General features: G+C 42.1%; 2 protein-coding genes and 1 pseudogene across 2 annotated transcripts; all 3 read right to left on the bottom strand.

The window, feature by feature from the left end:
- Window positions 1-30,224: 30,224 nt before the first annotated feature.
- On the bottom strand, window positions 30,225-72,109 carry LOC145391471 (cytochrome P450 2L1-like). Its single transcript, XM_080266083.1, has 12 exons — window positions 72,022-72,109; window positions 55,536-55,649; window positions 38,688-38,787; window positions 37,620-37,753; window positions 37,123-37,341; window positions 36,294-36,493; window positions 35,036-35,173; window positions 33,724-33,841; window positions 31,941-32,121; window positions 31,124-31,241; window positions 30,887-31,031; window positions 30,225-30,409 (listed from the first exon to the last, which is right to left on the bottom strand). The coding sequence occupies exons 1-12, from the start codon at window positions 72,107-72,109 to the stop codon at window positions 30,225-30,227; spliced, it is 1,740 nt and encodes a 579-aa protein (XP_080122209.1).
- Window positions 72,110-73,464: 1,355 nt separating this feature from the next.
- On the bottom strand, window positions 73,465-74,427 carry LOC145391469 (cytochrome P450 2L1 pseudogene; annotated as a pseudogene).
- Window positions 74,428-86,907: 12,480 nt separating this feature from the next.
- Window positions 86,908-107,434, bottom strand: LOC145391468 (cytochrome P450 2L1-like). The gene is made up of 6 exons (XM_080266081.1): window positions 107,353-107,434; window positions 90,535-90,634; window positions 89,443-89,576; window positions 88,946-89,164; window positions 88,114-88,313; window positions 86,908-86,970 (listed from the first exon to the last, which is right to left on the bottom strand). The coding sequence occupies exons 1-6, from the start codon at window positions 107,432-107,434 to the stop codon at window positions 86,908-86,910; spliced, it is 798 nt and encodes a 265-aa protein (XP_080122207.1).
- Between the last annotated feature and the right edge of the window lie 36,745 nt (window positions 107,435-144,179).

Below are 144,179 nucleotides of genomic sequence, written 5' to 3'. Positions count from 1 at the left end.
GGCCGCCTCTCTACCGATTCAGCCACGGTTGGGGGAGTGTGTAACGGTTGGGGGAGTGGACTTTCTGACCACCACTTGGTGGAGGTCAGAATACAAATCCAAATGAAACGGAGAAATAGAAGAAGGGATTGACAGGAGGAAGTAGTGCATGCAAGGAGAGTGGAAAGGTTACAAGAGGATGGAAAAAAGGCAGAATATAAGAGGGAAGTGGAGGAGTGATTGGGTAAATATGGATTGGAGCAGATGGGGGTCTTGGAAGGTGTGTGCAAGATATTCACAGAAGAAATCTGTGCAGCATGTGAGGTGGTGTGTTGGATGAAGAAAACACGAAAGGGGATGCAGGGAACAGCATGGTAAACAAAGGCGTGGAAGAAGTTGAGAGACGGAAGAAAGAGTTATATGTAGACAGGAGGGAAGAGGTAAAAAGATTAGTAAGAGAGCGTAAGGAGAGAGTGGATGAGGAATTTGGAAGGAACTTGAGTATAAAGTGGAGGGAATGTAAGATAATGTTTTGGAAATAGGTAAAGAAGTTATACAGGGTGCCAAAGAAGTTAGGTGGGGAGTGAAAGATAAAAATGGTAGATTGCTAGTGGAGAAAGGAGAAAAAGTGAGCAGATGGAGAGAACACTTTAAGGAATTGTTGACCATAGAGAATGAAAGTAATGCAAGTATAAGTGGCTGGAGAATGACTGGGAGAAGGAGGGATGTTAGAAGAGAGGAAGAAATCAGTAGGATGGAAGTTGTGGAAGCAATGAATTAAAATGGGGAAAGCCCCAGGAATTGATGGAGTGGGTGGTGAAATGCTGAAGCATGGGGGAGAGATAGTAGTAGAATGGATGTGGAAGATTGCAGATTGGCCTGGGAGGAAGGTAGAGTCCCGGTGGATTGGAAGACAGGTATAATTATTCCCCTGTAGGAAATGGAGGAAAAGATGTGTGTGGTAATCACCGGGGCATTTGCCTTCTTAGTGCAACAGGAAAAGTATATGGTACGGTACTTATTGACAGAGATAGGGAAATAACAGAGGAATTAGTTCGAGAACAATAGGGAGGTTTTAGGCAGGGAAGAGGTAGTGTAGATCAGATAGTCATTGTTAGATCTTCAGTGGAAACGTTTCTAGAGAAGGGAAAGAAGTTGTATGCAGCTCCTTGGATTTGGAGAAAGCTTATGACAGGGTGGATAGACAAGGATTGTGGAACGTATCAAGAATATATGGAGTAGATGGGAAGTTGTTGAAGGTCGTGAAGAGTATGTATGAGGGTGCTAAGGCTGCGGTGCGTGTGGGTAGTGAACTGATTGAATTTTCCTATTTAAAGGTTGGATTGAAACAAAGAAGTGTCATGTCTCCATGGTTGTTCAATTTGAATATGGATGGGGTAAAAAAAGAGATACAAGGTAGGGTAGTGGATGTTGGAGTGGCCCTAGTGAGAGGGGGCAGTGTTTGGCAACTCCCTGTACTGTTGTTTGCAGATGTTACTGTGTTGTTATGTGAAGACGAAGGGGAGCATCAAGGCTTCGTGGATGAGTTTCGGAGAGTGTATAAGAAACGGCATCTAAAGGTGAATGTAGAGAAAAGTTATGGTCTTTGAGATAAGTGAAGTCATTGAATGTTCAGTGAGATTCGATGTGGAGGAAATGGAAAATGTGAGTGCATTTAATACTTGACTACTGTGATGAATAAAATGGAAGTTTAAAGGGTGAAGTGCTTGAAAGGGTTCAACAAGGAAGAAAAGTTGCTGGTTCCTTGAGAGCAGTGGTAAGAAACAGGGAAGTGAGCATGGAAGTGAAAAAGCTACTACATGACAGTATTGTGATACCAACTTTAACGTATGGAAGTGAAGCATGGACCTTGTCGGAGAAACAGAAGGCAAGAGCACGAGCAGTGGAAATGAGTTATTTGAGTGGAGCATGTGGAGTCACATGGAGAAACAGGCTACAAATGAGGAAGCGAAGGAGCATTGTGGTGTGGTTGTGGATGTGATAGGAAGCGTTAAGAGAAACACATTGAGGTAGTTTGGCCATGTGAAGAGGATGGAGAGTGAGAGATTAACGAGGAGAGAGTATGTGAGGTGGAGGGGGGGAGAGGGAGGGGGAGGCCAAGGATGAGATGGGGGGACGGAGTGGAGAGGTATATGAGAGAGGAGGGTGTGAGCTTCGAGAAAGGGAATGAGATAGAAGGAGACAGGGTGACATGGAGGTGATTTGTTTGTGGTCAACCCTTACGGGATTAAGACATCTGGCAATGGACAGATCATTCACGTGAGGCAGGTAATGCTGACATGGCAACAATTATCACTCCTCTGCCGGTCCTCTTCCTCCTCCTCCTCCTACCCCACCATCTCTGAGTTTGCCACCTCTGCTCACCCTCCTTTCAACATCCACCACCCCCACTATCCCTATTCACTCCTTCTACCCTCCCCTGCATTCTCTCCCCTTCCCATGGTTAGTAACCTGTCAGGTAGAAGCAACCCATTGCATGTTTACCAGGGCTGAGGTAACGTTTCCCCTTCATCTTCTTGGAACTGTACACTCTACATATCTAGGTTTATCTTATAAGTACGAGCACATATGATAACTGGCTGTGGAGATATCGTAACAATTTTTCCTTACTGATTCATTCTTCGACTTACAGCTCAGTATACTCTGCGTTATTGATGTCGATTTAGTGAGACATAAATTACATTCAAGAGATTTTGTTGGTGTAATAAGCTAAAAGAGGTGGTATGAAGCCTCCTAGAAAACGAATTATTATATCAACATTCTGTTTTACTCTTTTTACACTAACTTGGCCTAAAACTGCCATCTTTCCATCCTCAATGTTGAGTAGTAACAAGAAATTAACACTAGAATAGCCTATGATGCTAGTTGTGATAGAAGAGCTATGGGGAGGGTGTAGACCCGTAGTACTGTATTTTTCTGCCACTCAGCAAAATTACATAAGCTGCAAATCGACGAAAAATTTGGGTTAAGTTAAGACAAAATTAGAAACCCCCCAAGGGGGGAGTCACACCAGCCGGGAGCCGATACACATCTAGCGCGGCTCGGAATATAGCCTTGACCTTGACCTACTTTCATCAATTTCGAACTCGTCTGAGATTTTCATCCCTAATACACACCTGTAAAATTTTCTGAGAAGTTATCGTGCAAACAGACATTCAGACAGACAGACAAACTGAAAACAATACCAACGTTGCTATCGCGGCTGGAAAAATTAGCAAACACTTCCCTCTATTGGTTAATATTTCCAAACTGAAAATGTTGTGTGTGTCTCCAAGGCCTTTACTCTCGTTGGCAAAGGAGGCTCCCTAATGCCTGTTCCATTACTAATTATTTCCAATACACCCATTAATATCCTCTTTTCTGCTTCTTTTAACTTTTTAATATCGACATTCATTGCATGAATAACACTCAAGAATGTAGCAAGGGAGCAGATTCTGGAATAAACCAATAAGGAAGAGATGTTACTAAGCTTCCTAATCACACGAGAATACAGTTCCACATCCCTCCATCCATAAATGATACTCTCCTGTTAGGATGTATCAGATAGGACATGAGGAACATTCCCACAGGGTTCAGTCACGCTTTCTCAAGACATGTGATCGTCAAGAGGAGAAGAGGATCAGGCATCCGACCAATGCCCAGACTCAGATGTTAGAGCTGCTCTAACTCTAACCCTGTAAAGAAGGCCCTCTATATTCGATTAATCTTACTTCGATATTTCGTACCTCGACTGGACTCGCCTGCTCGTCCAAAATTCGTGATTGGATTTCAAGAGTCGTGCTTCGATCACTCAGGCCAGGGTGGGAGCGCAAGTCAATGCTCATCTGTTCATCTGTCATGCCACCTACTGGCCACTTGGAGAAGCTTGTCCTCATTCAAATGTTTGTAATCTTTTTTGTGATGACAGAGTCAGTGAAAGCATCAACAGCAGTGGCCATTGTGACTGGGACAAGAACAAGAAAGCAGAAGGTGTTCACTCAAGCCGGGTTGGAGCAAGCGTGATTGATGGTAGCGAGGGTGGCGGTGGTGGCTGGGTGATGGTAGCGAGGGTGGCAGTGGTGACTACCAAGTGACTCAACCACTGCCTCGAAACAAGTTGGGACAATTCGCCGGCAAATAAAAATTTGCCATCACAACAATAGCAAGACAATTTTCGTCATTAAAGAAGACAGCTATGGGTGAAGCTAGAATATAACTCAAAGACGACTACAGCGAGGAAGAAACAATTATTGACTAAAGGTACAACTAATAAATAAGATCCAAAGCCTACGCTATTGAACATAGACTTTGATGGATCCCCCTGAAATATAATGATTAAAGTATTGATTAATTAATAATTAGTATATTTATATATATTCTTGAAAACCCCCATACCCCCCCTTGGGATAGGGTTTTTTTTCAAGAATACTCCCCCAGTATTCCTGCTTGTCGTACAAGGCGACTAAAAGGGTTGGCGGAGGGTTAGTGCCCCTCCCCGGAAAACAACTAATTAAAAAGACAAACAAGAAGCCTCAGACAAGGACTGACCAAAAGATGACAACCAAGGGCCGGACAAAGGACATGGTAAATGGAACATGGAATGTAAGGGGAGCGAATGATGAAGTGAAAGAGAGAGAGATTGTCCAGGTGCTTGAGGGTGCGAAAGTTGATGTATGCGGAATAACTGAAACTAAATGGAGTGGTGAGAGTGTGAGAGAATGGGAGTATGGATGGGGTAAATGTGCAGGAGTAGGTGAGAATGAGAGGGCAAAAGAAGGAGTATGTATATTTGTGAGTAAAAGATGGAAGAAGAGCATAAGACAGTATGGATCAGTCGGCTCAAGGACTGTGTGGGTAAGACTTAAAGTTGGAATACAAATGTGGGCGATTGTGTGTGTGTATGCACCAACCCAAGATCATGCAAGCAGAGTCAGAGAAGAGTTCTGGATAAATGTGGAAGTGTGCATGGAAAAGTTTGGAAGGAATGAGAGAGTGTTTTTGATTGGTGATATGAATGGTAAAGTAGGGAATGTGAAGGTGGATGGAATAGTTGGTGAGTGGGGTGTGCCTGCTGAGATAGATGAGAATGGCAGTGCAATAGTGGACATTTGTGCTGGGAGGGAGTTGGAGATAGCCAATACCCTCTTCAGGCACAAAATGATCTACAGGTATACATGGCGAGTGATGAGAAGGGTATGTGGTGAACTGAATGAAAGGAAGGCAATGATTGAATATGTGTGTGTGGATGAAAGGATGCGAAAATGTGTAATGGATGCAAGAGCTTATAGAGGTTGGGGGAGTGGACTTTCTGACCACTACTTGGTGGTGGCCAGAATCAAGATCCAAATAAGATGGAAAAATAGAAGAAGGGAAGGACGGGAAGAAGGAGTATTTGTAAGGAGAATGGAAAGGTTACAAGAGGATGAAAAAAAGGCAGAGTATAAGAGAGAAGTGGAGGAAGGATTGGGCAAATATGAATTGGAGCAGATAGGGGACGTGGAAGGTGTGTGCAGGATATTCACAAAAGAAATATGTGCAGCATGTGATGTGGTGTGTGGGATGAGGAGAGGACGGAGGGGGTGCAAGGAACAGCGTGATGGAATAAAGAGGTGAGACAGGCTGTGGCACAAAAGTAGAAAGGATTCAATGATTCGATGAGGAAGAGGGGCGTGGAAGAAGTTAAGAGGTGGAAGAGAGAGTTATATGTAGAAAGAAAGAGAGAGGTGAAAAGATTAGTAAGAGAGATTAAGAAGACAGTGGATAAGGAATTTGGAAGGAATTTGAGTGTACAGTGGAGGGACTGTAAGAAAATGTTCTGGAAAGAGGTGAAAAGAGTAAGACAGGGTGGAAGTGAAATTAGCAGGGAGTGAAAAATAAAAATCGTAGATTACTAGTGGAGAAGGGGGAAAAAGTGAGAAGATGGAGAGAACACTTTAAGGAAATTTTGAACATAGAGGATGGAAGTAATGCGAGTATAAGTGGCAGAGGAATGGCTGGGAGAAGGAGGAAGGTGAGAAGACAGGAAGAAATCAGTGGGATATAAGTTGTGGAAACAATGAAGAAAGTTAAACCGGGGAAAGCCCCAGGAATTGATGGAGTGTGTGGTGAAATGCCGAAGCATGGGGAAGAGGGAGTAATTGAATGGATGTGGAAAATGTGCAGATTTGCCTGGGAGGAAGGTAGAGTCCCGGAGGATTGGAAGTCAGGTATAATTATTCCCTTGTACAAAGGAAAAGGAGAAAAAGAAGTGTGTGGTAATCATAGGGGCATTTGTCTTCTTAGTATAATAGGAAAAGTGTATGGTAGGATACTTATTGACAGAGTTAGAGAAAGAACAGAGGAATTAGTTGGAGAAGAACAGGGAGGCTTTAGGAAGGGAAGAGGTTGTGTAGATCAGATATTCATTCTTAGATCTTTAGTGGAAAAGTTTCTAGAGAAGGGAAAGAAGTTGTATGCGGCTTTCATGGATTTGGAGAACTCATATGGCAGGGTGCATAGACAAGGATTGTGGAAAGTATTAAGAATATATGGAGTAGATGGGGAGTTGTTGAATGCTGTGAAGAGTATGTACGGTGGTGCTAAGGCTGCAGTGCGTGTGGATGGTGAACTGAGTGAATTTTTCTCTTTGAAGGTTGGGTTGAAACAGGGATGTCATGTCTCCATGGTTGTTCAATCTGTAGATGGATGAGGTAATAAAAGAGGTACAAGGTAGGGTAGTGGATGTTGAAGTGGCCCTTGTGAGAGAGGGTAGTGTTTGGAAACTCCCTGTACTGTTGTTTGCAGATGATACTGTGTTGTTGAGTGAAGACGAAGGGGAGCTGCAAGACTTGGTGGATGAGTTTGGGAGAGTGTGTAAGAAACGGAATCTAAAGGTGAATGTAGGGAAGAGTAAAGTGATGGTCTTTGAGAGAGGTGAAGTCAGTGAATGTATAGCAGGGTTGGATGATGAGGAATTGGAAAATGTGAGTATGTTTATGTACTGGGTAGTGTGATGAGTAAGGATGGAAGTTTGGAGGGTGAAGTGCTTGACAGGGTACAGCAGGGAAGAAAGGTTGCTGGTTCCTTGAAAGCAGTGATAAGAAGCATGGAAGTGAAAAAGTTACTACATGACAGTATTGTGATACTAACTCCAACGTATGGATGTGAAGCTTGGACGTTGTTGAAAGGACACAAGTCAAGAGTGAGAGCAGTGGAAATGAGTTATTTAAGAGGAGCCTTTGGAGTCACATGAAGAGAAAGGCTGACAAATGAGGATATAAAGGAGAGTTGTGGTGTGGATGTGGATGTGATAGGAAGCGTTAGGAGGAATACACTGAGGTGGTTTGGCCATGTGGAGAGGATGGAGGGTGAAAGATTGACGAAGAGAGTGTATGTGAGTGAGGTGGAGGGGAGAAGAGGGAGGGGGAGGCCGAGGATGAGATGGAGGGATGGGGTGGAGAGGTATATGAGAGAGGGGGATGTGAGTTGGGAGAAGGGGAGTGAAATGGCTGGGGAAAGGGCGACGTGGAGGCGATTTGTTTGTCGCCACCCCGAACGGGATATAGGCATCTGGCAATAGATAGATAGATAGATATTTATAGAATGACGAGGAATCCTCCATGGTGTGAATTGTCCTGACGGGGAACCGTACATGTTTTGACGGTGAATCGTACATGTTTTGACGGCTAATTGTCTGACGGCGAATTGACTTGGCGGTGGATTGTCTTGGAACCCAACACTCTACCACATAAGCTTCATTCTTTCTATTTGAAAGTTAGTGCAGCCTGTATTTCTTGCTTTTCCTGCTAACTTTAAGTAAATATGTACTAAATATAAGCAAATATATGGTTGTGTTATGATTTTGGGTGGGTATAAATGTATATGTAAAAGTTGATGTAGATTTGTCGGCGACGCGCTGGTCCCATTTACATGTATTTATTTTCCATAAGTTTATCAATTTGCACTTCGATAAATTGCATTTCGATTGGGTTTTTCGGTCCCAAAACCGATCGAAGATCGAGAGCACTCTGTTTCTCGTTTTTCTTAAAGATCACCTGTTTTGAGCAAGTGTGAGGTAGATGCAGAATGCAACCCTCAAGGATGTGGTCTGTACATTTCCTCTACTTAAGATCACTGACAGACTAGCAGTCACTTCCTTTTCTTATATATGATTTGCCTTTGCAGGCAGGTGGTGGAGAGGGACGCCTTCTAGTGGTGGCGCCAATGTAACTGGTCGGCTCTGCTGCCCTGTTATACAAACGGCCCTCAACTCCCCATCCCCAGAAAAGGAGGAGGATGGACTGTAGGAGGGAATCTTCAGTCTACGGTTCACCGGGTTCACAATCAGATGAGACTGGGGTTGCTGCTGCTACTACTGCTACGACTACTACTACTACTACTACTACTACAAGTAATAATAGTAATAATAATAATAATAATAATAATAATAATAATAATAATAGTAATAATAACTGCTGCCAGATGCACTGTGAGATTTTCCAGTTTCCTCTCCTCATCCCTTCTGCAAGTATTAAATCATTATTTCCATGTAAGTTCCTGAGTCTTAGCCCTAAATCATTGTGCATGCCCATCCTTTCCTGAATTCGGCAACCTTAGCAAAAATTCAGCATGGTTATTGGTTATTAGTGCTGAAGTGGTGACATGCAGTGGTGTAACAGGTATGGGGGGAGCTGCTGACCTTAGAGAGTGGGCTATTAAGTTTATGCCCCAAATCGGATACATAGAAGAACTTACCCGTGCCTAGAAGGAAGAGTGTCAAGTCTCTTACCTATTATTGCCTTCGAGTGTACAGTACTCGGGGAAACAACAAAAGGCTAAGAAATATGTGTGATGGAATTCCCAAAGATACTAAACAAACTTTTCTTTTTAACTGTACACTTACCAGGGGGCAGTCCCGGGGGCCGCCTGACACTGAGGAATATAAGGAAAATGAGGAAACCGAAGAGAAGGGCTTCCGTCACCATCTCGTCACTTGATGGAGCGAGGGATCGACTGACTGCTTGTGGTAAGGAGGACTAGCAGACTTCCGTTATCATAAAAACCCCGCCCCCTTGCTCGCCTCCCCATCCCTTGCCTTCCTCCCCTGTTCTCCTCTGTTTTCCTCTCCCCAAATCTTCCTTCTGTTCCCCCCCTCCCGTCTCCTTCCCCTCCCCTCCATTCCCTTCCCTTTCCTCCTTTCCTCTACTTCCCCCTCCCTTTATCTCCTCTGTCCTCTTTCCTCTACTTGCCTCTCCCCTCCCCTTCCCTTCCCTTCTTTTCTTTTCTTCCCCCTATCCGTCTCTCTGCCTTCTCTCGTCTACTTGCCCCTCCCGTCCCCTCTCTCCTCTACCTCCCACTCCTCTCCTCTTTCCTCAATTTCCCTCTCCCCACCGCTCTCCTTTTCCCCTACTTCCCCCTCCTCTACTCTCTTCTTTACTTCACTTTTACTTAACTTTCCCCTCTCCTCCTCTCTCCTCTACTTCCCCGTCCCCTCCCCTCCCCTACACCTCCCCTCCCTTCCCCTACCTCACCATCCTTATCTTTAGTACATATAGTTAGGTATGACACTAATACTCCTCTCTGTATCAAATAGTTCCGAAAGAACTCGTTAGGTCTATTAGTGTTTGCTGTCATTTGTACTCCTTTGTACTCCTCTATTCCCCCTCCTCCTCCTTCTTCCTCTACTCCCCCTCTTCTTCATCTACTTCCCTCTCCCTTCTCCCCTTCCCTCCCCTCCCCTCTCTCCTTTACTTTCCCCTCCCTTCTCTCCTAGCAGGGTAGTAGTAGCAGCAGTTGAGTAACCCCGGTCTACCTGGCCGAGTAGACCTGTCAACCGAAGACAAGCAATCGCCCCTGCAAAGCCATCTCATGCAGTGCAGCAGTATTCCCCTGCGGAGGACAGCTCCTTGTCACAGCGGAGCACAAGAAATTATTGGGGTTTGGTTCCTGGGTGGACGATGCATTTGCGTCTCTCCACCCAATTAACAGAGACAACACAAAAAGCTCTATATCATTCCGTTATCTGGTTATATGGTTTCCATCCAGCGTTGTAAATGACTTCCTGGATCACGGAAAACCAATAGGTTTGTTACTCAGTGTAGATTCACTCAAGGAAGTGGTGGACAGCACAACATCAAGTGAGCTGATGATGGTCGCCACCTCCTACCACTATCGAAGCAGAGTAACGTGCACTCATTACAGATTTTGAAGGATGAAAAACATATTTTTAGTATAGGCTTGCTAGTGGGATCGCTGCTGTGATTGGATTGCATTCCTGCATTGCAGTCCTCACGGAGCTATATCGCAATCATCTAGAAAAGAATTATCAAGGCCACACTAGCTTTGTACACGTACAGTGAGAGGTTTGGCAGAAGCGCATAACAACTGGCACGCGGTATGGTAATCTTTCCAAGATAAGGCAGTCAGCTGTCTGCTGCACACTGTAAGCCTGTCATTCAATTGCCAAAAATTTAGCCGTTTCTTGCAGCGGGGAGGGAGCAAAAAATGGTCGGTGTAATAACTTTAGTTTCTTCCATCTCTTTCCCTCTTCTTCTCAGTTAACCAAATGAAAAAAAAAAAGAATGAGTGCGTGAATAACGGACGGAGGGATGGCGTGAGGGAATGAGGGAAGAAGCGTGGGAATGAGTGAGGGAGGAAGGAGAGGAAGAGAGAGAGGGAGTGAAGGAGTGAGGGAATGAGTGAAAGAGTGAGTGAGTGAATAAACGAGAGAGGGAGGGAGAGGGGGTCTGTTAGGCGGGCTAGCAACAAAGCCAAGGAGTTAGTATCCATAAAATATCTTAGGCATTTCTTACGATAAACAAGCCTCCAAAACACTTAACCATTTTCCCACATGGCTATTTTCTTTGTCCTTTCTTCCACATGAATATTCGCTCAAAATTTGACCGTAAAGTGACTGGTGGCTGTAAGGTGAAGAGAAGCGTGAATTCAAGCAGCCCTATACACAGCTTAAGCTTAAAAAAGTTTATAAATATGGCTCAAGGTCTGGGAGAAGAGAGTCACCCATAAAATTAAGAAAAAAAAAAAAAAACGGACTGTTGAAACGTTTTTGGTGGAATGAAAATTTTGCAGAATCGGTTAACTCCCCTAGCTCCTGTGACTCACTATCATCTGAACCAACTCGTCTCTATTCAGCTCACTTTAACAAGGTGTAAAACTGGCATCTCTTCACCTTGAATGATATGCAATAAGAAGAGATAAACACTGATGTGATACGAGTCATAAAGGAAGGCTATGGCAAGGATTTTGAGTTGTAGGTATTTATTTTTTCCTCTGTCATTGACATAAGAGAAATAATCTCTAAAATGAAGAAATTTCCAAATTAAAGTGAAAGAACTATGGCTAATTTACTGAAGCCTCTGTGACCCCCTCTCTGCTGAATACAATCGTTTGGTTTTGACGAGTAAAGTGTTTGTCTCGATTATATGAGAGGGGCAATGATGTCAGTTTTACAATATATCTCGTTTGAATCTCTCTCTCTCTCTCTCTCTCTCTCTCTCTCTCTCTCTCTCTCTCTCTCTCTCTCTCTCAACCTGTCGATCTATCTGGGTAGCTTTTTGTTGTGTTGTACTGTGTATGTGTACTGTTGTGTTTTTTGATGTAATGTTCTATAAGCGTGTTTTTGTTGTTTTAGATGTTGTACTCTTGTGTTGAGTTACTCTTTTGTGATTCCCAACACGTTCTTCACTCTCATCGGTTTGTTTGTGTATTTCTCTAAACACACACACACACACACACACACACACACACACACACACACACACACACACACACACACACACACACTCACACAAATAACAACTCAGGTAAATCCAGGTATGGTAAAGGATAAGGTGTCATAAAGCAGCAAAAGTTTCTCACCAAACTTTCTACGCAAACGTAATCTTGAGAGAGAGAGAGAGAGAGAGAGAGAGAGAGAGAGAGAGAGAGAGAGAGAGAGAGAGAGAACACCATGTTTTATAATAACCACCGTAAGAGTTGATACGAATCTAGTAATATAATCTGAATACTTATTACTGAATTACACCTAAGTGTCACCATTCATGGGAAGTAACAACGGTGGTGGTGGTGGTGGTAGTCGTTGTAGGGGTGTTTGTGGTTCATGGTATCGTTATGTGGCAGAGATGGACAATAACAGTTTTTCTGTCTATTTATATGTCTATTTACCAGTCTTGTGGTGAAAGTGGTGGTGGTAGTGTGGTAGTGTTGGCAGTGGTGGCAATGTTTTGTCAGGGGCAGGGGCTGGGACTTGCATCCTCTGCCTGTAAATATGTGGATGTCTGTAGATTCCCGCCTGCTGTGTTCAGTATAATAATTATACTAACACCGTAAACTACAAGCCAGCCCAAGGCCGTGCATAAGGGGGTGGGGTTTGGGGGTTTAACCCCGCATTTGGAAAGAATGAAAAATTGGAATGAAAATAACTCAAAAAACGCAACTCCTTACATAAATTAAATCCAGTTAAGAATGTCACCAGATAGAAAAATAATAGAAAAAGAGTTAAAATCTATTCTCTTTATTGCCAGACGCCATAATCCCGTTAGGGGTGGCCATTTGTCTTTGAATTATTTGTTTTACGGGAAGGAGCACTAACCCTCCACCAACCCACATGCTGACACGTAGGGAGCACGTATGGTTTGGTAATATGTAAATGGTTTCTTGGCTTACAGGAAACCATTTGGCCTGTCACTCAATGTAAAGCCACCTGTAAAGAAAAGAAAAGCAATAAGAAGCGACAGGAAAGATGGGAGAAATAGGAAGAGAGGAGGGCAGGCACAGAAAAAGAATGATAAAGGCTAAGGAATAAGTAGGCAGCAATACATCAAGTGAGTGGATGATGGTCGCCACCACCTACCACAAAGGATGTTCTGCAAAATATAAGTAAGAACTAATTTACACGAAGGACCAAGAATGTTTTGTTACCGAAGAGAATAAATGGAAGGTCACTGAAGACTCTTGAAAAAATGGAAGTCTGTAGAACGTAGTGGATTTTTTTTTTTTTAGAACGTTTCATAAGGGTATATAAAGGGTACTTGTGTGCAGAGTGAGTTAGTTTACAGTCAGAAATCAGCTAGTGAAGAAGTGTTTTCTCTAGTATTTCCTGTGTGTTTTATTGAAAGATGTCAATAAATGACCAAATTCTTTGTTTCACTTCCAAGGTTCTGTACAGTTCAGTATGTAAATTACCCTGAGTTTATAAGTTTTAGCATAGGATACTAATCCTAGGGCATCTCATCCTAGGAGAATACTAATTAAGTTGGGGCTAATAATTAGGAAGATTATGGATAGTACGAAGGCTAGAACTAAGTACTTTAGTCAGTTACAGTACCTAAATTTACCGTATTGTCTTCCTTAGTCTAGTGGGTAATTAAGGCGCTGCAATGGGATTGAGCCTGTGCAGGTTTACATCTAAGGGATGGGTGGGGATTAATTGCTTACGTAATGCCACTCAGGAATGAGTTAGCCTGGTCACTCTCTTCAATGCCAGGACCAATTTGCCTAGTGCGGGGCTCCTACGCTCCTTGTAAGGCAACTCAGGAGTAGATGAGGATTGAATGAATGAATGAAATTACCTGATTGAACTATGTTATGAAAAAAGTTTTTTTTTTTTCTAACCTCCCCATTTCAAAAATCCTATGCATGGCCCTGCAAACCGACCAAAGCGTTAAGGTTGGCTTTAGTAGTATTAACATAAGCAAGTTAATTGAATCCTTTTGTAGTTAACTTTGCTTATGTGATTTCATATTAACAAGCTGAATAATGTGGAGACTATTCTCTCTCTCTCTCTCTCTCTCTCTCTCTCTCTCTCTCTCTCAGTTCAAATTTAAATAATGAGCGTCATTGTTAACATTTAATGGAAAATGTAACGATGTTTTCATTTTTTCCAATCATATAATTCATATCGCTTGATTTTTGATGATGCATAGAATATGATGTAAGGCAATGGAGCTGATATAATTAAATAATTCGGTGAAACTAGCTTTAACAGGCCAACTTATGCACATTTAACACATATCGGTGACTCAGTACTGTTCCTCCGTTTCATCTGATGAAGCTGGGCAATTTTCATAGTTTACAAGCTAATTCTTGTTTGCATGAAATCCGACAAGCCTTGGTTATGAGGTAAGTAAGTCTCCTTGGATACTACTGTAGTTAGATTCACCTTCCAATCTGACTGCTCTTACCAACAGGTATTACCCGAGCTGAAGGATATTTCGGATCTTTGGCAGATGAAAACAAACCGACTTTGTCATCATCATCATCATCACAAAAAGATATGCATTATCACATCCCACCTCCACATCACACACGCTCGGGCGCGGAGAGAGAGAGAGAGAGAGAGAGAGAGAGAGAGAGAGAGAGAGAGAGAGAGAGACAGAGAGAGAGAGAGAGAGAGAGAGAGAGGGGGAGAGAGAGAGAGAGAGAGAGAACAAATTACAGCAATGCCTGCATGATCCTATAAACTCTATCTCCCATGCAACAACTCCCACCTCTGTGCACCCTCATCACTGAGCTGTATGTCTGCTTTTGCGGAAAGGGAGGGAAATGAGTGTCATCACCAGAGTTACTCGGTGCGTCCTTCACCAGCACCAACGCATAATATATATATATATATATATATATCTCATCAGCCGTTTGAGTATCCACTGCAGGACCGGCCTATCCTGACCGAAGTCGGGACAATACAGCCAATGTATCTCTACCAAGTGGCTTAGGCTGCCTGGTAGAGATTGTATGTAGGGTGAGAAGTGTTTGTAACTGTAATTGTAGTGTTGTTGTGGCTTTGGATGTGTGTGTAGTCCGTGAACCAAGTGTGACCGGCCCGCGCAAGCCGACTTGGTACAAGCATACTTCATAGTAAGCGACACTGGTTCAATCACAGCACCCCTTGTGTCCGCCAATGCTTTATGTGACCGGGTGAACACCCCCAACGTTTATTATATATATATATATATATATATATATATATATATATATATATATATATATATATATATATATATATATATATATATATATATATATATATATATGCGTTGGTGTGGTGAAGGACGCATGTGAGTGCACCGAGTAACTCTGGTGATGACACTCAGTTCCCTCTCTTTCCCCCAAAGCAGAATGGTTCACTGCAGTAGAGGGACAGCTTTAGCCTGCAGTCCTCTGCGTTTATGTTCAGATGATCCTTGCGCTACGGCTACTACTAGTACTACTGCTGCTGCTTCTGCTATTCCATTATGCATCTGCCTAACGACATATGAAACAACATCCTTTTAATACGTTCTCCATTGCTCCTTCTCTTGCGAGTTTCTTGTGCGGGTGTTACATTTTATTCTGGGATTTTATTTCTTTGTTCATATAATTCCTGCTCAGCCATTTTCATCCATGTCTTTCTTCTTTATTGTTCTGCCAGCTCAAGACAGAGCCATGAAGGCCAGCCGTAAGTTATGTTTCATTTTGTTTTAAAGTTTTTTACTTTCAAATCACGATATGGAGTTTTGCTTCCTAACTTTTCACCTTCTTTCTCTCTCTCTCTCCGTCCTCATTTCCATACCTCCCTTCAGTATCCCATCTCCATCCTTGTATTCTAGCAATCTTATTGATTTTCCTCATCCTTCTAGCATTTCCTATGTTCCATCTCTTAAAATAGTGCTGGAGAGGGACACCTTCACGTGGTGACAATGACATGACCAGTTTTACAAACACTCCTCACCTATTTCACTGACCTCCGAAAGGAGAGTGGTGGACTGAAGGTGAAGGGCAGCTTCAGCCTGCAGTCGACGGGATTCGCATTTTAGATGGGTCTGGGGCCACAGCAACAGCAACAACATTCTCCCCTCTTTCCCTTCCATTCTTGTCTCCATATTGACCTTGTTAAGTTATAGCATGTGAAGACGATGTGCAGAGGGTAGAGAATGAAAGACTAACCAGGAGAGTTAACAAGGAGAGTGTATATGAATTAGGTGGAAGGGGAAGGGTTGGTGGAGACCGAGGACGAGGTACAGTATAAGTGTGAGAGGGAGAGAGTTGGAAAGGAGACAGCCAGAAACAAGAGAACAGGAATTATCTCTGGCCACGTCTTACGCAGTTCAGGCATCTGACAAGATATAAATAGATAAATACATAAACAGATGGACACATAGTCTAGCATTTCTAATTCCACCATTCCCCAGTTACGTTTCTTAAAATGACCCGTCAGCCTCTGCATGTTTCAGTTTTATCCTTTTCATCATAGAAGTATAGTGCAGAAAGAGAGAGAGAGAGAGAGAGAGAGAGAGAGAGAGAGAGAGAGAGAGAGAGAGAGAGCAGGGGTGGCAGGAATCATTATTTTAGTCCACCATGAGTGTTGATGGTGCGGCAGGGACAGGGGCTGCTGCTGGTCAGTATGACTTCACGAGTTTAATCCAGTTTTAATTATAATTAAGAAATGATATATCAGCATGGGTCAGATTCTCAGCCGGTATGGAGCTACAGTTACTAATGACCTTACAGAAGAAATTGGTCTCCCTCAAAATTCACCCATAGGATCCTCAGTAATTATAACTCCATAACTGGTGTGAATTAGACCCATGTTGATGTAGCATGTATTACTCTGAATCAACTTAAGGCTGTCGATGTATGATATTAAATAATAAAAATTAGCCCAAGAATAACCTCCAAAAGTTTTTCATAAATCTCTCTGCCACTTTGTATAGGCACAAGGGACAATCTTTTTTTTTTTTTTTTAACAGCAGAATAGAAGAAGTAAAAACAAATGAAAAAAAAAAATCCATACACCAGATTTTTGGCGTCCTCGATTCATAAAATATCTGTTAACAATTGGACTTGAACGTCTGTAGGTTGAAGTTTGGGGGGAAACAACTCCGGGGAAGCGAGTTCCAGAGAGATGCAATTCGGGAAAAAAAAAAAAAAATTCTAATAGGCAAAAGTTGTGCAATATGGCTGTGGTATATTCCAGTCATGAGCGCTACCAGATGCCCGTGTAGCACGAGGGAAGCATGGAGAGGTGCCACAATGGAAGCAACTTCGTCTGGGTATTTGCCATAAAAGTTTCTGTAAAATAGTGCAAGGGAGGCAACATTCCTTCTTACTTGTAGGGGAGGTAGTTTATTTATAATAGCAGGGTTATTAATAATTCCAACAGCTTTGTTCTGAATTTTGTCTAGTTGTTTTAGCGCAACCTCTCCACGTCATTCCACATGGGTGAGCAATATTCAAGCTGAGAGAGCACATGACTCTTATAAATTATAGCTCACTGCTCGTCAGTGAAGAAGTTACGGACTCTGTACAATAATCCAAGTTTGAGGCAGTTTTAACAAGTGATCTGACATAGAGGTCCAGCTGAGGGCATTGTTAAGTGAGACACAGAGAATTTCAATACTTTTAGAGATGGGAATATTAGTAGCATTGAAGGTAATATATGAATCTGGCAATATCTATCTAACAGTAAATTGTATATACTGTATTTAGTTTTACTAGCATTAAATGAGACAAAATTGTTTTGTGCCCAATCATTGATCATAGATAAGTCTTGATTTATGAAGATGCTGTACTGAGTTGAGAGTTAGAAATATTAGACTTTGTAAACGGTGTTTGAGTATGAATGAAGTGTGAAGTGTCCAGTCATCAGCATATGAGTGGATGGGATTGTGGGTGACAGATACACACACACAACAAAGCCAGCCAGGAGACAGGACGTGTGTGCTGGGCAATCCCCAGGTCCTGTCCTCCCCCCTTACTGTTTTTTAACCAGCCCATACCTCACTGATCGGGCTTATGTATGGCCCGGCCTGCACTATAGATGCAGGGAATCTTTGAACGAGCGAACGGTGACAGGTAAGAGATCATTAATGTGAACCAGGAACAAGGTTGGTGCCAGAGCTGATCCCTGTGGCACGCCGGCATTAATTGAGTGGAAATTGGGAATATACATAATCTACTTTTACTCTTATTTTTCTGTCACAGAGATATGAAGAAAGCAGAGGAACAAAAGACATTAGTTCATAGCAAGTGAGTTTGGACAGCAGAGAACGGTGCCACAGTCTGTCGAAAGCTTTAGTATTATCCAGGGTTACTGCATGAGTTTCTCCATGTTGGTCAATTAATTGATGGATGGTATGAGTCAGGAGACTGAGTATGCCAATGGTGGATCTTTCGTGGCAAAAACCATATTATCTATCACTAATTACGCTGTTGGATTCAAGATGTTTAACTATGTGCTTATTAATTAGAATTTCAAATACTGTACTTTACCAGGAGAAGATATGACAGCTTTTGGTCTGTAATCAGAGGAGTCAGAGGAACTTCCTTTCTTTGGAACTGGAATATAAGTCTGGATGGTTGAGTTTTATGTGATGCCTTGAAATACTGAATTACTAGTATAAACATGTGTTTCCTTTGACTGTATATAGTTGGTTTGTTTTCATCTCACGGAACTGAGCCATTCTCACAGTCTGAATACTTAACCCTTTAACTGCGGGTGTCATTCCAGAATGACAGTGACAAAACTGGACCAAACCGCGGGTGTCATTCTGGAATGATCGTGAATATTTTGAACACCGCACGTTTTCCTGGCGCGCAAATAGTCTCACGCAAGAGTAGCTGTTGAGTTCTTTCACACCAGCCATCCCACACCTCCCTCCTCCAACCCCGAGGGGGCCCCCCCCACTCCTGCCCTGACCCGCGTCAGTCAGTATCTGTCCAGCTCTGTGCGTGATAATGGCGCTTCATCCCGACTCATCGTCGTTCGCTTCCTCCTCTACAACGATTAGTGCTAGTGTTCCCTCTACCTCTACACCGGTAAAGGAACTGCTGACGGCGAGGCAGAAGGGGTTGAGCACTCCTGAAATTAGAACTGAGCTGGACAAAACTGTAAGTACTACTCTTGATTGTGGCAGTGAAAGCGACACACTCACAGCAAGCAGTGATGATTTGGCAGTGATTGGTGGTGAACCATTTTCCATTGATAGTGACAGTGATGAAAGTGATCGTGTTGATTCCCCCCCACCACCCCCAACTTACTCTGGGAAAGGAAAGGCTCCTATGGGCAAATCTGGTATTGCACGTGGGAAGGGAGTGAAGCGCAGGCTCACGTCTCCCACACCAGGCCCTAGTACGCATTTCCCATCAATTTCCCGTTCCCCTAGCCCTATTGCCCTCACATCATCATCATCATCATCTGTCGTGCCCTCTCCTCAGTCTACATCATCTGAGGAGTACGAATTACCAAAGCCTGCAAAGCGAGGGAAGGCAGGCCGTGCAGGCCGTGCAGGCAGGCCTAGAACAAAGGGGATGCGTGGCAGTTGGAGGGCAAAGCTGGGCGATAAGCGAAGCGATAAGCGAGGTGATAAGCGGGGTAGAAAGGGTCAAGTTTCACCACGCACCAGGTCAGAAACCCCCCCGCCTGTCCCCCGCTCAGTTCCCTCACCAGCACCACCACCCCACTCACCGCCCCCGCACTCACCCCCCTCCCCGTTGCCTCCTGCCTCACCCACCTCCCGCTTGCCTCCTGCCTCATCTCCTGCCTCACCCATTGCCTCCACATCAGCTCCTTCTCACGGGGAAACGAGTGGAATACAACCAGCCCCTGCCACTGAACCACGCACAGGGCAAGTGGATGCATTTGTTTGGTCTGACGGTGGAGATTTCCAGCCACACAATCCACCGTTTGATATGACAAATGCTGGAACACAGCCTGCCTTCCCATGCAACGCAGGTGATGACTTTGTTGATTACTTCCTGGCCTTCATGGATGATGAAATTGTGCAGCATGTCAGCGATGAGACCAATAGGTATGCAGCTCAGTGTGCAGCAGAAGGGCTGGGACCTATTGGCTCACCAAAGCAAGTGTCGTGGTTGCCTGTCGGGATCAGAGAGCTGTATGTGTTTTTTGCACTAATGTTTTTGATGCCCCATATAAAGAGACATGAGTTGGAGGAGTACTGGCTCGTGGATGACATAACTACTATCCCAATATTCGGGAAGTATATGTCACGGGATCGGTTCCAACAGCTGCTTGGATACCTGCACTTCGCTGACAATGACAACCCGTCCCAAACTGACCCTTTGTGGAAAGTGAGGGATTTTCTCAACAGGATTAGGGATCGATTTATGCGATTTTTCAGGCCTATGCAGAAAGTCGTCATAGACGAATCCCTGGTATTGTTCAGAGGACGTCTCAAATTCATGCAGTACATCCCCAGCAAACGCCACCGCTTTGGGATAAAGTTCTTTGTGCTGTGTGACTGTGAGACGGGGTAGATCCTGGATTTTGTCATTTACTCGGCTAGCACAATGGATGTGAACAGGAAAGACCCCCTTGGCTTCTCTGGCTCCGTTGTAAAAGTGCTGATGGAGAGGTATTTTGGTGGTATTCATGTGCTGTACACAGACAATTATTACACAGCACCGAAACTCTCCAAATACCTTGCTGAACACGGCATTGGCACTGTTGGCACTGTACGGAGCTATAGGAAAGAGTGGCCTAGTTTCCCCGAAGCATCATCATCATCCAGGGGAGATGTTCACCTGAAGAAGTCAGACAAGCTTCTTGCGATCAGGTGGCATGACAAGAAGGTCGCGAATATGATCAGCACCATCCACAAGGGGGAATTGAAGAGAACTGGGAAGGTCAGCTACAGGACGGGAGAGCCAATCATGAAGCCTGATGCCGTCACTGATTATAATGTAAATATGAGACTTGTTGATAAGTCTGATATGATGATTGGCGAAATCGACTGTCTCAGGAGAAACACCCGATGGTACAGGAAGGCTTGCCTGCACATGCTCGATATGTGCATGCTCAACGCCTTCATTCTCTACAAGACACAAGTCGGGGGCATAAGGCAACCATCACTGAGACAGTTTTCCAAGACTGTCGTGCAGCAGCTACTTGCACGATTTGGTCAGGTGACGGCATTGATCCCGAGGCGACACTCTGACACACAACCTGACCATCTTGAGTGCCGCAGTTACATGAGCCGGCACCAGCTTGTGAAATTGCCTCCAACAGCAGGCGGCAGGTTGTCACAGGGCCGCTGCAGAGTATGTTCTACCACCACACGGAGGCCTAGGACGAGAAAAATGAGCACACACCAGTGCCTTGAATGCCAAGTCGCTCTATGTGTAACTCCGTGCTTTGCCGAGTACCACTCTCTGAGTAAATACTGAAAGTGACAGTGATATATAGTGATGCGACAGTGACGTGCTTTGCCAATAATTGTATAATGGATAATGTAGTAATAAGGGATATTTTGCCTAGAAAAAAAAGGAAATATTGGCCAGTATAATAAGTGATATTGTAATAAGAGAATCTGCGGCACTTGTGGAATTCTGCGGCACTTATGTAATTCTGTGATGCGCCAGTGATGCAATGTAGTAATAAGTGCATTGTAAATATAATGTATATTGCCCATATTATATGTAAAATAATATTAGAAGTTAGAAAGAATGAAAAGATCGCATGAAACGTCAGTGAGCGGGTGCCGCCGCAGTGAAGTGAGGCGCAGCCGCAGTGAAGAGCGGGTGCAGCCGCAGGGAAGTGCCTTTTACCTACCTCAGTGAACACAGAGTGGATGTTTATCGTATGTACGGTGTTCATATATGTTTATATTACTATTATGAGAGAGTGGTTGGCATTTGGTACTGGTGTGTGGGGCGTAAAATACTTATTTCACACCCCTCACTTCTAACGGCTCTCCCCGTCCTGTGAAAGTCAACAAAGTCATGAAACCTACATCAATGGAAAGCTGAAGGTTAGTACTTTCTAATGGTACCTTATTTTTTTCTCTAGCTTTATTCTGTGCAGAGTTATTAAGGTTTAAAGGTTTGTTTACATTTGGCTGAAACCCCAGCGGGAGAGGACAGTCAAACCAAAACAATACCCGCGGTTAAAGGGTTAATCGTGGTTGCATGGAATTTGACGAGTCTTCCTTATGGGTAGGATTGGTCAGCTTGGGTTCCTTTTAATTCAGCCCTCTAATCTGACTGCACTTGGTTATCAACTGAACTGAAAGGCGTTTGAGATATTTGCCAGGTTTGAGTAAGTGCCCAGTTAAAGCATTTATTGGCTATTATTTATTTATTCTCTTTTTTTTTTTACATGTGAATCAGCGCATTATAGTGCCCGGAGGCCTAGTGCTTACAACTCCCCAGTCAAATCTGCTGCCTTATCAGAGTTAGTAGGCCTATGCAATATCCAATATCTCATCTAAGGTGTTTTTTTTTTTCTTTTTTACTACGGAACATGATCTACTACTTTCAACAACTCCTAATCGAATCACAGAAAAATTTATCCCACAACAGTCTGGCAGTATTAAGTTGTCGGAGTGCACCAGTTCCGTCAGATGATAACAGAGCAGCCATAATCCCTTCCCAATACGCTGTCTTACTCCAGAATACGTTTTGCTGTTGCCAGCAAGTCTTAATCAACTCGCATAAAACATTCAAGAGGCCAGCAACTGTCTAATCTCGAAGTGAAACGAGTAATGCAAGGGTGAGTGAGGGGGGGAGTGGAGCATAGTTTGGGTGCATACAGTACTTAAAGCATATACGTGGGACAGCTTAGTGTCTCCCCATAAACTGTTGTTGTTGTTGATGCCCTGAGTAACCCCTTAACCGCGGGCTTGTTTTGCTCTGTCTTGTGTGTCCCGCGGGCATATTTGGGCTCTGACAGACTCTAAAAAAATTTGCCAAAAATCAGTTATTAGTCCTAGAAAAATAAAATTATATCTGCCTATGGCACATACCTTCAGCTTTCTCCTGGGATGTTTATTGAGCCTTCGTCGAGTACCGTAGGACTTGTGGAGACCTCTGAATTTGGGTAACGAAGTCTCCACTTTACACTTCCCGACAACCTGTAATATGATTACCACAGCCAGATATTATCACTAGAAACACTATTCTATGATTATCAAGTAGTTTGGAATCCATACTCCAAAAAAAAAACCCACAGTGAAAGCAATGATAATTACAAGCGCGTATGACCTTCCCACTTGCGCTAGTTCGCTGCTGGTATTCTGTCATTTATTATTCAAACAAACACTCACCCTTTAAATTCATATTATTATATAACACTTATATATATCTGCAGTCTTTATCCATAAGTTTTCTTCAATAGTATTAGTATATTGTCACTGAAGTCATTCAATTTTTCATTCAGTAAAATACATAGAGAGCCTTCCCAAATTCCTTCCCTTGCTGCACTAAGGGCTCCTTTCCTTTGGAGCTTGGGATAACGTGGGACACTGAAGCACTCGTACTAGGAGTTTCTGGCACGATTTCCTCACCAGGCTCATCACACAAATCGCCTGAAGGATCATAGTCACTATCCATCATTATCATTGATAATTCGGCTAGTTCACGTTCCACTACAGTCACTTAGTCCTTTCCTGCTTCCCACACGAGTTTTTCTGGGGGTAGAGGTCATGGGGCCCTTTGCAATGGGCGCAGAAGCGGCGGAAATGGCGGGGTGTGAGTGCGACATGCTTTGACCACAGAGGAGGAAGAGGAACTGAATGGCACGGCTTATCTGAGAAGGCAAAGGTTGACAGTGACAATGGGGCTGACAGCTGCTAACTTACATGCTAAGAAATTATTGGTAGGAAATCTCGGCAATACATAAAGAAATAGGTAGTTCCAGGTGAATGTAAATGTCACTTAGGCTTCTCCCTTGCTTTCTGATATATATTTTTATTACGGAAATAGATTACAAGGCATAATTCAGAGGGGAAATTACCGTGGGAATTTAGCAAACGAGTGCATGTGAGGTGTTGTCAGGTGATAATTAGCCAATTCCAGGTGTATACCACTATCACTTACCTTATTTCTTTTTGGTATATATTATTTTGTATAACTATAGGGGATAGGGCTTATTTCAATGGATGAAATCAGTGGAAAAATCTGCGGGAGATTTGCTTTAGCACAGCGCGGCAGGGCAGGCAATAGGAAAGGGTAAAGGAGGTGAAGTAGGGAGGGGTGAGAGGATACTGGAGGGGAGGTAGGGAGGGGAGTCAAGAACGGGGGAAAATGGCTAAATTGTCAACAATGGATGGGAGTACAGATGAGATTAGGAGTGCTGACTATTGGTGGACAGTAGTAGTACATGTTAAAAATTGATTAGTAGGATCTCGAAAATACAGAAAAAAGTAGGTAGTTCCAGGTGAATGTAAATGTCACTTAGGCTTCTCCCTTCCTTTCTTATATATATTTTTATTACGAGAATAGATTATACGGGTATTTCAAGGGGGAAATTTCCCTGGGAAATTAGCGAACGAGTGCACGTGAGGTGTTGTCAGGTGATAATTAGCCAAATCAAGGTGTATAGCACTATCACTTACCTTATTTTTTTTTGGTATATATTATTTTGTATAAGAATAGGGCATAAGGCTTATTTCAATGGATGAAATCAGTGGATAATTCCGGGGGAAATTTGCTTTAGCGCAGCGCAGCCGGGGAGGCGAGAGGACAGGGTAATGGAGGGGAGGTAGGGAGGGGAGTCAGGAATGGGGAAAAATGGCTAAATTGTCAACAATGGATGGGAGTACAGATGAGATTTGGAGTGCTGACTAGTGTTGGACACTGGGAGTACTGATAGATGATACAAGTCACCACTTGTAAGCCAGGGAGAATTCAAAATAACACAGAATCACAAAAGTGACGCCCCACGGTATGATCCATTGCACCTGAGCTTCACAAAAGTGATGCCTCACGGTTAAGGGGGTAAAGAATGGATACTGCCAGGTGGAAGTAGGAGAAGTGTGTATGTGCATACTTACAACGTATTCTGTGATGTTTAATGGTTCTGTATACATAGACAGTACATATACGGCTGGGGCAAAAGTTCGCCTCATATTTCACGTTTTTTTCTCACTTTCTTCGGGTGGCAAATAATTCTAAGTTGAAACTTGGTGTGTTTCTCTGGCCATTGATGATTTCTAATTGCATGATGTGTCAGATAGGAATGTAATGTGCGGGTAATGCCATGAGCAAAATTCCTTGACAGTCTTTTGCTACCATTGTGTTCTGCCTTCCATATTTCTCAATCCTCCCCCAAAGATGGAGTGTATTCTTGTTCTCATACTCAGACATTGCGTATTTCATATTGTAGTCACATCAAAACAGTTCCTGTAACACCTTCTATCACAGAGTATCCTTCTTTTACATACTTTGTTGTGTGCTTAATTTTACAATCACAAAAACTTTTCATGTAACATCTTCCATTGTCACAGTCAGCAGAGTAGTGTCGGCAAACTTATGTCCTGACTGTAAATTTAAGTGTGAAGTAAATGCTGTAGAGTAGTAGATGAGATTTTGTGCGTGAGTGTATGTGTGTATGAATATAATGCTTTTCGTCGTACCCTTCCCAGTCCTTTGAAAATTTTGCTCATACACTCTTCAGCTCGATTAGCTTTCGCCTAACTCCTGGCTGACTTTGTTCTTTATATTATTTCTTAACCCTAGATAGGTAATGTGGGGTCTCAGAAACCCCAGTCCCAGAAATTTAATTTTTAAAAATATGAGCATAAGGTCTACAGATCTGTCCGTCTCATTACCTTCCTACCTAGTGATGCTCTTCATGGGGATGATGGGGTCATAGCTGTACCTGGCTCTGATTTTGCTCTATATTGGGGTATGTTAGGCCCCAGATTACCTATAATGTAACCTCAGTTGACCCCTCTTGTGATATTTTTATTTTAATTTGCTGTCTTTCTCATTTGTATACAGAAGGTCCCAACATCGGTCTACTGCAGGCCACCCAAGGAATCATGATATTACTTTTCAATTTTGCAAGATTTAATTTTAAAATTTGTATACCTAAAACTTAATCATTTTTGCATAAACTTTAAAAAAATATATATTTTTTCAATTAAACTTTATTTTTTTTGGCCCTATTTAAAGATAAAGGGATGAATTATTTGTGTATTGAACCATTTTGAAATATCTCAAACGGAAGTATTGTTTTTTTTTTTTCCGTGGGGTCCGTCAGACCCCACGTTACCTAATATAGTAACAAAATCAAGATTACCTATCTAGAGTTAACCGGTTTTACCATGAACCAAAACTACGCCCAGAACCCAGTGCTTCAGGGCATAATAATTCTGATGGACTCCTACCCAGGGAGAGTTTCACCTGGGGAAGTTGGGGGCGGCCGGGGCAAAAAGTTAGCTAAGAAGGGTCACTGCGGTGGTGGCTGACTATGGGGATGGGCTGGGTCACACACACACACACACACACACACACACACATACACAGAAAGAGTGAGAGATACCATTACCAAAGTGACATGTGTATTCCAGAAGGTGTATACAGTAAGTCCAAATCCACGTGTGTATATATGTCTGAGTATGTAGTCTATGTATGTGTGTAAGCTGGGATCATGATGTATTGATTGAGCTACTGGACAACAGTTGTGGGAGGAAGATGCTGCTCCACGGTACAGTAATTCTTCACTCTACTGTACTAAAATTATATATATATATATATATATATATATATATATACATATATATATATATATATATATATATATATATACATATATATATTTACACATCAAGTCCTGGCATTTTAAAACAGCGGACGAAAATGTCCTCCAGTCACATAATGTTTAAATGTATGCCTGATAATATCAACATATCATAAATTGTGAAGCTTATACAAGATGTGAAATACAGTAAACAGTTATTCAGAACTGTCTGCATTATGAAAACATATTAACATTAGCTAATTTAGGAACCACTGTTCACCTCTATTAGATGCTTTTTCTTTCCATGTAGACTTTTCTTCTCATTGTATCTCCTTATTTCCTTCATTAGAAGCTTCGGTGGTGTGATTGGTAGGGTACTCGTCTCATTGTGCATGTGCTTTCATTCCAGTGCTGGAGCTGGCACTTCGGAAAATGGAAGAGGGGGAGGTCATTTCTGGCGGAAATACAAGTTTGAAATCTGTGTAATTCACTACCGAAATCCTTAGATTGTATTAAATCACTATTTTTATGAAAATGATTGCTATGACACTTATGGAAAATATATCATATATCAAGTGAAACAACATTGTTTCCAATATAAGTAATCATTGGTCTGCCGAAAAAAGGAGAACCCCGCCCTCCCACCCCAGCCCCAAATCCGTCCCTGCATTCTGGCTGTGAAGGACATGTGGGTGTCGGTATAGCGCGTTTACTTTAACCCCTTTCACCTTGGTTGATGGCCAAAGGTAGTCAGATTGGAGGGCTAATAGAAGTAGTGACCAAGAAGAGTCATTCCCATCCCTACAAAGGCTTAATAAATTTCATCATTCCTCAATTTATTCATATTGTTGAAGTGGCCTAGTTCTGCCAGATGAATATAAGTCTACTACAGTGTGCCCTTCCAAAGCTTGTCATGTTCTCTCACTTCGAGTTCTACCAGCGGCATATATAGACTAAAGCACACACAGCCATAGCAACACTTAGACTTTCACATGTACCATTTTTTCAGCAGACTCTAGTTTTCCCCAATCGTACTTCGCCAGCATAGGGCAAGGAAAATTTTGGCTGACACTCTCCCACCAGCGAGAATATCCATGGAATAGAAAGAGTAACATAAAAAACATGTAGTCTGACAACGTATTTCTCAGTATTTTTACCCTCCACCTGACAAAATCAGAGGGGGTATTGTAATCACTGGGATAAACAAAAATAGGTGGCGTTGAGATATTCAATTCCGTGCCAGATCTCAGAAAGTATTCACTATAGAATCATTAAAGTTCACATAGATATGTGTCTTATTATGAACTGGTACCTTTTCATAGGTAGAATGCTAAGTAGTTTCTTTTTGTTTTTCTTTTTTTTAAATAATAGAATGGCAAAATTTCATAGATTTCAATGCGATCTGCATAAGAAATCTTAGAGGTAATCAATAAAAAAAAAAAATGGCTGTTTATTACCATGGATACACTACTGAAATTTTTAAGTGTTAATTCCTCTGTGTTATACAGAGGGTGGGGTGGGGAGGGCTGTGTTATGCACTTTGTTAGGTTCGCAAGGAGGTGGGGGTATGTGCTTGTTCAGATGGAGTGTTGCAATAGCGTAGCGTTGCTTTTTTTTTATAACCAGTCAAAGGAGCCGCCCACTTATATCTGCGTCACCACATGAAGGTGTCCCTCTTCATCAGTGAGGGATTTAGTGAAGCCTATATGTAACCAGCACTCCACTACAGCCACTAATATATCCACCACCGCTCCATGCACAACACACAGAGGCAAGAGAACATGTTCAGGTCTCACTGCTGGAAACATTAATGAGTGAGAGACTCAGTTCTGTGTGTGTGTGTGTGTGTGTGTGTGTGTGTGTGTGTGTGTGTGTGTGTGTGTGTGTGTGTGTGTGTTTTCACTTAATAATGTGGTTCTGGGTGGCATATAAGAGGCTTTGAATCATCTCTTCCTTAGCGATATGTTTGGGTTACTGTATCGTATTATTGTTTCGTATGTTAGTTACGGGACAGTGATTTGATATTGATATTGTGTGTAGCAGTGACATACATGCAAGAGGATATGAAGGTGTAACAGGCAAAGGAGAGAGAGAGAGAGAGAGAGAGAGAGAGAGAGAGAGAGAGAGAGAGAGATATCAGTGAGGAAGATGTGTTACAATTTCAACAGTCAATTACAATAAATCTAGAACACCGCCTTCAGTCCGTCCTCCCTCCAGCCTCAGTACTTACCAAGGGGCATCCCGAGTGGGCGCCTGAGAGCGAAGTACTGTACAGTAGCAACAGCAACAGCAACAGCCCTGACAACAGCATCACCGTCACCATCCCCACCACTGCACTTCCACAAACACTTGAGCAACTTAAGGTCCTTTTCATCTATGCATGTGGTACCTCTTCCTCCCTCATTATCTTTCTCCCTCCCTTACTCTCCACCGTCTCTCTCTCTCTCTCTCTCTCTCTCTCTCTCTCTCTCTCTCTCGCTCTCTCTCAAACAACAAATACCTGGTTATTAATTCTCTAACCCACTCCCCTGCCCGTCAGACTCTTGGATAAAGTTTGTTTATCTCTTCACCCTGGTGTTGGAGAGGGACGCCTTCACGTGGTGGCTCCGATATAACTGGATGGCTCCTCTGCCTGGTTGTAAGAGCTTCCCTCACCTCCCTCCTTATCCTCGAAAAGGTGGATGGTTGACTGCAGGAGAAGGGGGACTTGAGCCTGCAGTCCACCGGGTTCACGTCCAGATGAGCCTGGGGTTGTAACTACTACTGCTACTACCACTACTACTGTTACCACCACCACTACTAATACTATTACTTATACTACACTGCTACTACTACTACAAAATTATCGATGATCCGAGAAATCCCCCCTCCAAAAAAATATACTACTACTATTACTACTACCACTATTACTACTACTACTACTACTACTACTACTACTAGTACTACTACTACTAATAATAATACCAACAATAATAATAATATTAACGGCAGGAAAAGGTGACGAAGGTACAGAGTTCATGAGTTTACAAGTGGAAGGTAAAAAAAAAAAAAAAAAGTAATCGAGACTACAAGGCGGTGAAAAAAATCAATATAATATTGTTCAGTTGACTTCAGTTTTTAAAAGGGATGTTGAAAATAATAATGTTTGAAATAAGATATTTTTATTCCTTTGTAACACTACCAACATTCTGCAGTATATTTAGATGTCCAGGAAACCCTTGATAAACTCCTCATTAATGCATGAAGTAAAAGATTGTGGTGTATGGGAAATAATTTGTTCATGAATAAGTCACTTGTTAGTTAATGCCAAGCATGGAGTAATAATAACTGAAGAATCTTTTGAGTGGTGTGAATTACGTAGCAGTGTATCCCAGGAGCCAGTTTTCTGGTGTGTGTACATACCTATCTATCTCTCCATCTGTCTCTCTCTCTATCTATCCATCTATCTGTCTATCTATCTTCTGTAATTTTGAATTACAGCCTCCTTGCTTCTTTCCGGGTATTATGTTGCATTTCTTATTATTTCCTGCCGGTTGTTATGTCCAAGGAAGTGAAGGATGAGAGAGCCTTCCTCGCACTCCGCCTCTCTGTTTCACTTCACCGTTCCCTCCTTACCCCTCCATCATCTCATAATCCCTTCATCACTCCCTTTTCATCACTCCATCTCTTCAATTCCCTTCACCACTTCTTTACCCCTCCACCATCTCACAATCTCTTCATCATTCCCTCTCCATCACTCCCTCTCTGTTTCACTTCACTACTCCCTGCTCTCACTTTCATTTCACCATCACACTCTCTCAGTGATGATGACCCTGTAGGGCTTGGGTGCATTGAAGATGAGAACTTCAGGGTCCTTGTCCATGGTGAGTTCAAGTCCTGGTGGTGGTGCGAAAGAGAAGTTCTGCAGGATCACCGTCAGGAACACAAACACTTCCACCCTGGCCAGACTCTCACCAGGACACGACCGTCGACCTGATGGTGTGGAGGTGGATTTTTTTTATTTTGTACTACGATATGGAGTCAAAGGCTGACAGATATTAAAAGAAAGTATTCCCTGTAAGTTTTACACATGAAGGGAATTCCAAAATCGATTAATTCCAGGGTGTCAGGAGGTATTGGATTGGATTTTTTTTTTTTTTAATGCAAAAATATGAGAGGAAAGACTGAACGGCAGAAGAAAAAGTATCCCTTCCAAAAGGTTTAAAATAGGTGAAGTGGAGGGGGCATATATAGCTTACATTGACCCCATTACTAGTACAAGGCCATATAACGAGGAACTATTGTACCTACCATCACATAAAGAAGAAATATTGTACCTACCGTCGCAAATCGAGGAAATATTGTACCTACCATCGCATAAGGAAGAAAAGTTTTCCCTACCATCACATAACGAACATATAATGCACGCCTACCAACGTACAGCATAACATGGGGTTCTATTGAACATACCAATAGAAAAAGGGACGAATCCTTCTTTCTTGGCGTTGAAGGATCCGTCTGGGTTGATGAAGTGGTCGGGGTGGAAGTGGTGTGGCTGCTCCCAGTACTTAGGGTCCTTCTGGCAGCACTCTAGGTGGGGAAGTACCACTGTGTCCTGGGGAGATGGGGAGATTAGGTAGATAGGTAGGTAAGTGGATAGGTACATAGGTATAAAAGAAAGAGAGACAGAGGGGAGCGAACACTAACCTTGGGGATGGTGTAGCCCTCGATCTGTGTGCCCTGCGAAGCGGTGTGTGCGATGGCCATTGGAATAAGGGAAACGCAACGGTGGACCTCGTGGATGAGGGCCTCCAGGTAGGGAAGCCTGGGGGAAGGACAGGAGTTAGAGAAAAAGAGTGAGAGAGAGAGAGAGAGAGAGAGAGAGAGAGAGAGAGAGAGAGAGAGAGAATGTTTGTTTGTTTGTTTGTGTGTGTGTGTGTGTGTGTGTGTGTGTGTGTGTGTGTGTGTGTGTGTGTGTGTGTGTTTAAGATTTATTTCATCGCCATCATTGTCATCATCGCCATCGTCATTATGATTTTCATCAACATCATTATCATCATCATCATCGTAATAAACAAAGAGAAGGCTCCCTGAGACCGGATACCTCCTCTAACGCCAATAAAATTTATGGTCTATTGCAGACAGATAGAAAACAGATTCACATACCGAGAAGCAGAAAGAAAAGCAGAGAGTTAAGAAGGTAAAAGAGTGACAGACAAAACATGAAAAGAATGAGAGTTAAGGAAATAAACAGAGACAGACAAAACAGCAAGACATATACACAAAGTTAAGATAAACAGACACAGAGGGACAGAAAAGCAAAAACATAAGCACATAGAGAGAGAGAGAGAGAGAGAGAGAGAGAGAGAGAGAGAGAGAGAGAGAGAGAGAGAGAGAGAGAGAGAGAGAGAGAGAGAGAGAGAGAGAGAGAGAGAGAGAGAGAGAGAGAGAGAGAGAGAGAGACAGACAGACAGACAGACAGACTGACAGACAGACAGAAAGAGAGCAAAACCTTCATCCCCACTTGCTCCTCTCGTGGTAGTAGAGGAAGCCGCCCTTAGGAACCACGGCGTCGATGTCCCGCTGTAACCTGGCCTGCACCTGCGGGTACTTGGCCAGGTACTTGATCGCCCAGCGCAGGAAAGACGTCGTGGTGTCAACGCCGGCGATAAACAATTCGGTCATCACCTCAGTCAAGTCGTCATCTGAACAAAAAAATATACTCTTTTCAACTTTTAAGTGTAACAGATCATCGCTTTCAAATCATTCTCTGAAACATAAACAGATTTCTTTCTTTACTACCTCAAAAACCGACCAAAGAAAGTCCCTGGTCATCACCTTCAAATCCGTCTCTGAAAAAATAATCATAATCTTTTCGATTTTTTGATGATAAATATGTCTCTCATCACCCTCTAATCAATCTCTGGAGTGCAAACATACTTTGGGGGCTTTTTTACTGCCTCAAGGGAACAAGTACGAGTAAATGCAGTTATCCGTCATGAAATCCATCTATAAAAGTAAACATTCCCTCTTCTTTTACAAATTCGAAAAGGATCAGTGCAAGCCATTGATCATCAGCAAATCTTTTTCGGAAATATAACCATAGTTTTTCATGTACTGACTTGAAAAAAAAACAATGGAAATTACAATTCATTAAGTTTAAACCTGTCTGTAAAATATGAACTTCATTTTTTTTCTTTTTTCAAAGACTTTTGATTATCTAGAAAGAATAAATAAGAATAACTTATCATCACCTTCAAATCCACCTCTGAGAAAATATATCCAGGTTCTTTATTATTATTATTACTATTATTTGTATAATAATAATAATAATAATAATAATAATAATAATTATAAAAATCATCATTATTATTATTATTATTTTTATTATTATTACCGTATTATTATCTCCCCCAGTCCTATTACGTCCTTTTAGACTGTGTTCTTTCTAGTTCAGTCGGTTTTCTTCGCATTCAGATTGTTTTTAGCTATTTTTTTTTTGGACTGTAGGAGTCAGATTCATGCAAGCATTCCCGTCAGTTAAGGAAGCTCCTTAACACCTCTTCCTAAGAAGTTTATTTTACTTCTAACACCTTGCTTACCTCCTCTATGGTATATAAACCATTTTAATATCAGACAACTCGGCTTATATAACGTACCTGTACACGTTTATATTAATCAGCCGTATCCAAAAATAAATCGCTAAGGATGAGATGTTAGAGAACCATCTTAACTGACAAGAATCTGACCAGCATCATAATATAGTTTCCATATTTTAACAGTTCAGAATTCAAGCTAGAGAGAAGATGATTTTAGACCAAGATAAAGTGAAATGAGTAGGCTATGCAGCGCCTCCCTTCGTTATAAATACTACCCCTTTATAGTTCATTCACTTTCACTTGGTGGAAATTTTCGTCTTTTACAGCTTCTTTTGCGTAGCTAAGTGCCAGAAAAAAACAGTGCTACAGCTCTAAATCCTTTCTGAAGCACTTCTTGATGACTAGTACATGCACCATAATATTCGTTTATCTCTTGTTACAGCTTTGCATTCAAGATGCAGAGATGCCCATTTTGCTCTAATATGCTGTGAATATAATATATATATATATATATATATATATATATATATATATATATATATATATATATATATATATATATATAAAAAATAGGCATACAATACCCAACTTATAAGTGTCAGTGGTGCCTCTATTGGGTAATAACACCACCTTGTCACACCCCACCAACAAAGTATACCCTGATCGCCGCCTGTCTATAAACAGTTGTCTCTTTTATCGTGGCCTCACCTGACAAAGTATTCTCTTGAGGGGAATCCTTAAACTGCTGCAGCTCAATTAGGTAGAAGTCGACTAGGTCCCTGGGGTGAGACGGGTCCAGAGTTGCTTTGTGTTCCTTGATGAACTCCTGCAACACAGGATCTCGCTTATATTTTCAGGATGACATGAGTAGACTTTGTTCAGTTTATATATATATATATATATATATATATATATATATATAGAAAAATCGAACATTTAGGAACTTGAAGAGCAAAGTGTTTATTCAGTTCCACTACTGGTGGGAACTACACCATACCCTGCAATTTATCTTTGGCCTTCTCAAACCCATACCTCATTTCAATGCAAGTTGCAGTGCAAGTGATAACTGCCGCCTTGATCGCAACAGGGTTTGACGTGGGGGAACTCACGTTGTCTGTCGGATCTCTCCTCTCTGTTCAGAAGGAATCAAGGACAGATTGCGGAAAAGCTAAAAAGAATTCCAGCCACAAACACCCCTGATTCTCCATGTTGATGGAAAGCTCTTGCCCAACATCGATGGTAGCGGCCGCAGTGATCGCCTGGAGATTGTTGTTACAGGGATTGGTACAGAGAAGATCCTTGTGATCCCCAAGATACCTGCTGGAACGGGCGAAGCAACGGGAGCGGCAGTACTAAGGACTCTAGATGAATGGCCGAAAGTGAAGCCCTGGATTGCAGGGTTCTGTTTTGATACTACAGCGTCTGACACCGGGGTTCACAGTGGAGCTTGCTTTGTCGTTGAAAGAGGTCACCAAGTCCCTCTGTTGTTCTTGGCATGCAGGCACCACATGTGTGAACTCATCGTGGCAGGGATCTTTGACCTCTTTTTCTCTTCTTCTGGTCCTGAAATTCCTCTCTTCGGCCGATTCAAAGAGTTCTGGAACAAAATTGACACAGATTCCTTCGATCCCCATGATGATGACCTAGATGAAAATTCTCAGTCGTGGATTGCCAACAGAGCGGAGGACATTGAACACTTTCTCCTCAGCCTCATGGATCGTGCACAATCCCGTGATGACTACCTTGAGCTCCTCTAGTTTTCTTTGGCTTTCCTAGGCAAGAAGCGTGCAGCACGGATGACCTTTCACAATCCAGGTGCCTATCACAGAGCAAGTTGGATGGCCAAAGGCCTTATCTGCCTCAAGATCTTCCTTTTCAGAAATCAACTGAAGGATGCAGCTTCCTTCCCCTTCAAATGGCATAAAAAGGAGGCCATCAAACACATCTGTGTCTTCCTTGTCGTCATCTATGTGATGCACTGGTTTGTGCTCCAAATGCTGTCGACGCTCCAATCGATAACCTCAATCTCCTGAAGAATATTGAAGAAATCAGAGAGGTGGATCCCGTTGTAGCAATGAAGGCACTGGACAAAGTCAAAAGCCACCTCTGGTACCTCAGTGAGGACTGGCTCCACTACCCATGTATTCTGACAAAGTCTCTGCTGAGGAAAAACAGGAAATTCTGAAAAGTATGACCACAGCACTGCCGAGGAAGAAGGGTCTGCATTGTTTGAAAATGAAGACGATTGATAAGGCATCAGATCTGAGAATCTCTAAGTTTGTTACCCGGAAGTCGAAAAACCTCTTCCAGTGTTTGGGGCTGGGTACTCCGAGAAGTGTCAGTGACCTGTGCCCCATTCTTATTGTCATGGCCCACCTCAAAGTGGTCAGTGACGCTGCTGAGCGGGCAGTCAAACTGGCAATGGACTACAACAGTGATCTGATGAAGAATGAAGAAGAACAACAGCTGATCTTCCATATTGCGCAGCACCACAGAGCCCTCTACGACTCGACCAAAAAATTCCACATGAAATAAACTGATTATACTTGTTGAATAGCTCAAAAACATTGTTTCTTTTTGTACCACATTGTTTATTTTTACCTTTCTTCACCATACCCTTCACTTAATCAGATCAGTTAGATTTACCGAATGCAGGGGTACTGAGGCACAACTTTGCGTTGATAAAAAAACATAAATTTTTGCTTGAATGCTTTGTTTGTAAAGTGGAATCGATTGCATACTTTGCCCACCTAAATATCCAACATTTTTTTTAACTCCTTTATAAGTGCTGAACACCTTATCTATCTATCTATCTATCTATCTATATATATATATATATATCTATATATATATATATATATATATATATCTATACATATATATATATAAATATATATATATATATATACATATATATATATATATATATATATATATATATATATATATATATATATATATATATATATATATATATAATTTCTCAGTTAACTCCTTTCATTACGCTTGGTACACTTAGCAAATTTATTTGGACAAAAATCATACACATCGCTCGACTTTCTTTACTTGAGTAAAAGCTGAATCTACCCTAATGTCTAACGTAACTTAACCTAACCAAAGCTATCCAAATGTAACCTAACATAATCTAGTCCACTCCAGCCTAACCTAACCTAACCCAACCCAGGCACATTTAACCTGACCTGACTTAACCTAACCAATCATAAGCCAACCTAACTAAACGAAGCTTAATTAAATTATAATCTATGCTTATTACACACCTTCATCGTTCCTTGGACTCTCTTCAGATCGTTCTTGATAGCATAATACCCAAGCCTTTTCTTGAGAAACTTTGGAGCCAACGTTTGGAGCCACGAGAAGATGTTGAATAGGAACACAGGGCCTTGCAGATGGTCGACGGTCATGCCGATGAGTCTTATGAAGTCGTGGGCTTTCGGGTCGTCCAGTTCATGGTGTGTGTCTGGTAGAGTGGTCAGTAGGTCGTAGAACAGAAAGAAGATAATTATAAGATCGAAGGAAGCTGCCTGCAATCACTGAGAACAATGTACAATCGCGGGCAAATGTTGAAGGACCGTCCCTTGCCAACACTCAGTCTTGCTTTCCATTTTTCTGACCTGTTCCCATCCTTCCTTGTCGTAGTCTTGCGTGTGTGTGTGTGTGTGTGTGTGTGTGTGTGTGTGTGTGTGTGTGTGTGTGTGTGTGTGTGTGTGTGTGTGTGTTAATACTATCACAAAATATTCTCATGTAACGCCTTCCATCGACACAGCCAGCAAGGAAATGTAAGTGACTTTTTTTTTTTTTTTTAAGAAAGGCTAACAAAAGGGAAAAGTTTGTTTAATTTTCAACACATTTAACAATAACAAGAAGAAGGAGGACTCAGAAAGTGCAACACCTGCTTTTACCAGCTAGTTTAAGGGCCGAATATTTGACTTTGCCGTATGACCTCCACAGATTTCTTTTAAAATCAAATTACTTCATTCTTGCCAAACCCTTACCCTTTCCATGAACTTTGGTTCAATCCCATCAACCCACTTGTTACCCTCTCAACCCGTCTGTCACATCAACCCATTTGCCACCACCGCAACCCACCTGCCACCATCGTCCATATAATGTTAAGGACAGCCACACCCAGGGACAGAGGCAGTGGCTGGTCCTTCCCTGTGTGTTTCTTGAAGTCCTGCACAAGCTGCCTCGCCTGCTCCTGCATCGCATCCTCCAGTGCCGTCTTGCCCATGCCGAGGTCCCGCAGCTGACGGAGGGTGAAGCGGCGGTTCCTTTGCCACTGTAGACCGTTGCTGAATATCAAGCCTGAGGTAGAAATATTTAGAAAAGGTGTTAGGAAACTGATTCATTCTCTTCTTCAGTGTAATGGCCTGAACTGAATAGAGTCGAAGAGTATTAACGTTGAGTCCCATTAATTCTTGGTCTTTTCTTCATCTCCTTTCCATTATTAAATTCGAGAATCCCAAGTTTAATTTTCTGGCTGATACTCGTACACGTCTGTTTTTATGAATACCTGTTCATCTGTTCTTACCCACAATGGACCATTCCCATATATACCTATCTGTTCCTCTATCTATCCTTACCTATTGTGGAGCCTGGGCTATACACAGAGTAAGTGAAGAATGTGGGCCTGTCTGAGAGTTCCAATCTTTTCAGGGCATTTTTTATCGTATCGTAATCATAGAGGAAGACGAAGGTTAAGCCTCCAATCCGCCACCTGTAACAAAGTAATCACGAGTCACAGAGTAACCTAGCCATCTATCTATCTATCTATATCTATCTGTCTGTCTTTCTATCTATCTGTTTATCTATCTCATGTCAGACACATTAATCCTGTAAGCACTGGCAACAAACAATTCTCCTCCACGTCGTGCCATCCTCTGCCAATTGCCTGCCCTCCCTCCAGCTCACACCCCATTTGCCATCCATCTCTCCTCTTTGATCCTCCCTCCAGCTCATCCTTGGTCTCCCCCTCTCTTCTCCACTTCACCTTAAACATAGTCTTCTAGTCGTTCACTCCACGTGGCCAAACCATCTCAAAAAGTATTTCTCTTATCACTTTCACTGACATCCACAGTCCAATATAATCATCTACAGAACTGGTAAAAGGTCTCAAATAATACAGGGTGGTCCACAAACAGCGCTCCTCGCCTGACTGTATCTTATGTGTTATGAGTGAGGGCATGGCTGTGGCCGTGGGATAGGAAACGAATACATGACGCGGGATAGACGCTGACAGCGCTGCCTGAGCGGTTCTCGCAAAAGTCAATCAATCACCTGGCTGAGTGAAAGAGGAGGGTTGTGTATGGACCACTCTGTTATAACACCTTAGAAGCAAACTCTCTAATACTGTAAAAAAAAATGGATGGTCTAATTCATTAAAACTATTCTTTGTTCACTTAAGCTAAACATAAATTGCCATCTGTCCATCTTGAATGCTGTTTTACAATGAATTCCTACGGGCACATGGTACCATACTCATTTCATTCCAACTTGGCCTAAAATTACCATCTCACTATCTTGAATTCTGAGCTGTAAAAAGAGATCAACACTAGATTATGATGCTTGTCGTGAAGGAATGCACTGTGTGTGTGTGTGTGTGTGTGTGTGTGTGTGTGTGTGTGTGTGTGTGTGTGTGTGTGTGCACTCACATAATAATGTCGCCATACGCCTTCCTGAGCTTCATCACTTGGTCGCTAAGGCAGACTGACGTGGACGGCAGCCAGCCCACCACCGGCAGCCCCCATATCCCTGCAGGCACACACGGTACAATTATTAGCACCTATCGACAACATGAGCGCCATTGAGACACCTGACCCACCAACAGTATTCCTCACACACCTGCAGACATATACCTCACCCAATAAACATCCTAGTACCGTTGAGGATAAAAACAGTGACGTCTTCTCTGCCAACAACGAAATTCCCCAACAGGCGATGGCGATGCCATTTCTGTAATTTGACGTTCTGTTCATAGAAGGTGCCACGGGAGGTAAAGATGGCCGATAGGGGAGGGGTAAGAGCGGTGGTGGAGAAAAATCACTCAACCTTAACACTAATAACAACAAGTAACCTACAGTGTACACCTGTATTCTGACGTCGTTCCCTGTTACACGTAATGTTTCTTCTGGATCAAACTCCTCTTCCCACTAACCACCTGATGAGAGAGAGAGAGAGAGAGAGAGAGAGAGAGAGAGAGAGACTGACTCACAAGCACTGTCCGTTACCTCTAAATGGTCCTTTGATTGACTATATCTTATGTATTGTGGGGAAGGCTCATTCTGCCGGTGTGGGTGTAGGTGTGGCAGTTGGAGTAGGAAATGAAGAAATGACGCACGGTTACACGCTGATAATGTCAGGACTATTAAATATCTTACTACATAATAACTGGCAACATACATAATATTGTCTTGAGGTTAGGTAAATGTCAAACCTAGGGGCCAGAGGAAGTGACGTTAGCATCTCTCAGGAATGTCTCACACCAGCACAAAAGCCCACAAACAGCGCCTCGTGACCACACACACACACACACACACACAAAGGTTTCAAGAACATTTCGACGACAGTGTAGCCCATGTGTTGGAATTCTTATATACGGAAAGAATGAGGAGAAGTCAGACAGGGGCTAGCCATAGAATCGAAAGATTGTGGAGAGAGTAAATAAGAAGAGGGGTCCAACGAGATTTACCTAGTAAATTACGTTCCTGTGTAATACATACACTGCTCAACTTAAACTTTTCTTTGAAGATAATAAATCAAGATCAACTCCCTGTATCTATCTTTAACTTCTCCTACCTTCGACTACACAATAACTAGAACCGAATCTCAAGATTAACATATTACAAGGTCAAGATTCACATATTTAGTTGGTGGCAGCAGAAGTACGAACCTCGTCTTCAAATCGACAGTGAATGCCTACAAAATACAAGCTAGAAGCTACAAGCTACGAGACATCTCTACGATTAATGTCAAGTAACAAGTCTAGAAGACATCTCCATAATCTTCTACACACACCTACAAGTAGCGGCAGTCTTCATCCCGCAACGAGTAAATCACAAGAAGAAAGGACTGAGAATACATAGAGAAAGAAAAACAAAACAAACGAAGAGCGAGACACGACTCACGACCCACAACCACCTGACCTCACCCTCCTCTCTCTCCTACCGCCCCCCAACCTTCACCGCTGAAGCAGGAGTGCGAGAGGTCAAAACAACAACAGCGAATACCAACCCCATTTTCACAACTCATCTTACTCATCTTCACTCAAGTTACTCATCACTACTCATTTACTCTCCACAGCTACCAATTTGGGAAGTTGACGTCACCATGCGTGTTTGCTGAGACGACTCCATGCCTAACAACGTGTGTCTGACAACCCACAACACGTCAATCAACCCGTGAAGGACAACGCTTATTACCACGTGCAACACCACTCACACCTTTCCCATTATTGTAAAAATTAGTGAGTTACCTATTTACTTCATTTATATGATACACAGAAATAGACACAGTGATAGACAACACCTCCTGCACAAACACATAAAACGTGCTGTATAGTTACAACTTACATACATATACGTACTTCAATTATCTGCATAATTCAATCACTAAATACTTGCACCAAGAATAAATTTTCTACACTGCATATATTCATTCATTTATTATAACATTTTTTTTACTACCAACGAGTGTTACCATTTATACCTATATAAAATACGTGTTTCATACATACAGCTATACATTATTACATCTACAGAATAATAAAGAAAATATACTATCACAGTTGCTCTGTGAGCGATTAAAAGAACTGTATTAAACATTTATTAATTAACGCTACCCAGTGGAAACAGACAAATTAAGTTATAAGGAAAACCAGGAAAACAAAAAAAAAGGCCAACACAAATAGCATTAGTAAGAATGAACAACATTTTCCACAGATATATATATATATATATATATATATATGGGGCTATAAAATATCATTTTCATTAATATATGTGCAATATAAACTAAGCCTTAAAAAAGGGTCCCAAGGAAACTGACCAGCAATTATGCAACCTCGAACAACACCGAAAAAGCGTAGATAAACGAAGAAAAACAAACTGTAGAAAATCAATATACCGAAAAATAAAATACAGTAAGATCACATAACAAACAAACGAAAATAGGTGTAACTGTTAATACAAATGCCAAAATACAGCATAAACTCCTTCTGCAAGTGAAACAAAGAGCAAGTTATTGTTCTCCACCAACCAGTGGCAAGGCACATCATCACTGTCATCGACCACAACATGACCAGATTATCGATGTCAGGACTGCAGTTACTACAATATTATTGCAGTTACTACAATTATGTAATGAAAAACGATTGCATTATGTTACAGTTGTTACAATTATGTAACTACAAACGATATGTAACAATTACAATACAATTTTATACACTACAATTAGTGTGTAACATTTCATATAATGTTAGTACAGTTCTGTCTTACTATGATGTTACTACAATATTATTACAATGTTAATACAATTATTTTACAGTTGCTACAGTTATGTAACTACATACGATATGTAACAATTATAATACAACTATGAACAATAAAAATACAATTATGTAACAATTCATAGTGTTACTACAATTCTGTATTACCAGAATCATCATACAAGTTAGGTGAAATATTAGACATTACTACAAGGGATAACTCCATTTGAAATATAATGACCTAGCAGTATTACCATTGCACAATTATATGCGTATGTCTGTTATGCATACACATTTTACAATATGTTATACAATATTCTATAATCAATATAACTATAGTGCATTTGTTCAGTTATGCAAACAAATTTTGTTTAAACCTTTCGCGCGCAGGTAACTTAATAATTTTTTGTGGGACATGACGTGCCGACTTTTCTCCCCTACCCCCCCGACCGCCGCACTCTCCAAAAATGTGCATTCTCGGCTTATTTTCACCACCCAAACATATTTATTTTGCCACAAAATCAACATATTCCTATTCGTCGATGTTTGTTCTACATGACAAACAAAAAACACACAAAAAAGAACACACTATATGTACGTTAGGGCCGTGTGAATAAACATTCAAGAGCATACATCTTACTTCCCAACATCACAAGTTGAAAGTTTACTAATCAATCTCTACATGTTATACAATCATTGGAAAGAGAATTTTACCAGCTTTCGAATGTCGGAGCTCGCAGTTTGATGCGAGGTATGGTGTTCAAGTAATAAACGAAAAGGTAAAACCCATTTCCGAGGGACAAAAAAAAAAATTTTTCAAGGAGCACTAGCGAAAAACTTTTCTCTTCACTGTTATGCTTTTACTTTATCATCCTATGCACAATTTAATTAGCATTCATTTGAGCCCACAACGGTGATCCTAGGCCTCATAGAGAAAAATGAAAAAAAAAACATGGCGTACCCACGCTGTGTCGTGACTGTAGGGCAGTTTCCTGCCTTCCTCTAAGCTACTGCTTGTATTTCACCAATTCTTTGTACACTAAATATGCACACTACATTGACGTGATTCACAGTCACTTATAACTGAATACTCACATTTGGTGCAGGGTAGAGGCTGTGTAGTTCATTAGAAACAGTAGGACAATCTTTGTTGGGCCAACAGCTGACAACGACCAGGATTGCTTCACAAACACCAAATTTCCTATTGCAAACACCACATCTAATCACAACAGTGCCCAAACACTAAACACAAGCACTACTGGTATAGTGAAAAATGTTGCATGGCCAGGACGGGGGTAAGAGTGGAAATTTAAAGGGATAGAACCATGCAGTACCTTCCCCACTCGCAGCTCATTTGGTACTGAATAACCTGTCCCCTCTCTTGCTGGTATCAGGACCCACAGTTGCCAACTCATTACTTTTGATGAGGAGCAGGGAAGCTATGATGCCTCCAAAAATGACGCCGATCAGCCAAAAACTTTTCCTCTGACCAAAGTTATGCCATAATGACGCCAAAAGCATCAACGAGTACAGTCACAGCCACACCTTTATGATGACACATGCGTCATCGTGTGCAAACGGGTTAAAATGTATTATGTTTCAAGAATACTATTAGATCAGTACAATATTATCATGAATATTATGTCTATACAGTATTATAATCAATATTATGTATTAATAGATTAGAGTGTGTCACTGACGAGTGCTGTCAGACGATTGCCAGCTGGCATGACCGAGAGATGTCAGGACTGTAAAATATCGTACTACATAATAATTAGCAATATACATCATATAGTCTAGAGGTTAGGTCAATGTCAAACCTAGGGGCCAGGGGAAGTGATGTTAGCATCTCTCTGGAATGTCTCACACCAGCAAAAAAGCCTACAAACAGCGCCTCATGACTATACACACACACCGACAACAGTGTAGCCCACGTGATGGAAGTTCCTATATACAGAAAGAAAGAGGAGGAGAGGTCAGACAGGGGCTAGCCATACAATCGAAAGGTTGTGGAGAGAGTAAATAAGAAGAGGGGCCCAACGAGACGTAGATAGCAAATTATGTTCCTGTGTAATACATACACTGCTCAACTTAAACTTTTCTTTGAAGATAATAAATCAAGATCACCTCCCTGTATCCATCTTTAACTTTTCCTACCTTTGACTACACAATAACTAGAACCAATTCTCAAGATTAACATATTACAAGCTCAAGATTCACAATAACGCTGACAGAACTGTCCCCACAATACAAAAGAATTTGCTGGAGGAGTGGGACTAGAGTGTTCCTCATGTGCAGTTCCAAGCAGATGAAGGGGAAACGCTAGCTCAGCCCTGGCACACTGGCTGTGGGTTGCTTCTGACTGACAGGTTACTATCCGTGAGAGGGGGAGAGAAAGCAGGGAAGGGTAGTGTGGGTGATAGTGGGGTTGGTGGCAGTTGTGAATAGGGTTCCTTGCAATGTTTGATTTCCTGTATTGCTCTACCATTTTTCTTCTGTTTTTAGATTCCAGTGACGAATGTGACTGTGTCGAAAAGTGTAGATAATGTTTGTCTTTATACCTTTATACTGTGTAATTAAATGTTAATTATTTCCACAGAAAATTGTATATATACCACTTTTGTACAAGCAAGAGTTTTACTGGCTTGTTCTTTGAACAGTTGACTATGAGTGACGGGTCGTTCCGTTTTATAAACATGAAAATAATGTATTTGGATATCACTTGGGGTGAATTATAATGAATAATACTGTCCACAAGCAATAATATACGAGTATACAAACGTTTTTTAATTAAAATGCCCAAAAATTTGAAAAAAGCAAATTATCACAAATACAAAAATATAACCACTGGAGCACCCAATCATGAAACAGTAACAGTCAACAACAGACATTAGCTGTTTCAACATAACCCAGACACGTTTCTATAGAAATATATTACACAATATATTGTTTGTTCATTTGAGGTGAATTATAATAATTCTGTCCACAATCAGTAACATACAAGTATATTAACGTATTTATTAATTATCATGCTAAAACTTATGAAAAATGCCAATTATCGCATATACAAAAATATAACCATTCGAGTGTTTAGTCATTAAGCAGTAACAGTCAAGAACATACCATTGGCTGTTTCAACATAACCCAGACACGTTCCAACAAAATATGAAGATATTATACCATCAAATGTTTATTCACAGTTGACAAACGAGAGGAACACACAACTGTACCGACACTCAGCCGACTTGTTACACGCGAACATACACACTCAGATGCACAAATAGTCACACAGAGTCATGCTCACATGCACTGTCATGCATATGATGTATGCTGAGAGCTGCATGCTGAAGGTCATTTGACTTTCACATGTCATCTCTGTGGATTGCATCATACTGTAATAAGTTAAGTGAATGGTCACATGAAGGTCTTAATTAATGTAAAACGAAATTGAAAACTCGTGTCTTTCCAAATGGCAACTCCGAGTTCCCACCCTACCCACATCCAGCACCTCCGACGTCTATCCCTACACGCCCTCCTCCCACACTACACTTTCTCCTTCTCGACTGAAGCAAACCATCTAGAAGCAATTCATATCTAATGTGCTCAGGCTAGGATGGTGTTTCTGTTTGATCCCCTCAGAATTCCCATGGGGCTGAAGGAATATAATATCCTACACATTATCACTAATTAACCATTGTTGGCAACTTACAATCACCCCACCTCCTGACCCCACTCTTTTTCCCACCAGTTCACGATCACTATCTTATTCAGCGAGTATGAGTCATTAACATTTGCACATTGTGATTAAAGATATTGCTCGCTGATTTAAAACGTTGATTCCCAGAGCTTACACAAACAACAGCTCGATATTGTGCCAATATCATTCACGTGGTAGGTGCGGACGTCCATCATCCACCCAATTAATGTAGTGGTACTCTGTTTTTAGGGTAGCTATACACTGAGTGGCAAGCCAAATGATTTCCTGTTAACCAGGAAAGCATTTATAACGTTGGATGGTAACCTTACAACCAACCAACACGTGTTCCCTACGAGACAACAAGTGGGTTGGCGGAGGGTTATTGCCCGTTCCCAGAAAATAACTAACTAAAAATACAAACAAGAAGCCTCAGACTAGAACTGACTAAAAGGTGTTACAGATAGCTACATGGAATGTAAGGGGTGCAAATGATGAGGTGAAAGAGAGAGAGAGATTGTTCAGGTGCCTGAGGGTGCAAAAATGGATGAATGTGGATTATCTGAAACTAAATGGTGAGGTGAGAGTGTGAGAGAATTGGAGTGTAGATGAGGTATATGTGCAGGAGTAGGTGAGAATGAGAGGTCAATAGAAGGTGTGTGTATTGTTGTGAGTAACAGATACACAGAGAATATGAGAGAGTATGGATCGGTGCCCAAGGATTGTGTGGGTAAGATTGGAAGTTGGACTACAAATGTGGGCGATTGTGTGCGTGTATGCGCCAATGCAAGATAGTGCAAGCAGAGTGTGAGAGGAGTTCTGGTCAAATGTGGAAGCGTGCATGGAAAAGTTTGAAAGGAATGAGAGAGTGTTTTTGATTGGAGATATGAATGGAAAAGTAGGGAATGTGAAAGTGGATGGAGTAGTCTGTGAGTGGGATGTACCTGCAGAGATGGATGAGAATGGCAGCGCTTTAGTGGACATTTGTGCTGGAAGGGAGTTGGTGATAGCCAATACTTTTTTCAGGCACAAAATGATCCATACGTATACGTTGCGAGTGATGAGAAAGATGGGTGTTGAACTGAATGAACAGAGGCCAATGATTGATTATGTGTGTGTGGATGAAAGTTTTTTTTTTTTTTTTTTTTTTTTTTTATGTGTCCGACTCTGGGCAAAGGCTTCAGAGCCTATTGCTTGGGGGCACTGACCTATCCCAAGGCCCAGTAGTCCTCCTACACCTCCACATGTCACCACTTCGGCGCTAACACCCACCATCCATATTGAATACATGCTAGGGCTGTCTCATACAGGATTGGTGTATTGGTATTAGCGGGGGTATTTTTACGACATGTCGGCGGGTCATCTGGTAGATCAGGAAAGTCTGCTTTTAGGAAATTCAAATCCTCAAACTGTTCCCTGCCCCAGCCGGGATTCGATCCTGGGACCATTAGGACCGCAGGCCGCCTCTCTACCGATTCAGCCACGGTTGGGGGAGTGTGTAACGGTTGGGGGAGTGGACTTTCTGACCACCACTTGGTGGAGGTCAGAATACAAATCCAAATGAAATGGAGAAATAGAAGAAGGGATTGACGGGAGGAAGTAGTGCATGCAAGGAGAGTGGAAAGGTTACAAGAGGATGGAAAAAAGGCAGAATATAAGAGGGAAGTGGAGGAGTGATTGGGAAAATATGGATTGGAGCAGATGGGGGTCTTGGAAGGTGTGTGCAAGGTATTCACAGAAGAAATCTGTGCAGCATGTGAGGTGGTGTGTGGGATGAAGAAAACACGAAAGGGGGTGCAGGGAACAGCATGGTAAACAAAGGCGTGGAAGAAGTTGAGAGACGGAAGAAAGAGTTATATGTAGACAGGAGGGAAGAGGTAAAAGGATTAGTAAGAGAGCGTAAGGAGAGAGTGCATGAGGAATTTGGAAGGAACTTGAGGTAAAGTGGAGGGAATGTAAGAAAATGTTTTGGAAATAGGTAAAGAAGTTATACAGGGTGCCAAAGAAGTTAGGTGGGGAGTGAAAGATAAAAATGGTAGATTGCTAGTGGAGAAGGGAGAAAAAGTGAGCAGATGGAGAGAACACTTTAAGGCATTGTTGACCATAGAGAATGAAAGTAATGCAAGTATAAGTGGCTAGAGAATGACTGGGAGAAGGAGGGACGTTCGAAGTGAGGAAGAAATCAGTAGGATGGAAGTTGTGGAAGCAATGAATTAAAATGGGGAAAGCCCCAGGAATTGATGGAGTGGGTGGTGAAATGCTGAAGCATGGGGGAGAGATAGTAGTAGAATGGATGTGGAAGATTGCAGATTGGCCTGGGAGGAAGGTAGAGTCCCGTTGGATTGGAAGACAGGTATAATTATTCCCCTGTAGGAAATGGGGGAAAAGATGTGTGTGGTAATCACCGGGGCATTTGCCTTCTTAGTGCAACAGGAAAAGTATATGGTACGGTACTTATTGACAGAGATAGGGAAATAATAGAGGAATTAGTTCGAGAACAATAGGGAGGCTTTAGGCAGGGAAGAGGTAGTGTAGATCAGATAGTCATTGTTAGATCTTTAGTGGAAACGTTTCTAGAGAAGGGAAAGAAGTTGTATGCAGCTCCTTGGATTTGGAGAAAGCTTATGACAGGGTGGATAGACAAGGATTGTGGAACGTATCAAGAATATATGGAGTAGATGGGAAGTTGTTGAAGGTCGTGAAGAGTATGTACGAGGGTGCTAAGGCTGCGGTGCGTGTGGGTAGTGAACTGATTGAATTTTCCTATTTAAAGGTTGGATTGAAACAAAGAAGTGTCATGTCTCCATGGTTGTTCAATTTGAATATGGATGGGGTAAAAAAAGAGATACAAGGTAGGGCAGTGGATGTTGGAGTGGCCCTAGTGAGAGGGGGCAGTGTTTGGCAACTCCCTGTACTGTTGTTTGCAGATGATACTGTGTTGTTATGTGAAGACGAAGGGGAGCATCAAGGCTTCGTGGATGAGTTTCGGAGAGTGTATAAGAAACGGCATCTAAAGGTGAATGTAGAGAAAAGTTATGGTCTTTGAGATAAGTGAAGTCAGTGAATGTTCAGTGAGATTGGATGTGGAGGAAATGGAAAATGTGAGTGCATTTAATACTTGACTAGTGTGATGAATAAAATGGAAGTTTAAAGGGTGAAGTGCTTGAAAGGTTTCAACAAGGATGAAAAGTTGCTGGTTCCTTGAGAGCAGTGGTAAGAAACAGGGAAGTGAGCATGGAAGTGAAAAAGCTACTACATGACAGTATTGTGATACCAACTTTAACGTATGGAAGTGAAGCTTGGACCTTGTTGGAGAAACAGAAGGCAAGAGCACGAGCAGTGGAAATGAGTTATTTGAGTGGAGCATGTGAAGTCACATGGAGAAACAGGCTACAAATGAGGAAGCGAAGGAGCATTGTGGTGTGGATGTGGATGTGATAGGAAGCGTTAAGAGAAACACATTGAGGTAGTTTGGCCATGTGAAGAGGATGGAGAGTGAGAAATTAACGAGGAGAGAGTATGTGAGTGAGGCGGAGGGGGGGAGAGGGAGGGGGAGGCCAAGGATGAGATGGGGGGACGGAGTGGAGAGGTATATGAGAGAGGAGGGTGTGAGCTTCGAGAAAGGGAATGAGATAGCAGGGGACAGGGTGACATGGAGGTGATTTGTTTGTGGCCAACCCTTACGGGATTAAGACATCTGGCAATGGACAGATCATTCACGTGAGGCAGGTAATGCTGATATGGCAACAATTATCACTCCTCTGCCGGTCCTCTTCCTCCTCCTTCTCCTACCCCACCATCTCTGAGTTTGCCACCTCTGCTCACCCTCCTTTCAACATCCACCACCCCCACTATCACTATTCACTCCTTCTACCCTCCCCTGCATTCTCTTCCCTTCCCATGGTTAGTAACCTGTCAGCTAGAAGCAACCCATTGCGTGTTTACCAGGGCTGAGGTAACGTTTCCCCTTCATCTTCTTGGAACTGTACACTCTACATATCAAGGTTTATCTTATAAGTACGAGCACATATGATAACTGGCTGTGGAGATATCGTAACAATTTTTCCTTACTGATTCATTCTTCGACTTACAGCTCAGTATACTCTGCGTTATTGATGTCGATTTAGTGAGACATAAATTACATTCAAGAGATTTTGTTGGTGTAATAAGCTAATAGAGGTGCTATGAAGCCTCCTAGAAAACGAATTATTATATCAACATTCTGTTTTACTCTTTTTACACTAACTTGGCCTAAAACTGCCATCTTTCCATCCTTAATGTTGAGTAGTAACAAGAAATTAACACTAGAATAGCCTATGATGCTAGTTGTGATAGAAGAGCTATGGGGAGGGTGTAGACCCGTAGTACTGTATTTTTCTGCCACTCAGCAAAATTACATAAGCTGCAAATCGACGAAAAATTTGGGTTAAGTTAAGACAAAATTAGAAACCCCCCAAGGGGGGAGTCACACCAGCCGGGAGCCGATACACATCTAGCGCGGCTCGGAATATAGCCTTGACCTTGACCTACTTTCATCAATTTCGAACTCGTCTGAGATTTTCATCCCTAATACACACCTGTAAAATTTTCTGAGAAGTTATCGTGCAAACAGACATTCAGACAGACAGACAAACTGAAAACAATACCAACGTTGCTATCGCGGCTGGAAAAATTAGCAAACACTTCCCTCTATTGGTTAATATTTCCAAACTGAAAATGTTGTGTGTGTCTCCAAGGCCTTTACTCTCGTTGGCTAAGGAGGCTCCCTAAGGCCTGTTCCATTACTAATTATTTCCAATACACCCATTAATATCCTCTTTTCTGCTTCTTTTAACTTTTTAATATCGACATTCATTGCATGAATAACACTCAAGAATGTAGCAAGGGAGCAGATTCTGGAATAAACCAGTAAGGAAGAGATGTTACTAAGTTTCCTAATCACACGAGAATACAGTTCCACATCTCTCCATCCATAAATGATACTCTCCTGTTAGGATGTATCAGATAGGACATGAGGAACATTCCCACAGGGTTCAGTCACGCTTTCTCAAGACATGTGATCGTCAAGAGGAAAAGAGGATCAGGCATCCGACCAACGCCCAGACTCAGATGTTACAGCTGCTCTAACTCTAACTCTGTAAAGAAGGCCCTCTATATTCGATTAATCTTACTTCGATATTTCGTACCTCGCCTGGACTCGCCTGCTCGTCCAAAATTCGTGATTGGATTTCAAAAGTCGTGCTTCGATCACTCTGGCCAGGGTGGGAGCGCAAGTCGATGCTCATCTGTTCATCTGTCATGCCACCTACTGGCCACTTGGTGAAGCTTGTCCTCATTCAAATGTTTGTAATCTTTTTTGTGATGACAGAGTCAGTGAAAGCATCAACAGCAGTGGCCATTGTGACTGGGACAAGAACAAGAAAGCAGAAGGTGTTCACTCAAGCAGGGTTGGAGCGAGCGTGATTGATGGTAGCGAGGGTGGCGGTGGTGGCTGGGTGATGGTAGCGAGGGTGGCAGTGGTGACTGGCAAGTGACTCAACCACTGCCTCGAAACAAGTTGGGACAATTCGCCGGCAAAAAAAAATTTGCCATCACAACAATAGCAAGACAATTTTCGTCATTAAAGAAGACAGCTATGGGTGAAGCTAGAATATAACTCAAAGACGACTACAGCGAGGAAGAAACAATTATTGACTAAAGGTACAACTAATAAATAAGGTCCAAAGCCTACGCTATTGAACATAGACTTTGATGGATCCCCCTGAAATATAGTTATTAAAGTATTGATTAATTAATAATTAGTATATTTATATATATTCTTGAAAACCCCCCTATCCCTCCTTAGGGTAGGGTTTTTTTTCAAGAATACTCCCCCAGTATTCCTGCTTGTCGTATAAGGCGACTAAAAGGGTTGGCGGAGGGTTAGTGCCCCTCCCTGGAAAACAACTAATTAAAAAGACAAACAATAAGCCTCAGACAAGGACTGACCAAAAGATGACAACCAAGGACCGGACAAAGGGCATGGTAAATGGAACATGGAATGTAAGGGGAGCGAATGATGAAGTGAAAGAGAGAGAGATTGTCCAGGTGCTTGAGGGTGCGAAAGTTGATGTATGCGGAATAACTGAAACTAAATGGAGTGGTGAGAGTGTGAGAGAATGGGAGTATGGATGGGGTAAATGTGCAGGAGTAGGTAAGAAAGAGAGGGCAAAAGAAGGAGTATGTATATTTGTGAGTAAAAGATGGAAGAAGAGCATAAGACAGTATGGATCAGTCGGCTCAAGGATTGTGTGGGTAAGACTGAAAGTTGGAATACAAATGTGGGCGATTGTGTGTGTGTATGCACCAACCCAAGATCATGCAAGCAGAGTCAGAGAAGAGTTCTGGATAAACGTGGAGGTGTGCATGGAAAAGTTTGGAAGGAATGAGAGAGTGTTTTTGATTGGTGATATGAATGGTAAAGTAGGGAATGTGAAGGTGGATGGAATAGTTGGTGAGTGGGGTGTGCCTGCTGTGATAGATGAGAATGGCAGTGCAATAGTGGACATTTGTGCTGGGAGGGGGTTGGTGATAGCCAATACCCTCTTCAGGCACAAAATGATCTACAGGTATACATGGCGAGTGATGAGAAGGGTATGTGGTGAACTGAATGAAAGGAAGGCAATGATTGAATATGTGTGTGTGGATGAAAGGATGCGAAAATGTGTAATGGATGGAAGAGCTTATAGAGGTTGGGGGAGTGGACTTTCTGACCACTACTTGGTGGTGGCCAGAATCAAGATCCAAATAAGATGGAAAAATAGAAGAAGGGAAGAACGGGAAGAAGGAGTATTTGTAAGGAGAATGGAAAGGTTACAAGAGGATGAAAAAAAGGCAGAGTATAAGAGAAAAGTGGAGGAAGGATTGGGCAAATATGAATTGCAGCAGATAGGGGACGTGGAAGGTGTGTGCAGGATATTCACAAAAGAAATATGTGCAGCATGTGATGTGGTGTGTGGAAGGAAGAGAAGACAGAGGGGGGTGCAAGGAACAGCGTGATGGAATAAAGAGGTGAGACAGGCTGTGGCACAAAAGTAGAAAGGATTCAATGATTCGATGAGGAAGAGGGGCGTGGAAGAAGTTAAGAGGTGGAAGAGAGAGTTATATGTAGAAAGAGAGAGGTGAAAAGATTAGTAAGAGAGAGTAAGAAGACAGTGGATAAGGAATTTGGAAGGAATTTGAGTGTAAAGTGGAGGGACTGTAAGAAAATGTTCTGGAAAGAGGTGAAAAGAGTAAGACAGGGTGGAAGTGAAATTAGCAGGGAGTGAAAAATAAAAATGGTAGATTACTAGTGGAGAAGGGGGAAAAAGTGAGAAGATGGAGAGAACACTTTAAGTAATTGTTGAACATAGAGGATGGAAGTAATGCGAGTATAAGTGGCAGAGGAATGGCTGGGAGAAGGAGGGAGGTGAGAAGACAGGAAGATATCAGTAGGATAGAAGTTGTGGAAACAATGAAGAAAGTTAAACCGGGGAAAGCCCCAAGAATTGATGGAGTGTGTGGTGAAATGCCGAAGCATGGGGAAGAGATAGTAGTAGAATGGATGTGGAAAATGTGCAGATTTCCCTGGGAGGAAGGTAGAGTCCCGGAGGATTGGAAGTCAGGTATAATTATTCCCTTGTACAAAGGAAAAGTAGAAAAAGAAGTGTGTGGTAATCATAGGGGCATTTGTCTTCTTAGTATAATAGGAAAAGTGTATGGTAGGATACTTATTGACAGAGTTAGAGAAAGAACAGAGGAATTAGTTGGAGAAGGACAGGGAGGCTTTAGGAAGGGAAGAGGTTGTGTAGATCAGATATTCATTCTTAGATCTTTAGTGGAAATGTTTCTAGAGAAGGGAGAGAAGTTGTATGCGGCTTTCATGGATTTGGAGAACGCATATGGCAGGGTGCATAGACAAGGATTGTGGAAACTATTAAGAATATATGGAGTAGATGGGGAGTTGTTGAATGCTGTGAAGAGTATGTATGGCGGTGCTAAGGCTGCAGTGCGTGTGGATGGTGAACTGAGTGAATTTTTCTCTTTGAAGGTTGGGTTGAAACAGGGATGTCATGTCTCCATGGTTGTTCAATCTGTAAATGGATGAGGTAATAAAAGAGGTACAAGGTAGGGTAGTGGATGTTGGAGTGGCCCTGGTGAGAGAGGGTAGTGTTTGGAAACTCCCTGTACTGTTGTTTGCAGATGATACTGTGTTGTTGAGTGAAGACGAAGGGGAGCTGCAAGGCTTGGTGGATGAGTTTGGGAGAGTGTGTAAGAAACGGAATTTAAAGGTGAATGTAGGGAAGAGTAAAGTGATGGTCTTTGAGAGAGGTGAAGTCAGTGAATGTATAGCGAGGTTGGATGATGAGGAATTGGAAAATGTGAGTATGTTTATGTACTGGGTAGTGTGATGAGTAAGGATGGAAGTTTGGAGGGTGAAGTGCTTGAAAGGGTACAGCAGGGAAGAAAGGTTGCTGGTTCCTTGAAAGCAGTGATAAGAAGCATGGAAGTGAAAAAGTTACTACATGACAGTATTGTGATACTAACTCCAACGTATGGATGTGAAGCTTGGACGTTGTTGGAAGGACACAAGTCAAGAGTGAGAGCAGTGGAAATGAGTTATTTAAGAGGAGCCTTTGGAGTCACATGAAGAGACAGGCTGACAAATGATGATATAAAGGAGAGTTGTGGTGTGGATGTGGATGTGATAGGAAGCGTTAGAAGGAATACACTGAGGTGGTTTGGCCATGTGGAGAGGATGGAGGGTGAAAGATTGACGAAGAGAGTGTATGTGAGTGAGGCGGAGGGGAGAAGAGGGAGGGGGAGGCCGAGGATGAGATGGAGGGATGGGGTGGAGAGGTATATGAGAGAGGGGGATGTGAGTTGGGAGAAGGGGAGTGAAATGGCTGGGGACAGGGCGACGTGGAGGCGATTTGTTTGTCGCCACCCCGAACGGGATATAGGCATCTGACAATAGATAGATAGATAGATATTTATAGAATGACGAGGAATCGTCCATGGTGTGAATTGTCCTGACGGGGAACCGTACATGTTTTGACGGTGAATCGTACATGTTTTGACGGCGAATTGTCTGACGGCGAATTGACTTGGCGGTGGATTGTCCTGGAACCCAACACTCTACCACATAAGCTTCATTCTTTCTATTTGAAAGTTAGTGCAGCCTGTATTTCTTGCGCTTCGTGCTAACGTTAAGTAAATATGTACTAAATATAAGCAAATATATGGTTGTGTTATGATTTTGGGTGGGTATAAATGTATATGTAAAAGTTGATGTAGGTTTGTCGGCGACGCGCTGGTCCCATTTACCTGTATTTATTTTCCATAAGGTTATCAATTTGCACTTCGATAAATTGCATTTCGATTGGGTTTTTCGGTCCCAAAACCGATCGATGATCGAGAGCACTCTGTACCTCGTTTTTCTTAAAGATCACCTGTTTTGAGCAAGTGTGAGGTAGATGCAGAATGCAACCCTCAAGGATGTGGTTTGTACATTTCCTCTACTTAAGATCACTGACAAACTTGCAGTCACTTCCCTCTCTTATATATGATTTGCCTTTGCAGGCAGGTGGTGGAGAGGGACGCCTTCGAGTGGTGGCACCAATGTAACTGGTCGGCTCTGCTGCCCTGTTATACAAACGGCCCTCAACTCCCTATCCCCAGGAAAGGAGGAGGATGGACTGTAGGAGGGAATCTTCAGTCTACGGTTCACCGGGTTCACAATCAGATGAGCCTGGGGTTGCTGCTGCTACTACTGCTACGACTACTACTACTACTACTACTACTAGAAATAATAGTAATAATAATAATAATAATAATAATAGTAATAATAATAATAATAATAATAATAATAAATGCTGGCAGATGCACTGTGAGATTTTCCAGTTTCCTCTTCTTATCCCTTCTGCAAGTAATAAATCATTATTACCATGTAAGTTCCTGAGTCTTAGCCCTAAATCATTGTGCATGCCCATCCTTTCCTGAATTCGGCAACCTTAGCAAAAATTCAGCATGGTTATTGGTTATTAGTGCTGAAGTGGTGACATGCAGAGGTGTAACAGGTATGGGGGGAGCTGCTGACCTTAGAGAGTGGGCTATTAAGTTTATGCCCCAAATCAGATACATAGAAGAACTTACCCGTGCCTAGAAGGAACACAGTGTCAAGTCTCTTACCGATTATTGCCTTCGAGTGTACAGTACTTGGGGAAACAACAAAAGGCTAAGAAATATGTGTGATGGAATTCCCAAAGATACTAAACAAACTTTTCTTTTTAACTGTACACTTACCTGGGGGCAGTCCTGGGGGCCGCCTGAGACTGAGGAATATAAGGAAAATGAGGAAACCGAAGAGAAGGGCTTCCGTCACCATCTCGTCACTTGATGGAGCGAGGGACCGACTGACTGCTTGTGGTAAGGAGGACTAGCAGACTTCTGTTATCATAAAAACCCCGCCCCCTTGCTCGCCTCCCCATCCCTTGCCTTCCTCCCCTGTTCTCCTCTGTTTTCCTCTCCCCAAATCTTCCTTCTGTTCCCCCCCTCCCGTCTCCTTCCCCTCCCCTCCATTCCCTTCCCTTTCCTCCTTTCCTCTACTTCCCCCTCCCTTTTTCTCCTCTGTCTTCTTTCCTCTACTTGCCTCTCCCCTCCCCTTCCCTTCCCTTCTTTTCTTTACTTCCCCCTCTCCGTCTCTCTGCCTTCTCTCGTCTACTTGCCCCTCCCGTCCCCTCTCTCCTCTACCTCCCACTCCTCTCCTCTTTCCTCAATTTCCCTCTCCCCACCGCTCTCCTTTTCCCCTACTTCCCCCTCCTCTACTCTCTTCTTTACTTCACTTTTACTTCACTTTCCCCTCTCCTCCTCTCTCCTCTACTTCCCCGTCCCCTCCCCTCCCCTACACCTCCCCTCCCTTCCCCTACCTCACCATCCTTATCTTTAGTACATATAGTTAGGTATGACACTAATAGTCCTCTCTGTAACAAACAGTTCCGAAAGAACTCGTTAGGTCTATTAGTGTTTGCTGTCATTTGTACTCCTTTGTACTCCTCTATTCCCCCTCCTCCTCCTTCTTCCTGTACTCCCCCTCTTCTTCATCTACTTCCCTCTCCCTTCTCCCCTTCCCTCACCTCGCCTCTCTCCTTTACTTTCCCCTCCCTTCTCTCCTAGCAGGGTAGTAGTAGCAGCAGTTGAGTAACCCCGGTCTACCTGGCCGAGTAGACCTGTCAACCGAAGACAAGCAATCGCTCCTGCAAAGCCATCTCATGCAGTGCAGCAGTATTCCCCTGCGGAGGACAGCTCCTTGTCACAGCGGAGCACGAGAAATTATTGGGGTTTGGTTCCTGGGTGGACGATGCATTTGCGTCTCTCCACCCAATTAACAGAGACAACACAAAAAGCTCTATATCATTCCGTTATCTGGTTATATGGTTTCCATCCAGCGTTGTAAATGACTTCCTGGATCACGGAAAACCATTAGGTTTGTTACTGTGTAGATTCACTCAAGGAAGTGGTGGGCAGCACAACATCAAGTGAGCTGATGATGGTCGCCACCTCCTACCACTATCGAAGCAGAGTAACGTGCACTCATTACAGATTTTGAAGGATGAAAAACATATTTTTAGTACAGGCTTGCTAGTGGGATCCCTGCTGTGATTGGATTGCATTCCTGCATTGCAGTCCTCACGGAGCTATATCGCAATCATCTAGAAAAGAATTATCAAGGCCACACTAGCTCTGTACACGTACAGTGAGAGGTTTGGCAGAAGCGCATAACAACTGGTACGCGGTATGGTAATCTTTCTGAGATAAGGCAGTCAGCTGTCTGCTGCACACTGTAAGCCTGTCATTCAATTGCCAAAAATTTAGCCGTTTCTTGCAGCGGGGAGGGAGCAAAAAATGGCCGGTGTAATAACTTTAGTTTCCTCCATCTCTTTCCCTCTTCTTCTCAGTTAACGAAATGAAAAAAAAAAAAAAGAATGAGTGCATGAATAACGGACGGAGGGATGGCGTGAGGGAATGAGGGAAGAAGCATGGGAATGAGTGAGGGAGGAAGGAGAGGAAGAGAGAGAGGGAATGAAGGAGTGAGGGAATGAGTGAAAGAGTGAGTGAGTGAATAAATGAGAGAGGGAGGGAGACGGGGTCTGTTAGGCGGGCTAGCAACAAAGCCAAGGAGTTAGTATCCATAAAATATCTTAGGCATTTCTTACGATAAACAAGCCTCCAAAACACTTAACCATTTTCCCATATGGCTATTTTCTTTGTCCTTTCTTCCACATGAATATTCGCTCTAAATTTGACCGTAAAGTGACTGGTGGCTGTAAGGTGAAGAGAAGCGTGAATTCAAGCAGCCCTATACACAGCTTAAGTTTAAAAAAAGTTTATAAATATGGCTCAAGGTCTGGGAGAAGAGAGTCACCCATAAAATTAAGAAAAAAAAAAAATAAAACGGACTGTTCAAACGTTTTTGGTGGATTGAAAATTTTGCAGAATCGGTTAACTCCCCTAGCTCCTGTGACTCACTATCATCTGAACCAACTCGTCTCTATTCAGCTCACTTTAACAAGGTGTAAAACTGGCATCTCTTCATCTTGAATGGTATGCAATAAGAAGAGATAAACACTGATGTGATACGAGTCATAAAGGAAGGCTATGGCAAGGATTTTGAGTTGTAGGTATTCATTTTTTCCTCTGTCATTGACATAAGAAAAATAATCTCTAAAATGAAGAAATTTCCAAATTAAAGTGAAAGAACTATGGCTAATTTACTGAAGCCCCTGTGACCCCCTCTCTGCTGAATACAATCGTTTGGTTTTGACTGGAGTAAAGTGTTTGTCTCGATTATGAGAGGGGCACTGATGTCAGTTTTACAATATATCTCGTTTGAATCTCTCTCTCTCTCTCTCTCTCTCTCTCTCTCTCTCTCTCTCAACCTGTCGATCTAGCTGGGTAGCTTTTTGTTGTGTTGTACTGTGTATGTGTACTGTTGTGTTTTTTGTTGTAATGTTCTATAAGCGTGTTTTTGTTGTTTTAGATGTTGTACTCTTGTGTTGAGTTACTCTTTTGTGATTCCCAACACGTTCTTCACTCTCATCGGTTTATTTGTGTATTCCTCTAAACACACACACACACACACACACACACACACACACTCACACAAATAACAAATCAGGTAAATCCAGGTATGGTAAAGGATAAGGTGTCATAAAGCAGCAAAAGTTTCTCACCAAACTTTCTACGCAAACGTAATCTTGAGAGAGAGAGAGAGAGAGAGAGAGAGAGAGAGAGAGAGAGAGAGAGAGAGAGAGAGAGAGAGAGAGAGAGAGAGAGAGAGAGAGAGAGAACACCATGTTTTATAATAACCACCGTAAGAGTTGATACGAATCTAGTAATATAATCTGAATACATATTACTGAATTACACCTAAGTGTCACCATTCATGGGAAGTAACAACGGTGGTGGTGGTGGTGGTAGTCGTTGTAGGGGTGTTTGTGGTTCATGGTATCGTTATGTGGCAGAGATGGACAATAATAGTTTTTCTGTCTATTTATATGTCTATTTACCAGTCTTGTGGTGAAAGTGGTGGTGGTAGTGTGGTAGTGTTGGCAGTGGTGGCAATGTTTTGTCAGGGGCAGGGGCTGGGACTTGCATCCTCTGCCTGTAAATATGTGGATGTCTGTAGATTCCCGCCTGCTGTGTTCAGTATAATAATTATACTAACACCGTAAACTACAAGCCAGCCCAAGGCCGTGCATAAGGGGGTGGGGTTTGGGGGTTTAACCCCGCATTTGGAAAGAATGAAAAATTGGAATGAAAATAACTCAAAAAACGCAACTCCTTACATAAATTAAATCCAGTTAAGAATGTCACCAGATAGAAAAATAATAGAAAAAGAGTTAAAATCTATTCTCTTTATTGCCAGACGCCATAATCCCGTTAGGGGTGGCCATTTGTCTTTGAATCATTTGTTTTACGGGAAGGAGCACTAACCCTCCACCAACCCACATGCTGACACGTAGGGAGCACGTATGGTTTGGTAATATGTAAATGGTTTCTTGGCTTACAGGAAACCATTTGGCCTGTCACTCAATGTAAAGCCACCTGTAAAGAAAAGAAAAGCAATAAGAAGCGACAGGAAAGATGGGAGAAATAGGAAGAGAGGAGGGCAGGCACAGAAAAAGAATGATAAAGGCTAAGGAATAAGTAGGCAGCAATACATCAAGTGAGTGGATGATGGTCGCCACCACCTACCACCAAGGATGTTCTGCAAAATATAAGTAAGAACTAATTTACACGAAGGACCAAGAATGTTTTGTTACCGAAGAGAATAAATGGAAGGTCATTGAAGACTCTTGAAAAAATGGAAGTCTGTAGAACGTAGTGGATTTTTTTTTTTTAGAACGTTTCATAAGGGTATATAAAGGGTACTTGTGTGCAGAGTGAGTTAGTTTACAGTCAGAAATCAGCTAGTGAAGAAGTGTTTTCTCTAGTATTTCCTATGTGTTTTATTGAAAGATGTCAATAAATGACCAAATTCTTTGTTTCACTTCCAAGGTTCTGTACAGTTCAGTATGTAAATTACCCTGAGTTTATAAGTTTTAGCATAGGATACTAATCCTAGGCCATCTCATCCTAGGAGAATACTAATTAAGTTGGGGCTAATAATTAGGAAGATTATGGATAGTACGAAGGCTAGAACTAAGTACTTTAGTCAGTTACAGTACCTAAATTTACCGTATTGTCTTCCTTAGTCTAGTGGGTAATTAAGGCACTGCAATGGGATTGAGCCTGTGCAGGTTTACATCTAAGGGATGGGTGGGGATTAATTGCTTACGTAATGCCACTCAGGAATGAGTGAGCCTGGTCACTCTCTTCAATGCCAGGACCAATTTGCCTAGTGCGGGGCTCCTACGCTCCTTGTAAGGCAACTCAGGAGTAGATGAGGATTGAATGAATGAATGAAATTACCTGATTGAACTATGTTATGAAAAAAGTTTTTTTTTTTTCTAACCTACCCCTTTTCAAAAATCCTATGCATGGCCCTGCAAACCGACCAAAGCGTTAAGGTTGGCTTTAGTAGTATTAACATAAGCAAGTTAATTGAATCCTTTTGTAGTTAACTTTGCTTATGTGATTTCATATTAACAAGCTGAATAATGTGGAGACTATTCTCTCTCTCTCTCTCTCTCTCTCTCTCTCTCAGTTCAAATTTAAATAATGAGCGTCATTGTTAACATTTAATGGAAAATGTAACGATGTTTTCATTTTTTCCAATCATATAATTCATATCGCTTGATTTTTGATGATGCATAGAATATGATGTAAGGCAATGGAGCTGATATAATTAAATAATTCGGTGAAACTAGCTTTAACAGGCCAACTTATGCACATTTAACACATATCGGTGACTCAGTACTGTTCCTCCGTTTCATCTGACGAAGCTGGGCAATTTTCATAGTTTACAAGCTAATTCTTGTTTGCATGAAATTCGACAAGCCTTGGTTATGAGGTAAGTAAGTCTCCTTGGATACTACTGTAGTTAGATTCACCTTCCAATCTGACTGCTCTTACCAACAGGTATTACCCGAGCTGAAGGATATTTCGGATCTTTGGCAGATGAAAACAAACCGACTTTGTCATCATCATCATCATCACAAAAAGATATGCATTATCACATCCCACCTCCACATCACACACGCTCGGGCGCGGAGAGAGAGAGAGAGAGAGAGAGAGAGAGAGAGAGAGAGAGAGACAGACAGACAGACAGACAGAGAGAGAGAGAGAGAGAGAGGGGGAGAGAGAGAGAGAGAGAGAACAAATTACAGCAATGCCTGCATGATCCTATAAACTCTATCTCCCATGCAACAACTCCCACCTCTGTGCACCCTCATCACTGAGCTGTATGTCTGCTTTTGCGGAAAGGGAGGGAACTGAGTGTCATCACCAGAGTTACTCGGTGCGTCCTTCACCAGCACCAACGCATAATATATATATATATATATATATATATATATATATATATATATATATATATATATATATATATATATATATATATATATATATATATATATATATATCTCATCAGCCGTTTGAGTATCCACTGCAGGACCGGCCTATCCTGACCGAAGTCGGGACAATACAGCCAATGTATCTCTACCAAGTGGCTTAGGTTGTCTGGTAGAGATTGTATGTAGGGTGAGAAGTGCTTGTAACTGTAATTGTAGTGTTGTAGTGGCTTTGGATGTGTGTGTAGTCCGTGAACCAAGTGTGACCGGCCCGCGCAAGCCGACTGGGTACAAGCATACATCATAGTAAGCGACACTGGTTCAACCACAGCACCCCTTGTGTCCGCCAATGCTTTATGTGGCCGGGTGAACACCCCCAACGTTTATTATATATATATATATATATATATATATATATATATATATATATATATATATATATATATATATATATATATATATATATATATATATATATATATATATATATATATATATATATATATATATATATATATATATATATATATATATATATATATTTATTTATATATATATATTATGCGTTGGTGTGGTGAAGGACGCATGTGAGTGCACCGAGTAACTCTGGTGATGACACTCAGTTCCCTCTCTTTCCCCCAAAGCAGAATGGTTCACTGCAGTAGAGGGACAGCTTTAGCCTGCAGTCCTCTGCGTTTATGTTCAGATGATCCTTGCGCTACGGCTACTACTACTACTACTGCTGCTGCTTCTGCTATTCCATTATGCGTCTGCCTAACGACATATGAAACAACATCCTTTTAATACGTTCTCCATTGCTCCTTCTCTTGCCAGTTTCTTGTGCGGGTGTTACATTTTATTCTGGGATTTTATTTCTTTGTTCATATAATTCCTGCTCAGCCATTTTCATCCATGTCTTTCTTCTTTATTGTTCTGCCAGCTCAAGACAGAGCCATGAAGGCCAGCCGTAAGTTATGTTTCATTTTGTTTTAAAGTTTTTTACTTTCAAATCACGATATGGAGTTTTGCTTCCTAACTTTTCACCTTCTTTCTCTCTCTCTCCGTCCTCATTTCCATACCTCCCTTCAGTATCCCGTCTCCATCCTTGTATTCTAGCAATCTTATTGATTTTCCTCATCCTTCTAGCATTTCCTATGTTCCATCTCTTAAAATAGTGCTGGAGAGGGACACCTTCACGTGGTGACAATGACATGACCAGTTTTACAAACACTCCTCACCTATTTCACTGACCTCCGAAAGGAGAGTGGTGGACTGAAGGTGAAGAGCAGCTTCAGCCTGCAGTCGACGGGATTCGCATTTTAGATGGGTCTGGGGCCACAGCAACAGCAACAACATTCTCCCCTCTTTCCCTTCCATTCTTGTCTCCATATTGACCTTGTTAAGTTATAGCATGTGAAGACGATTTGCAGAGGGTAGAGAATGAAAGACTAACCAGGAGAGTTAACAAGGAGAGTGTATATGAATTAGGTGGAAGGGGAAGGGTTGGTGGAGACCGAGGACGAGGTACAGTATAAGTGTGAGAGGGAGAGAGTTGGAAAGGAGACAGCCAGAAACAAGAGAACAGGAATTATCTCTGGCCACGTCTTACGCAGTTCAGGCATCTGACAAGATATAAATAGATAAATACATAAACAGATGGACACATAGTCTAGCATTTCTAATTCCACCATTCCCCAGTTACGTTTCTTAAAATGACCCGTCAGCCTCTGCATGTTTCAGTTTTATCCTTTTCATCATAGAAGTATAGTGCAGAAAGAGAGAGAGAGAGAGAGAGAGAGAGAGAGAGAGAGAGAGCAGGGGTGGCAGGAATCATTATTTTAGTCCACCATGAGTGTTGATGGTGCGGCAGGGACAGGGGCTGCTGCTGGTCAGTATGACTTCACGAGTTTAATCCAGTTTTAATTATAATTAAGAAATGATGTATCATCATGGGTCAGATTCTCAGCCGGTATGGAGCTACAGTTACTAATGACCTTACAGAAGAAATTGGTCTCCCTCAAAATTCACCCATAGGATCCTCAGTAATTATAACTCCATAACTGGTGTGAATTAGACCCATGTTGATGTAGCATGTATTACTCTGAATCAACTTAAGGCTGTCGATGTATGATATTAAATAATAAAAATTAGCCCAAGAATAACCTCCAAAAGTTTTTCATAAATCTCTCTGCCACTTTGTATAGGCACAAGGACAATCATTTTTTTTTTTTTAACAGCAGAATAGAAGAAGTAAAAACAAATGAAAAAAAAAAAAATCCATACACCAGATTTTTGGCGTCCTCGATTCATAAAATATCTGTTAACAATTGGACTTGAACGGCTGTAGGTTGAAGTTTGGGGGGAAACAACTCCGGGGAAGCGAGTTCCAGAGAGATGCAATTCGGGAAAAAAAAAAAAAGAATTCTAATAGGCAAAAGTTGTGCAATATGGCTGTGGTATATTCCAGTCATGAGCGCTACCAGATGCCCGTGTAGCACGAGGGAAGCATGGAGAGGTGCCACAATGGAAGCAACTTCGTCTGGGTATTTGCCATAAAAGTTTCTGTAAAATAGTGCAAGGGAGGCAACATTCCTTCTTACTTGTAGGGGAGGTAGTTTATTTATAATAGCAGGGTTATTAATAATTCCAACAGCTTTGTTCTGAATTTTGTCTAGTTGTTTTAGCGCAACCTCTCCACGTCATTCCACATGGGGTGAGCAATATTCAAGCTGAGAGCGCACATGACTTTTATAAATTATAGCTCACTGCTCGTCAGTGAAGAATTTACGGACTCTGTACGATAATCCAAGTTTGAGGCAGTTTTAACAAGTGATCTGACATGAGAGGTCCAGCTGAGGGCATTGTTGAGACACAGAGAATTTCAATACTTTTGGAGATGGGAATATTAGTAGCACTGAAGGTAATATATGAATCTGGCAATATCTATCTAACAGTAAATTGTATATACTGTATTTAGTTTTACTAGCATTAAATGAGACAAAATTGTTTTGTGCCCAATCATTGATCATAGATAAATCTTGATTTATGAAGATGCTGTACTGAGTTGAGAGCTAGAAATATTAGACTTTGTAAACGGTGTTTGAGTATGAATGAAGTGTGAAGTGTTCAGTCATCACCATATGAGTGGATGGGTTTGTGGGTGACAGATACACACACACAACAAAGCCAGCCAGGAGACAGGACGTGTGTGCTGGGCAATCCCCAGGTTCTGTCCTCCCCCCTTACTGTTTTTTAACCAGCCCATACCCCACTGATCGGGCTTATGTATGGCCCGGCCTCCTCTAAAGGTGCAGGGACTCTTTGAACGAGCGAACGGTGACAGGTAAGAGATCATTAATGTGAACCAGGAAGAAGGTTGGTGCCAGAGCTGATCCCTGTGGCACGCCGGCATTAATTGAGTGGAAATTGGAATATACATAATCTACTTTTACTCTTATTTTTCTGTCGTAGAGATATGAAGAAAGCAGAGGAACAAAAGACGTTAGTTCATAGCAAGTGAGTTTGGACAGCAGAGAACGGTGCCACAGTCTGTCGAAAGCTTTAGTATTATCAAGGGTTACTGCATGAGTTTCTCCATGTTGGTCAATTAATTGATGGATGGTATGAGTCAGGAGATTGAGTATGCCAATGGTGGATCTTTCGTGGCGAAAACCATATTATCTATCACTAATTACGTTGTTGGATTCAAGATGTTTAACTATGTGCTTATTAATTAGAATTTCAAATACTGTACTTTACCAGGAGAAGATATGACAGCTTTTGGTCTGTAATCAGAGGGGTCAGAGGAACTTCCTTTCTTTGGAACTGGAATATAAGTCTGGATGGTTGAGTTTTGTGTGATGCCTTGAAATACTGAATAACTAGTTTATATATGTGTTTCCTTTGACTGTATATGGTTGGTTTGTTTTCATCTCACGGAACTGAGCCATTCTCACAGTCTGAATACTTTATCGTGGTTGCATGAAATTTGACGAGTGTTGCTTATGGGTAAGACTGGTCAGCTTGGGTTCTTTTTAATTCAGCCCTCTAATCTGACTGCACTTGGTTATCAACTGAACTGAAAGGCGTTTGAGATATTTGTCAGGTCTGAGTAAATGCCCGGTTAAAGCATTTATTGGTTATTATTTATTTATTCTCTTTTTTTTTTTACATGTGAATCAGCGCATCATAGTGCCTGAAGGCCTAGTGGTTACAACTCCCCAGTCAAATCTGCTGCCTTATCAGAGGTAGTATGCAATATCCAAGATCTCATCTAAGGTGTATTTTTTTTTCTTTTTTTAGTACGGAACACGCTCTACTACTTTCAACAACTCCTTCTAATTGAATCACAAAAAAATTTATCCCACAACAGTCTGGCAGTATTAAGTTGTAGGAGTGCACCAGTTCCGTCATATGATAACAGAGCAGCCATAATCCCCTCCCAATACGCTGTCTTACTCCAGAATACGTTTTGCTGTTGCCAACAAGTCTTAATCGACTCGCATAAAACATTCAAGAGGCCAGCAACCGTCTAATCTCGAAGTGAAACGAGTAATGCAAGGGTGAGTGAGGGGGGGAGTGGAGCATGGTTTGGGTGCATACAGTACTTAAAGCATATACGTGGGACAGCTTAGTGTCTCCCCATAAACTGTTGTTGTTGTTGATGCCCTGAGTAACCCCTTAACCGCGGGCTTGTTTTGCTCTGTCTTGCGTGTCCCGCGGGCATATTCGGGCTCTGACAGACTCTCTAAAAATATTTGCCAAAAATCAGTTATTAGTCTTAGAATATTAAAATTATATCTGCTTATGGCACATACCTTCAGCTTTCTCCTGGGATGTTTATTGAGCCTTCGTCGAGTACCGTAGGACTTGTGGAGACCTCTGAATTTGGGTAACGAAGTCTCCACTTTACACTTCCCGACAACCTGTAATATGATTACCACAGCCAGATATTATCACTAGAAACACTATTCTATGATTATCAAGTAGTTTGGAATCCATACTCCAAAAAAAAAACCCACTGTGAAAGCAATGAAAATTACAAACGCGTATGACCTTCCCACTTTCGCTAGTTCGCCGCTGGTATTCTGTCATTTATTATTCAAACAAACACTCACCCTTTAAATTCCTATTGTTATATAACACTTATATATATCTGCAGTCTTTATCCATAAGTTTCCTTCAGTAGTATTAGTATATTGTCACTGAAGTCATTCAATTTTTCATTCAGTAAAATACGTAGAGAGCCTTCCCAAATTCCTTCCCTTGCTGCACTAAGGGCTCCTTTCCTTTGGAGCTTGGGATAACGTGGGACACTGAAGCACTCGTACTAGGAGTTTCTGGCACGATTTCCTCACCAGGCTCATCTCACAAATCACCCGAAGGATCATAGTCACTATCCATCATTATCATTGATAATTCGGCTAGTTCACGTTCCACTGCAGTCACTTAGTCCTTTCCTGCTTCCCACACGAGTTTTTCTGGGGGTAGAGGTCACGGGGCCCTTTACAATGGGCGCAGAAGCGGCAGAAATGGCGGGGTGCGAGTGAGACATGCTTTGACCACAGAGGAGGACGAGGAACTGAATGGCACGGCTTATCTGAGAAGGTAAGGGTTGACAGTGACAATGGGGCTGACATCTGCTAACTTACATGCTAAGAAATTATTGGTAGGAAATCTCGGCAATACATAAAGAAATGGGGCTGACAGCTGCTAACTTACATGCTAAGAAATTATTGGTAGGAAATCTCGGCAATACATAAAGAAATAGGTTGTTCCAGGTGAATGTAAATGTCACTTAGGCTTCTCCTTTGCTTTCTGATATATATTTTTATTACGGAAATAGATTACAAGGCATATTTCAGAAGGGAAATTACCGTGGGAATTTAGCGAACGAGTGCATGTGAGGTGTTGTCAGGTGATAATTAGCCAATTCCAGGTGTATACCACTATCACTTACCTTATTTCTTTTTGGTATATATTATTTTGTATAAGTATAGGGGATAGGGCTTATTTCAATGGATGAAATCAGTGGAAAAATCTGGGGGAAATTTGCTTTAGCGCAGCGCGGCAGGGCAGGCGATAGGAAAGGGTAAAGGAGGTGAAGTAGGGAGGGGTGAGAGGGTACTGGAGGGGAGGTAGGGAGGGGAGTCAAGAATGGGGGAAAATGGCTAAATTGTCAACAATGGATGGGAGCACAGATGAGATTAGGAGTGCTGACTAATGGTGGACAGTAGCAGTACATGCTAAAAATTGATTAGTAGGATCTCGAAAATACAGAAAAAAGTAGGTAGTTCCAGGTGAATGTAAATGTCACTTAGGCTTCTCCCTTCCTTTCTTATAAATATTTTTATTACGAGAATAGATTATACGGCATATTTCAAAGGGGAAATTTCCCTGGGATATTAGCGAACGAGTGCACGTGAGTTGTTGTCAGGTGATAATTAGCCAAATCAAGGTGTATAGCACTATCACTTACCTTATTTCTTTTTGGTATATATTATTTTGTATAAGAATAGGGCATAAGGCTTATTTCAATGGATGAAATCAGTGGATAATTCCGGGGGAATTTTGCTTTAGCGCAGCGCGGCCGGGGAGGCAAGAGGACAGGGTAATTTAGGGGAGGTAGGGAGGGGAGTCAGGAACGGGGAAAAATGGCTAAAATGGTCAACAATGGATGGGAGTACAGATGGATTTGGAGTGCTGACTAGTGTTGGACACTGGGAGTACTGATAGATGATACAAGCCACCACTTGTAAGCCCGGGAGAATTCAAAATAACACAGAATCACAAAAGTGATGCCTCACGGTATGATCCATTGCACCCGAGCTTCACAAAAGTGATGCCTCACGGTTAAGGGGGTAAAGAATGGATACTGCCAGGTGGAAGTATGAGGAGTGTGTATGTGCGTACTTAAAACGTATTCTGTGAAGTTTAATGGTTCTGTACACATAGATAGTACATATACAGCTGGGGCAAAAGTTCGCCCCATATTTCACCTTTTTGTTCTCACTTTCTTCGAGTGGCAAATAATTCTAAGTTGAAACTTGGTATGTTTCTCTGCCCATTGATAATTTCTAATTGCATGATGTGTCAGATAGGAAAGTAATGTGCGGGTAATGCCATGAGCAAAATTCCTTGACAGTCTTTTGCTACCATTGTGTTCTGCCTTCCATATTTCTCAATCCTCCCCCAAAGATGGAGTGTATTCTTTTTCTCATACTCAGTCATTGCGTATTACATATTGTAGTCACATCAAAACAGTTCCTGTAACACCTTCTATCACAGAGAAAACTTCTTTTACATACTTTGTTGTGTGCTTCATTTTACAGTCACAAAAACTTTTCATGTAACATCTTCCATTGTCACAGTCAGCAGAGTTGTGTCAGTGAACTTATACCCTGACTGTAAATTTAAGTGTGAAGTAAATGCTATAGAGTAGTAGATGAGATTTTGTGCGTGAGTGTATGTGTGTATGAATGTAATGCTTTTCGTCGTACCCTCCCAGTCCTTTGAAAACTTTGCTCATACACTCTTCAGCTTGATTAGCTTTCGCCCAACTCTTGGCTGACTTTGTTCTTTATAATACTTCTTAACCCTAGATAGGTAATGTGGGGTCTCAGAAACCCCAGTCCCAGAAATTTAATTTCTAAAAATATGAGCATAAGGTCTACAGATCTGTCCGTCTCATTACCTTCCTGCCTAGTGATGCTCTTCATGGGGATGATGGGGTCATAGCTGTACCTGGCTCTGATTTTGCTCTATAGAGCCATTGGGGTATGTTAGACCCCAGATTACCTATAATGTAACCTCAGTTGAGCCCTCTTGTGATTTTTTTATTTCAATTTCCTGTCTTTCTCCTTTTGTATACAGAAGGTCCCAACATCGGTCTACTGCAGACCATCCAAAGAATCGTGATATTACTTATCAATTTTGCAAGATTTAATTTTAAAATTAGTATACCTAAAACTTAATCATTTTTGTATAAACTTTAAAAAAATATAAATTTTTTCAATTAAACTTTATTTTTTCTGGCCCTATTTAAAGATAAAGGGATGAATTATTTGTGTATTGAAGCAGTTTGAAATATCTCAAACGGAAGTATTGTTTTTTATTTTTTTTCCGTGGGGTCCGTCAGACTCCACGTTACCTAATATAGTAACAAAATTAAGATTACCTATCTAGAGTTAGCCGGTTTTACCATGAACCAAAAATACCCCCAGAACCCAGTGCTTCAGGGCATAATAATTCTGATGGACTCCTACCCAGGGAAAGTTTCACCTGGGGTAGTTGGGGGCGGCCGGGGCAAAAAGATAGCTAAGAAGGGTCACTGCGGTGGTGGCTGACTATGGGGATGGGCTGGGACACACACACACACACACACACACACACACACACACACACAGAAAGAGTAAGAGATATCATTACCAAAGTGACATGTGTATTCCAGAAAGTATATACAGTAAGTCCAAATCCACGTGTGTAGATATGTACGAGTATGTAGTCTATGTATGTGTGTAAGCTGCGATCATGGTGAATTGATTGAGCTACTGGACAACAGCTGTCGGAGGAAGATGCTGCTCCACGGTACAGTAATTCTTCACTCTACTGTATTAAAAAAAATATATATATGTCTTTACACATCAAGTCCTGGCATTTTAAAACAGTGGACGAAAATGTTCTCCAGTCACATAATGTTTATATGTATGCCTGATAATATCAACACATCATAAATTGTGAAGCTTATACAAGATGTGAAATACAGTAAACAGTTATTCAGAACTGTCAGCATTATGAAAACATATTAACATTAGCTAATTTAGGAACCACTGTTCACCTCTATAAGATGCTTTTTCTTTCCATGTAGACTGTTCTTTTCACAGTATCTCCTTATTCCCTTCATTAGAAGCTTCGGTGGTGTGATTGGTAGGGTACTCGTCTCATTGTGCGTGTGCTTTCATTTCAGTGCTGGAGCTAGCACTTTGGAAAATGGAAGAGGGGGAGGTCATTTCTGGCGGAAATACAAGTTTGAAATCTTTGTAATTAACTACTGAAATCCTTAGATTGTGTTAAATCACTATTTTTTTGAAAATGATTGCTATGACACTTATGGAAAATATATCATATATCAAGTGAAACAACATTGTTTCCAATATAAGTAATCATTGGTCTGCCGAAAAAAGGAGAACCCCGCCCTCCCACCCCAGCCCCAAATCCGTCCCTGCATTCTGGCTGTGGAGGACATGTGGGTGTCGGTATAGCGCGTTTACTTTAACCCCTTTCACCTTGGTTGATGGCCAAAGGTAGTCAGATTGGAGAGCTAATAGAACTAGTGACCAAGAAGAGTCATTCCCATCCCTACAAAGGCTTAATAAATTTCATCATTCCTCAATTTATTCATATTGTGGAAGTGGCCTAGTTCTGCCAGATAAATATAAGTCTACTACAGTGTGCCCTTCCAAAGCTTGTCATGTTCTCTCACTTCGAGTTCTACCAGCGGCATATATAGACTAAAGCACAAACAGCCATTGCAACACTTAGACTTTCACATGTACCATTTTTTCAGCAGACTCTAGTTTCCCCCAATCTTCGCCAGCATAGGGAAAGGAAAATTTTGGCTGGCACTCTCCCACCAGCGAGAATATCCATGGAATAGAAAGAGTAACATAAAAAACATGTAGTCCGATAACGCATTTTTCAGTTTTTTACCCTCCACTTGACAAAATCAGAGGGGGTATTGTAATCACTGGGATAAACAAAAATAGATGGGCTTGAGATATTCATTTCCGTGCCAGAACTCAGAAAGTATTCACTATAGAGTCATTAAATTTCACATAGATATGTCTTATTGTGGACTGGTGCCTTTTCATAGGTAGAATGCTAAGTAGTTTCTTTTCTTTTTTCTTTTTTTTAAATAATAGAATGGCAAAATTTCATAGATTTCAATGCGACCTGCATAAGAAATCTTAGGGGTAATCATAAAAAAAAAAAATGGCTGTTTGTTACCATGGATTCACTACTGAAATTCTTAAGTGTTAATTCCTCTGTGTTATACAGAGGGTGGGGTGGGGAGGGCTGTGTTATGCACTTTGTTAGGTTCGCAGGGAGGTGGGGGTATGTGCTTGTTCGGATGGAGTGTTGCAATAGCGTAGCGTTGCTTTTTTTTTTTTTATAACCAGTCAAAGGAGCTGCCCACTTATATCTGCGTCACCACATAAGGGCGTCCCTCTTCATCAGTGAGGGATTTAGTGAAGCCTATATGTAACCAGCACTCCACTACAGCCACTAATAGATCCACCACCGCTCCATGCACAACACACAGAGGCAAGAGAACATGTTCAGGTCTCACTGCTGGAAACATTAATGAGTGAGAGACCCAGTTCTGTGTGTGTGTGTGTGTGTGTGTGTGTGTGTGTGTGTGTGTGTGTGTGTGTGTGTGTGTGTGTGTGTGTGTGTTTGTTTTCACGTAACAATGTGGTTCTGGGTGGCATATAAGAGGCTTTGAATCATCTCTTCCTTAGCGATATGTTTGGGTTACTGTATCGTATTATTGTTTCGTATGTTAGTTAAGGGACAGTGATTTGATATTGATATTGTGTGTAGCAGTAACATACATGCAAGATGATATGAAGGTGTAACAGGCAAAGGAGAGAGAGAGAGAGAGAGAGAGAGAGAGAGAGAGAGATCAGTGAGGAAGATGTGTTACAATTTCAACAGTCAATTACAATATATCTAGAACACCGCCGTCAATCTGTCGTCCCTCCAGCCTCAATACTTACCAGGGGGGATCCCGGGTGGGCGCCTGAGAGCGAAGTACAGCAGCAACAGCAACAGCAACAGCCCTGACAACAGCATCACCGTCACCATCCCCACCAGTGCACTTCCGTAAACACTTGAGCAACTTAAGGTCCTTTTCATCTATGCATGTGCTACATCTTCCTCCCTCATTATCTTTCTCCCTCCCTTACTCTCCACCGTCTCTCTCTCTCTCTCTCTCTCTCTCTCTCTCTCTCTCAAACAACAAATACGGGTGATTCATTCGCTAACTCCACTCCCCTGCCCATCAGACTCTAGGATAAAGTTTGTTTATCTTAAGACCCTGGTGTTGGAGAGGGACGCCTTCACGTGGTGGCACCGATATAACTGGATGGCTCCTCTGCCTGGTTGTAAGAGCTTCCCTCACCTTCCTCCTTATCCTCCAAAAGGTGGATGGTTGACTGCAGGAGAAGGGGGACTTGAGCCTGCAGTCCACCTAGTTCACGTCCAGATGAGCCTGGGGTTGTAACTACTACTGCTACTACCACTACTACTGTTACCACCACCACTACTAATACTACTACTTTTACTACTACTGCTGCTACTACTACTACAAAATTATCGATGATCCAAGAAATCCCCCCTCCAAAAAAATATACTACTACTACTACTGCTACTACTACTATTACTACTACTACTACTACTACTACTAATAATAATACCAACAATAATAATAATATTAACGGCAGGAAAAGGTGACGAAGGTACAGAGTTCATGAGTTTACAAGTGGAAGGTAAAAAAGAAAATCAAGTAATCGAGACTACAAGGCGGTGAAAAAAAATCCATATAATATTGTTCAGTTGACTTCAGTTTTTAAAAAGGATGTTGAAAATAATAATATCTGAAATAAGATATTTTTATTCCTTTGTAACACTACCAACATTCTGCAGTATATTTAGATGTCCAGGAAACCCTTGATAAACTCCTCATTAATGCATGAAGTAAAAGATCGTGGTATATGGGAAATAATTTGTTCATGAATAAGTCACTTGTTAGTTAATGCCAAGCAGGGAGTAATAACAACTGAAGAATCTTTTGAGTGGCGTGAATTACATAGCAGTGTATCCCAGGAGCCAATTTTCTGACGTGTGTACATACCTATCTATCTCTCCATCTGTCTATCTCTCTATCTATCCATCTATCTGTCTATCTATCTTCTGTAATTTTGAATTACAGCCTCCTTGCTTCTTTCCGGGTATTATGTTGCATTTCTTATTATTTCCTGCCGGTTGTTATGTCCAAGGAAGTGAAGGATGAGAGAGCCTTCCTCGCACTCCGCCTCCCTGTTTCACTTCACCGTTCCCTCCTTACCCCTCCATCATCTCACAATCTCTTCATCACTCCCTCTCCATCACTCCCTCTCTGTTTCACTTCACCACTCCCTGCTTTCACTTTCATTTCACCATCACACCCTCTCAGTGATGATGACTCTGTAGGGCTTGGGTGCATTGAAGATGAGAACTTCAGGGTCCTTGTCCATGGTGAGTTCAAGTCCTGGTGGTGGTGCGAAAGAGAAGTTCTGCAGGAGCACCGTCAGGAACACAAACACTTCCACCCTGGCCAGACTCTCACCAGGACACGACCGTCGACCTGATGGTGTGGAGGTGGATTTTTTTTTATTTTGTGCTACGATATGGAGTCAAAGACTGACAGATATTAAAAGAAAATATTCCCTGTAAGTTTTACACATGAAGGGAATTCCAAAATCGATTAATTCCAGGGTGTCAGGAGGTATTGGATTTGATTTTTCTTTTTTTTAATGCAAAAATATGAGAGGAAAGGCTGAACGGCAGAAGAAAAAGTATCCCTTCCAAAAGGTTTAAAATAGGTGAAGTGGAGGGGGCATATATAGCTTACATTGATCCCATTACTAGTACAAGGCCATATAACGAGGAACTATTGTACCTACCATCACATAAAGGGGAAATATTGTACCTACCTTCGCAAATCGAGGAAATATTGTACCTACCATCGCATAAGGAGGAAAAGTTTTCCCTACCATCACATAACGAACATATAATGCACGCCTACCAACGTACAGCATAACATGGGGTTCTATTGAACATACCAATAGAAAAAGGGACGAATCCTTCTTTCTTGGCGTTGAAGGATCCGTCTGGGTTGATGAAGTGGTCGGGGTGGAAGTGGTGTGGCTGCTCCCAGTACTTAGGGTCCTTGTGGCAGCACTCTAGGTGGGGAAGTACCACTGTGCCCTGGGGAGATGGGTAGATTAGGTAGATAGGTAGGTAAGTGGATAGGTACATAGGTATAAAGAGAGAGAGAGAGGGGTGTGGGGAGGAACACTAACCTTGGGGATGGTGTAGCCCTCGATCTGTGTGTCCTGCGAGGCGGTGTGTGCGACGGCCATTGGAATAAGGGAAACGCAACGGTGGACCTCGTGGATGAAGGCCTCCAGGTAGGGAAGCCTGGGGAAGGGACTGGAGTTAGAGAGAGAGAGAGAGAGAGAGAGAGAGAGAGAGAGAGAGAGAATGTTTGTTTGTGTGTGTGTGTGTGTGTGTGTGTGTGTGTGTGTGTGTGTGTGTGTGTGTGTGTGTGTGTGTGTGTGTGTTTAAGATTTATTTCATCGCCATCATTGTCATCATCGCCATCGTCATTATGATTTTCATCAACATCATTTTCATCATCATCATCGTAATAAACAAAGAGAAGGCTCCCTGAGACCGGATACCTCCTCTAACGCCAATAAAATTAATGGTCTATTGCAGACAGATAGAAAACAGATTCACATACCGAGAGGCAGAAAGAAAAGCAGAGAGTTAAGAAGGTAAAAGAGTGACAGACAAAACATGAAAAGAATGAGAGTTAAGGAAATAAACACAGAGACAGACAAAACAGCAAGACATATACACAAAGTTAAGATAAACAGACACAGAGGGACAGAAAAGCAAAAACATAAGCACATAGAGAGAGAGAGAGAGAGAGAGAGAGAGAGAGAGAGAGACAGACAGACAGACAGACAGAAAGAGAGCAAAACCTTCATCCCCACTTGCTCCTCTCGTGGTAGTAGAGGAAGCCGCCCTTAGGAACCACGGCGTCGATGTCCCGCTGTAACCTGGCCTGCACCTGCGGGTACTTGGCCAGGTACTTGATCGCCCAGCGCAGGAATGACGTCGTGGTGTCAACGCCGCCGATAAACAATTCGGTCATCACCTCAGTCAAGTCGTCATCTGAACAAAAAAATATACTCTTTTCAACTTTTAAGTGTAACAGATCATCGTTTTCAAATCATTCTCTGAAACTTAAACAGATTTCTTTCTTTACTACCTCAAAAAAAGACCAATGAAAGTCCCTGGTCATCACCTTCAAATCCGTCTCTGAAAAAATAATCATAATCTTTTCGATTTTTTGATGATAAATATGTCACTCATCACCCTCAAATCAATGTCTGGAGTGCAAACATACTTTGGGGGCTTTTTTACTGCCTCAAGGGAACAAGTACGAGTAAATGCAGTTATCCGTCATGAAATCCATCTATAAAAGTAAACATTCCCTCTTCTTTTACAAATTCTAAAAGGACCAGTGCAAGTCATTGATCATCAGCAAATCTTTTTCGGAAATATAACCATAGTTTTTCATGCACTGCCTTGAAAAAAAAACAATGGAAATTACAATTCATTACGTTTAAACCTGTCTGTAAAATATGGACTTCATTTTTTTTCTTTTTTCAAAGACTTTTGATTATCTAGAAAGAATAAATAAGAATAACTTATCATCTCCTTCAAATCCACCTCTGAGAAAATATATCCAGGTTCTTTATTATTATTATTATTACTATTATTTGTATAATAATAATAATAATAATTATTATTATTATAATAATCATTATTATTATTATTATTTTTATTATTATTACCGTATTATTATCTCCCCCAGTCCTATTACGTCCTTTTAGACTGTGTTCTTTCTAGTTCAGTCGGTTTTCTTCGCATTCAGATTGTTTTTAGCTTTTTTTTTTTTTTTTGGACTGTAGGAGTCAGATTCATGCAAGCATTCCCGTCAGTTAAGGAAGCTCCTTAACACCTCTTCCTAAGAAGTGTATTTTACTTCTAACACCTTGCTTACCTCCTCTATGGTATATAAACCATTTTAATATCAGACTACTCGGCTTATATAACGTACCTATACAAGTTCATATTAATCAGCCGTATCCAAAAATAAATCGCTAAGGATGAGATGGTAGAGAACCATCTTAACTGACAAGAATCTGACCAGCATCATAATATAGTTTCCATAATTTAACAGTTCAGAATTCAAGCTAGAGAGAAGATGATTTTAGACCAAGATAAAGTGAAATGAGTAGGCTATGCAGCGCCTCCCTTCGTTATAAATACTACCCCTTTATACTTCATTCACTTTCACTTGGTGGAAATTTTCGTCTTTTACAGCTTCTTTTGCGTAGCTAAGTGCCAGAAAAAAAACAGTGCTACAGCTCTAAATCCTTTCTGAAGCACTTCTTGATGACTAGTACATGCACCATAATATTCGTTTATCTCTTGTTACAGCTTTGCATTCAAGATGCAGAGATGCCCATTTTGCTCTAATATGCTGTGCATATAATATATATATATATATATATATATATATATATATATATATATATATATATATTTATATATATCTATATATATATATATAATAGGCATACAATACCCAACTTATAAGTGTCAGTGGTGCCTCTATTGGGTAATAACACCACCTTGTCACACCCCACCAACAAAGTATACCCTGATCGCCGCCTGTCTATAAACAGTTGTCTCTTTTATCGTGGCCTCACCTGACAAAGTATCGTCTTGAGGGGAATCCTTAAACTGCTGCAGCTCAATTAGGTAGAAGTCGACTAGGTCCCTGGGGTGAGACGGGTCCAGAGTTGCTTTGTGTTCCTTGATGAACTCCTGCAACACGGGATCTCGCTTATATTTTCAGGATGACATGAGTAGACTTTGTTCAGTTTATATATATATTGTTACGGAACAGAGAAAGATAATGTACACTTTAAGTGAGAATACTAAAAATCACTACTGTCCCGTAAAGTTCCAGGTTCAAAACAAAAGAGTTAGGTAAAATTACAAGTTAAAGTTTAATGCTCAAACTAACAACAAAACATTCATGACTCATAAGGATAATGTAATGGCAAAAACAAGTAAATATATGGTTAACTGCAAATAGCCTCTATTAACACGAAATTAGCAAGAGTAAATTTATCTAAGTCAGCCCTGATAAAATGAAAATACACTGGGTAATGCTCAGTTAATGCAAGATAAATTATTACAGATACAAAGTAATATTAAAACTGGCTGACAAAATGAATCCTACATAAATTACAAAAAAAAAAAAACTCACTAGGCCTACAAATCAACACCTTATGCTATACAGTACAAGGAAAAAATGCAATAACAGTTATACTCAAATTACACAGCTGCTAGATGGTTGGAGACTTTCTGAGCACTCACAATAATAATAACTGTAAAGGGGAGGACAGAGATGTGAACAAAATGAGGAGTAGATCTAAGTGGCAATGATGCAGAGACTGAGCTCATTATATAGGGGCCAGCAGAGCTTGATACAACTTGTAAGAAGGACGCGCAAATGAAGCCATGGGGACAAAGAGTTGACAATCCCGCACTGAACAAAAGAAAGGACGACTTACTCTACTATAACGGTAGAAGGAGGGGACTGAGGCAGAACACGCTCGTGATCAAACAGGCAGCACACTGTACGTTAGAATTACACAAAGGATGATGAAATCATAGGCTATGTAACACCTCCCCACAAAGAAAAGGAAATTTACAAAGGAAATTTCTTATTACTCTAAAACAATCTGTCTGAAGTCTAGATAAGCAATCTGCAATAACATTTTCTTTCCCCTTGACATGTTGTATGTCTAATGAATACTCCTGAAGAAGTAGACTCCATCTTGTCAATCTCTGATTTTTATCTTTAAACTTACTAAGGAATTTCAGTGGGTTATGATCGGTATAAATGACTATGTGGACAAAACCAGAAAACAAATAAAATGAAAAATGCTGTAAACCCAAAATCAAGGCCAAAAGCTCTTTCTCAATAGTTGAGTAGTTCTTTTGAGGTGGAGTGAACTTCTTACTGTAGGAAGATACAGGGTGTTCAATACCCTGATCATCCTCTTGCAGCAAAACAGCCCCAGCTCCTGTATCACTTGCATCAACAGCCATCTTAAAAGGCTTAGCAAAATTTGGAGTAGCGAGCACTGGCTGACTTAATAGAATAGCTTTAAGTTTGTTGAAAGAGGATTCACAGTTATCGGTCCAGACAAATTTAACTCCCTTTTTCAGTAGGTCTGTAAGTGGTGATACAAGAATAGAAAAGTTAAGAACAAATCTCCTGTAATAACCTACCATTCCCAAAAATCTTTGTAGCTCCTTCCTACTTTTAGGTCTGGGAAGATCACTTATAACCTGAACCTTAGCTCCTGGTGGTGCAACATGTCCATCACCAATTACGTACCCATGGTACTGAACTTTAGCTTGACCAAACTCACACTTTGATAAATTAGCTACAAGATTAGCATGAACTAAACGCTCAAGAAATTTGCTGACATGGCATAGGTGATCTTTCCAGTTGTCACTGAAGATTAATACATCATCAATATAAACAACACACCCTGCCAAACCCTCTGTTACAACATTCATGAGCTTCTGAAATGTGGCTGGTGCATTCTTCATACCATATGGCATTACGGAACATGCAAAAGTCTTTCCTAGTGTTACAAAACATGAGATCTCCCTAGCACGTTCAGTCATAGGTACTTGCCAGTATCCCTTTAACAAATCAAACTTACTTATGTACCTAGCCTTTCCGATCTTGTCTATGCAATCTTCCACACGAGGGAGAGGGTAAGTGTCTGTTTGGTTATCTGATTAACACGTCTGTAGTCGATGCAAAGCCGCTGTGACCCACCTGGCTTAGGGACCAGAGTGACAGGAGAACTCCACTCGCTCTGACAGGGCTCAATCATCTTGTGGTCCAACAGGTAGCCAAGCTCCTTCTGGATGAGAGGAACTTTCACTGGGTTCACACGGTAAGGAGGCAGTTTAATTGGCTTTGCGGCTCCAACATCGACATCATGCATCAACACAGTGGTTCTTCCTGGAGTGGCACGGAACACTTGCGGGTACTCCTGCAGTAATGCCGAAAACTCCTGCCTTTCCTCGGGAGGTAGATGAGAAAGCTTAGTCTGGAGATCATTCATGATATCAGGATTCTTCCCCAAACTATCACTCAGGCTCATACTGCATGGGAGAGCTTCACTTGCAGACTCGGGTGGAACAGCTACAGTGCAGACTGGATTATTTTCGTCCCGCCTGTGATATAACTTTAGCATGTTGATGTGACATAGTTGCTTGTTCTTTCTACGATCTGGTGTGGCGATGACATAGTTGACATCACTGAGTTTCTTCTCCACGAAATAAGGACCACTAAACTTGGCTTGAAGAGGTTGCCCATGAACTGGTAGCAGAATCAAAACCTGATCTCCTGGCTGAAAGTGGCGCAACCTGGACTTCTTATCATACCAAGTCTTCATCTTCCCCTGAGCAGCTCCTAAATTCTCTCTCGCCAGCTGTAAAGCAGTGGACAGCCGTTCTTTGAACTCATCACATACTCCAGCAGGTTGACGTCATCTTCCTCCGACAGCCAGCATTCCTTGAGTAGCTTAAGGGGTCCTCTTACTTCATGGCCAAACAGTAGTTCAAAAGGTGAGAAGCCCAGTGATTCATTTGGAGATTCTCTTGCAGCAAACACAACGAATGGAAGACCTTTATCCCAGTCTTTCTGATGTTCCAAACAGTATTTCTTGAGCATCGATTTGAGTTTTTAATGATATCTCTCCAACGCTCCTTGGGTCTGGGGATGGTAAGCTGAAGACGTGATCTGGGTGATGCCCAACTCTTTCAGAGACTGCTTGAAAACATTCGACATGAAATTACTTCCCCGGTCTGACTGTACCTCCTTGGGCAGACCAAACTTTGTGAAGAACCCTAGCATTTCCTTAACCACGTTCTTTGCTGAGATATTTCTAAGTGGAATGGCTTCAGGATAACGAGTAGCCATATCAATCAGGGTCAACACATAAGAAAATCCTGAAGAAGTCTTAGGAAGAGGGCCCACAATATCCACCAACACACGGGTGAAAGGCGCCTCAAAAGGAGGAATGGGAACTAGAGGTGCAACCTTTTCGGTCTGATTACACTTCCCCACAACTTGACAGGTGTGACAAGACTTACAATACCAGGAAACATCCCTGAAGATACCTGGCCAGTAGAAGTGTTTCAAAATGCGTGCCACAGTCTTCCTAACTCCAAGATGTCCTGCCAAACTGAAATCATGAGCCACTCTAATGATATCCTGCCTACAAACACGAGGGATGACAACTTGATGTACAACCTCCCATTCACAGTCGGCTGATGCTGTTGAGGGTCTCCACTTCCTCATAAGTACTCCTGACTTTATATAATAACAAGTAGAAGCACCAGCTGAATCTTCCTCACTGCAAGCAGAGTTAGCTAGACCTTTCAACTCAGGGTCAGCAACCTGCAACTCAACCAACTCCTGACGAGACAAATTATCAACACTACGGGGTACTGCCTCATCTGGTGAGTGGTCCAAATTAGCAAGAAAAGGGTCAGCTAGGATAACATCATCATCATCATTATCCTCTAAATCACCAGTAACTTTAGACTTAGCCCTAGTGACAGCACATGCAGGGAACACATCAGGGACATCACAATCATGGGTCGCAGCCACTGGCTCACCAGACAACTGAGGAGCTGGACACACCTGACTTCCACCAATATCATTTCCAAGTAAGAAAGTTACACCTGACATTGGGAGTGTCTCAACCAACCCAACCATAACGGAACCATTAACAAAACCACTCTAAATTCACTCTGCACAGAGGGACAGAAAAGTAATTATTCCCTACACCTTGTAAGATTACAGTTTCATCAGAGGAATTAACATTAGAGCCTAGAACACTGGTCAGTATAAGGGATTGGCAAGCACCTGTATCACGATATATTTTAACTGATTTCTGTCATTACTGTCCAGAGGACTGACAAAACCATCAGACAGGAAATTAGCACATGAACTCTTGAGAGTGTCACCCACGTTACTGCTCAAAAGAGGAGCTCCATCATGAGAATTTAAGTTACCCCTCAAAGCAGGTTCAGTTAACTCAGTTAAAGAGTTCTGGGAACTCTCAAGAGTGGACACTAGACCAATTGACTGAATATTTAAAGACTCCTTTTTGTTCACATCACGCTGTCTCCTGAAACATTTCTCCGTAGTATGACCAAGCTTACTACAATAAGTACATTTACTTTTCTGAAATCTAGAGGTGAAGCTGGTATTTACTTCCTGAGAAACATCATCTTTATTCTCTTTCCTGTTACCTGTACTCTGAGTAGAGGCAACGTACTTACTCTCAGCTTTCCCTTTTTCTCTAGAATATCTCTTGTGAGTGAGAACATATTCATCAGCTAAAACTGCAGCATCAGACAAATTATCTATTCTTTTCTCATCAAGATATAGGCTCACATCTTTATAAATACACCTCTTGAAGTCCTCCAGCAAAATCATCTGCTTAAATTTACCAAAATCAGAATCCACATTCTTAGAATTTAACCACTGCTCTAACAGATCTTCTTTGATTTTTGCATACTCAACATGGGATTGCTTATCTTGCTTGTAAGTTGTCCTAAATTTTACTCTATAGGCTTCAGGAACAAGCTCATAGGCCTTAAGAATCAAGCTCTTAACTACATCATAATTATCAGATTGATCCTGAGGCAAAGATGCATAAGTTACTTGAGCTTTACCGGTGAGAACAGTTTGAAGGAGTACTGGCCAATACTCCTTGGGCCAATTAAAACCTGTAGCTACCCTCTCAAACAACTGAAAATACTTTGTTAAATCAGATTCATTAAAAGGAGGGACAAGTTTAACATTTTTAGCCACATCAAAATCATCAGAGCTAGATGATCCAGTTCCACATTGTTTCATGCGATACTCATGGTCTGCCTGAATCCTGCCAAGTTCAACTTGTGCCTGTATCTGTGCCTCCTGAATCCGAGCCTGAGATTCAGCCTCCTTAGCATTTGCTTGAAATTCAGCCTCCTTAACACAAGCCTCCTTAGTCTGAGACTCAGCCTCCTTAGCTATCTATCTATCTATTGCCAGAAGCCTCAATCTCCTTTGGGGTGGCCACAAACAAATCGCCTCCAAGTCGCCCTGTCATCCGCCATTTCATTCCCCTGCTCCCAACTCACACCCCCCTCTCTCATATACCTCTCCACCCCATCTCTCCATCTCATCTTCGGCCTCCCCCTCCCTCTTTCCCCTTCCACCTCACTCACATACACTCTCTTCGTCAGTCTTTCACCCTCCATCCTCTCCACATGGCCAAACCACCTCAGTGTGTTCCTCATAACGCTTCCTATCACATCCACATCAACACCACAACGCTCCTTTATATCCTCATTCGTCAGCCTGTCTCTCCATGTGACTCCACAGGCTCCTCTTAAATAACTCATTTCCACGGCTCTCACTCTTGACTTGTGTCCTTCCAACAACGTCCAAGCTTCACTTCCGTACGTTAGAGTTGGTATCACAATACTGTCATGTAGTAACTTTTTCACTTCCATGCTCATTTCCCTGTTTCTTATCACTGCTTTCAAAGAACCAGCAACCTTTCTTCCCTGCTGTACCCTTTCAAGCACTTCACCCTCCAAACCTCCATCCTTACTCATCACACTACCCAAGTACTTAAACGTACGCACATTTTCCAATTCCTCACCATCCAACCTCGCTGTACATTCACTGACTTCACCTCTCTCAAAGACCATCACTTTACTCTTCCCTACATTCACCTTTAGATTCCGTTTCCTACACACTCTCTCAAACTCATCCACCAAGCCTTGTCACTCTCCTTCGTCTTCACTCAACAACACGGTATCATCTGCAAACAACAGTACAGGGAGTTTCCAAACACTATCCTCTCTCACCAGGGCCACTCCAACATCCACTACCCTACCTTGTACCTCTTTTATTACCCCATCCATGTACAGATTGAACAACCATGGAGACATGACACATTCCTGTTTCAACCCAACTTTCAAAGAGAAAAATTCACTTAGTTCACCATCCACACGCACTGCAGCCTTCGCACCATCGTACATACTCTTCACAGCATTCAACAACTTCCCATCTATTCCATATATTCTTAACACTTTCCACAATCCTAGTCTATCCACCCTGTCATATGCTTTCTCCAAATCCATGAAAGCCGCATACAACGTCTTTCCCTTCTCTAGAAACTTTTCCACTAAAGATCTGAGAATGAATATCTGATCTACACAACCTCTTCCCTTCCTAAAGCCTCCCTGTTCTTCTCCAACTAATTTCTCTGTTCTTTCTCTAACTCTGTCAATAAGTATCCTACCATACACTTTTCCTATTATACTAAGAAGACAAATGCCCCTATGATTACCACACACTTCTTTTTCCCCTTTTCCTTTGTACAAGGGAATAATTATACCTGACTTCCAATCCTCCGGGACTCTACCTTCCTCCCAGGCCAATCTGCACATCTTCCACATCCATTCTACTACTATCTCTCCCCCATGCTTCAACATTTCACCACACACTCCATCAATTCCTGGGGCTTTCCCTGATTTAACTTTCTTCATTGCTTCCACAACTTCTATCCTACTGATTTCTTCCTGTCTTCTCACCTCCCTCCTTCTCCCAGCCATTCCCCAGCCACTTATACTTGCATTACTTCCATCCTCCACGTTCAACAATTCCTTAAAGTGTTCTCTCCATCTGCTCACTTTTTCTCCCTTCTCCACTAGTAATCTACCATTTTTATCTTTCACTCCCCTGCTAACTTCACTTCCACCCTGTCTTACTCTTTTCACCTCTTTCCAGAACATTTTCTTACAGTCCTTCCACTTTACACTCAAATTCCTTCCAAATTCCTCATCCACTCTCTTCTTACTCTCTCTTACTAATCTTTTCACCTCTCTCTTCCTTTCTACATATGACTCTCTCTTCCGCCTCTCAACTTCTTCCACGTCCCTATTTCTCATCCATTCATTGTATGCTTTCTTCTTTTGTGCCACAGCCCGTTTCACCTCTTCAGTCCACCACGCTGTTCCTTGCACCCCCCTCCGTCTTCTCTTCCTTCCACACACCACATCACATGCTGCACATATTTCTTCTGCAAATATTCTACACACACCTTCCACGTCCCCCATCTGCTCCAACTCATATTTGCCCAATCGTTCCTCCACTTCTCTCTTATACTCTGCCTTTTTCTCATCCTCTTGTAACCTTTCCACTCTCCTTGCAACTACTCCTTCCTCTCGTCTTTCCCTTCTTCTATTCCTCCATCTTACTTGAACTTTAACTCTGGCCACCACCAAGTAGTGGTCAGAAAGTCCACTCCCCCAACCTCTATAAACTCTTGCATCCAATATACATCTTCGCATCCTTTCATCCACACACATATAATCAATCATTGCCTTCCTTAGCACGTGCTTGAAATTCAGCCTCCTTAACACGAGACTCCGCCTCCTTAGCCTGAGCCTCCTGCAGGGCTAGCTGTAACTTAGCTAATTCAATCTGCGTTTGCTCATTTGGAGGAGTTACATTAAACAAGCTTTCATTAATCATGTCAACAATTTGATCTTTAGAATGATGAGAGCGAACAGCAATTCCCAATTGTTGAGCAACAAGCTTAAGTTCATTCTTTGTTCTGTTTTCTACATCACACACTGTTTGCACATTTGACAAAAAATCCTTGGCTTCATCAAGTGTAGTAATAGTAGACATCATGAATAAGTAACAGTCACAAAATATCAAGCAATATCCTTATGATAATATCCTGAATATCCTGATGAGAGGTCGCCAAATTTATGTTACGGAACAGAGAAAGATAATGTACACTTTAAGTGAGAATACTAAAAATCACTATTGTCCCTTAAAGTTCCAGGTTTAAAACAAAAGAGTTAGTTAAATTACAAGTTAAAGTTTAATGCTCAAACTAACAACAAAACATTCATGACTCATAAGGTTAATGTAATGGCAAAAACAATTAAATATATGGTTAACTGCAAATAGCCTCTATTAACACGAAATTAGCAAGAGTAAATTTATCTAAGTCAGCCCTGATAAAATGAAAATACACTGGGTAATGTTCAGTTAATGCAAGATAAATTATTACAGATACAAAGTAATATTAAAACTGGCTGACAAATTGAATCCTACATAAATTACAAAAAAACCTCACTAGGCCTACAAATCAACACCTTATGCTATACAGTACAAGGAAAAAATGCAATAACAGTTATACTCAAATTACACAGCTGCTAGATGGTTGGAGACTTTCTGAGCACTCACAATAATAATAACTGTAAAGGGGAGGACAGAGATGTGAACAAAATGAGGAGTAGATCTAAATGGCAATGATGCAGAGACTGAGCTCATTATATAGGGGCCAGCAGAGCTTGATACAACTTGTAAGAAGGACGCGCAAATGAAGCCATGGGGACAAAGAGTTGACAATCCCGCACTGAACAACAGAAAGGACGACTTACTCTACTATAACGGTAGAAGGGGGGGACTGAGGCAGAACACGCTTGTGATCAAACAGGCAGCACAGTGTACGTTAGAATTACACAAAGGATGATGAAATCATAGGCTATGTAACAATATATACAGAGAGAGAGAGAGAGAGAGAGAGAGAGAGAGAAAATCGAACTTTTAGGAACTTGAAGGGCAAAGTGTTTATTCAGTTCCACTACTGGTGGGAACTACACCATACCCTGCAATTATTCTTTGGCCTTCTCAAACCCATGCCTCATTTCAGTGCAAGTTGCAGTGCAAGTGATAACTGCCGCCTTTATCGCAACAGGGTTTGACGTGGGGGAACTCACGTTGTCTGTCGGATCTCTCCTCTCTGTTCAGAAGGAATCAAGGACAGATTGCGGAAAAGATAAAAAGAATTCCAGCCACAAACACCCTTGATTCTCCATGTTGATGTAAAGCTCTTGCCCAACATCGATGGTAGCGGCCGCAGTGATCGCCTGGAGATTGTTGTTACAGGGATTGGTGCAGAGAAGATCCTTGTGATCCCCAAGATACCTGCTGGAACGGGCGAAGCAACGGGAGCGGCAGTACTAAGGACTCTAGATGAATGGCCGAAAGTGAAGCCCTGGATTGCAGGGTTATGTTTTGATACTACAGCGTCTGACACCGGGGTTCACAGTGGAGCTTGCTTTGTCATTGAAAGAGGTCACCAAGTCCCTCTGTTGTTCTTGGCATGCAGGCACCACATGTGTGAACTCATAGTGGCAGGGATCTTTGACCTCTTTTTCTCTTCTTCTGGTCCTGAAATTCCTCTCTTCGGTCGATTCAAAGAGTTGTGGAACAAAATTGATACAGATTCCTTCGATCCCTACGATGATGACCTAGATGAAAACTCTCAGTCGTGGATTGCCAACAGAGCGGAGGACATTGAACACTTCCTACTCAGCCTCATGGATCGTGCACAATCCCGTGATGACTACCTTGAGCTCCTCTAGTTTTCTTTGGCTTTCCTAGGCAAGAAGCGTGCAGCACGGATGACCTTTCACAATCCAGGTGCCTATCACAGAGCAAGTTGGATGGCCAAAGGCCTTATCTGCCTCAAGATCTTCCTTTTCAGAAATCAAGTGAAGGATGCAGCTTCCTTCTCCTTCAAATGGCATAAAAAGGAGGCCATCAAACACATCTGTGTCTTCCTTGTCACCATCTATGTGATGCACTGGTTTGTGCTCCAAATGCTGTCGATGCTCCAATCGATAACCTCAATCTCCTGAAGAATATTGAAAAAATCAGAGAGGTGGATCCCGTTGTAGCAAAGAAGGCACTGGACAAAGTCAAAAGCCACCTCTGGTACCTCAGTTAGGACTGGCTTCACTAGCCATGTATTCTGACAAAGTCTATGCTGAGGAAAAACAGGAAATTCTGAAAAGTATGACCACAGCACTGCCGAGGAAGAAGGGTCTGCATCTTTTGAAAATGAAGACGATTGATAAGGGATCAGATCTGAGAATCTCTAAGTTTGTTACCCGAAAGTCAAAAAACCTCTTCCAGTGTTTGGGGCTGGGTACTCCGACAAGCGTCAGTGACTTGTGCCCCATTCTTGTTGTCATGGCCCACCTCAAAGTGGTCAGTGACGCTGCTGAGCGGGCAGTCAAACTGGCAATGGACTACAACAGTGATCTGATGAAGAATGAAGAAGAACAACAGCTGATCTTCCATATTGCGCAGAACCACAGAGCCCTCTACGACTCGACCAAAAAATCCCACATGAAATAAACTGATTATACTTGTTGAATAGCTCAAAAACATTGTTTCTTTTTGTACCACATTGTTTATTTTTACCTTTCTTCACCATACCCTTCACTTAATCAGATCAGTTAGATTTACCGAATGCAGGGGTACTGAGGCACGATTTTGCGTTGAAAAAAAAAAAACATAAATTTTTGCTTGAATAATTTGTTTGTAAAGTGGAATCGATTGCATACTTTGCCCACCTAAATATCCAAAAAAATTTTTTAACTCCTTTATAAGTGCTGAACACCCTATATATATAATGTTATATATATATATATATATATATATATATATATATATATATATATATATATATATATATTCTCAGTTAATTCCTTTCATTACGCTTGGTACACTTAGCAAATTTATTTGGACAAAAACCATACACATCGCTCGACTTTCTTTACTTGAGTAAAAGCTGAATCTGCCCTAATGTCTAACCTAACTTAACCTAACCAAAGCTATCCTAATGTAACCTAACATAATCTAGTCCACTCCAGCCTAACCTAACCTAACCTAACCCAGGCACATTTAACCTGACCTGACTTAACCTAACCAATCATAAGCCAACCTAACTAAACGAAGCTTAATTAAATTATAATCTATGCTTATTACACACCTTCATCGTTCCTTGGACTCTCTTCAGATCGTTCTTGATAGCATAATACCCAAGCCTTTTCTTGAGAAACTTTGGAGCCAACGTTTGGAGCCACGGGAAGATGTTGAATAGGAACACAGGGCCTTGCAGATGGTCGATGGTCATGCCGATGAGTCTTATGAAGTCGTGGGCTTTCGGGTCGTCCAGTTCATGGTGTGTGTCTGGTAGAGTGGTCAGTAGGTCGTAGAACAGAAAGAGGATAATTATAAGATCGAAGGAAGCTGCCTGCAATCACTGAGAACAATGTACAATCGCGGGCAAATGTTGAAGGACCGTCCCCTGCCAACACTCAGTCTTGCTTTCCATTTTTCTGACCTGTTCCCATCCTTCCTTGTCGTAGTCTTGCGCGCGCGCGCGTGTGCGCGTGTGTGTGTGTGTGTGTGTGTGTGTGTGTGTGTGTGTGTGTGTGTGTGTGTGTGTGTTAATACTATCACAAAATATTCTCATGTAACGCCTTCCATCGACACAGCCAGCAAGGAAATGTAGGTGACTTTTTTTTTTTTTTTTTAAGAAAGGCTAACAAAAGGGAAAAGTTTGCTTAATTTTCAACACATTTAACAATAACAAGAAGAAGGAGGACTCAGAAAGTGCAACACCTGCTTTTACCAGCTTGTTTAAGGGCCGAATATTTGACTTTGCCGTATGACCTCCACAGATTTCTTTTAAAATCAAATTACTTCATTCTTGCCAAACCCTTACCCTTTCCAAGAACTTTGGTTCAACCCCATCAACCCACTTGTTACCCTCTCAACCCGTTTGTCACATCAACCCATTTGCCACCACCGCAACCCACCTGCCACCATCGTCCATATAATGTTAAGGACAGCCACACCCAGGGACAGAGGCAGTGGCTGGTCCTTCCCTGTGTGTTTCTTGAAGTCCTGCACAAGCTGCCTCGCCTCCCCTTGCATCGCATCCTCCAGTGCCGTCTTGCCCATGCCGAGGTCCCGCAGCTGACGGAGGGTGAAGCGGCGGTTCCTTTGCCACTGGAGCCCGTTGCTGAATGTCAAGCCTGAGGTGGAAATATTTAGAAAAGGTGTTAGGAGGCTGATTCATTCTCTTCTTCAGTGTAATGGCCTGAACTGAATATAGTCGAAGAGTATTAACGTTGAGTCCCATTAATTCTTGGTCTTTTCTTCATCTCATTTCCATTATTAAATTTCAGAATCCCAAGTTTAATTTTCTGGCTGATACTCGTACACGTCTGTTTTTATGAATACCTGTTCATCTGTTCTTACCCACAATGGACCATTCCCATATATACCTATCTGTTCCTCTATCTATCCTTACCTATTGTGGAGCCTGGGCTAAACACAGAGTAAGTGAAGAATGTGGGCCTGTCTGAGAGTTCCAACCTTTTCAGGGCAGTTTTTGTCGTGTCGTAATCACAGAGGAAGACGCAGGTTAAGCATCCAATCCGCCACCTGTAAGAAAGTAATTACGAGTCACAGAGTAACCTAGGCATCTATCTATCTATCTATATCTATCTGTCTGTCTTTCTATCTATCTGTTTATCTATCTCATGTCAGACACATTAATCCTGTAAGCACTGGCAACAAACAATTCTCCTCCACGTCGTGCCATCCTCTGCCAATTGCCTGCCCTCCCTCCAGCTCACACCCCATTTGCCATCCATCTCTCCTCTTTGACCCTCCCTCCAGCTCATCCTTGGTCTCCCCCTCTCTTCTCCACTTCACCTTAAACATAGTCTTCTAGTCGTTCCCTCCACGTGGCCAAACCATCTCAAAAAGTATTTCTCTTAACACTTTCACTGACATCCACAGTCCAATGTAATCATCTACAGAACTGGTAAAAGGTCTCAAATAATACAGGGTGGTCCACAAACAGCGCTCCTCGCCTGACTGTATCTTATGTGTTATGAGTGAGGGCATGGCTGTGGCCGTGGGACAGGAAACGAATACATGACGCGGGATAGACGCTGACAGCGCTGCCTGAGCGGTTCTCGCAAAAGTCAATCAATCACCTGGCTGAGTGAAAGAGGAGGGTTGTGTATGGACCACTCTGTTATAACACCTTAGAAGCAAACTCTCTAATACTGTAAAAAAAAATGGATGGCCTAATCCATTAAAACTATTCTTTGTTCACTTAAGCTAAACATAAATTGCCATCTGTCCATCTTGAATGCTGTTTTACAATGAATTCCTACGGGCACATGGTACCATACTCATTTCATTCCAACTTGGCCTAAAATTACCATCTCACTATCTTGAATTCTGAGCTGTAAAAAGAGATGAACACTAGATTATGATGCTTGTCGTGAAGGAATGCACTGTGTGTGTGTGTGTGTGTGTGTGTGTGTGTGTGTGTGTGTGTGTGTGTGTGTGTGTGTGTGTGTGTGTGTGTGTGTGTGTGTGCACTCACATAATAATGTCGCCATACACCTTCCTGAGCTTCATCACTTGGTCGCTAAGGCAGACTGACGTTGACGGCAGCCAGCCCACCACCGGCAGCCCCCATATCCCTGCAGGCACACACGGTACAATTATTAGCACCTATCGACAACATGAGCGCCATTGAGACACCTGACCCACCAACAGTATTCCTCACACACCTGCAGACATATACCTCATCCAATAAACATCCTAGTACCGTTGAGGATAAAAACAGTGACGTCTTCTCTGCCAACAACGAAATTCCCCAACAGGCGATGGCGATGCCATTTCTGTAATTTGACGTTCTGTTCATAGAAGGTGCCACGGGAGGTAAAGATGGCCGATAGGTGAGGGGTAAGAGCGGTGGTGGAGAAAAATCACTCAACCTTAACACTAATAACAACAAGTAACCTACAGTGTACACCTGTATTCTGACGTCATTCCCTGTTTCACATAATGTATCTTCTGGATCAAACTCCTCTTCCCACTAACCACCTGATAAGAGAGAGAGAGAGAGAGAGAGAGAGAGAGAGAGAGAGAGAGACTGACTCACAAGCATTGCCCGTTACCTCTATATGATCCTTTGATTGACCATATCTTATGTATTGTGGTGAAGGCTCATTCTGCCGGTGTGGGTGTAGGTGTGGCAGTTGGAGTAGGAAATGAAGAAATGACGCACGGTTACACTCTGATAATGTCAGGACTGTAAAATATCTTACTACATAATAACTGGGAACATACATGATATTGTCTTGAGGTTAGGTAAATGTCAAACCTAGGGGCCAGAGGAAGTGACGTTAGCATCTCTCCGGAATGTCTCACACGAGCACAAAAGCCCACAAACAGCGCCTCGTGACCACACACACACACACACACACACACACACACACACACACACACACACAGACACACACACACACAAAGGTTTCAAGAACATTTCGACGACAGTGTAGCCCATGTGTTGGAATTCTTATATACGGAAAGAATGAGGAGAAGTCAGACAGGGGCTAGCCATAGAATCGAAAGATTGTGGAGAAAGTAAATAAGAAGAGGGGTCCAACGAGATTTACCTAGTAAATTACGTTCTTGTGTAATACATACACTGCTCAACTTAAACTTTTCTTTGAAGATAATAAATCAAGATCAACTCCCTGCATCTATCTTTAACTTCTCCTACCTTCGACTACACAATAACTAGAACCAAATCTCAAGATTAACATATTACAAGGTCAAGATTCACATATATAGTTGGTGGCAGCAGAAGTACAAACCTCGTCTTCAAATCGACAGTGAATTCCTACAAAATACAAGCTAGAAACTACAAGCTACGAGACATCTCTACGATTAACGTCAAGTAACAAGTCTACAAGACATCTCCATAATCTTCTACACACACCTACAAGTAGCGGCAGTCTTCATCCCGCAACGAGTAAATCACAAGAAGAAAGGACTGAGAATACATAGAGAAAGAAAAACAAAACAAACGAAGAGCGAGACACGACTCACGACCCACAACCACCTGACCTCACCCTCCTCTCTCTCCTACCGCCCCCCAACCTTCACCGCTGACGCAGGAGTGCGAGAGGTCAAAACAACAACAGCGAATACCAAGCCCATTTTCACAACTCATCTTACTCATCTTCACTCAAGTTACTCATCACTACTCATTTACTCTCCACAGCTACCAATTTGGGAAGTTGACGTCACCATGCGTGTTTGCTGAGACGACTCCATGCCTATCAACGTGTGTTTGACAACCCACAACACGTCAATCAACCCGTGAAGGACAACGCTTATTACCACATGCAACACCTCTCACACCTTTCCCATTATTGTAAAAATTAGTGAGTTACATAGTTACTTCATTTATACGATACACAGAAATAGACACAGTGATAGACAACACCTCCTGCAGAAACACATAAAACGTGCTGTATAGTTACAACTTACATACATATACGTACTTCAGTTATCTGCATAATTCAGTCACTAAATACTTGCACCAACAATAAATTTTCTACACTGCATATATTCATTCATTTATTATAACATTTTTTTACTACCAACGAGTGTTACCATTTATACCTATATAAAATACGTGTTTCATACATACAGCTATACATTATTACATCTACAGAATAATAAAGAAAATATACTATCACAGTTGCTCTGTGAGCGATTAAAAGAACTGTATTAAACACTTATTAATTAACGCTACCTAGTGGAAACAGACAAATTAAGTTACAAGGAAAACCAGGAAAAGAAAAAAAATGGCCAACACAAATAGCATTAGCAAGAATGAACAACATTTTCCACACAATCGTGAAGACAAAGATTTCCACACAGTGCTGACACATACCTTGCCTACGATAGGTGCAAATGAACAACAAATGAGTGTATATAGTTAATGTTGTATATAGTGTATATATATATATATATATATATATATATATATATATATATATATATATATATATATATATATATATATATATAAACAAAATATGGGGCTATAAAATATCATTTTCATTAATATATGTGCAATATAAACTAAGCCTTAAAAAAGGGTCCCAAGGAAATTGACCAGCATTTATGCAACCTCGAACAACACCGAAAAAGCGTAGATAAACGAAGAAATACAAACTGTAGAAAATCAATATACCGAAAAATAAAATACAGTAAGATCACATAACAAACAAACGAAAATAGGTGTAACTGTTAATACAAATGCCAAAATTCAGCATAAACTCCTTCTGCAAGTGAAACAAAGAACAAGTTATTGTTCTCCACGAACCAGTGGCAAGGCACATCATCACTGTCATCGACCACAACATGACCAGATTATCGATGTCAGGACTGCAGTTACTACAATATTATTGCAGTTACTACAATTATGTAATGAAAAACGATTGCATTATGTTACAGTTGTTACAATTATGTAACTACAAACGATTTGTAACAATTACAATACAATTTTATACACTACAATTAGTGTGTAACATTTCATATAATGTTAGTACAGTTCTGTCTTACTATGATGTTACTACAATATTATTACAATGGTAATACAATTATTTTACGGTTGCTACAGTTATGTAACTACATACGATATGTAACAATTATAATACAACTATGAACAATAGAAATACAATTATGTAACAATTCATACAGTGTTACTGCAATTCTGTATTACCAGAATCATCATACAAGTTCGGTGAAATATTAGACATTACTAATGGGATAACTCCATATGCAATATAATGACCTAGCAGTATTACCATTGCACAATTATATGCGTATGTCTGTTATGCATACACATTTTACAATATGTTATACAATATTCTATAATCAATATAACTATAGCGCATTTGTTCTGTTATGTAAACAAATTTTGTTTAAACCTTTCGCGCGCAGGTAACTTAATAAGTTTTTGTGGGTCATGACGTGCCGACTTTTCTCCCCTTCCCTCCCGACTGCCGCACTCTCCAAAAATGTGCATTCTCGGCTTATTTTCACCACCCAAACATATTTATTTTGCCACAAAATCAACATATTCCTATTCGTCGATGTTTGTTCTACATGACAAACAAAAAACACACACAAAAAAACACACTATATGTACGTTAGGGCCGTGTGAATAAACATTCAAGAGCATACATCTTACTTCCCACCATCATAAGTTGAACGTTTACTAATCAATCTCTACATGTTATACAATCATTAGAAAGAGAATTTCACAACTTTCGAATGCCGGCGCTCGCAGTTTGATGCGAGGTATGGTGTTCAAGCAATAAACGAAAAAGTAAAACCCATTTCCGAGGGACAACAAATTTTTTTTTCGAGGAGCACTAGCGAAAAACTTTTCTCTTCACTGTTATGCTTTTACTTTATCATCCTATGCACAATTTAATTAGCATTCATTTGAGCCCACAACGGTGATCCTAGGCCTCATAGAGAAAAATGAAAAAAAAAAACATGGCGTACCCAAGCTGTGTCATGACTGTAGGGCAGTTTCCTGCCTTCCTCAAAGCTACTGCTTGTATTTCACCAATTCTTTGTACAGTAAATATGCACACTACATTGACATGATTCACAGTCACTTATAACTGAATACTGACATTTGGTGCAGGGTAGAGGCTGTGTAGTTCATTAGAAACAGTAGGACAATCTTTGTTGGGCCAACAGCTGATAATGACCAGGATTGCTTCACAAACACCAAATTTCCTATTGCAAACTCCACATCTAATCACAACAGTGCCCAAACACTAAACACAAGCACTACTGGTATAGTGAAAAATGTTGCATGGCCGGGACGGGGGTAAAAGTGGAAATTTAAAGAGACAGAACCACGCAGTACCTTCCCCACTCACAGCTCATTTGGTACTGAATAACCTGTCCCCTCTCTTGCTGGTATCAGGACCAACAGTTGCCAACTCATTACTTTGATGAGGAGCAGGGAAGCTATGACGCCTCCAAAAATGACACTGATCAGCCAAAAACTTTTCCTCTGACGAAAATTATGCTATAATGACGTCAAAAGCATCAACGAGTACAGTCACAGCCACACCTTTATGATGACAAATGCGTCATCGTGTGCAAACGGGTTAAAATGTATTATGTTTCAAGAATACTATTAGATCAGTACAATATTATCATGAATATTATGTCTACAATATTATAATCAATATTATGTATTAATAGATTAGAGTGTGTCACTGACGAGTGCTGTCGGACGATCGCCAGCTGGCATGACCAAGAGATGTCAGGACTGTAAAATATCGTACTACATAATAACTAGCAATATACATCATATAGTCTAGAGGTTAGGTCAATGTCAAACCTAGGGGCCAGAGGAAGTGATGTTAGCATCTCCCTGGAATGTCTCACACCAGCAAAAAAGTCTACAAACAGCACCTCATGACTATACACACACACACACACACACACACACACACACACACACACACACACACACACACAGGTTTCTAGGACATTTCGACGACAGTGTAGCCCACGTGATGGAAGTTCTTATATACAGAAAGAAAGAGGAGGAGAGGTCAGACAGGGGCTAGCCATAGAATCGAAAGGTTGTGGAGAGAGTAAATAAGAAGAGGGGTCCAACGAGACGTAGATAGTAAATTACGTTCCTGTGTAATACATACACTGCTCAACTTAAACTTTTCTTTGAAAATAATAAATCAAGATCAACTCCCTGTATCCATCTTTAACTTTTCCTACCTTTGACTACACAATAACTAGAACCAATTCTCAAGATTAACATATTACAAGCTCAAGATTCACAATAACGCTGACAGAACTGTCCCCACAATACAAAAGAATTCGCCGGAGGAGTGGGACTAGAGTGTTCCTCATGTGCAGTTCCAAGCAGATGAAGAGGAAACGCTAGCTCAGCCCTGGCACACTGGCTGTGGGTTGCTTCTGACTGACAGGTTACTATCCGTGAGAGGGGAAGAGAAAGCAGGGAAGGGTAGTGTGCGTGATAGTGGGGTTGGTGGCAGTTGTGAATAGGGTTCCTTGCAAGGTTTGATTTCCTGTATTTCTCTACCATTTTTCTTCTGTTTTTAGATTCCAGTGACGAATGTGACTGTGTCGAAAAGTGTAGACAATGTTTGTCTTTATACCTTTATACTGTGTAATTAAATGTTAATTATTTCCACAGAAAATTCTATATATACCACTTTTGTACAAGCAAGAGTTTTACTGGCTTGTTCTTTGAACAGTTGAGTATGAGTGACGGGTCTTTCCCTTTTATAAACATGAAAATAATGTGTTTGCATATCACTTGGGGTGAATTATAATGAATAATTCTGTCCACAAGCAATAATATACGAGTATAAAAACATGTTTATTAATTAAAATGCCCAAAAATTTGAAAAATGCCAATTATCGCAAATACAAAAATATAACCACTGGAGCACCCAATCATGAAACAGTAACAGTCAACAACGGACATTAGCTGTTTCAACATAACCCAGACACGTTTCTACAGAAATATAATATTACACAATATATTGTTTGTTCACTTGAGGTGAATTATAATAATTCTGTCCACAATCAGTAACATACAAGTATATTAACGTATTTATTAATCATCATGCTAAAACTTATGAAAAATGCCAATTATCGCATATACAAAAATATAACCATTCGAGTGTTCAGTCATTAAGCAGTAACAGTCAAGAACAGACCATTGGCTGTTTCAACATAACCCAGACACGTTCCAACCAAATATGAAGATATTATACCATTAATTGTTTATTCACAGTTGACAAACGAGAGGAACACACAACTGTACCGACACTCAGCCGACTTGTTACACGCAAACATACACACTCAGATGCACAAATAGTCACACACAGTCATGCTCACATGCACTGTCATGCATATGATGTATGCTGAGAGCTGCATGCTGAAGGTCATTTGACTTTCACATGTCATCTCTGTGGATTGCATCATACTGTAATAAGTTAAGTGAATAGTCACATGAAGGTCTTAATTAATGTAAAACGAAATTGAAAACTCGTGTCTTTCCAAATGGCAACTCCGAGTTCCCACCCTACCCACATCCAGCACCTCCGACGTCTATCCCTACACGCCCTCCTCCCACACTACACTTTCTCCTTCTCGACTGAAGCAAACCATCTAGAAGCAATTCATATCTAATGCGCTCAGGCTAGGATGGTGTTTCTGTTTGAACCCCTCAGAATTCCCATGGGGCTGAAGGAATATAATATCCTACAGTTTATCACTAATTAACCATTGTTGGCAACTTACAATCACCCCACCTCCTGACCCCACTCTTTTTCCCACCAGTCCACGATCACTATCTTATTCAGCGAGTATGAGTCATTAACATTTGCACATTGTGATTAAAGATATTGCTCGCTGATTTAAAAAGTTGATTCCCAGAGCTTACACAAACAACAGCCCGATATTATGCCAATATCATTCACGTGGTAGGTGCGGACGTCCATCATCCACCCAATTAATGTAGTGGTACTCTGTTTTTAGGGTAGCTATACATTGAGTGGCAAGCCAAATGATTTCCTGTTAACCAGGAAAGCATTTACAACGTTGGGCGGTAACCTTATAACCAACCAACACGTGTTCCCTACGAGACAACAAGTCGGTTGGCGGAGGGTTATTGCCCGTTCCCAGAAAATAACTAACTAAAAATACAAACAAGAAGCCTCGGACTAGGACTGACTAAAAGGTGTTACGGATAGCTACATGGAATGTAAGGGGTGCAAATGATGAGGTGAAAGAGAGAGAGATTGTCCAGGTGCTTGAGGGTGCAAAAATGGATGAATGTGGATTAACTGAAACTAAATGGTGAGGTGAGAGTGTGAGAGAATTGGAGTGTAGATGAGGTATATGTGCAGGAGTAGGTGAGCATGAGAGGTCAATAGAAGGTGTGTGTATTGTTGTGAGTAACAGATACACGGAGAATATGAGAGAGTATGGATCGGTGCCCAAGGATTGTGTGGGTAAGATTGGAAGTTGGACTACAAATGTGGGCGATTGTGTGCGTGTATGCGCCAATGCAAGATAGTGCAAGCAGAGTGTGAGAGGAGTTCTGGTAAAATGTGGAAGCGTGCATGGAAAAGTTTGAAAGGAATGAGAGAGTGTTTTTGATTGGAGATATGAATGGAAAAGTAGGGAATGTGAAGGTGGATGGAGTAGTCGGTGAGTGGGGTGTACCTGCAGAGATGGATGAGAATGGCAGCACTTTAGTGGACATTTGTGCTGGAAGGGAGTTGGTGATAGCCAATACTTTCTTCAGGCACAAAATGATCCATACGTATACGTTGCGAGTGATGAGAAAGATGGGTGTTGAACTGAATGAACAGAGGCCAATGATTGATTATGTGTGTGTGGATGAAAGGTTGTGAAGGTGTGTAACGGTTGGGGGAGTGGACTTTCTGACCACCACTTGGTGGAGGTCAGAATACAAATCCAAATGAAATGGAGAAATAGAAGAAGGGATTGACAGGAGGAAGTAGTGCATGCAAGGAGAGTGGAAAGGTTACAAGAGGATGGAAAAAAGGCAGAATATAAGAGGGAAGTGGAGGAGTGATTGGGTAAATATGGATTGGAGCAGATGGGGGTCTTGGAAGGTGTGTGCAAGATATTCACAGAAGAAATCTGTGCAGCATGTGAGGTGGTGTGTGGGATGAAGAAAACACGAAAAGGGGTGCAGGGAACAGCATGGTGGAATGAAGAGGTCAGAAAGGCTGTGACACAACAGAAGAAAGCATATAGTGAGTGGATGAGAAACAAAGGCGTGGAAGAAGTTGAGAGACGGAAGAAAGAGTTATATGTAGACAGGATGGAAGAGGTAAAAAGATAGTAAGAGAGCGTAAGGAGAGAGTGGATGAGGAATTTGGAAGGAACTTGAGTGTAAAGTGGAGGGAATATAAGAAAATGTTTTGGAAATAGGTAAAGAAGTTATACAGGGTGCCAAAGAAGTTAGGTGGGGAGTGAAAGATAAAAATGGTAGATTGCTAGTGGAGAAGGGAGAAAAAGTGAGCAGATGGAGAGAACACTTTAAGGAATTGTTGACCATAGAGAATGAAAGTAATGCAAGTATAAGTGGCTGGAGAATGACTGGGAGAAGGAGGGATGTTAGAAGAGAGGAAGAAATCAGTAGGATGGAAGTTGTGGAAGCAATGAATTAAAATGGGGAAAGCCCCAGGAATTGATGGAGTGGGTGGTTAAATGCTGAAGCATGGGAGAGAGATAGTAGTAGAATGGATGTGGAAGATGTGTAGATTGGCCTGGGAGGAAGGTAGAGTCCCGGTGGATTGGAAGACAGGTATAATTATTCCCCTGTAGGAAATGGGGGAAAAGATGTGTGTGATAATCTCCGGGGTATTTGCCTTCTTAGTGCAATAGGAAAAGTATATGGTGCGGTACTTATTGATAGAGATAGGGAAATAACAGAGGAATTAGTTCGAGAACAATAGGGAGGTTTTAGGCAGGGAAGAGGTAGTGTAGATCAGATAGTCATTGTTAGATCTTTAATGGAAACGTTTCTAGAGAAGGGAAAGAAGTTGTATGCAGCCTTCTTGGATTTGAAGAAAGCTTATGACAGGGTGGATAGACAAGGATTGCTGAACGTATCAAAAATATATGGAGTAGATAGGAACTTGTTGAAGGTCGTGAAGAGTATGTATGAGGGTGCTAAGGCTGCGGTGCGTGTGGGTAGTGAACTGATTGAATTTTCCTATTTAAAGGTTGGATTGAAACAAAGAAGTGTCATGTCTCCATGGTTGTTCAATTTGAATATGGATGGGGTAAAAAAAGAGATACAAGGTAGGGCAGTGGATGTGGGAGTGGCCCTAGTGAGAGAGGGCAGTGTTTGGCAACTCCCTGTACTGTTGTTTGCGATGATACTGTGTTGTTATGTGAAGACGAAGGGGAGCATCAAGGCTTCGTGGATGAGTTTCGGAGAGTGTATGAGAAACGGCATCTAAAGGTGAATGTAGAGAAAAGTTATGGTCTTTGAGATAAGTGAAGTCAGTGAATGTTCAGTGAGGTTGGATGTGGAGGAAATGGAAAATGTGAGTGCATTTAAGTACTTGGGTAGTGTGATGAATAAAATGGAAGTTTAAAGGGTGAAGTGCTTGAAAGGGTTCAACAAGGAAGAAAAGTTGCTGGTTCCTTGAGAGCAGTGGTAAGAAACAGGGAAGTGAGCATGGATGTGAAAAAGCTACTACATGACAGTATTGTGATACCAACTTTAACGAATGGAAGTGAAGCTTGGACCTTGTTGGAGAAACAGAAGGCAAGAGCGCGAGCAGTGGAAATGAGTTATTTGAGTGGAGCATGTGGAGTCACATGGAGAAACAGGCTACAAATGAGGAAGCGAAGGGGCATTGTGATGTGGATGTGGATGTGATAGGAAGCGTTAAGAGAAACACATTGAGGTAGTTTGGCCATGTGAAGAGGATGGTGAGTGAGAGATTAACGAGGAGAGAGTATATGAGGTGGAGGGGGGGAGATGGAGGGGGAGGCCAAGGATGAGATGGGGGGACGGAGTGGAGAGGTATATGAGAGAGGAGGGTGTGAGCTTCGAGAAAGGGAATGAGATAGAAGGAGACAGGGTGACATGGAGGTGATTTGTTTGTGGCCAACCCTTACGGGATTAAGACATCTGGCAATGGACAGATCATTCACGTGAGGCAGGTAATGCTGATATGGCAACAATTATCACTCCTCTGGCGGTCCTCTTCCTCCTCCTCCTCCTCCTCCTACCCCACCATCTCTGAGTTTGCCACCTCTGCTCACCCTCCTTTCAACATCCACCACCCCCACTATCACTATTCACTCCTTCTACCCTCCCCTGCATTCTCTCCCCCTCCCATGGTTAGTAACCTGTCAGCTAGAAGCAACCCATTGCGTGTTTACTAGGGCTGAGGTAACGTTTCCCCTTCATCTTCTTGGAACTGTACACTCTACATATCTAGGTTTATATTATAAGTACGAGCACATATGATAACTGGCTGTGGAGATATCGTAACAATTTTTCCTTACTGATTCATTCTTCGACTTACAGCTCAGTATACTCTGCGTTATTGATGTCGATTTAGTGAGACATAAATTACATTCAAGAGATTTTGTTGGTGTAATAAACTAATAGAGGTGCTATGAAGCCTCCTAGAAAACGAATTATTATATCAACATTCTGTTTTACTCTTTTTACACTAACTTGGCCTAAAACTGCCATCTTTCCATCCTCAATGTTGAGTAGTAAGAAGAAATTAACACTAGAATAGCCTATGATGCTAGTTGTGATAGAAGAGCTATGGGGAGGGTGTAGACCCGTAGTACTGTATTTTTCTGCCACTCAGCAAAATTACATAAGCTGCAAATCGACGAAAAATTTGGGTTAAGTTAAGACAAAATTAGAAACCCCCCAAGGGGGGAGTCACACCAGCCGGGAGCCGATACACATCTAGCGCGGCTCGGAATATAGCCTTGACCTTGACCTACTTTCATCAGTTTCGAAATCGTCTGAGATTTTCATCCCTAATACACACCTGTAAAATTTTCTGAGAAGTTATCGTGCAAACAGACATTCAGACAGACAGACAAACTGAAAACAATACCAACGTTGCTATCGCGGCTGGAAAAATTAGCAAACACTTCCCTCTATTGGTTAATATTTCCAAACTGAAAATGTTGTGTGTGTCTCCAAGGCCTTTACTCTCGTTGGCAAAGGAGGCTCCCTAATGCCTGTTCCATCACTAATTATTTCCAATACACCCATTAATATCCTCTTTTCTGCTTCTTTTAACTTTTTAATATCGACATTCATTGCATGAATAACACTCAAGAATGTAGCAAGGGAGCAGATTCTGGAATAAACCAATAAGGAAGAGATGTTACTAAGTTTCCTAATCACACGAGAATACAGTTCCACATCCCTCCATCCATAAATGATACTCTCCTGTTAGGATGTATCAGATAGGACATGAGGAACATTCCCACAGGGTTCAGTCACGCTTTCTCAAGACATGTGATCGTCAAGAGGAGAAGAGGATCAGGCATCCGACCAATGCCCAGACTCAGATGTTAGAGCTGCTCTAACTCTAACCCTGTAAAGAAGGCCCTCTATATTCGATTAATCTTACTTCGATATTTCGTACCTCGACTGGACTCGCCTGCTCGTCCAAAATTCGTGATTGGATTTCAAAAGTCGTGCTTCGATCACTCAGGCCAGGGTGGGAGCGGGGGTCAATGCTCATCTGTTCATCTGTCATGCCACCTACTGGCCACTTGGAGAAGCTTGTCCTCATTCAAATGTTTGTAATCTTTTTTGTGATGACAGAGTCAGTGAAAGCATCAACAGCAGTGGCCATTGTGACTGGGACAAGAACAAGAAAGCAGAAGGTGTTCACTCAAGCCGGGTTGGAGCAAGCGTGATTGATGGTAGCGAGGGTGGCGGTGGTGGCTGGGTGATGGTAGCGATGGTGGCAGTGGTGACTACCAAGTGACTCAACCACTGCCTCGAAACAAGTTGGGACAATTCGCCGGCAAAAAAAAATTTGCCATCACAACAATAGCAAGACAATTTTCGTCATTAAAGAAGACAGCTATGGGTGAAGCTAGAATATAACTCAAAGACGACTACAGAGAGGAAGAAACAATTATTGACTAAAGGTACAACTAATAAATAAGATCCAAAGCCTACGCTATTGAACATAGACTTTGATGGATCCCCCTGAAATATAATTATTAAAGTATTGATTAATTAATAATTAGTATATTTATATATATTCTTGAAAACCCCCATACCCCCCTTGGGATAGGGTTTTTTTTCAAGAATACTCCCCCAGTATTCCTGCTTGTCGTACAAGGCGACTAAAAGGGTTGGCGGAGGGTTAGTGCCCCTCCCCGGAAAACAACTAATTAAAAAGACAAACAATAACCCTCAGACAAGGACTGACCAAAAGATGACAACCAAGGGCCGTACAAAGGACATGGTAAATGGAACATGGAATGTAAGGGGAGCGAATGATGAAGTGAAAGAGAGAGAGATTGTCCAGGTGCTTGAGGGTGCGAAAGTTGATGTATGCGGAATAACTGAAACTAAATAGAGTGGTGAGAGTGTGAGAGAATGGGAGTATGGATGGGGTAAATGTGCAGGAGTAGGTGAGAATGAGAGGGCAAAAGAAGGAGTATGTATATTTGTGAGTAAAAGATGGAAGAAGAGCATAAGACACTATGGATCAGTCGGCTCAAGGACTGTGTGGGTAAGACTGAAAGTTGGAATACAAATGTGGGCGATTGTGTGTGTGTATGCACCAACCCAAGATCATGCAAGCAGAGTCAGAGAAGAGTTCTGGATAAATGTGGAAGTGTGCATGGAAAAGTTTGGAAGGAATGAGAGAGTGTTTTTGATTGGTGATATGAATGGTAAAGTAGGGAATGTGAAGGTGGATGGAATAGTTGGTGAGTGGGGTGTGCCTGCTGAGATAGATGAGAATGGCAGTGCAATAGTGGACATTTGTGCTGGGAGGGGGTTGGAGATAGCCAATACCCTCTTCAGGCACAAAATGATCTACAGGTATACATGGCGAGTGATGAGAAGGGTATGTGGTGAACTGAATGAAAGGAAGGCAATGATTGAATATGTGTGTGTGGCTGAAAGGATGCGAAAATGTGTAATGGATGCAAGAGCTTATACAGGTTGGGGGAGTGGACTTTCTGACCACTACTTGGTGGTGGCCAGAATCAAGATCCAAATAAGATGGAAAAATAGAAGAAGGGAAGGACGGGAAGAAGGAGTATTTGTAAGGAGAATGGAAAGGTTACAAGAGGATGAAAAAAAGGCAGAGTATAAGAGAGAAGTGGAGGAACGATTGGGCAAATATGAATTGGAGCAGATAGGGGACGTGGAAGGTGTGTGCAGGATATTCACAAAAGAAATATGTGCTGCATGTGATGTGGTGTGTGGGATGAGGAGAGGACGGAGGGGGGTGCAAGGAACAGCGTGATGGAATAAAGAGGTGAGACAGGCTGTGGCACAAAAGTAGAAAGGATTCAATGATTCGATGAGGAAGAGGGGCGTGGAAGAAGTTAAGAGGTGGAAGAGAGAGTTATATGTAGAAAGAAAGAGAGAGGTGAAAAAATTAGTAAGAGAGATTAAGAAGACAGTGGATAAGGAATTTGGAAGGAATTTGAGTGTACAGTGGAGGGACTGTAAGAAAATGTTCTGGAAAGAGGTGAAAAGAGTAAGACAGGGTGGAAGTGAAATTAGCAGGGAGTGAAAAATAAAAATCGTAGATTACTAGTGGAGAAGGGGGAAAAAGTGAGAAGATGGAGAGAACACTTTAAGGAAATTTTGAACATAGAGGATGGAAGTAATGCGAGTATAAGTGGCAGAGGAATGGCTGGGAGAAGGAGGAAGGTGAGAAGACAGGAAGAAATCAGTAGGATAGAAGTTGTGGAAACAATGAAGAAAGTTAAACCGGGGAAAGCCCCAGGAATTGATGGAGTGTGTGGTGAAATGCCGAAGCATGGGGAAGAGGTAGTAATTGAATGGATGTGGAAAATGTGCAGATTTGCCTGGGAGGAAGGTAGAGTCCCGGAGGATTGGAAGTCAGGTATAATTATTCCCTTGTACAAAGGAAAAGGAGAAAAAGAAGTGTGTGGTAATCATAGGGGCATTTGTCTTCTTAGTATAATAGGAAAAGTGTATGGTAGGATACTTATTGACAGAGTTAGAGAAAGAACAGAGGAATTAGTTGGAGAAGAACAGGGAGGCTTTAGGAAGGGAAGAGGTTGTGTAGATCAGATATTCATTCTTAGATCTTTAGTGGAAAAGTTTCTAGAGAAGGGAAAGAAGTTGTATGCGGCTTTCATGGATTTGGAGAACTCATATGGCAGGGTGCATAGACAAGGATTGTGGAAAGTATTAAGAATATATGGAGTAGATGGGGAGTTGTTGAATGCTGTGAAGAGTATGTACGGTGGTGCGAAGGCTGCAGTGCGTGTGGATGGTGAACTGAGTGAATTTTTCTCTTTGAAGGTTGGGTTGAAACAGGGATGTCATGTCTCCATGGTTGTTCAATCTGTAGATGGATGAGGTAATAAAAGAGGTACAAGGTAGGGTAGTGGATGTTGAAGTGGCCCTGGTGAGAGAGGGTAGTGTTTGGAAACTCCCTGTACTGTTGTTTGCAGATGATACTGTGTTGTTGAGTGAAGACGAAGGGGAGCTGCAAGGCTTGGTGGATGAGTTTGGGAGAGTGTGTAAGAAACGGAATCTAAAGGTGAATGTAGGGAAGAGTAAAGTGATGGTCTTTGAGAGAGGTGAAGTCAGTGAATGTATAGCGAGGTTGGATGATGAGGAATTGGAAAATGTGAGTATGTTTATGTACTGGGTAGTGTGATGAGTAAGGATGGAAGTTTGGAGGGTGAAGTGCTTGACAGGGTACAGCAGGGAAGAAAGGTTGCTGGTTCCTTGAAAGCAGTGATAAGAAGCATGGAAGTGAAAAAGTTACTACATGACAGTATTGTGATACTAACTCCAACGTATGGATGTGAAGCTAGGACGTAGTTGAAAGGACACAAGTCAAGAGTGAGAGCAGTGGAAATGAGTTATTTAAGAGGAGCCTTTGGAGTCACATGAAGAGACAGGCTGACAAATGAGGATATAAAGGAGAGTTGTGGTGTGGATGTGGATGTGATAGGAAGCGTTAGGAGGAATACACTGAGGTGGTTTGGCCATGTGGAGAGGATGGAGGGTGAAAGATTGACGAAGAGAGTGTATGTGAGTGAGGTGGAGGGGAGAAGAGGGAGGGGGAGGCCGAGGATGAGATGGAGGGATGGGGTGGAGAGGTATATGAGAGAGGGGGATGTGAGTTGGGAGAAGGGGAGTGAAATGGCTGGGGACAGGGCGACGTGGAGGCGATTTGTTTGTCGCCACCCCGAACGGGATATAGGCATCTGACAATAGATAGATAGATAGATATTTATAGAATGACGAGGAATCGTCCATGGTGTGAATTGTCCTGACGGGGAACCGTACATGTTTTGACGGTGAATCGTACATGTTTTGACGGCTAATTGTCTGACGGCGAATTGACTTTGCGGTGGATTCTCTTGGAACCCAACACTCTACCACATAAGCTTCATTCTTTCTATTTGAAAGTTAGTGCAGCCTGTATTTCTTGCTTTTCCTGCTAACTTTAAGTAAATATGTACTAAATATAAGCAAATATATGGTTGTGTTATGATTTTGGGTGGGTATAAATGTATATGTAAAAGTTGATGTAGATTTGTCGGCGACGCGCTGGTCCCATTTACATGTATTTATTTTCCATAAGTTTACCAATTTGCACTTCGATAAATTGCATTTCGATTGGGTTTTTCGGTCCCAAAACCGATCGAAGATCGAGAGCACTCTGTACCTCGTTTTTCTTAAAGATCACCTGTTTTGAGCAAGTGTGAGGTAGATGCAGAATGCAACCCTCAAGGATGTGGTCTGTACATTTCCTCTACTTAAGATCACTGACAGACTAGCAGTCACTTCCTTTTCTTATATATGATTTGCCTTTGCAGGCAGGTGGTGGAGAGGGACGCCTTCGAGTGGTGGCACTAATGTAACTGGTCGGCTCTGCTGCCCTGTTATACAAACGGCCCTCAACTCCCTATCCCCAGAAAAGGAGGATGAAGGACTGTAGGAGGGAATCTTCAGTCTACGGTTCACCGGGTTCACAATCAGATGAGACTGGGGTTGCTGCTGCTACTACTGCTACGACTACTACTACTACTACTACTACTACAAGTAATAATAGTAATAATAATAATAATAATAATAATAATAATAATAATAATAGTAATAATAACTGCTGGCAGATGCACTGTGAGATTTTCCAGTTTCCTCTCCTCATCCCTTCTGCAAGTATTAAATCATTATTTCCATGTAAGTTCCTGAGTCTTAGCCCTAAATCATTGTGCATGCCCATCCTTTCCTGAATTCGGCAACCTTAGCAAAAATTCAGCATGGTTATTGGTTATTAGTGCTGAAGTGGTGACATGCAGTGGTGTAACAGGTATGGGGGGAGCTGCTGACCTTAGAGAGTGGGCTATTAAGTTTATGCCCCAAATCGGATACATAGAAGAACTTACCCGTGCCTAGAAGGAAGAGTGTCAAGTCTCTTACCGATTATTGCCTTCGAGTGTACAGTACTCGGGGAAACAACAAAAGGCTAAGAAATATGTGTGATGGAATTCCCAAAGATACTAAACAAACTTTTCTTTTTAACTGTACACTTACCAGGGGGCAGTCCCGGGGGCCGCCTGACACTGAGGAATATAAGGAAAATGAGGAAACCGAAGAGAAGGGCTTCCGTCACCATCTCGTCACTTGATGGAGCGAGGGACCGACTGACTGCTTGTGGTAAGGAGGACTAGCAGACTTCCGTTATCATAAAAACCCCGCCCCCTTGCTCGCCTCCCCATCCCTTGCCTTCCTCCCCTGTTCTCCTCTGTTTTCCTCTCCCCAAATCTTCCTTCTGTTCCCCCCCTCCCGTCTCCTTCCCCTCCCCTCCATTCCCTTCCCTTTCCTCCTTTCCTCTACTTCCCCCTCCCTTTTTCTCCTCTGTCTTCTTTCCTCTACTTGCCTCTCCCCTCCCCTTCCCTTCCCTTCTTTTCTTTTCTTCCCCCTATCCGTCTCTCTGCCTTCTCTCGTCTACTTGCCCCTCCTGTCCCCTCTCTCCTCTACCTCCCACTCCTCTCCTCTTTCCTCTATTTCCCTTTCCCCACCGCTCTCCTTTTCCCCTACTTCCCCCTCCTCTACTCTCTTCTTTACTTCACTTTTACTTAACTTTCCTCTCTCCTCCTCTCTCCTTTACTTCCTCGTCCCCTCGCCTCCCCTACACCTCCCCTCCCTTCCCCTACCTCACCATCCTTATCTTTAGTACATATAGTTAGGTATGACACTAATAGTCCTCTCTGTAACAAACAGTTCCGAAAGAACTCGTTAGGTCTATTAGTGTTTGCTGTCATTTGTACTCCTTTGTACTCCTCTATTCCCCCTCCTCCTCCTTCTTCCTCTACTCCCCCTTTTCTTCATCTATTTCCCTCTCCTTTCTCCTCTTCTCCCCTTCACTCCCCTCCCCTCTCTCCTTTACTTTCCCCTCCCTTCTCTCCTAGCAGGGTAGTAGTAGTAGTAGCAGTTGAGTAACCCCGGTCTACCTGGCCGAGCAGACCTGTCAACCGCAGATAAGCAATCGCCCCTGCAAAGCCATCTCATGCAGTGTACCAGTATTCCCCTGCGGTGGACAGCTCCTCGTCACAGCGGAGCACAAGAAATTATTGGGGTTTGGTTCCTGGGTGGACGATGCATTTGCGTCTCTCCACCCAATTAACAGAGGCAACACAAAAAGCTCTAAATCATTCCGTTATTTGGTTATATGGTTTCCATCCAGCTTTGTAAAGGACTTTCTGGATCACGGAAAACCAATAGGCTTGTTACTCAGTGTAGATTCACTCAAGGAAGTGGTGGACAGCACAACATCAAGTGAGCTGATGATGGTCGCCACCTCCTACCACTATCGAAGCAGAGTAACGTGCACTCATTACAGATTTTGAAGGATGAAAAACATATTTTTAGTATAGGCTTGCTAGTGGGATCGCTGCTGTGATTGGATTGCATTCCTGCATTGCAGTCCTCACGGAGCTATATCGCAATCATCTAGAAAAGAATTATCAAGGCCACACTAGCTCTGTACACGTACAGTGAGAGGTTTGGCAGAAGCGCATAACAACTGGCACTCGGTATGGTAATCTTTCTGAGATAAGGCAGTCAGCTGTCTGCTGCACACTGTAAGCCTGTCATTCAATTGCCAAAAATTTAGCCGTTTCTTGCAGCGGGGAGGGAGCAAAAAATGGTCGGTGTAATAACTTTAGTTTCTTCCATCTCTTTCCCTCTTCTTCTCAGTTAACCAAAGGAAAAAAAAAAGAATGAGTGCGTGAATAACGGACGGAGGGATGGCGTGAGGGAATGAGGGAAGAAGCATGGGAATGAGTGAGGGAGGAAGGAGAGGAAGAGAGAGAGAGGGAATGAAGGAGTGAGGGAATTAGTGAAAGAGTGAGTGAGTGAATAAATGAGAGAGGGAGGGAGAGGGGGTCTGTTAGGCTGACTAGCAACAAAGCCAAGGAGTTAGTATCCATAAAATATCTTAGGCATTTCTTACGATAAACAAGCCTCCACAACACTTAACCATTTTCTCACATGGCTATTTTCTTTGTCCTTTCTTCCACATGAATATTCGCTCTAAATTTGACCGTAAAGTGTCTGGTGGCTGTAAGGTGAAGAGAAGCGTGAATTCAAGCAGCCTTATACACAGCTTAAACTTAAAAAATTTATAAATATGGCTCAAGGTCTGGGAGAAGAGAATCAGGCAAGTGATGTGTTTGTGTTGTAGAGCGACTGGTAAACTGCGAAGATGCTGGACCACGTAGCTAATTTGGAGGGAATGTTAGCACGCCTTGATGGTGCTTCAAGCAATGCGTGTGTTTGTGTATGTATGATTAAGATGTCTTGCTGAATAGTCACAGTTAAAGGTGGCTACAAACAACTCACCTCCATGTCACCATGTCCTCTGACATTAAACCCCCCTCTCTCTAGCACACGCACACACACACACACACACACACACACACACACACACTCTCTCTCTCTCTCTTTCTCTCTCACTCTCTTTCCACATGGCCAAACCATCTCAGAGTATTTCTTCGGGCACTTTCAATCACATTCACATTAGCACAACATATGCACTTCTTCATTCGCCTGTCAGATGTGCTAATTCAGAGTGACCGTATTCAGTATCTGTTTATACCAACTCAATCCACTCCGTAAACTTCGAAAGACCAAGATTATTTTCTGCAATATTATTGTATGTACTGTGTGTGGTGCGGGAAAGGGGCGCCTTCACTTGGTTGCACAAGACGTAACTGGGTGATGAAGCTGCCCGGTTATACAAACGTCCCCCACCTGCTTACCTATAACCTTTTGAAGGAGGATGGCGAGCCGCACGAGGAGTGCAACTTCAGCCTGCAGTCCACTGGGTTCTCATTTCAGATGAACTTATTGCTACCCAAACAACATCACCAGTAATAACTACTACAACTAGTTCTACTTCTACCACTCTACTACTACTATTATTACTAGTACTGCCATCCTTATAATCTCTCTTCAGCCGAATAAAATCGTCGGGAGGTAGAAAAATAATAGCGCAATACATCAGACAGTGGAATGACTTTTAAGAAAATCCACCACTAGTGTTCAGTACATAGTAGTAGTAGTAGTAGCAACAAAAGTAGCATTAGTAGTAATAGTAGTAGTAGTGGCAGTATTAGTAGTAGCAGTAGTAGTGGTAGAAGTATTAGTAGTAGTAGTAGTTTAATAGTAGTAATTGTTGTTGTTGTTGTTGGTGTAGCCCCAGTTTCATCTGAAATATGAACTTAGTGGACTAGCTTTAGTTGCCTCCTGCAGTCCACCATCCTCCTTCTGGGGAACAGGGAGGGAGTTAAGGGAAGTTTGTATAACCGGGCAGCCCCAAAGCCCAGTTATATCAGTGCCACCACATGAAGGTGTCCCTCTCCAGCTCAGTCAATGAAATGGAATAATCAAATGAGAAAGAATCAATTACAAGGCAAACTTTCATATTATGAATATATTTCATAATAAAACATAAACAGCTACGCAGATAAATAAAAATGTAAATAAATAAATAAATAAATAAAGCTTGTGTCTCTCCCACTATCCATTTCAGACCCTATGAGGCATCGTTTTTCTCAAATATGTTCTAAACAAACAGTTGGATCAATATGACATTATGGCACAGCTTGTTTGACACCGTCCCCTAATTTATGGCACTACAGTGCATTGCCAAGTGTGTTTCATTAAGGAGTTTACTTTTGGCTTTGAAGGCGAAGCTGGCAAGAGCCGAGTAGACATTCGGACAGGGGAAGGTTTTACGTGACGTAGTTGTGACATGTATCACTCCACTACCTCTCCCTCCACTCCCGTCTTCCCCTTCCTCCTTCCTTGCCTTCCTCCTACCCCGTATCCCCGCCTTCCCCCTCGCGCTCCCATCCTCCTTCTATCATTTCTTCTCTCTCTCTCTCTCTCTCTCTCTCTCTCTCTCTCTCTCTCTCTCTCTCTCTCTCACTGCGTTGTACATGAGACATGAAGCCATACACATGTTACTTGTCTACAATGGCAGATAACTCGAAAGTATATGCAACGTATAGTAGTTTTTTTTTTTTTTTCTGCAAACGATAGTGATTGCTGTTCCAGCGAAATTGGCTGTTGCATAAGTGCTGTATGAGGTTTGTTGGGTAATTGTATATCCATTGAAGGTTGTATATGACCCTCTTTCCCACAGGCTACGTTGTGTGTATAATGGGATGAGGTAGCTGAGGCTTGATCATTTATAGGAAATTGGGTAGGAGTCGGAAAGGAATATGGGTGGAAATGGAGCGGGGATTCAAGAGCAGAGTAAGAACGTAAAATGAAATTCAAATGAGAAGTACATAAATAAATTACTTCTGGCGATAGGAAGACAGTGTCATACGATCAGCGTTCTTGCAAACATGTGTTAAAAAGTCATTTCAGACAAAGATAGAAAGCGGATATATGATGGGTGGAGTAATAATGCAAATAATCGAGCATGTATTATATTTTAATCTTCATCACTATCAAGAATCAGCTCATCCTCGTCATCACTGTCGATGGTGATGCAGACGGGGTCCACACCTTCATGTATGTTGTCAGAAGACCAATACTCGTCTTCGAAGGCTCTGGCTTGTCGTACCGCACCTGCCCACACCTCCTTTGTTGTGCAAAGTTTGGCTTCTTCTACCCTGACCTGTAGACCTGCCCAGGTGAACCGCTGCAACGAGGAGCGCACATGCCGCTACATGCAGCCCCACACCTGCTCGATGGCATTAAGCTCTGGATGTGCAGGGGGCAGTTGGACGACTTCATGACCCCATTCACGGATGATATTATCGACCGTGTACTGTGGTTCTGGCCGGTTCTTCTTCCAGAGTTGCAGTAGCTCAGGACGTGTGGCGTGTGGTGGGAAGGGGATCTTGCGGTGCTCCAGCCATTTCACCAACTCTGCTTCCTTGGTGGCGGTGGTGGGGCAGCGACTCTCCTCTGTCAACTGGCTGTGGTAGGGCGCATTATCAAACACCAGCACCAATGGCTCAGCCATGTGAAAAATCCGTTTGGTAATGCATTACTCTGATTCATTACCAAACGAATATTTCATGACCAAATTGGCCCACATTTGGTACTGAAAAATACCAAATGGCAACCCTGACAGGGGAGGGGGGAGGAGGGAGGAAGGAAGGGGTGAGGGTCCGTGGTGTAACAGCTGTTCGGCCCTGCGCGGCTATTTCAAATTACACGTGGGAAAAAATTCGGATTTGGGGGGGATTTTTTCTTTTTTTGGCCATTTTTGGGTTCCAAAGGTCCAAGTCCACAATATCCGGTAAGTAGGGAAGTCCGGAAAGTGGGCGTCCGGAAAGTACAGGGATTACTGTATATATATATATATATATATGGTAGGTGGGGACACCCATCATCCATTCACTCAATATAGAGGTGCCATATGATCTCTACACTGAGTGACAAGCCAAATGGTTTCCTGTACTCAGGAAACCATTTACTATGCTGGGTGGTAACCATATAACCGGGGTTTCTGGCAGGGTTAAGTGTCCCCCAGATTATCCTATTCAAAATCATTTAATCATGGCAGTTGTTTCAGAGAACTTTGGAGGGCCCAATACCTGCCCAGGGCCCCAACCAAGTAGGCAGACTCGCGTGGCCATGTTTAATGTGAAAGGTGTGAATGAGGAGAGCAAAAAGGTGGAAGTGGTGAATGTGTTTCAGAGTGCGAGATATGCAGTGATGGCATTGTGTGAAATGAAGATGAAAGGATGCGAAGTGGAGGAGTGGGAGGGTGTGAAATGTGAAAGATTGGGAATGAATGGGCGAGGAAGATGCAAGGAAGGAGTTGCCTTGTTGATGAATGAGGTGTGGCAGAGTGGAATGAGAGACTACAAATGTGTCAGCTCGAGGTGTATGTATGTCAAGTTCAAGTTTGAGAAGGTGAAAGTGGCAGTGATTGTAGCATATGCACCGTGTGAGGACAGGACTGAGAGAGAGAAAGACAGGTTTTGGGATGAGCTGGGTGAAGTAGTAGGAGGAATGCCCAGGAGCATTGTGATGGGGGATATGAATGGAAGAGTAGGCACTGGTCCTGAGGATGACATAATGGATTGTTATGGAGTACCATGAGAAAATGATAATGGGAAAAGACTAAAGGATATTTGTCAAAAGAGGAGGTTGTGCATTTGTAACTCGTATTTCAAACACAGAGATGCCCATAAATATACATGGTATAGAGGGAACGGGGATCGTGTTGAAAGAAGCCTGATTGATTACGTTCTCGTAGAGAGGTCAATGATGGGAATGGTTGCTGATACGAGGGCTGTGAGAAGACGATGTGGAGGTCTGTCAGATCATATGATTGTGGTATGCAAGATCAAGCTGAGAGGAGTGAGATGGATCAGAAAAGAGAGAAGCAGTCAGGGAGAAATAATGAAAGTTGAGAAGCTGAGAATCAAAGAAATGGCAGATGAATACAGAACCTAAGTAGAGGACGAGTTAGAATTACTGAACTGGAATGAAATGGATCTGGACAGACTGTGGAATGCATATAGGGATTGCTTAGTTAGGAATGCTAAAGCAATGTGTGGTGTGGCAAGAGTAACAAAGAAGAAAGGTATGGCATGGTGGGATGAGGAGGTAAAGAGAGCGGTGGAGGATAAGAGGAAGAAGTGGCTAAAGTGGTTACAGGACAGAGGTTCAGCTGAAATAAGAACTGAATATGCTGAGAGCAAGAAGCACGTAACGAGACTAGTGAAGAGGAAAAACAAGGAGATAAATGAGGATCTAGGAAGAATAGAAAGTTATTCTGGAAAGAGGTGTGGAAATGCAGAAGTGAAAGCGGAAAGAAATGGGATGGTGTGAAGGATGCAGGTGGTAGATTATTAACCCATGGAGATGAAGTAAGGACCAGATGGAAAGAATATTTTGAAAGCCTGATGAATGGGGATTGAGAGAGCAGAGCAGCTGTAAACATGATTGGTTCTGGGGGTGTACAGAGAAGGAATGCAGTGCCAGGAGACGTAACACTCGCACAGGTGAAGAGTGCCCAGAAGCGGCTGAAAAATGGGAAAGCAGCTGGGGTTGATGAGGTGTATGTAGAGATGCTTAAATGTAGTGGAGAGAATGGAATGAAGTGCTTGTTGAAAATATGCAAGAAGGCATGGATGAGTGAAACAGTGCCTGCAGAGTGGAAAAAAGCTGTGATTGTGCCCCTGTACAAAAATAAAGGTGAACGAAGTGATTGCAAGAATTATCGTGGAATAAGCTTACTGAGTGTGGTAGGGAAGGTATATGGAAGAATTATTATAGAGAAACTAAGAGAGATATCAGAAGTCCTAGTGAGTGATGAAAAGGGTGGCTTTAGGAGTGGCAGAGGATGTGTGGACCAAATATTTGCAGTGAGACAGATAGTAGAGAAGGCTTGTGAGAAGGAAAGTTTTGCAATGTACGGTGTAGAGGGTAAGCTGCTAGGTGCCGTCAAGAGTTTTTATGACGGTAGTGAAGCATGTGTCAGGGTTAATGGGTATCTAAGTGAATGGTTCACGATCAGTGTGGGCGTGCGACAAGGTTGTGTGATGTCCCCATGGTTGTTCAATGTATATATGGATGGGGTGATGAGAGAAGTGAAAACAAGAGTAATGAAGAGAGGGATGGCATTGGTAATGAATGGTGAAGGATGGAATATCTCAAATTTGTTGTATGCTGACGATGCAGTACTGCTTGCAAGTACCGGACAAGAACTTGGTAGGCTAGTGCAGAGTTTTGCTGATAACTGTAAGCGTCATTTCCTGAGAGTAAATGTAGAAAAGAGTAAAGTGATGGTTATTGAGAGAGAAGGTAACTCCCAGTGCAATGTAACAGTGAATGGAGAGAGACTGGAATTGGTGAGAGAGTTCAAATACCTGGGTACAGTGATAAAGAAGAGAGGAAAATGTGCAAAAGAAGTTGAAAGTAGAGTGACACAAGGAAGAAAAGTAGCTGGTGCAATGAAGGCCCTCATAAGAAACAGAGGCTTGAGTGTTGCAGCTGCACGAGGCTTACACGAAGGAGTGTTAGTGCCAACTTTAACATATGGATGTGAGACTATGGTGTGGCATGAAAATGAAAAGTCAAGAGTAAGAGCAGTGGAGATGGGACTGCTGAGGAATGTATGTGGAGTACAGAAGGTGGATAGGATACGAAATAATGTGATTCGTGGAAGATGCGGAGTGAGGAAGTCGGTGGACATCAGAAATGAAGAGAGTGTACTGAGATGGTATGGTCATGTGGAGAGAATGGATAACAATAGAGTGGTGAAGAAGGTATATCTGAGCGAATTCGAAGGAGAGAGGAGGCGAGGTAGGCCAAGGAGAAGGTGGAGAGATATGGTGGATGAACGTGTGAGGAAGAGAGGTTTGGAAGTCGGTGAGGCTAGGGAACTGACAGGAGATCGAGCTGGCTGGATGAATTTTGAGGAGAAGTGCATGATCAGGGATTTTTGGCAACCCTTTTTAACGTGGCAGCATCTGGATTGACTCTGTCGGATACGATTATGTGAAGCTACAGAATGTGGTGAATGTTTTTGGCGTATCCGATAGAGCCAGGATTCCGGAGGCTTGAATGATGAGTGAATGGAAGCGTGACCCATTGGATTGGGCAATTTTGGGCTGTCTGGACATTGCTACTCCTCACCCTGCACTTGGGTGGGAAAGGAGGTCATGATGATGATGATGATGATGATGAGATATATATATATATATATATATATATATATATATATATATATATATATATATATATATATATATATATATATATATATATACAGTATATATATATATATATATATATATATATATATATATATATATATATATATATATATATATATATATATATATATATACAGTATATATATATATATATATATATATATATATATATATATATATATATATATATATATATATATATATATATACAGTATATATATACAGTATATATATATATATATATATATATATATATATATATATATATATATATATATATATATATATATATATATATATATATATATATATATATATATATATATATATATATATATATATATATATATATATATATATATATATATATATATATCCCCCTGGGGAAGGGGGGATAGAATACTTCCCCAGTATTCCCTGCTTGTCGTAAGAGGCGACTAAAAAGGACACTTTTATCTACTTCTTTTTGCTGTGTCTATTTCCTTTGTATTTTGTCGGTCCAAACCCTCTGCATTTTACTTTCATTTAGTTAATTTCCTCTCTCCACTGTCTGGTTCCTGCGAGCCACTGGCATTGGCTCCAGGGTATAATATTTTTCTGCCTAAGAAATCTTGATGAACTCTGGTTACGAAGCAATGGCCCTCAGTTCCGTGCAGCACTTAAGTGGGCAGGGGGTGCTAAGAATCCCACGGTGTAGGAATAAGTTTATACATCCAAATAGAACCTTAAGAATAGGAAATTGGAACGTCCGAACTCTCAATCAGGCTGGTAAAATGGAAGAACTTATTTCAGTGCTCAAGGAATACAATATAGATATTTGTGCTCTTACAGAAACAAGGTTGTTTGGAGTTGACCAAATGAATTTGGAAGATGGTATTACTTTGTTGGTTGCTGGTAGGAGTAATGGAAATCATTACCAAGGTGTAGGTTCACTGCTGAGTAGAAATGCTTGTAAGGCAGTATGTGAGTTTGAACCAATTAATGAGCGCTTGCTTTATGCTCGTTTAAAATCTGACCATGGTAATATCAGTATGGTTGTAGGGTACGCTCCGACAAATGAGGCTGCTGATGAAATGATGGATGACTTTTATGAGAAGCTACAGGATGTAGTGAATAGAGTGGCAAGACATGATGCGTTAGTTTGCATTGGTGATTTTAATGCGATTGTTGGCAGTAGTAGGGATGGCTTTGAAGATTGTATGGGTAGGAAGGGTGGAACGAAAATGGGGTGCAATTTGGAAGCTTTTGTTTGGCAAATAACCTTTTGATTGGTGGAATTATCTTTGAGCATAGAAAGATACATAAAACTACTTGCTTTTACCGTGTGGTAATTATTGTAACCAGACTGACCACATTGCAATTAGCAGAAGGCATAGGAGTTATTTGCAAGACGTTTGCGTAAGGAGGGGGACAGATATAGGTAGTGATCATCAACGTGTTGTGTCAAAGATTAAAATAAAACTTAAGAGAAACGTTAATGGTAATTGTACAGGAGGTAATAATTATGATTTTGATGAGTTGAGAAATGATGAGAACACAAAGGAAAAGTTTCGGTGGGAATGTAGGAACAGGTTTCTAGTCCTGCAGACTTTGATGGAATCTAAAGACAATGATATTAATCAAATGTGGAGAGAGGTAAAAGAGGTTTTGCATGAGAGTGCTATGGTTACTGTTAAGAAAAAGGGAAAACCGAGAAGGAAAAAGTGACTGTCAGATGAAACATAGAATGCAATTCAGAAAAGGAAAGGGGCGAGGTTAAGAAGTGAAGAACAACATGTTGATGGCCAGGTAGTTGAAGTACTTAGAGCAAAGTACTGAAGTTTACATTCTGAAGTAAAAAGACTCGTTAGACGTGATAAGAGGAGGCTGTATGATGAAAAGGCAAGAGAGACAGAAATTAAATTAAGTAAAAATGACGGTCAGAGCACAAAAGCAGCGTATCAGGACATAAAAGAGTTAACTGGGACTGAAAAGAGAAGGAAGGAAATACCTGTACGAGATAGAAATGGTAACTTGATGACTAAAGATTTGGATATACTCGTAAAAGGAAGGTGGAAAGAGCATTTTGAATCTGTTCTAAATAGACCAATCCCAGGTGAAGAGGACATTTTGCCAGGCGAGAGAGATTTGCAGATAGGAACAGGGGATATAACCTTGGAAGAGGTAGAAAAATCTATAAAGGAGTTAAAGAATTTTAAGGCCCCAGGAGAAGATGGAATATTTCCTGAAATGCATAAGGTGCAAAATGATGAGTTGATGAATGCTCTTTTGAACCTTTTTAATGTGGCCTGGGATAATGGTGGAGTTCCAGAAGAGTGGAAAAATGGAGTGATTATAAAAAAATACCAAAAAAAAAAGAAAGAAAAAAAAAAAATTAATCGTGTGTGGAAAATGGAGAGGGATAACTTTGGCAAGTCTTTTCCAAAAACTTATTGAACAGAATAGAGCCAGTAATTGATAATATTTTAAGAGAAGAACAAGCGGGATTTAGAAAGGGTCGAGGTTGTAATGATCAGATTTTTATTGTAAGGCATCTGATGCAACAAGCTAATGAGATGAAAATGCCACTTAGTATGTGTTTTGTTGATTTTGACAAGGGGTTTTTGATAGTGTTTCACGTGGAACTATGTTGAAAATTATGAGATTCTATGGTATACCAGAAAAGTTTGTAAATATTATTAGAAGACTGCATGAAGGTACTTTTTGTAAGGTAATGGTGGGTGGTTCTTTGAGTGATCCATTTGAAGTTAGGTCAGGAGTGATTCAAGGAGGAGTTCTTTCGCCATTGCTGTTTGTTTTGGTTATGGATTATGTTATGAGGAAGGTTGTAAGGAGAACAGGTGCAGGAATTAACTGGAATGAAAATTAGAAGCTGATGGATTTGGACTATGCTGATGATATTGTACTGATTTGCGGAAGTATTTACGTGATGCAGAGGGTGCTTGATTGTCTGGTGGAGGAGGGAGAAAAAGTGGGATTGGTAATAAATTGTGGAAAGACTGAAATTATTAATATGAACGTGGAGAACCAAATCGATTGTGTAATTGGGAATGAAGTGGTGAAGAATGTGGAAAATATTAAATATCTGGGAACGATTTTATCATCTAATGGATCATTAAACAGTGAAATTGACGAGAGGATTAGATAGGCTTGGCGAGCTGTTGGAATGTTGAAATCTGTTTGGAATAATAATATGCTTTCGGTACATACTAAAGTAAAAATTTACAAGTCCATGGTTAGACCAATTTTTTTAAATTATGGGTATGAGTCGTGGTACAGTGCAATAGCAACAGATCAGAAAGTATTAGGATTTGAGAATAAAATACTGAGAAGGATTCTTGGGATAAAGTGGCAAGACAGAGTTACAAATGAAAGAGTAAGGGATATTACGAGAGTGGAACCAGTTGATGAATATGTGAGACTGTCTCGCTGGAAGTGGCTGGGGCACATATATAGAAAAGAAAACAGTTTAATACAGGATGTGCCAGAGAGGACTGCTAAAGGAAGAAGAGGCAGAGGTAGGCCGAGGGAAACCTGGTTGAGAACAATGAAAAGAGAAGCAGGAGAGGAGTGTTGGTGGGACCTGAAGGAGATGGCAAAAGACAAATATTGGTGGAGAGAGTTCATCGAGGCCCTGTGCATCCCGAGGGGTGCCACAGGAAGTGATTGATTGATTGATGCATATATATATATATATATATATATATGTATGTATGTATGTATATTACTAATTCACAGGAACAAGAAATATCCGACCTAAATGGAAATCCAAATGCAAAGTAATATACCGTAATCGGTTGGTTTTATCTGACAGAACTGGGCCACACTGAACTTTAATACTAATTTCTGACCTCATAAAATTCGATAAGATTAATAGTGGTTATGAGGTAAGAATGAGTCTCATTGGTTAACAGTCAAAAGACCGTCAAGTTCTACAACACCTGATCATGAATTGGGCTGCATGGGGTAGGGATTTTTCTCAGGTGAAAATCAACCAACAATAACCGTTGAAATCAGTGACGAAAAAGGACTTCCATTAAGACCGTGTGCAGAATTTAGCACGTGTGTGTGTGTGTGTGTGTGTGTGTGTGTGTGTGTGTGTGTGTGTGTGTGTGTGTGTGTGTGTGTGTGTGTGTGTGTGTGTTTAGAGAAATACACAAACTGATGTGAGTGAAGAACGTGCTAGGAATCACAAAAGAGTAACTCAACACAAACGTACAACATTTAACAAAATAAAAACACCTTGATATACGCTTCCGAATACAATTTAACACGCAAACCAATAGAAGAACACAATAGGACACATACACAGTACAACACAACAAAAAGCTACTCATCACAGATACACTGACATAAATTACCAGTCGGATTGTGTGTGTGTGTGTGTGTGTGTGAGAGAGAGAGAGAGAGAGAGAGAGAGAGAGAGAGAGAGAGAGAGTTCAAGCGAGATATAATACTGTCACCATTCCACTACCATACTAGAGACAAGCACTTTACTCCAGCTAACACCCTGTATTCAGTTGAGAGTGAGTCACAGGAGATTCAGTATACTGAATATAGTTCATTCACTTTAACCTGGAGATATTCTTCATTTTACAGATTATTTCTCGTATCTCAGTGGCAGAGTAAGACAATAAATACCTACCACCCAAAATTCTTTCCATATCACTCCTTTTCGACTTTCATCATATCCGTGTTAATATCTTGTTATTGTTTAGCACTGAAGGCGACAAGGGCCAATTTTACGCCTGGTTAAAGTAAACTGGGTATAAGCAAGTGGGTTCGGCTGATAATGAGCCACAGGAGCCAGGGAGAGTTAACTAACTCTGCAAAATTTTCTCTTCACAGTCAAAGCTCCACTCTGTGAACTTTTGTTAAATGTTATGGTTTACTCACGTAAAACTATTCGTAATTTTGCTCATATAAACCTGCTGATGGATATTCGACTATTCAGTTTCCTTTTAGAACTGCAACATTATGAATGGGGGTCCAGTTGTGTCGATAAGTTCATGGGATTTTCATAATGGTAGTCTCTCTCTCATATATATATATATATATATATATATATATATATATATATATATATATATATATATATATATATATATATATATATATATATATATATATATATACAGTTACCTCTCAACTAACACGAGTTTAAAAAACGCGTTTTCATTTTAACACTAGCAAATATTTAAGGAGATATGTTTAACTAAAAAGGGTTTCTGATTTAACGCGACTTTACACGTACGTGATGGTTTCAAATTAGCCGCACGCGCCTTGGACAGTCCTGAGCTGATAGATCGTGTGTGGCAGTTTATGCATATATACAATTTTTCATTTGTCTGTTGCTTAAATTGGTTTTATTGGAACGATAATATTCGAAAATGAAGTTTGGCCCCATTCTGAGCAATTTGGCTCATTTTCGGACAAAATTTGGCAGGAAAGTGATGGTAGATCTTAATTGTTACAACTTGATGCTGTAGAACAGAAAGAAGAAAACCACTCAGACCAAGATAGAGCAGTTCTTTATGAAGAAGACAGAAAACTTAAGGGAGTTATCTTCATCACCAGTAGCACGGGAGTCAGAGGAAGAGGAAGAGGAAGGACAGCAGAGCGAGTAGGAACAACAGATTTAGGGTGGGGAGCGGCGGGAAGTGGGGTAGCGGGGTAAGGAGGGACAGCAGCAGACGACGAGTGATGCATAGACGAATTGAGGCTGTGTATTGTTATTGTTTGTGACCTACTTACTGTAATGAAAATGTTGCTTATACTGTAGTGTTTTTATGACCTATTAATGCATTAATAATGTTGAGGAACTTTCAGAATGCCGTGAATGAAGCAGAATTCAAAGAGAATCCAAGTAAAAAAACGAAAACAGTATGTATTTGGGGAGAAGTAAACAACGCTTCGGCCCACTAGGGCTCAAATGTTGTTTATTTCTCCCCAGATATACTGTTTTTGTTTTTTACGTGGATTTTCCTTCAAATTAATATTGTTGCTTAAAAGTTTAGAGTAGCATAACTCCCCAAATGGGTAGACATTCCCAGAGTCCAGGAACGTAACCCCCAGTATTACCATTGTTTCTTATGGGCAAATTATGTTTAAAAAAAAAGCGTTTTTAACTAACGAGACCTCTCCAGGAACCTAACCCTCGCGTTATTTGAGAGGTTACTGTATATATATATATATATATATATATATATATATATATATATATATATATATATATATATATATATAATCCACCTACCCCCCATCTGTCTACAGCCAGACGTCTTAATCCTGGAAAGGGTGGACACAAACGAATCGCGTTCGTGTCACGCTGTCCTCCAAAATCAGGCTGCCCCTGTCATCGTTTCACACCTTCGCCTGTCTTATACCACTCCATCGATCCCTCCATCTCATCACCGGCCTCCTCCTTGGTCCCCCAATCGTGTATGTGAAGCATTTTATTTTCAAGTCCTGTAAATCTGTCACGGACTCTGATTTGACGTCAATTATGATGTGGTGTGAAATAACTAACCCTTCAAAACAATCGTACGGAACGGACTGACTGACGGACTGATGTGGCTGACTTTTTTCCGTCAGCACAGATGTCCCCTCTCTCATGACAGCCAATGAAACCTTCTGGCAGATCCATGACACCCATGACATGCTATGCTAGGCGTCTGACAGGTGCTGTTGAGTCTTGAGACAGGGCTGGAATGGCCAAAAACACCTGATACATTGACGCGATGGTCAGCCAAAAGGACACTTATTATAGATTCATGACAGACAATAAATCCTCTGACAGAGCCATGGCACCCGCCATGATAGGCTACTGGGGCTATTGAATCTGGGCACAGAGCCGGGATGGGCAAAAACACCCCACACAATGACTTTATGGGCTGAAAATGGACGGGCTGCCAAAAAACACTTAATTAGTATAGACTCATAACACGTAATAAACTCTAAGAGATCTAGGACACACGTAATGATGTAAGAGTGAGACTGGGGCTACTGAATCTGGGATGAACGAAAACACTCGACACAATGACCTAAGGGGCTGCCTAAAAAGACTTAATGTACCCTTTTTGCTCTTACTTCGCCTAAAACTGCCTTCCTTTACATCTTGAGTGTTAAGCTGTAACGATTGATAAATTTAATACTAGAAAAGTTTGGTAGTCACGTAGAAGTGATAAGGAAAGGATTTGAAACCGTTGCATTGTCATTTTTTCTGCCACTGACTTGTGAAATAAGCTGCACATGATCGAAAACGTGGGCTAAGTTAAAGTAAGAAATGGTATAATTATATAGATTCTGGAAGGTTCGTAACATTTACATCTTCAGTCCGTGGCGACTTATTCAATTTATTCTTGTACACACCAGGCGATTTTAATAAGCTTAGGTAAGTTCTTCTGTACTATTGGGACTTAACAACGAGGCTGCTCCACTGTTTCGTTATAAAAACTTCTCTTAACTACTTCCCCATCCATTGAAAAAAAAAAAAAAAAAAATGTTCGTGGACTGAAGGAAGAGGATCTTCAGCTTCAGTCTACTAGGATAACGTTTCAGATGAGCAGCTGGGGTAACAACGACAACTGCAACAAAAACTGGCACTGCAGACTTGAATTATGCATCAGGAGTGACATCAGAAGGCAAGGAAGGCATAGTTCTCCTCTCTCTCTCTCTCTCTCTCTTTTTCCACCGGGAAAGAGGCTATTGACAAGCGACGTAGGCACAACCCCTTTCCCACCCCTCATTTTCCCCGTCCCCCTTATTTTCCATCCGTCCTTCACTGTGAGCCAAAAAACACAATGGCGTGAGTTTGGTAACTGCACACGTAAAACATAAGAATTATAGTCGGTTAGTTTTCGCCTGACGGAACTGGGTCAATCTTACAATGTGACTAATAACCCGTGTTTTCACGAAATTCAATAAGCCATGGTTATCCTTCAACAACTAGTCTCCTGGGTTTCTAATGCGATATAACCTCCAGTCTAACTACACCTGGTCATCAACTGAACATAAAGACCGTCACGGATCTTTGTCAGATGAAAGCCAACGGACTCATCTCCTGTAATCTGATGGAATGTTTGAAGATTCTTGTTGCTTTGATCTATAGTTCCCTCACTTTAACTAGGAGGAGATTTTTTGTCCTTTTGCAACCTGTTTCGTGTGACTAAGTGGCATAATAGCACAATAATACGGTTCTCCATTCTTTCACAGCAGTTGGAGGTGACAAGGACCGTATGCTTGTGCTGATTTCTCGCAATACCATACCACTGAAGCTGAGAGGGAAGCAGTTGAATTCATAAAGTGAATGGTGTGTGTGTGTGTGTGTGTGTGTGTGTGTGTGTGTGTGTGTGTGTGTATTTTCTGGCACTTAGGCATGTGAGGTGGATAGATAATAAGAGTGAAATCTGTGAAAGCTAGGACAGGAAAAACTCATCCTGATTTCTCATATTTCATATCGTTTTCAAACTCATCAAGGGAGGGAAAAGGAGAATTTGATTTCAATTCATACACATATACGTATGTACATGCAGACACACACGAATACATATCATATATATACAAACACTCTCCATTTACGCTAGTGGAAACGACCATATTTGCAGACACAGACACACATATCACACATACACTTCTATCTATCTCTCTATAGCCCGACGCCCTAATCCCGCAAAGGGTGGCCGCAGACAAAACGCCTCCAAATCGCTCTGTCACCCACCATTTGACTACCCTTCCCCCAACTCACTCCCCCCTCCCTCATATACCTCTCAACTCCATTCCTACACCTCATCCTCGGTCTACCCCTCCCTCTCCCTCCCTCCACCTCACCTACATACACCTTCTTAGTCAGTCTTTCATTATCCATTCTCTCCACATGTTCAAACCACCTCAGTGTATTGCTCCTAATCTTCTCAACCACATCCACATCCACCCCACAACGTTCCTTCACTTCATTCGTCAACCTGTCCCTCCATGTCACTCCACATGATCCTCTTAAGTAACTCATTTCCAATGCTCTCACTTTTGACTTGTTCCCCTCATGCAAGGCCCACGCCTCGCTTCCATACGTCAGGGCAGGGATCACAATACTATCATGCAGTGACTTCTTAACTTCCTGACTCACCTCCCTATTTCTCATCACTGCTTTCAGTGAACCAACAACCTTCCTTCCCTACTGTACCCTTTCACGCACTTCATCCCCCAAAGTTCCATCCTTACTCATCACATTACCCAAGTACTTGAATGCACTCACATTCTCCATATCCTCACCATCCAGCCTCACTGTATATTCTGTGACTTCATTCCTCTCAAAAACCATGACTTTACTCTTGTTTACATTAACTTTCAGATTCCTCTTCCTACACAGTGTCCCAAACTCATTCACCAAACCTTGCAACTCTCATTCATCTTCACTCAACGATACTGTATCATCACCAAACAGCAACACCGGAATCTTCCAAATCTCACCCTCATTCATTACAGCCACCCCCACATCCACTGCTCTGCCTTGCACCTCCTTTACAACCCCATCCATGTATATATTAAACTCCTACTAATTCTCCCCCTCCTGCCCGAGCCGAAGCCCCTATGGACTCAGTGTGATAATCCAATATTTGTGAGCATATTTGTATGTGATATTGTCGATGGAACATAGATATATGTCTCGAAAAGGAATTGTATCCGTTATCAATCGTTAGGCTTAGAGGCGATATGCGTGTTCACTGTTGCGGGGTTTCGCCTCTCGCCCTCCTCAAGGCCCTATGGCTTGATAACAAATACGTATATAATGAAGCCAATGCCCAAACTGATTTTTGTGTGAAAAATATTGTGACTGGCTTGGTGAAATTATGGAACTAGTTAGCGTTATGGACGCCATGAACCATAGTGTGGAATGGGGCAGGCATCACGTACAGTTTTTATAGTCAGGAAGGGGGAATTAGAGGTGTTTAGGGTTGGAATTATTGTGATTCTGATAGTGAAAATGCGTATGGCATTGTGTGAAATATACGTTAAACATGCTGCGGGTGTTCGTGAAGGAGTGTGGTGAGTGCCAGTACAATAGAGTTGCATTGTACTCTGCCGGTGAAGGATGCTGCATCACAGTCACGTTGAACCGTAGTAAGGAAGGGAATAATTGCGGAGGTTAGGGTGGAATCATTGTGGTAGTCATTTATTTGTGTATGATATTGTGTCAAGTGTAAGTGAAATGTGCCACGTATCCTCATGACGGCATAAATTATGGTGCATAGCGTAGGTGAGCGATACTTTAGCAGCAGGTGTGCTGTGAAAGGTAACGATGGCAAGGAACGAGGGACGTCACTGAACAGGTACTGTACCTTGCAAAGCCGGACAACCACGGACGTCAGTGGACAGGTAGTGTATCTTTCAAAAACAATTGTTGAAATTTATGATTCTTATCTAAAATGTTTGTGATATGTGCCACGAGTGTTCGTGGAAAATATTGTATAATGTGTTGGGGGAACGTTTTGGGAAGGAGGGGAAAATATGTCTCTCTCTCTCTCTCTCTCTCTCTCTCTATATATATATATATATATATATATATATATATATATATATGGCACACATCCACGGACGCCAGTGAACAGGTATGAGAACGTGAAAAGACACTGAAAAGTTATCCTTTATGTGAACTGTTCGTAAAAGGTGCAGTGATTTGCTGTACAGAAAGATATAACATGACATGTGTAGTGCTACTCTCAATGGAAGGTGTTGCGTGACAGTGAATAATATCTCTTCTTTTTCAGCAGAGAACCTAAAAAGCTCATACTTGACTTTCTGTGTCAGTGCTTGCCAAGATGGAGAAGAAAGGTCTGTCTTCTGACCAGTGGCAAAAAGTTCTGTTTGAGGAGGAGACCGAGAGCAAAGTAGAGGACGAGCTGAGCGATGTTCCAAGTGAGGAGGAATGGAATGAGGTCCAGGAGGATTCCCCTTGGGCGGCAATGCCCACGCTTGAAGAACGACGGGAGCAGACAGCACCACCACCAGTGTCAGGATTATCGGCCCAATCATCGTCTTTACTTGGACGACAGACATCGCCTTGGCTTGGACCTCTCGCTCCTACAGCCATTGTGGTCTCTCCACCTCAAGCCTCTAGTTTCCCCTTGGCCGAGCCTGTCACCGGAAGCTGGGCCTAGTTACATGACACTAGCACCTGCATGATGTGCATTGTCTGCGGCGCAACTGGTGCAGGAGGAGACTATGTCATCATCCCCTGCCCGGTCGACAAGGGCGCTGTCTCCAACAGCGATCATCCCCCCCGACGTTTTCCAGCAGCAGGAGACAGTCTCGTCCTCCTCATCAATGGAACCCTCACCACCTCGACAAGACCGGCGAGGTCCACGGCCCGGCTATAGGGGGTGGCCAAGGGGTGTCCAAAAAGGAACAAGAGTGTCGGTACACCGACCCACTGCAACCACTGCGGGAGGTGTTGCCGCAATGGATCCAGGATGGATAAGTGGCCCGTTCACACCAGCTAATGGGCCCTTCACAGGATCCCCAGGAATGAAGGTGGATCCACCAACAACTCCTCTCCAGTTCTTCCAGCTGTTCTTCAGGAGGGAGTTGTTGACGTATTTCACCCATGAGACCAACAGCTACACGTCATTCCTGGGGACTGCATTGGACCCATGGTTCATCTGCAATGAAGAGGTGTTGGCCAAGTTCCTGGGGCTTTACTTTTTCATGGGGGTGATGAATCTCCCGAGCACCCGGCACTACTGGATGAGATCCCGCCTCCACAACTACCCCCTCTTTACACAAGTGATGAGTGGAAGGCATTTCAGGGTGATCTTGAAACATTTCCATGTGTTCAATTCACTTGCAATACCCCAAGACAATGAAGACCGGCTCATCAGAGTTCGTACAGTGATGGAGTACCTCCTTCAGCGGTTCCAGAACACCTACTTACTCGAGGAGCACCTCAGCCTGGACGAGGGCTCACTGCCGTGGAAGGGGCGCCTAAGCTTCCGCGTCTACAACCCGATGAAGCCCTCAAGTATTCCATCAAGCTGTATATCCTGGTTGAGGTTTCCTCAGGTTACATCTGGAATTTTGAGGTGTATACGGGGCAGAAGAGGGCGCTGGAGACCATGGTGTGGAGCCTCATAGAACTGCTGAAGGATCAGTGATACAGAGTTTACATGGACAACTATTATAACTGTATCCCTGTGCGAACGCCTCTTCAGTGCAGGAACCTACGTGTGTAGGACCCTACGCCTGGCACCAAAGCAGCTGCAGGACATCGCCAGGACCACAAACCTGCCAGTGGGGGGCATGACAGCGATGCGCAAGGACAACGTGATGGTGTTGCTGTGGAGGGACAAGCGCATTGTCAACATGGTCTCCAGCTTCCACAGCACAAGCACCATCCAGAAGCAGGTTCGAAGGAAGACCAGGGCTCCTGACGGGAGGACAACCTATGTCCAGAAGACCGTGGACAAGCCCATTGTGGTGGATGACTATAATCGACATATGGGTAGGGTGGACCACTTCGACCAGATGGTCCAATACTACCCCATCCAGTTGTGCACCGTGAAATGGACCCAGAAAATCACCTTCTACTTCATTCACATGGCCATTTTCAACGCGTTTGCCCTGTACAAGAAGTGCTCACGAGGGTCAGTCAGTTTGCTTGAATTCGTGGAGGAGATAGTGGACAAGCTCCTCTACTTTGATGAAGCAGAGTGGCCCACATCAGGGCACGTCATCCACCATGCCCCTGACCTTCCAACCCAATGGCCAGCAGGACATCCAGCACCTGTGGCACCTGCTGCAGTGCTAGCACAGGTGCCATCACCACCGGCTCTTGCACCAACACCACCAACTCCAGGAGGAGGGCCAGGACAGGAGTCAGCACCACCATCGCCTGCAGGACCAGCACAGGTGCTGAGAGAACCTTCACCGGTTCCTGGTCCGTCGGGAGAACTTGATGCCACTGCCATGCCCGGGCCTGCAGCTGCACCTCCAGGACAACAGGACTGGGGAACGCCAGGAGGACATCCAGCCAGGCGTCGTTTCAACGAAGACAGAGTGCGACTGGATAAGACACTGGGTCACCGACGGGAGAGGATCCCCAACCGGAGGAGGCTGCGATGCACCCTGTGTTCCCTGGCGAAGATGAGGAGGGACACAAGTCACATGTGTCCTGTTTGTGATGTGGCACTGTGTGTGGGTGATTGCTTCGAACGGTTCCATGCCAAGCGAAGTATTCCCTAGTGCAGTGTACACACACACACACACACACACACACACACACACACACACACACACACACACACACACACACACACACACACACACACACACACACACACACTAACACACACACACTAACACACACACTCACACACACACACACACACTACCACACTTACACACACACTAACACAGACACACAGACACACTCACACACACACTAACACACTTACACATACACACTAACACAGACACTCACACACACACTCACACATTCATTCATACACACACACACACACACACACACACACACACACACACACTACATACCTCCTCATCTTCCAATCCCACAAGGTCCTACAACTCAAGCAACACCCCTGGAGGAAGTGAGTTCTCCAAATTTTGTTGATATGTATATTGACCTATTACCATTACCCCTATCATTTTCAGGCAAATAACCGTCTTCTCCTACATATTACACATATGACAGAAAGTAAAGCTTCATTAGCAGTAACTTGGAAAAAGTAGTGTTCATGTGTAGTAGGTTACAACCATAAAAAAAACAACCTTGGAAGACTTTACAGTCTGTACATAAAAAAAAAAAAAAAAAACTTTGGGAGCATAGTCTTTTGGCAAAGGGGAAGAAAAGTTTTTTTTTTTTTTTCGCTTGCGGTAAAAGTAGGTACCGACCGGAAGAGTAATCTACCTTTGTCGTCCTATTACTCGAAAATTATTGGGCATATCGACTTCCTGTAAGAACCATGATAAAGAGCAGTAAATTCTACGTATGTTCATTTGCAGAATATAAGCCTTTGGGAGCATTTTCTGTTGGAAAAGTTGGGGGAACAGACTTGGTTTTTTTCCTCGCTAGCGGTAAACTCGGAAGCTCTCGGAGGAGTAATCTCACTTTGTCGGCCAATTACTCGAAAACTATTGGACGAAGTGATTTCCTGTAAGAACCATGATAAAGAGCAGTAAATTCTACGTATGTTAATTTGCAGAATATAAGCCTTTGGGAACATTTTCTGTTGGAAAAGTTGAGGGAACAGACTTGTTTTTTTTCCTCGCTAGCAGTAAACTCGGAAGCTCTCGGAGGAGTAATCTCACTTTGTCGGCCAATTACTCGAAAACTATTGGACGTATCGATTTCCTGTACGAACCATGATAAAGAGCAGTAAATTCTACGTATGTACAAGACATAACAATGTAAAATCTATGATAAGAATTCATTGTTACGTAGGAGGGAATATTGCGTATGCTATGCCACATCACAAAAGTGACGTACGGACGTGAGTTCCCAGTCGTTTTTGGCGATTTACTCGAAAACTATGAGGCGTATCGAAATCAGTTTTAGGTCATTAGAAAGCTAGTGAAATTCTGCATAATATTATGCAATAATAACATAACATGTGCAAGAAAATTTCATAGTTTGAGTTCCTTGATATTTTTTTCAAAAATAGCTTTAAATTTTTGGCTATTTTCTTGAAAACTACAAATCGTATCAAAACCGGATTTGTCTCTATGGAAAGCTGATGAAATTCTCTATAAAAACTTCTAATAACATTTTCCTGTATGGTAGAAAACATTCGAATGGTGATGTTGGGAAGTGAACGTGACATAGCAAAATGTTTATACGCGGCCGCCTAATCTCGTTTTATTCGGGTTTTCCTGTTTTTTTTTTTGTGGTGCTTAACAGCTAGAACAAACATCGACGAATAAGATGACATAGGTTTCATGGCAGTATATTGATGTTTGACCGAATTTTCCTGGAACTGTTGCTACTAGCAGCAAAATATTATCCCCTTAACCGGCAGAATATCTCACCACAGGCCATCGTACAGGAGCCTCAGGAGTGTAAGACAAAAAAAACTTCAGTGGCGGGCGTAGCGGCAAGACCAGAGCCACCTGGACTCAGTTTGCGGGGAATCTGAGTGTTCTTAACCTACCCATGCATTACTTAACTTCCTCTGATGCCTCGCTTTTACCCCTGCACTTTCACTCCCCATGGACTCATATTTTAACCTGCACACTCTTATTTTAAACCTTCCACGCAATTATTTTCAAGTTACACAAACTGATTTTAACATCACCATCACTGTCGTTATCATCATCATCTCGTCTCTTTTGCCCACCCATGTTCCGATTTTAACGTCCAGTCTCTCATATTACCTTACTCTGATTTTGTCCTTTACACACACACACACACACACACACACACACACACACACACACATAACAAATCAGGTAAATCTGGGTATGGTAAAGGATCAGGTGTCATTAAGCAGCAGAAGTTTCTCACCAAAGTTTTCACGAAAATAGGTGAGGAGCTCGCCATCCACTCACTCGATGTAGTGCTGCTCTTGGGTGTCTGTCCTTTCCTCTCCTCTCTCCTTTCTTCCTTTCTCTTCTGTCTTTCTTTACTTCATTCTTTCCTCGTACTTCTTCCTACGGGTGACTTTACACTCCCTCTTTTGTCCTTCCTTCCTTCACTCTTTCCTGTTACTTCTGCCTGTGGGTTACTCTACAAGCCGAATGGTTTCCTGTACACCACGAAACCATTTATATGCAGGGTGGTAACCATATAACCAAATCATGGCGCCTGGTGGTTTAGTGGGTAATTAAGGAGCACCAATCGAACTGAGCCTGCAAAGGTTTATATCGATTTTTTTTTTTCCTTTTTTCTTTCTTTTATGCCAGGAAGAAGGAACCAAAGGCAACAAGCCTGCAAACTGTTCCTTTCAAAAGAAAAACGAAATATAAGAGAGAACCTAATTCAAGATCCGATCATTACTAGATGCCTGGACACACTACGTTTTAAAGACTGGAGATCATAGCTAGCAGGAAATACAGACAGAGGGAGACAGTTCCAGAGCTGACCTGTTGCATAAATGAAGGACTGGGAGTAACTGTTAACTCTTGCATTTGAGAGTTGGACAGAAAGGGGATGAGAGTTTATCGTTAGACGGGTCCTACGCACCCGTCGTAGAGGTGGAGAGATACAAGCAGTTCAGAGGAGCAATGACCATGGATGTAGCAATAGAAAAGAGATAAAGAGGCAACAGTGCAGCGAAGAGACAGAGTTTGAAGGGAGCCAGTAAGAGGAGCAGAGTTAATGAGACGAAATACCATTGACTCCACCCTATTAAGAAGAGCTGTATGTAGGGAGCCTCCCCACACATGAGAGTTGTACTCTACAAAGGGGCGGGTAAATCTCGTGTATAGAGCCAACAACTGTGCAGGGGTAAAAAAGGTATGGAGTCAGCCTAGCACACCCAATCTCTTGGAAGCAGATTTTACCAGACATGTAATATGATCTTTCCAGGATAAATCTCGAGTGAATGAAACCCCAAGCATGTTCAGAGATGATGCTGGATTGAGCTGGATTAATAAACTTTAGTGGATATTCCTGTGGATGATTTTGTCAGGTTGATAGGTGTAAAAACTGAGTCTTTGATGCATTAAAAACAAGATTATTTTTACCCCAGTCAGAGATATGAACCAAGACAGACATTAGGTGTGCCATAGCCTCATCCCTTGTTTGTTGAAGTAGCTGCTGAGATGGACATTGTGGGAAATGAATGGAAAGGTGAAGGGTGGAATCTTCAGCGTTCGAGTGGATAGGGTTAGATGTACAGCTTAGAAGATCATTGATGAATAAAAGGAAGAGAGTTGGTGATAGGACAGAGCCCTGAGGAACACCACTGTTGATAGATCTAGGAGAAGAACGATGGCCATCTACAACAGCGGCTATAGAACGACCAGAAAGGAAGCTGTAGATTAAGGCACAGATAGAAGGATAGAAACCGCAAGAGGGCAGTTTGGAAATTAAAGATTTACGCCAGACTCGATCAGAAGTCTTTGAGATGTCAAGTGCAATGACAAAGCTTTCGCCAAAGTCCCGAAAGGAGGATGACCAAGAGTCTGAAAGGTAGGTGAGAAGATCGCCAGTGGAGCGTCCCTGATGGAACCCACACTGACGATCAGAAAGAAGGTTGTGATAGGAAAGATGCTTTAAAATTGTTCTGTTAAGAATAGACTCAAAAACTTTTAAGACACAGGATGTTAAAGCAATTGGACGATAGTCAGAGGGTTGGGAACGGTCACCCTACTTTGAGACTGGCTGAATGAGAGCAAACTTCCAGCAAGAAGGAAAGGTACAAGTTGAAAGACAAAGACAAAAGCGTTTACCTAGGCATGGTGTAAGCACAGAAGCACAATTTTTGAGGACAACAGGAGGGAGTCCATCAGGCCCATATGCCTTGTTAGTATTGAGGCCAGTGATTGCAGAAAATACATAAGCTGAATAAATTTTAATGTCAGCCATAAGGAAGTCAGAGGGGGAAAGTGATGGAGGAACAGCACCGGAATCATCTAAGATGGAATTGGAGGAGAAAGTCCGAGTGAAGAGATTTGCTTTGTTAGTAGTAGAAATAGCTACAGAGCCATCAGAGTAGAAAAGAGGAGGGAAGGATGATGAGATAAAGTTGTTAGAAAGGTTTTTGCCAAGGTGCCAGAAGAAACAGGGAGAATTCGAGATGGGGAGTTGATAGCATTTAATACAGATGAAATTATTTTTAGTAGAGCAAAGAACAGACTTAGCACGATTCCGGGCAGAAACAAAAAAGATGTGATTCAGGGGTGGGTCAGCTCAGGTACCTTTTATAGGCCCTCTCCTTGTTGCGGACAGCATTAGAACAAGCACTATTAAACAAAGGCTTTCTTGCATTAGGCAAAAGATACGAGAAAGGAATGTATGCTTCCATGCCCGAGAGAATAACCTCCGCAATGCACAAGGCACACTCAGATTGCTCCCGGCTATGGAAGTAATAATCATTCCAGGGAAAATCATAGGAATACTGCCTGAGGGCCTCCCAATCTGCAGCTCCAAAGTGCCACAGTCGCCGCTTCTTTGGAGGATCCACAGTCCGTACCCGAGCGATAGGACAGATTAAGGTAGTAAGGTTGTGATCGGAGGAACCCAATGGAGAGAAAAGATTAACAGTGTAAGCAGTAGGGCTAGTTGTAAGGAAGAGGTCAAGTATGTTGGAGCTCTGTCCAAGGCAGTCAGGGATATGGGTAGGATGCTGTACAAGCTGCTCTAGGTCATTAAGGATAGAAAAGGTATAGGCTTGTTCACCATGTGGATCAGTGAAAGGAAAGGAGAGCCAATGGTGGTGATGAACATTGAAATCTCCTAGGATGGAGATTTCAGAGAAAGGAGAAATGGATAGAATGTGTTCCATCGAAGAATTTTTGATAGTAGAATTAGGAGATAAGTAAACCGCAGATATATTTAGTCAGAGAATGACAGGAAAGCCGAAGCCAGAGAGTAGAATGGTATTAGCTTTGCAGACCAAAGCAAACTACTACGGAAGATCCAAGAATCACCTGTTGGTATTTTTGAAAGACTGATGTCCTGGTGCATACCACTCTCAAATAGGCAATATCCAACACTCATCAGGGCCTATTCCCCAGTGCTGGACTCTGAGGACACCATCAAGATTCCTTTTATGCCTCTCAGGATGCTACTATTCGCTCAATTATACGTAATGGCAAACTCATTCTGCTTGGAGATTTTAATGCCAGGGTATATAAAGATAATCACCTCTGGCAAGGCATTATAGGCTGCCATGGTGTTGGTAACATGAACAACAATGTCCTCAGACTGCTTTCCTTATGCTCAGAACGCGGTCTGGACATCATTACCACCATTTTTCAACTTAGGAATAAACATAAGCCCTCATGGATGCACCCATGATCTAGACACTGGGCAGTGAGATCGAAGAGACGTTCTAAAAACCCGATCTACGAGAGGTGCTGAGTGCTCTTCAGACTGTACCCTTATACTCACCAAATTGCAACTAGTCATGCAACAACAAATGTGCTATATGCCATCCTAGAGGAAACTGAACTGTTGTATTTTCAAGGATGTGAGAACTTGTAACACCTTCCACAGCACTCTGACAGACAAGCTCTCTCATTACCTACCATTTGACCCGAACAACAATGCCACAAACTTAGACACAGAGGGCTGAATACATTAACCCGCGGCGTCCCGTCGACGTACTTCCACGTCTTCACGTTATGTCACTGCCAATCCCGTCGACGTACTTCAACGTCCTGCAATTGCAAGGTACATAATTTCCACAATTTTCAAAATTCGCGCGAGATTTTCGATTCGCCCACGTACCCAAGCCTCCCCTACCTGCCGCCAGGCGGGCAGCATCCTAGACCCCGCGTCACCCGCGCTCGCCCTTGTCTCGGTCACTCACCTGCTAGCAGTGACCCAGGTCAGACATGGCACGGAAAGGTCTCTCAGATGAGGAAATTGTATCCGCCCTGGAAGCCTTCACTGGAGATAGTGATTCTCCACTCGACGATGATGTGGTAGATCGCGATTACGTCCAGCCAGAGGAAGAAATAAGTAGCAGTGATGAAGAGGTCCCTTCGCCCCGAAAAAAGCGGTATGTGACATACCGTAAGGCAAGGGAAGGCCAGCCTGCTCCCCAACCACGTGCACGGCTATCTCTCCATCTCGAATCTGATGAGGATGAGGATGAGGACGATGAGGATGACGGCGGCTTAGGACGTGATATCGCCTCGTGGTTGGGAAAAGAAAAAATATCACCATGAGGATCAGAAGGTGGGGCGAGAAGACATATAAGGTATGGTGAAAGTCTTTTGTCTGGGGAAGTGGAAAGTGGTGTGGTGGGATTGCTGGGTGAAAGGGAAAGTGTTGTGGCGGCAGCACGGGGTGAAAGTGAGAGTGGTGTAGGGGTAGTGTGGGGTGAATGGGCAAGTGGTGTGAGGGAGGCAGCACAAGCACGTGGTGCACGTAGGCCTAGGGGAGAGGAGGTGGAGCCACTCCCCAGCACGTCTTTCGCCCCAGAATATTCCCAAACTTCTTCCCCACAGCCCCAGGATGTGGGGAAAGGAAAGAAAGGGAAGGAAAAGGGTAAAGGAAAAGGGAGAGGGAAGAGAAGTGCGAGTGATGAGAGGCGCCGCTCTCCACCTCCCCAACCTCCCCCACCACCCTCACCTCCCCACCCTGACGAAGGGGACGATGGGGACGTGGCTGGAGACGGTGGCGTCACGTGGAACTGGGAAGATGGGAGTAATTTTACTCCCATCATTCACCCTTTCACTGAGGAGTGGCGGTCTGGTTGCACAGCTCCAGGTGTGCATGCAGGTTCGTCTAGGGTGGATATTTTCCACTTGTTCTTTGGGGAGGCGTTTGTGGGGCGCATAGTTGAACAGACTAATATCTTTTCACGATCACAGCACCGTGAAAGTGAACGTTTGGGAACCACGAGCAGGCATTCCCAACAATATGACTATCCCGTTACAATTTCAGAGATGTTCCTATTTTTGGCCCTGGTTCTCTTGATGGGTGTGGTAAGGAAAAACCAAATTCCTGCCTACTGGACAACTGACCCAATCATCCTCACACCTGTCTATGGAAAGGTGATGAGTCTTAACCGATTTCAGTATATTCTCGGCCGCCTCCACTTTTTTGATGCAGAAGATCCAGCCAATGCAAATAACACAGATAAAATGAGGGGAATTAGGCTGGTATTTGATCATTTACGGGAAATGCTCCGCTCCTCATTTTATCCCTACAGAGACCTCGTCATAGACGAGAGTCTTGTGTTGTGGAGAGGCAATATTTCCTTTAGGCAGTACATACCCAGCAAGAGACACCATTTCGGGTTCAAGATCTTTGTTATGTGTGACTGTAAGACTGGTTATGTGCAAGACATAGTCTTGTACACGGGCGCACAGACAGATATAACAGAAGATCGGAGTATAGGACTCTCTGGGGTCGTGGTGAAGACAATGATAGAAGAGTACCTTCATCGTAGTCATGTGTTGTACCTGGACAACTGGTACACTAGCCCTCTTCTCGCTAGGTTCCTCCACCAACACGACACTGGAGTCTGTGGTACAGTCAAGAGAAACCGTCGCCATATGGTCAATATAGGGAGGAAACTTGACAAGAACGAGGTGGTTTTCTTCCAGGCCAATAACATCCTTGCCACCCTGTGGAACCACAACAGGGAAGTTTGCCTCCTATCAACTGTTCACAGCCCCCTGATGCACCGCACAGACTCCGTGGATCACTGTAGCTAGAGGAGGAGCAATGTATGGAAACCCGAGTCTGTACTGGACTATAATCTGAACATCAGGCAAGTGGATCAGTCAGACTCGATGATTTCAAGTGTTGACTGTGCCAGGACCACGATGAAGTGGTACAAGAAACTCTTTTTCCACTTGCTCGACATCACGGTCCTGAACGCCCACTACCTGTACGCAATGACCACCGGAGTATCCGAGACCTTTGAGGGGTTTGTGAGGGAGCTGGCACGTGAAATAATCGCCAAGCATGCCCAGGACAGACCCACACACCGCACCCGCACCCCCATGGCTGCCCAGACTCCCCTACGTCTTGCAGGACGCCACTATCCCAGCGCAATCCCTTCCGACCCAAACCGTTGTAAACCCTAGCGTCACTGCCATGTATGTAAGCACTTGACAGTCAGACCATCCACTCAGAGAAAAGACACAAGGTACGAGTGTGTCGAGTGCAATGTTGCATTGTGCCTTCAGCCTTGTTTCAAAGAGTATCATAATTTCCTACACTACTGAAACTGTGTGGGAAGGCGAAATGACGCTCATTATAATGGTAAGGCCAGTCAGTAGGTGCTAAGTCAAATATAAAGTTGAAACGGGTGTTATGTTTTCAGGAAAGTAATGTATAAGTTGAGAATTAGTGTAAGTTGAAAGAATTGATATCAAAACTACATCCACTGTGTAAATCTGCGAAAATATGACGCTCGGTATAACACTATGGTCAGTAAATATGTGATAGCAAGAATATAAAGTGGAAACGGGTGTAATGTTAGCATGAATAAAATGTATAAGTTGAACAATAGTGTAAGTTGTAATAATTGATGTCACGAGTACACCCACACTCTGGTCAGTAAGTATGTGATAGGAATTTTATAAAGTGGAATTTGTTGTAATGTTAGTAGTAAGGTATTTTATAAGTTGAATACTAGTGTAAGATGAAACAAATGATATGGCGATAACACTCCCTGTGTAAGTACGCGCTAATATGACACTCAGTTCCATTGTAAGTTCTGAAATTATGTGATATCAATTATATCAAGTGTAAACATGTGCAATGTTAGTAGAGAATTATTATATAAGTACAAAAATAGGTTGTAAGTTGAAATAGTAGTCATAGCGACTTCACCGTGTGTGTTATTATGCGCTATTATTACGCTATATATTTACGTAAGGCCTGAAATTATCTCAAAACAGTTCTATAAAGTTGAAAAGTGTATAATGTTATTAGAAAAGTATTATGTAAGTAGAAAAAACACAATACGAGTTGAAACAACAGTCACAGCGAGTTCACTCACTACGTAAATAAGCGCTAACATTACGCTAAATGTTATCAAAAGGCCTGTGAATACGTAAAAGCAGTTCAATAAAATGTAAAATGGTATAATGTTATTGTAGAAGTATTATGTAAGTAAAAAAAATGATATGTATCATGATTTTCGAATGTTAGCGATTCATCGTGACCAAGTTGCCCGATTTTGCTCGTTTTGCACGATGGTACAATGCTTATTTCTGCTCTATTTTTGTATAAAATCCAATATACTCTTTTATCACATGTTTTTATGTTTGTAATAAATACATATCTACTTACTTTCATTGGTTTCCCAGACTTATAATACCATAGAAAACGTTAGAGGCTCAGACCGCCTACGGAGAACACGGGGCCAGGTGGGACCAAGGCATACCTGTTTAGGGTAATTATGGACCCCGGGGAACAATTTCTTTGTCACTGACCATTGTTTTTGACCAAAAGCGAAAGTTTTAGGAAAAAAAAAAAAGGGTCGAAAAATGGTCGGGATTGGGGGGTACCAGTGGTGAAAAAGTGGTCGGGACGGGGCGGGTTAAGACACTGCTTCAAAGCACTGCAGAAGACACTCAAGACTTCTCCACCTTTTTAATGAAAATGCTAAGGGCATACACAATCTTCTTGCAATGAAGAATAGAGCGCATAATAAATGGTTGGCTTATCCTAGCTCCATGACCCTAAAAACTGAATTCCAGAAGTGAAACCATGAGAAAACTGCATGACATGAAGAAGAAATGTTGGACTGATCAAGCAAAGGGAGCTGCAAATACTAGCTGATATTATTAACATGTATGGGTTCTACAAGTCCATAAAAAACATCTATGTGGCAACCAAACACAACATAACCCCTATTTGCTCAACCGAAGGAGAGCTCCTAAAAGACATGCAAGCAATTCTAGACTAATGGACACAATACTTCAGTACCTTACTGAATCAGAGAAACTAAGTGGAACACAATGTCCTTGATGACATCCCAAATGCTCCTTAAGCAGCAGATCTCGATGTCCTACCTACACTTGCAAAAACCGTTCAGGCCATCCAGTCCCTGAAAACTACTGACTCTCTGGAACCAAGAATGAATTCCATCTGAATGACTTACTTTTGGTATTGTAACCTCTTCAAGATGAAATGGGACTGCTCAGATTGTGACAACAGAAGGCACATCTCCCTCCAACTGAATGCTAGCAAAGCACAAGCCAAGATAATGTTATCCAGGCTGACAAACCATCTGGCTGAATCAATACTTTCTGAAACACAATGTGGATTATGGAAGAAATGAAGCACCTGTAATATGATCTTTGTTTTCCTACAGATACAAGATAAATGCCACGAGATGAACAGTGACATATATTGCATTCATTGATCTTGCAAAACATTTCAGACTGTCAACAGAGAACTTTTATGGAATGCTTTCTCAAAATTTGGAGTTCCAAACAAATTTCTTACCATCGTGAAGAGCCTCCATGACAACATGAATGCTCGTGAGTCCATAATTGGGAGCAAATCGGAACGATTGAATCTGGATGTAAGCGTAAATCACGGCTGTGTCCTGGCTCATGTCATTTGAAACATCTGTCTCACTGCAGTCACCTTTTTAAGTCACGAAAAAATGGACCCTGATGATGGAACACACACACACAAAAAAAAAAGAAAAAAAAAAAACATTTAATCTATCTATCTATCTATTGCCAGACGCCTCAATCCCGTTTGGGGTGGCCACAAACAAATCGCCTCCAAGTCGCCCTGTCCCCAGCCATTTCACTCCCCTGCTCCCAACTCACACCCCCCTCTCTCATATACCTCTCCACCCCATCCCTCCATCTCATCCTCGGCCTCCCCCTCCCTCTTCCCCCCTCCACCTCACTCACATACACTCTCTTCGTCAGTCTTTCACCCTCCATCCTCTCCACATGGCCAAACCACCTCAGTGTGTTCCTCATAACGCTTCCTATCACATCCACATCCACACCACAACGCTCCTTTATATCCTCATTCGTCAGCCTGTCACTCCACGTGACTCCACAGGCTCCTCTTAAATAACTCATTGCCACTGCTCTCACTCTTGACTTGTGTCCTTCCAACAATGTCCAAGCTTCACTTCCGTACGTTAGAGTTGGTATCACAATACTGTCATGTAGTAACTTTTTCACTTCCATGCTCACTTCCCTGTTTCTTATCACTGCTTTCAAGGAACCAGCAACCTTTCTCCCCTGCTGTACCCTTTCAAGCACTTCACCCTCCAAACCTCCATCCTTACTCATCACACTACCCAAATACTTAAACGTACTCACATTTTCCAATTCCTCACCATCTAACCTCGCTGTACATTCACTGACTTCACCTCTCTCAAAGACCATCACTTTATTCTTCCCTACATTCACCTTTAGGTTCCGTTTCTTACACACTCTCTCACACTCATCCACCAAGCCTTGCAGCTCCCCTTCGTCTTCACTCAACAACACAGTATCATCTGCAAACAACAGTACAGGGAGTTTCCAAACACTATCCTCTCTCACCAGGGCCACTCCAACATCCACTACCCTACCTTGTACATCTTTTATTACCCCATCCATGTACAGATTGAACAACCATGGAGACATTTAAACGGTAACTAATTTATTTTATGACGTCTTCCAGCACAATCAAAGGCTGAACTGGTTTATTTCCTAGAGTAACAGCACGCTGATGACTGTTGTCCTTGCACATACCCAAGAAGCCCTACAGCAGTCTCATAATCATGTCCAGCATATACCATGCAAGAGGACTCCAAATAAATGTCAATAAAACAGGAATAATATCTCAGAAAAACAAGCCAGAAGAGCTTCTTGCATTTCAGAAAAATTGAGAAAATGTAACACAGGTGTAGAATTTGAACTACTTTGGAAGTCTGCCCACGCATAAACATAATATCGATGCAGAAGTCCTTGCACAAATCAACCACACCTCAGCCTCTTTTGGACGTGTCAGATCCAGTCTTCCAAAACACCCATTTGAGAATTGAGTCAAAGGTATCAGTGTATAAAGCTATATGCTTCTCTCCCCTCTTATACGATGCTGAATCCTGGACTACTTACCAACATCACATCAAACAGCCTGAGTCGTTTCAAAGTCGATGCTGACAGCACATCCTGGTACTCATGTGATAGGATGAAGGCCCTCACTCATAAAGTACCCAGTGGCCAAAGTTGAACCACACAGAAACCATAATGGCTAAAAAGCAGCTGAGATGGGTCGGACACATGTCCTACATGCCTGAGCACCACCTTCCCCGTCAGGTTCTGTATGGCCTGCTCCCTGCACAATGCCGAAAGCCAGGGCAACAAAAGAGATACAACGATCATGTAATGACATTTCTGAAGAAATGCAGCATCATACCAAAGCTTTTGAAACCAATGCCTCAGACAGAAGACAATGGATAGCCCTCTGCAGCAAAGGAACCATTCACCTTGACGAAGTTCTGAACCTGGTCAGAGAAAAGAGTAGACACATGGAGGCACAACCAAAACAGGGTTCACCCAGCAATCCTGGACTTGGCATGCCGACTGTGTGACAAAGTTTGCAGATCCAGGATTAGTCTGCACAGTCACACACGTTGGCACCAAAAACAATAAGAGTATTGCAGGAGCCGTCTTCTGAAACAGAAGGGCAGCTTTAAGTGTGTGTGTGTGTGTGTGTGTGTGTGTGTGTGTGTGTGTGTGTGTGTGTGTGTGTGTGTGAGTTCTTTTTACCTCCAGAGGGTTTTAGGCAGAGTAGGGTAAGCCTTTTATTAAGAAGTAGAGAGGTTCTCTTATATACTGCAAATTTCTCCAGACGGTTTTATTCAGACTCTAGGGCAGGGGCAGGCAACCGTTTCAGAGCGAGGGCCAGATGAGACTTTCGGGAGTGGTCCGCGGGCCGGAGTGACAAATGAGAACACAAAAGTAATGATATACAAGAAATTTATTGGAAAACATGCAAATCAGTGAGACGGCTGGTGCTGCTTGCCAACTTAATATCGATGAACATAGATATCAAAGTATCTGTGGACCTGAAAAGTACTACATACGTGGATATGCAACAAATACTTACCCACCTTAAGAGTGACACATATCTCCTCTCAGTGCAGAAGTCCTACGGACACTGGCGTCTGGCAAGATGGTGGAAACAGTGTTGCCACTCACAAAATGAAAAGATTCCGAGATGACATGATCAAAAAATCCAAGAAAATCCAAGGTTTATATTTTTATATAGATACTTTAGAAATAACCTAAAAATAAGTTAATTTTGAACTAATTTAGGAAATCGTATTCACCACGACTCAACAGATGATTACATTATTGGAGGAAGATGGACACTGGCATTGGATCGTCCTCCAGTTCCTCATCACCAGCATTTTTGGGTTCGCCTTGATGCATCATCCTTGATGCTTCTCTTTCCTTGTATCTTTTGTGACAGTGACCCAATTTTACTTCTTTGATTAATGAAGTAGATGGCTCCCAGTTCTGGCAAGTTCCTTCTTCTCTTGCAATGGCTTGCTTAGCTAGCAACCGATTTCCAACTGTATTTGCATGTAATCTGTTGCATTGTTTGTTTTTTATGATGTTTATTTGGGAGAAAATCCTTTCCACACAGGCAGATGAGTGTGGCAAAGCTAATAAACCACACATGAATGATGCCAAAAGATCAAATTTTGCTTTATTGTTTCTATCTTTGACTGAAAGCAAAACCATTCCAGAAAATAGTTGCAGACTGACATATGCCCTTGAATGTGTCTTTGGCATAGAGAAGGTCTCTCCATTGGTCTTGTAACACATCTAGCTCTTCCTCGTTTATCAGTGTAGGAAAATGAACTGCTAGTTTTACAAGAGACTTCAAGCACCTTTTACTTGAAAGAGCTTCAGCTGGATCCATTGCCCTCAACATTGCAATAATGCTGTCTTCTTCAAAGGGAAATCTCTTTTTTCATCTGCAGGCATAATTCTACTAGAAATCCCTTACAGTCGGTGCGAAATAGCCTTTCTTTATCCTGAAGGGGTTCGGTTTCCAACAGTCCCTCACATCTGCCACCAAGACTTACATCATCCAGCCTCTTGTGCAAAGATTCATCACTTGGATCGATGACAGCTAGTTGTTGAGACTGAATTACTGCATCCTGTATAAACAGACCAAGGCTGCTGCGGTACTGGTCCGAAATTGTCGAGTATAATGTTCCAAGTTTGAAGTGTTGAGACTGAAATTCGATATTCATTTTGTCAACCTTAGCCAAAATATAGTTCATGAATAACAACATATGCTTAGTTCCACGAGTTATCATTATTTGATGTATCTGACCAGCACCATCAATTTTATCTGTTCTTAACTCAGTTTGAAAAAACAAGCTTCGGGCATCCCATTGTTTCAAAACTCTTGACACCACCATGCCTCTTGACAGCCGTCTAGTCTGTGCTAACTTCAACATCTTATGACTTGGAGCATGAAGAACTTCTTGAATCAGCTGAAATTCATGATTTCGTTTGCTACTTCGTGAAAAGTAGCAA

Source organism: Coenobita brevimanus, chromosome 18, assembly GCF_032717465.1.
Source record: "Coenobita brevimanus isolate Jiangsu-jjx chromosome 18, ASM3271746v2, whole genome shotgun sequence".
Taxonomy (NCBI): Eukaryota; Metazoa; Arthropoda; class Malacostraca; order Decapoda; family Coenobitidae; genus Coenobita; species Coenobita brevimanus.
Note: the sequence above shows the minus strand (reverse complement) of the source record. Positions and strands in the feature narration are given on the sequence as shown.

Excerpts from the sequence above, each read along its gene's own strand:
- LOC145391471 (XM_080266083.1), bottom strand. The coding sequence starts at position 72,109 with ATGGTGACGGTGATGCTGTTGTCAGGGCTGTTGCTGTTGCTGTTGCTG. Across the intron at positions 32,122-33,723 it reads TCAAGAGAATACTTTGTCAG|ATGACGACTTGACTGAGGTG; the intron begins GTGAGGCCACGA and ends TTTTTTGTTCAG. Across the intron at positions 30,410-30,886 it reads ATTCGTCCCTTTTTCTATTG|GTCGACGGTCGTGTCCTGGT; the intron begins GTATGTTCAATA and ends CCACACCATCAG.
- LOC145391468 (XM_080266081.1), bottom strand. The coding sequence starts at position 107,434 with ATGGTGACGGAAGCCCTTCTCTTCGGTTTCCTCATTTTCCTTATATTC. Across the intron at positions 89,165-89,442 it reads TAGCCCAGGCTCCACAATAG|GCTTGACATTCAGCAACGGG; the intron begins GTAAGGATAGAT and ends TTTCCACCTCAG. Across the intron at positions 88,314-88,945 it reads TATATGGACGATGGTGGCAG|ACACACACCATGAACTGGAC; the intron begins GTGGGTTGCGGT and ends CCACTCTACCAG.